The following is a 144,179-nucleotide window of genomic DNA, read 5'->3' on the forward strand; positions in this document are numbered from 1 at the left end:
TCACTACTTTTTAACCGTAGCTTCTACTTGCAGCAGTTACGTCCGTGCTTCCAGAGGGAGCACGACATCTGTATGAGCAGCAGGCAGCGTTATAACTGTACGCTTGTAAACAAACTCCTACTTACGACAATTACATTTGCGCTTCCACAGGAGTCACTGTAATGAATGCCGGTGACCGGTGACATCGAAGCATTTCACAGGCCAGTTGCTAGATTTGTTAGCGGTAGGTCCGAACAACACGCGGCTCAACACGGCACTCAAATGAGGATCCCTGAAGGCAAAGCGACGTTCTCTTCGAGGAACACTACTGAGAAAATTTAGAGAACTGGCATTTGAGGCTAACTGCAGAACTATCGCCAACAGACATTTCGTGTAACGACCTCAAAGGTAATATGCCAGAAATTAGGGGTAATAAGGAGGCTTGTAGACAGTCATTTTTCCCTCGCTCAATTTGCGAGTGCAAAAGGAAAGGAAATGATTAGTAGTCGCACAGAATACTCTCTACCATGTACCGTACTGTAGCTTTCGGAGTGTGTATATAGATGTAGATGTAGTTATAAGCAACAGATAACAGAGGCTTACAAAAATGTGCACACGATCAATGCGAGTCGTACGAGTATGTGCCACGTTCATAGATTCCTCTTGGAAACTGCATCTTAGAGGAGGAACGCAACATCCACCTATGTAAACGCATAGAAAAATATGTACAGAAACGAAATTTAGATTCGATAACAGCAGTAAGTACAACTAGGAAAGGTGTTTCTGTATCGGAGAATATACGATGCGAGTAAGAGCAGCTCGGCTGGGAAGATCTCAGACTGTACTTCGCTCCGAGCATCGAAATGAGTGGAAATCAGTTGTTTAAGTATTTTATTTAGAGACTGTTTGAAAAGTATGAGGCTTCAGTGGCTGGCTTCTTGAGGCACAGATGGGAAAGTTGATCACCAGGTACCAGTTTCTTAGACGAAAGCGGTTTAAATATACCGTTCCGTAAGCTGGAACGAAAGAGTTTCATTGCAGTAGTAGAGAAGTAAGCGAAAAATTTGTTTCCCTATAGTTATACAAATAGAGCAACTTAGCAAAGTATTATGAAAGCATGTGTATAATACGAGGGTTGGAACTTTAATAGTGGCAACTATTTATTTACTGCTCGTACAAAATAGATACATGATTCAAAGTTTTACTGACCTTCAAAGTAGTTACCATGATTGTGAATAACCCGTTGCCAACGACGTGTACGTCGTAGAATACTCTTAGCAGTGATAGTTGTGTTGACAGTTCGTCGGCGCGGTCCATTGCCCGACGAATTCGTAGCAGTTCTGAAGCGAATGCCGTCAAGTGTTTCCTTCAGTTTAGAAATCGAGTGGAACTCACGAGGGATTAAGTCAGGAGAGTGCCATAGGTGGTGTAGCACTTAGCAGCCCCATCAGTCAAAAAAATCAGTAGCAGCTTGCACTGTACGTGCATGAGCAGAGCATTGTCCTGCAAAATGATGGTCAGGTCCTGCAGAAAGTGTCATCAATTCTATCTCTATGCTGTTCATTTATGGAACACAACCTACGGCCAGCTTAGAGACAGAAGTGATGACACTTTCTGCAGGACCTGGCCATCATTTTGCAGGACAGTGCTCAAGCACGTACAGTGCAAGCTGTTACTGATTTGTTGGATTGATGGGGCTGCTAAGTGCTGCACTCCCCAGACTTAAGCCCTCGTGAGTTCAACTCGAGTTCTAAACTGAAGGAAACGCTTCACGACATTCGCTTCAGAACTGCTACCAATTCGTCAGGCAATAGACCACGCCGCTCGAACTGTCGACACAACTGGCACTGCTAAGAGTACCGTAAGACTTCGACATGGCTGACAACAGGTTATACATAATGCTGGTGACTATTTTGAAGATCAGTAAAACTTTGAAACACATATCTATTTTGTACGAGCTGTAAATAAATAGTTGCCACTATTAAAGTTCCAACCCTCATATTTGAACAGCAGCTCCGTGTGCTATGTAGCACCCCAGGATAATTTCAGTAAACATGCCTACATTCTTCAAAGTTTTACCCTGCTAGCTCAGAGCCGAGGAGGCCATCTGGTGATCGGTCTGCCAATCGGAACGTCAATACGGCGTACCGCCTATGTAGCAGAAGACCGGGCACAAGGCGAGCGTTGACACACAGCTTCCTAAGCGCAGGAAGCGAAAGAGCGAACGCGACAATACAACATAACACGTAGTATGAAGCCACTATAGTAGTCAAATGCTGCCAAAAGACCCGAGATTGGTGACCCACCACAGCGAGACAAGGAGTGCTGATGAGACCAATAAACGAGGACAAATTCGCTCATGCACACACAGCGACTGTGTCATATGCGTGAGCTCGGCTCTTTAAATAACAAGGTTTCCACAGCTCAAAGTTACATTGAGTCCTGGCGCCTTCCTTTCCGTGCCGCTAGAAGTAGAGACCATGCCGGTCTACTGAGTTTCAGAGAAACCACGACAAACTCATCTCTGGTGGTGTGCCTGCTGACTTCAACACCATGACACACCTAATCCGACGCAAACCAAAGCTGTGGTTTGCAGTTGGTGCCTACTGGGACGTCGCCGATGAGGAGAAGATTTCTGTGTTGCCAGTCCTCCTCTCACTGAGAGTCAATTGTGGATGACCCGTTAACTGTCATCTCCACGCCATTCAAGCATAGCGTGTCCACAAAGCCCTCTGAATGGCTCGTGAACATCAGCTGCGATCTTGGTCTGTGGTGGGTGACTAGGGCCTTGTCTTCACAACAACAGACATCCTGGACCACTCAACAGGCTACATTCATCAAAGCGAGCAACAGCCTGTATACGAAAGCGTTGCGGTGCAGCATCTCATGGTATCACGGAACGTCTAGGGGGGGGGGGGGGGGGGTGTGACGCCTGCCCATCACCATGCTGCCACCTGCGTGAGAGCACACGGCTGCAACACACGGACTTATGACCCCGACATCACGACTTACTGACAAGGCGTGTCAGCGCTTCTTCGTTGCATGCGCTGAGGCCTGGCTGCTGTACGATTGACCGAGGCAGTTTTAGTATTCTGTAAATTCATCCTGCCGAATAAATTTGATTGTACATCACCTGTCCGTTCCCGTTTGTGCCTTGAAATATCGCCGTTCGCTGTAAATATTATCTGGCTGAATTCCCGTAAGTTGTTTGAAAATTGCATACTTTTGATTGTACATCACCTGTCCGTTCCCGTTTGTGCCTTGAAATATCGCCGTTCGCTGTAAATATTATCTGGCTGAATTCCCGTAAGTTGTTTGAAAATTGCATACGCCAGGAGAAACTCAGGTCACACAAAATGTTACTACGGATAACGCTGTATTTCTAATTCAAATGGTTCAAATGGCTCTGAGCACTATGGGACTTAACATCTGAGGTCATCAGTCCCCTAGAACTTAGAACTACTTAAACCTAACTAACCTAAGGACATCACACACATCCATGACCGAGGCAGGATTCGAACCTGCGACCGTAACGATCGCGCGGTTCCAGACTGAAGCGCCTAGAACCGTTCGGCCTCACAGGCCGGCTATTTCTAATTCCTCCGGGCATTTCTCCGAACCACTTTCGCACACGCTGCGCTGAGCTTCTTGCACAAAAGTGACCGCAGCTTCCTGGGTCGCAACAGTTATTTGAGTACTGGGTGTGACGCAAAGGTACACAGTTTTTCAAAAAAATTCACAAGAGTTTAAAAGATTATGTCTTCTACATGAATGACAGTAGGAGGTCAATTTTAACTCACGCATCGAAACTAATAGTTTGCTATTGTGTCAGTTGTAAGTGTCTGATTCACGTGATCGCTGGTAGCTCCGCTCACCCTTTCATTATCCAACGTGCAACGATAACCCGCCAATAAAAGGAGTTTTCCATTCAACGTTTCAACAGGTGCAGCTCATTTCTAACTGTGCGGAGGGAGTTTTGTCGACTGTACAACTCTAAGGATACAATAAGAGCACACACAGTTTCAAGGCAACGCTTTTTTCTGCTCGATTAACGCATAAGGTACATTCAACTCAGTTTTGTACATGTTGTTACACTTGTGGTCTTCAGTCCAGACACTGGTTTGATGCAGCTCTCCATGCCACTCTATCCTGTGCAAGACTCTTCATCTCCACGTAACTACTGCACCCTACGTCCTTCTGAATCAGCTTAATTATTCATCTCTTGGTCTCCCTCTACGATTTTTACCCCCTTACCCCCCGCGCTGCCCTCCAGTACTAAACTGGTGAATATTTGATGCCTCAGAACATTTCATACCAAACGATCCCTTCTTCTAGTCAACTTGTACCACAAATTCCTCTTCTCCCCAATTCTATTCAATACCTCCTCATTAGTTATGTGATCTACCCATCTAATCTTCAACATTCTTCTGTAGCAACACATTTCGAAAGCTTCTATTCTCTTCTTGTCCAAACTATGTATCGTTCACGTTTCCCTTCCATATATAGTTATACTCCATACAAATACTTACAGAAACGACTTAATGACACTTAAACCTATACTCGATGTTAACAAATTTCTCTTCTTCAGAAACGCTTTCCTTGCTATTGCCGGTCTACATTTTATATCTTCTCTACTTCCACCATCAATAGTTATTTTGAACCCCAAATAGCAGAATTCATTTCTATTTTAAGTGTCTCCTTTCCTAATCTAATTCCCTCAGCATCACCCGACTTAACTCGACTACACTCCATTATCCTCGTTTTGCTTTTGTTGTTCATCTTATATCCTCCTTTCAAGACACTGTCCATTCCGTTCAACTGCTGTTCCAAGTCCTTTGCTGTCTCTGACAGAATTACAATGTCATCGGCGAACCCCAAAGTTTTTATTTCTTGTCCATGGATTTTAATACCTACTCCAAATTTTTCTTTTGTTTCCTTTACTGCTTGCTCAATATACAGATTGAACAACATTGGGGAGAGGCTACAACCCTGTCTCACTCCCTTCCCAACCACTGCTTCCCTTTCATGTCCCTCGACTCTTATAACTGCCATCTGCTTTCTGTACAAACTGTAAATGGCCTTTCGCTCCCTGTATTTTACCCCTGCCACCTTCAGAATTTGAAAGAGATTATTCCAGTCAACATTGTCAAAAGCTTTCTCTATGTCCACAAATGCTAGAAATGTAGGATTGCTTTTCCTTAATCTTTCTTCCCCCCCCCCACCCCCCCACCCCCCATGAACCATGGGCCTTGCCGTTGGTGGGGAGGCTTGCGTGCCTCAGCGAAACAGATTGCCGTACCATAGGTACAACCACAACGGAGGGTATCTGTTGAGAGGCCAGACAAACATGTGGTTCCTGAAGAGGAGCAGCAGCCTTTTCAGTAGTTGCAAGGGCAACAGTCTGGATGATTGACTGATCTGGCCTTGTAACAATAACCAAAACGGCCTTGCTGTGCTGGTACTGCGAACGGCTGAAAGCAAGGGGAAACTACGGCCGTAATTTTTCCCGAGGGCATGCAGCTTTACTGTATGATTAAATTATGATGGCGTCCTCTTGGGTAAAACATTCCGGAGGTAAAATAGTCCCCCATTCGGATCTCCGGGCGGGGACTACTCATGAGGATGTCGTTATCAGGAGAAAGAAAACTGGCGTTCTACAGAACGGAGCGTGGAATGTCAGATCCCTTAATCGGGCAGGTAGGTTAGAAAATTTAAAAAGGGAAATGGATAGGTTAAAGTTAGATATAGTGGGAATTAGTGAAGTTCGGTGGCAGGAGGAACAAGACGTCTGGTCAGGTGACTACAGGGTTATAAACACAAAGTCAAATAGGGGTAATGCAGGAGTAGGTTTAATAATGAATAGGAAAATAAGAATGCGGGTAAGCTACTACAAACAGCATAGTGAACGCATTATTGTGGCCAAGATAGATACGAAGCCACACCTACTACAGTAGTACAAGTTTATATGCCAACTAGCTCTGCAGATGACGAAGAAATTGAAGAAATGTATGATGAAATAAAAGAAATTATTCAGATAGTGAAGGGAGACGAAAATTTAATAGTCATGGGTGACTGGAATTCGAGTGTAGGAAAAGGGAGAGAAGGAAACATAGTAGGTGAATATGGATTGGAGCTAAGAAATGAAAGAGGTAGCCGCCTGGTAGAATTTTGCACAGAGCACAACTTAATCATAGCTAACACTTGGTTTAAGAATCATGATAGAAGGTTGTATACATGGAAGAACCCTGGAGATACTAAAAGGTATCAGATAGATTATATAATGGTAAGACAGAGATTTAGGAACCAGGTTTTAAATTGTAAGACATTTCCAGGGGCAGATGTGGACTCTGACCACAATCTATTGGTTATGACCTGTAGATTAAAACTGAAGAAACTGCAAAAAGGTGGGAATTCAAGGAGATGGGACCTGGATAAACTGAAAGAACCAGAGGTTGTGCAGAGTTTCAGGGAGAGCATAAGGGAACAATTGACAGGAACGGGGGAAAGAAATACAATAGAAGAAGAATGGGTAGCTTTGAGGGATGAAGTAGTGAAGGGAGCAGAGGATCAAGTAGGTAAAAAGACGAGGGCTAGTAGAAATCCTTGGGTAACAGAAGAAATATTGAATTTAATTGATGAAAGGAGAAAATATAAAAATGCCGTAAATGAAGCAGGCAAAAAGGAATACAAACGTCTCAAAAATGAGATCAACAGGAAGTGCAAAATGGCTAAGCAAGGATGGCTAGAGGACAAATGTCTCACTAGGGGTAAGATAGATACTGCTTACAGGAAAATTAAAGAGACCTTTGGAGAAAAGAGAACCACTTGTATGAACATCAAGAGTTCAGATGGAAACCCAGTTCTAAGCAAAGAAGGGAAAGCAGAAAGGTGGAAGGAGTATACAGAGCGTCTAAACAAGGGCGATGTACTTGGGGATAATATTATGGAAATGGAAGAGGATGTAGATGAAGATGAAATGGGAGATACGATACTGCGGGAAGAGTTTGACAGAGCTCTGAAAGACCTGAGTCGAAACAAGGCCCCCGGAGTAGACAACATTCCATTGGAACTACTGACGGCCTTGGGAGAGCCAGTCCTGACAAAACTCTACCATCTGGTGAGCAAGATGTATGAAACAGGCGAAATACCCTCAGACTTCAAGAAGAATATAATAATTCGAATCCCAAAGAAAGCAGGTGTTGACAGATGTGAAAATTACCGAACAATCAGTTTAATAAGCCACAGCTGCAAAATACTAACACGAATTCTTTACAGACGAATGGAAAAACTAGTAGAAGCCGACCTCGGGGAAGATCAGTTTGGATTCCGTAGAAATATTGGAACACGTGAGGCAATACTGACCTTACGACTTATCTTAGAAGAAAGATTAAGGAAAGGCAAACCTACGTTTCTAGCATTTGTAGACTTAGAGAAAGCTTTTGACAATGTTGACTGGAATATTCTCTTTCAAATTCTAAAGGTGGCAGGGGTAAAATACAGGGAGCAAAAGGCTATTTACAATTTGTACAGAAACCAGATGGCAGTGGAGCGAAAGGTTATTTACAATTTGTACAGAAACCAGATGGCAGTTATAAGAGTCGAGGGACATGCAAGGGAAGCAGTGGTTGGGAAGGGAGTAAGACAGGATTGTAGCCTCTCCCCGATGTTATTCAATCTGTATATTGAGCAAGCAGTAAAGGAAACAAAAGAAAAATTCGGAGTAGGTATTAAAATCCATGGACAAGAAATAAAAACTTTGAGGTTCGCCGATGACATTGTAATTCTGTCAGAGACAGCAAAGGACTTGGAAGAGCAGTTGAACGGAATGGATGGTGTCTTGAAGGGAGGATATAAGATGAACATCAACAAAAGCAAAACGAGGATAATGGAATGTAGTCGAATTAAGTCAGGTGATGTTGAGGGTATTACATTAGGAAATGAGACACTTAAAGTAGTAAATGAGTTTTGCTATTTGGGGAGCAAAATAACTGATGATGGTCGAAGTAGAGAGGATATAAAATGTAGACTGGCAATGGCAAGGAAAGCGTTTCTGAAGAAGAGAAATTTGTTAACATCGAGTATAGATGTGTCAGGAAGTCATTTCTGAAAGTATTTGTATGGAGTATAGCCATGTATGGAAATGAAACATGGACGGTAAATAGTTTGGACAAGAAGAGAATAGAAGCTTTCGAAATGTGGTGCTACAGAAGAATGCTGAAGATTAGATGGGTGGATCACATAACTAATGAGGAAGTATTGAATAGGATTGGGGAGAGTAGAGGTTTGTGGCACAACTTGACCAGAAGAAGGGATCGGTTGGTGGGACATGTTCTGAGGCATCGAGGGATCACCAATTTAGTATTGGAGGGCAGCGTGGAGGGTAAAAATCGTATGGGGAGACCAAGAGATGAATACACTAAGCAGATTCAGAAGGATGTAGGTTGCAGTAGGTACTGGGAGATGAAGAAGCTTGCACAGGATAGAGTAGCATGGAGAGCTGCATCAAACCAGTCTCAGGACTGAAGACCACAACAACAACAACAATCTTTCTTCTAAGTAAGCCGTAGGGTCAGTATTGCCTCACGTGTTCCAACATTTCTACGGAATCCAAACTGATCTTCCCCGAGGTCGGCTTCTACCAGTTTTTCCATTCGTCTGTAACGAATTCCCGTTAGTATTTTGCTGCTGTGACTTATTAAACTGATAGTTCGGTAATTTTCACATTTGTCAGCACCTGCTTTCTTTGGGATTCGAATTATTATATTCTTCTTGAAATCTGAGGAATTTCGCCTGTCTCATAAATCTTGCTCACCAGATGGAAGTGTTTTGTCAGGATTGGCTCTCCCAAGGCTGTCAGTAGTTCTAATGGAATGTTGTCTACTCCCAGAGCCTTGTTTCGACTCAGATCTTTCAGTGTTCTGTCAAATTCTTCACACAGTAACATATCTCCCATTTCATCTTCATATACGTCCTCTTCCATTTCCATAAAATTACCCTCAAGTACATCGCCCTTGTATAGACCCTCTATATACTTCCTCCACCTTTCTACTTTCCCTTCTTTGCTTAGAACTGGGTTACCATCTGAGCTCTTGATATTCATACAAGCGGTTCTCTTTTCTCCAAAGGTCTCTTTAATTTTCCTGTAGGCAGTATCTATCTTACCCTTAGTGAGATAAGCCTCTACATCCTTATATTTGTCCTCTAGCCATCCCTGCTTAGCCATTTTGCACTTCCTGTTGATCTCATTTTTGAGACGTTTGTATTCCGTTTTGCCTGCTTCATTTACTGCATTTTTATATTTTCTCCTTTCATCAATTAAATTCAATATCTCTTCTGTTTCCCTAGGATTTTTGCTTGCCCTCATCTTTTTACCTACTTGATCCTCTGCTGCCTCCACTATTTCACCTGTCAAAGAGACCCATTCTTCTCCTACGATATCTCTTTCCCCGGTTCCTGTCAATCGTACCTTAATACTCTCTCTGAAACTCTCTATAACCTCCGGTTCTTTCAGTTTCTCAACGTCCCATCTCCTTAAATTTCCAACTTCTTGCAATTTCTTCAGTTTTAATCTACAGTTCGTAACCAATAGATTGTGGTCAGAGTCCACATCTGCCCCTGGAAATGTGTTACATTTTAAACCTGTCTTACCATTATATAATCTATCTGAAACGTCCCAGTGTCTCTAGGCCTCTTCTACTTATATAACCTTCTTTCATGATTCTTAAACCGTTAGCTATGATTAAATTATTCTCTGTACAAAATTCTACCAGGCGGCTTCCTCTTTCATTCCTTACCCCCATTCCATATTCACCAACTTCTTTCCCTTCTCTTCCTTTTCCAGTTCCTAATATTTATTAAATTTTCGTCTGCCTTCACTATCTAAATAATCTCTTTTATCTCATCATACATTTCTTCGATCTCTTTGTCATCTGCGTATCTAGTTGGCATATAAACTTGTTCTACCGTGTTAGGCGTGGGATTAGTGTCTATCTTGGCTACAATAATGCGTTCAATATGCTGTTCATAGAAGGTGACCGATCTCCTATTTTTTATTCAGTATTAAACCTACTCCTGCATTACCCCTATTTGACTTTGTGTTTATAACCCTGTAGTCACCTGACTAGAAGTTTTTTTCCTCCTGCCACAGAACTTCACTAATTTCCATTATACGTAACTTTAACTTATCTATTTCTCTTTTTAAATTTTCGAACCTGCCTGCCCGATTAAGGGACCTGACATTCCACACTCCGATCTGTAGAACGCTAGTTTTGTTTCTCCTGATAATGACGTCCTCCTAAGTAGTCCCCGCCAGGAGAGCCAAATGCGGGATTATTTTACCTCCGGAATATTTTACCCAAGAGGACGCCATCATCATTTAACCATACAGCAAAGCTGCATGCCCTCGGGAAAAATGACAGCTGTAATTTCCCCATACTTTCAGCCATTCGCAGTATCAGCACAGCATGGCCGTTTTGGTTAATGTTACAAGGCCAGTTCAGTCACTCATCCAGAGTGTTTCCCCTGCAACTACTGAAAAGGCTGCCCCTCTTCAGGAACCACACGTCTGTCTGGCTAACAACAGATACCCCTCCTACGCTACGGCTATCTGTATCGCTGAGGCACGCAAGCCTCCCTACCAACGGCAAGGTCCATGGTTTTTTTTTTTGGGGGGGGGGGGGGAGTTTTGTACTTAGTCCACAGAAATCTACTCTGCATGGTGGTTGAAAGCCATTAACTCCACATGTGTCTTTCAGGCGCGTTCTGCAGCGACGTTTGTATTTCAGATCATACAGTTACAGAGTGACATTGTTTGGTGAAAACGCTAGATACTTCAAAACATCGCTCCAATTAGGCCTAGGTAAAGCCATTGCCTACAAAGACAGGAACTGTAATATAAGCAGTACATCATTTGCAGGGGAGGTATGTTCTCGACACCAAAGAATAATAAGTCAGCTGTACATCAGGCGTCCATGGACGTCACACCAACCGAAGAATTTGTCAAGTGGTGGCACCACATTAAGGAAATGCAATAGAAAAGAATCAGAAGGAGGAAATATTACTGACTCCTGAATGTGTTCCCTATGGCAGCTAAGGGAGAACACCATGACCTCACCTCTCTCAGACACCAGATAGTGTAAGAAGAGATAAAGTATTTTATGGCAACCAGAACTATTTCACTGATCAAGCAAGAGACAGCAGCCATAAATGTCAAGCTCACTCATCAGGAGGTAATAGTGAATGTTGAAAACGAGGTGTATCAATCTATAGCACCTATCTCCACCAATAGCCGAACGTGCCAAGAAGAATGGGTTCGACCAACTTGGGCTTATGCCACTGCCAGCAATTGATAGCCTGGAATCCGAAAAACACGGGCACGACCCACTCTTACACCAATTATGATGTCTTGCAGAACAAACGAACAGACATTTGGAGGACAGAGGCCAAAACATTGGTGTGTTTCCACTGAATGAGAGGCAGGTCTAAAATACGCTGCAGCTATTCCCTGTCGTTTATAGATGTACCAGGCACTCGCCTTGCCACTGGCTCCATAGCCATCCCTGTCGCTTACATATGTACGAGGCACTTGTCTTGTCACCAACTTCAGGCAAACTATGTGAGGCGACCATCTACGGAGTTGAGGATACCACAGACGAAAATCCTGCATGGACGACAGTCACCTTGATGTCAAGAAACTCACTGGAATCGTCATCGATGGCTAACCTGCCCACATGAGAATCGATCAGGGTCTAACTCTTCTGTAATATCAGATACTTTCCATTGTACGTTAAAGGAGTCTATGTACAATAATATGAAAGAAATCGTGCTGAAAGTTGCAAATGAGAAATACCTCCAACCAACAAAAACATTTATTGAAATAATACTTACCAGTGACAGAACACAGTGCTTCGAATTTGTCATTTTAAGAGAATGAAGTTATAATGTGATTCTTGGATTGGACTTTTTGAAGGCATCACAAGCACTGAGCGACCACGGAAGATCAGAGCGCCAGATTTACGAACAAGCACACATTACAATGATTGATGTGGACAGATGACTACTGTCGAAGACGCTATCCAGCCATCAATCAAAGTGCTCAGTTAATATGCAATGCTTTTGTCAGATGCGAAAAGTTACACAGGCTCACAAAGAACTCTACATGTCAGCGACGATCATAAACATTGAAGGTGGTCAAGGAGAACTCTGGATTACTAATTTTCATGAGCAATCACAATTTATCCCTAACGCGATGTGTGTAGGGACACCTGAACCAGTCCAGGGATGGCAGCTTAGTGTCATTAACGAAGAATCATGCTCCACTAACCACAATGTACACATCGCATCTGATGGCAATATGCTACAGTGCATATGGAAAACACTGATAAGAAGAAGTGTCAGGATGTATTATGACATCATGGGGGTACTAGAGAAAACTGCAGAGGCTAAAAACTGTAGGGGAATAAAGAGATTTGAATACATCCAACACATAATTGAGAACATAGGTGCTACCCTGAGATGAATATAGGAGTGGAATTCGTCATGGGTCACATCAAACCTTCACATGACTGATGATTCAGGGGAAGAAAGCGAGCTACGCTGCCATAGCTGGTAGAGAGATGATACTCTGACGTGGCGCAACCTGGGTAGCAGATAGCCGAGTCCTCACCGGATCGCCAATGGAATTGAGTGAAATAAAATAGCTCTCATGGACCAACACACAACAAACTCTCTGGATAACAACGGTACTGTAATTCGAAGCCTGCTCCATACAGTGTTGTCTACATACGAAAGTCAAACATGAAAGAAAACCAATTGAAAAAAATCCTGGCAATTGCTAAGGAAGACTGCTCTCAGGTACAGTAGGTAGTCGGATGAAAAATAATTTAGGAGAGTTGGAGCAGGGACAGTCACTTGAAAAACAGTTTAAGTGAGTTGGAGCTTCTGAAAAGACTGACAGGACAGATAAACCACATAGCAACACATAACACAAATTCCATCATACAACCAGGGAAACTAAAATTCTGACAGACGAAATGAATCGCAATGGATTCTGGTAACTGGACTTCAAGAAATGAGAATCATTAATCAGGAACCGATAGAATTACGAGGCTATAGAATTTACAAGCGAATACCAGGAAAAATAGTAATGAAGCAATGTCCACAGTTCAGAACAGTATCAATAGAATTTAAATCACAATCTCTCAGGCTGCTAACACTAACTATAAAAGCAGCAAATAAAATGTACACAATACTGAATGTCCTCACCACAGCTAATGATAAAAGTAATAAGAATGAACACAAAGAAAATGTGGATGGATTTTGGGAGCTGTTAGGTCAGACGACGATAAACATACATAAAAGTCACACCAGAATTTTAATTGGGGATCTTAATGCCCAGTTGGGAAAGGAAAGACATATAGAGATGTAATATGGTAATGACTATCATAAAGAAGAACAGGAATTACATGAGATTGGCGGAATTCTAACATGATCTCACTGTTAACATACATCAAGAGAAGACCAAATCAGCTGAAAACTTGTCATCATCCAGCCTGGGAAAAAAAGAGCAGCAATTGGATCATGCTTGTATGGATAAAAACTACCACAAGGAAATCTACAATGTGAAAGTCCTTAGAGGGACAGACACTGGATCAGATCATACGATGATAGCAAATAAAAATTAAATACACCACACTGATACAGAAAAAATCCCTCCCCACAAAAGAGAGAATCTGCAAACCTCATAAACTGATAAAAATTAAGGAATAATAAGAACAAACACCCCCCATGAACCATGGACCTTGCCGTTGGTGGGGAGGCTTGCGTGCCTCAGCGATACAGAAGGCCGTACCGTAGGTGCAACCACAACGGAGGGGTATCTGTTGAGAGGCCAGACAAACATGTGGTTCCCGAAGAGGGGCAGCAGCCTTTTCAGTAGTTGCAGGGGCAACAGTCTGGATGATTGACTGATCTGGCCTTGTAACATTAACCAAAACGGCCTTGCTGTGCTGGTACTGCGAACGGCTGAAAGCAAGGGGAAACTACAGCCGTAATTTTTCCCGAGGCCATGCAGCTCTACTGTATGATTAAATGATGATGGCGTCCTCTTGGGTAAAATATTCCGGAGGTAAAATAGTCCCCCATTCGGATCTCCGGGCGGGGACTACTCAGGAGGACGTCGTTATCAGGAGAAAGAAAACTGGCGTTCTACGGATCGGAGCGTGGAATGTCAGATCCCTTAATCGGGCAGGTAGGTTAGAAAATTTAAAAAGGGAGATGGATAGGTTAAAGTTAGATATAGTGGGAATTAGTGAAGTTCGGTGGCAGGAGGAACAAGACTTTTGGTCAGGTGATTACAGGGTTATAAATACAAAATCAAATAGGGGTAATGCAGGAGTAGGTTTAATAATGAATAAAAAAATAGGAGTGCGGGTAAGCTACTACAAACAGCATAGTGAACGCATTATTGTTGCCAAGATAGACACAAAGCCCATGCCTACTACAGTAGTACAAGTTTATATGCCAACTAGCTCTGCAGATGATGAAGAAATAGATGAAATGTATGACGAGATAAAAGAAATTATTCAGGTAGTGAAGGGAGACGAAAATTTAATAGTCATGGGTGACTGGAATTCGTCAGTAGGAAAAGGGAGAGAAGGAAACATAGTAGGTGAATATGGATTGGGGGGAAGGAATGAAAGAGGAAGCCGCCTTGTAGAATTTTGCACAGAGCATAACTTGATCATAGCTAACACTTGGTTCAAGAATCATGAAAGGAGGCTGTATACATGGAAGAAGCCTGGAGATACTGACAGGTTTCAGATAGATTATATAATGGTAAGACAGAGATTTAGGAACCAGGTTTTAAATTGTAAGACATTTCCTGGGGCAGATGTAGATTCTGACCACAATCTATTGGTTATGAACTGCAGATTGAAACTGAAGAAACTGCAAAAAGGTGGGAATTTAAGGAGATGGGACCTGGATAAACTGAAAGAACCAGAGGTTGTAGAGAGTTTCAGGGAGAGCATTAGGGAACAATTGACAGGAATGGGGGAAAGAAATACAGTAGAAGAAGAATGGGTAACTCTGAGGGATGAAGTAGTGAAGGCAGCAGAGGATCAAGTAGGTAAAAAGACGCGGGCTAATAGAAATCCTTGGGTAACAGAAGAAATATTGAATTTAATTGATGAAAGGAGAAAATATAAAAATGCAGTAAATGAAGCAGGCGAAAAGGAATACAAACGTCTCAAAAATGAAATCGACAGGAAGTGCAAAATGGCTAAGCAGGGATGGCTAGAGGACAAATGTAAGGATGTAGAGGCTTGTCTCACTAGGGGTAAGATAGATACTGCCTACAGGAAAATTAAAGAGACCTTTGGAGAGAAGAGAACCACTTGTATGAATATCAAGAGCTCAGATGGCAACCCAGTTCTAAGCAAAGAAGGGAAAGCAGAAAGGTGGAAGGAGTATATAGAGGGTTTATACAAGGGCGATGTACTTGAGGACAATATTATGGAAATGGAAGAGGATGTAGATGAAGATGAAATGGGAGATAAGATACTGCGTGAAGAGTTTGACAGAGCACTGAAAGACCTGAGTCAAAACAAGGCCCCGGGAGTAGACAACATTCCATTAGAACTACTGATGGCCTCGGGAGAGCCAGTCATGACAAAACTCTACCATCTGGTGAGCACGATGTATGAGACAGGCGAAATACCCTCAGACTTCAAGAAGAATATAATAATTCCAATCCCAAAGAAAGCAGGTGTTGACAGATGTGAAAATTACCGAACAATCAGTTTAATAAGTCACAGCTGCAAAATACTAACGCGAATTCTTTACAGACGAATGGAAAAACTGGTAGAAGCCGACCTCGGGGAAGATCAGTTTGGATTCCGTAGAAATGTTGGAACACGTGAGGCAATACTGACCTTACGACTTATCTTGGAAGAAAGATTAAGAAAAGGCAAACCTACGTTTCTAGCATTTGTAGACTTAGAGAAAGCTTTTGACAATGTTGACTGGAATACTCTCTTTCAAATTCTGAAGGTGGCAGGGGTAAAATACAGGGAGCGAAAGGCTATTTACAATTTGTACAGAAACCAGATGGCAGTTATAAGAGTCGAGGGGCATGAAAGGGAAGCAGTGGTTGGGAAAGGAGTGAGACAGGGTTGTAGCCTCTCCCCGATGTTATTCAATCTGTATATTGAGCAAGCAGTAAAGGAAACAAAAGAAAAATTCGGAGTAGGTATTAAAATTCATGGAGAAGAAGTAAAAACTTTGAGGTTTGCCGATGACATTGTAATTATGTCAGAGACAGCAAAGGACTTGGAAGAGCAGTTGAACGGAATGGACAGTGTCTTGAAAGGAGGGTATAAGATGAACATCAACAAAAGCAAAACGAGGATAATGGAATGTAGTCAAATTAAGTCAGGTGATGCTGAGGGAATTAGATTAGGAAATGAGAGACTTAAAGTAGTAAAGGAGTTTTGCTATTTAGGGAGTAAAATAACCGATGATGGTCGAAGTAGAGAGGATATAAAATGTAGACTGGCAATGGCAAGGAAAGCGTTTCTCAAGAAGAGAAATTTGTTAACATCGAATATAGATTTAGGTGTCAGGAAGTCGTTTCTGAAAGTATTTGTATGGAGTGTAGCCATGTATGGAAGTGAGACATGGACGATAACTAGTTTGGACAAGAAGAGAATAGAAGCTTTCGAAATGTGGTGCTACAGAAGAATGCTGAAGATAAGGTGGGTAGATCACGTAACTAATGAGGAGGTATTGAATAGGATGGGGGAGAAGAGAAGTTTGTGGCACAACTTGACTAGAAGAAGGGATCGGTTGGTAGGACATGTTCTGAGGCATCGAGGGATCACAATTTTAGCATTGGAGGGCAGCGTGGAGGGTAAAAATCGTAGAGGGAGACCAAGAGATCAATACACTAAGCAGATTCAGAAGGATGTAGGTTGCAGTAGGTACTGGGAGATGAAGAAGCTTGCACAGGATAGAGTAGCATGGAGAGCTGCATCAAACCAGTCTCAGGACTGAAGACCACAACAACAACAACAAGAACAAACAAAGAACATAATAATAAAATATGATCTAGAGGAAATGGTTCCCCAATTGAAACAAATAACTCAACAAGTAGTCCCAATAAATCCAAGGAAAAAACAACAATAGTGGAATGCTGAGTGAGATGAAACAGGTGGTAGATAGACACCAAGTGTGGTTAAGGAATTAGTTATGAAACAGAAGAATCGCACTTGGGACGCACAAAACAAAGAAACATAACCCTCATTATAATAACAAGAGTTAAACGCCAATTCCAAAAAGATATACTTTTAATGTTGGAAATAAGTAGCAAGAAATGTAGCTCAAGATGTTACTATTAAATATTTAGCTGACAACTACAAAGATATCACTTCCAATATTAATTACAGCTACAAAGATATGACTTCCAATATTAATATTAAAAAATAGTAAGGCCCATAGCAATAGTAAAAATACAGGAATTTTAACAGAAATGATTAATAAATTACTAAATTGGGAAGACACCCCATAATTACTGCAGATAAACACTCCTATTAAAACATTAGCAGAAAATATAAACCCACCCACAATCAATGAAAGCTACAAAGCTCTGAAATAGCTCAAAAACTACAAAGCAAATGGGGAATATCAAACATTTGAAGAACTTTGCAAATTTGCTGCAGAAATACAGAAGATATTATTACTCCAATACACAGTGGGAATCTGGAGCAAAGACAAACAACTAAAACATTGGACTACAGCTATAATCCATTCACTGCACACAAAAGGAGACAAATGAAATTCAGACAACTACAGAGAAATTTCCCATTTGTATATCACATATTATGTCATGTCAATAACTCCATGCAATCATCGTAAAGATCAACTTCAACTAGAACTAGAGGCACACCAAGGAGTAATTAGACCCTGGAGAAGCTCCTCAGAACAGATAACACACTTAAATTGGTAATGAATTACTACAAAAGAAGACAAAGAACATAATGTCGCAGCCTTTATGGACTTCAGAAAAGTTTATGATTGTATCCATGGATCTTATGTGATGAAGCCACCAAGGAATTTTTACCTCCATTCCAAGTTAATAAAAGTGATACAGTCGAATCTAACAGAAACCAAGTCTAAATTAAAGTTCAGAGGGGAATTATATGAGCCATTTACTACTAAAATAGGGTTAAGACAAAGAGATGATTTATTGCTATTACTTTTTAACTATACTCTGGAGTGTCTGATGAGGGAAGTACAACACAAATCCGAAAAATGTAATAATTAGTACTAATAATGATTATGTTTTGCAGATGACTTAGCATTACTAGCTGATAACATTCAAGAAGCCAGAAATCAAGTAATGATCCTACAAAATACAGCACCAAAAATAGGACTCCAGATATCATTAAAAAATACTGAGATATTGGCAGCATATCCACTAGTAATGAATGACCTAATAGTAAATAACCAGAAAGTAGAAATGGTGAAACAATTTGAATACCTAGGAGAGATTATAACAAACAACTTGGATCCTGCATGGCAAGAAAAAAACTAATAAAATGATAAAAGCTCAAAAATTAACATGTTCTACATACAATAAAAACGTCTGTCAATCGAAACTAAATTAAAACATTACATGATGGTGGTTCAAACAGACGTGACATATGGAAGTGAAACTCATTTCAAAGCTACAGAATCGACAAAACCCTAAAATTTGAGAGAGGGATAGCTAGAACATGGATAAATAAGTATGGAAAATACAGGTAGTGGCAGACAGTGCCAAATGACGTGGTGTACAGTGGACTAGAGTCCATTACAGATACCATATGGAAGGTAACGCCCTTTTTTTATCACATTATGATGATACTATGATCAAGATTGCCAATAAAAGCTATGGAGAAACTTTGTAACATGAAGCAGCAAGTAGGATGGATAAAGAAAATCAGGAAGGATATGAAAGAGCCCGAATGAACTGTGGACGATTTTCAAAAACAAACAGAAAATTTAAAGAAACTGAAAAATGTAAAATTAAGATTCAAACCAAAAATATATGAACAACATGCAATAAAAAGGATATTCTCAGATGGGGAACAACAAAAAGGATCAGATCGAATGAAAAGGTACTGAGCATTTCTGAATGTAAACTTGTTGAAGAAGATGACCAGATTATGAATGAAGTGGTCCACTGAGGCTGTAAAAGCATTTAGAAGACTGGTTTGATGCAATGATTCAGCTCTTCAGGCTTGTCATGCCATTGGAAGTCTCATCATCTCTATTTAACTATCGCAAATTAGATAGACTTGAAGCACTTTATTACTGTCAAGTCTCAGGCCACAGAAAAAAATTTTCTTTATGTGACTGAACTGAACTGAACTGACTGAACTGAAAGAAGCATTTTTTCTTTTTAGTAGCTGATATACCTAACTGAGCCCACTGGCAAAGTACGAGTAGTCCTCAAGGATTTCACTGCTTGCTGTTGCCAAAGATAAATAAATAATAATTCTTTATTGGCTTCAGAGGAATATTTTCTACATTCTTTACTAAAATAGCTCGTTTTAAATTTCCAAATATATTCCATAATGTTGTTAACTATATCTTATTATTCACTAGTTAACATTCGATTATCTGATTATAAAGACTGATGTAACTTCATCCAAGATTTTGTCACATATATCAAAAACACAATTTTGTAAAATGTAAACGACTTTTCTGAGTCAAATACTTTGGAAACTTTAATTTTTATCATGGTAGTATTTAAACTTTTTACCGCCAAAGGGTGTGGTTTACACAATTTTAAGAACCATAGTACACTTCATTTGTTTCTTTTCAGTGTTTGTTTATACCTGACATTAAATATGTAAATTAATGTTCTAGAACAATGTACTTTATTGTAAGTACCAGCGCTTTGCGCTAAAGAGTCTCAGTCTTAATCTCAAGTTCACTTGTACTTAACATTTATCAGAGTTACAACAGATGATATACTGTATTGTTGTCATATACTCTTTGTCATGCAGTTCTTTCATTATTGGAAGCATGTGGAATGGCGGAAATAGGAAATGCTGTTGTGCTGATGTTTTCATCTGCATAACTCAATAAATTCTGAAAATGATACCATGCAAGATGGCGCAATGGCTAGAGCCCTGGGCTCACAGTTGGGAGGGCGATGGTTCAAATCTGGACCTCGCAGTCCCGATTTTAATTTTCCGTGATTTTCCTAAATCGTTTCAGGCAAATGCCAGGACAGTTCCTTTCAAAGGGCATGGCTGACTTCTTACCCTCTCCGATGGGACAGATGACCTCTCTGTTTGGTCCTCTTGCCCAATCAATCAACTAACCTCATTTGTTTTTAATACAGCTTGACAACCTCAAGAATCGCCTTGAAGATAACGACTGCCACAAACACATTCAAAAAAGATAGGTATTTTACTTTCTCCGTTGGAATGGTACTGTTCACCACATCCATACATGAACAAAATCTTAGTTGTTACACTGAGGAAGTGCATGAGCATCAACAATTTAATTTATTTAAACAGCTGCTAAGGGTCCCTTTACGTACGCAGATGTTTCTCTCTTCAGCCACAATTGTCTGCTATCCACACGTAATCTTGGGGACGGTTTGCTCAGGATTTTGATCCCTAGCACAGGAAATTTCAACACAAATATATAGGGGATCAAATACAGCAGGCAAATCTTTTTGTGTTAAACTATTCTGATAGTAGCATAATAATGTGTTTGCTGCCCTGCCTTTACCAAATAAAGAAAATCATTAAATTTAACTAAATACTTATATAAAATACTTCTTTTCACAAAAATCATATATTTTAATCAAATGTCATGAAAAATAAATTTTAACTGAATGAGTTTTTTTATAGAATAAAGAAGCAATTTCTATTATAGTGAAAAAATCAGTAAAAATAACAGATATAAAAATAAAGACCAAGATAGAAGAAAAGGAAAACTGTCATCATTTCAAATATTTTTATTATTTCTGAGCATAAATATTTTCAGGGAAAAAAATAATTAATTTTAAAACTCGATATCGCATTTTGAATGAGTTCATTGTGTGAATTACAAAATCATGAAAACGGGATTGATTATCTTTATGTTTTCATTGCTTTATATTTTATTTTCGTATTTCCTTCTACAAAATAATTAAAATCAAATTCATTCATTTATTTATTGTATCTGTTTTGCAAAATAATTTTACACTCGTTATTAAGATTTATATAAATTTGGTCTCCAAATATAGTATTAAAATATTCACAACCTGTAATATTATAGAAAAAATTTAATTCTGGATCATTAATTTCTTGAAAGAATTAGTCATAAATATTGCTGAGATTGTTAAGACATTGCTCCATTTATACAGATAATTTTTTTAGTAACTCATAAAAATATAAACTCATTCTTCATTTTCATAAAAATTTAATAGCTTTTTCATCTTTTAAATAAAGACCAAATTGAGGCAAAACACATCTTGTGAAGTTTTTGATTATTGTAAAACAAATAACTGAAGTCGATATTTTAAATTAAGGAATGATGATTCAATATCAGCCATTCCACATGCTTTCAGCAATGAAAGAACTGCACAACAAAGATCATATGCCAAGAATACAAGACTTCACTCATTATAACTCTGATAAATGTTATAATAAAACACATCTTCACTCAGAGAAGAATCCAAAGAAATCTTAAGTTCTAAAAAATTATGGAACTAAACAACTGAAAAAAGATTTCCATTTTATACAAATATATTTTGGAAACAGAGGCAGAAAAACAGTTAATGAAACATTTGAAAATAGAGTCCAAACTATAAATTTCGAAAGTAATGTAACTCAAGTGACTTATCTTTTCTTCAATGCAAGGAAATCAAAAATTATGAAAATAACGAAAGAAAATTTAAAATTACACAAGAGACTGAAAACAAATGCAATACTTTATTGTTTCTGTTTATATTTCTACACTCCTGGAAATTGAAATAAGAACACCGTGAATTCATTGTCCCAGGAAGGGGAAACTTTATTGACACATTCCTGGGGTCAGATACATCACATGATCACACTGACAGAACCACAGGCACATAGACATAGGCAACAGAGCTTGCACAATGTCGGCACTAGTACAGTGTATATCCACCTTTCGCAGCAATGCAGGCTGCTATTCTCCCATGGAGACGATCGTAGAGATGCTGGATGTAGTCCTGTGGAACGGCTTGCCATGCCATTTCCACCTGGCGCCTCAGTTGGACCAGCGTTCGTGCTGGACGTGCAGACCGCGTGAGACGACGCTTCATCCAGTCCCAAACATGCTCAATGGGGGACAGATCCGGAGATCTTGCTGGCCAGGGTAGTTGACTTACACCTTCTAGAGCACGTTGGGTGGCACGGGATACATGCGGACGTGCATTGTCCTGTTGGAACAGCAAGTTCCCTTGCCGGTCTAGGAATGGTAGAACGATGGGTTTGATGACAGTTTGGATGTACCGTGCACTATTCAGTGTCCCCTCGACGATCACCAGTGGTGTACGGCCAGTGTAGGAGATCGCTACCCACACCATGATGCCGGGTGTTGGCCCTGTGTGCCTCGGTCAGATGCAGTCCTGATTGTGGCACTCACCTGCACGGCGCCAAACACGCATACGACCATCATTGGCACCAAGGCAGAAGCGACTCTCATCGCTGAAGACGACACGTCTCCATTCGTCCCTCCATTCACGCCTGTCGCGACACCACTGGAGGCGGGCTGCATGATGTTGGGGCGTGAGCGGAAGACGGCCTAACGGTGTGCGGGACCGTAGCCCAGCTTCATGGAGACGGTTGCGAATGGTCCTCGCCGATACCCCAGGAGCAACAGTGTCCCTAATTTGCTGGGAAGTGGCAGTGCGGTCCCCTACGGCACTGCGTAGGATCCTACAATCTTGGCGTGCATCCGTGCGTCGCTGTGATCCGGTCCCAGGTCGACGGGCACGTGCACCTTCGGCCGACCACTGGCGACAACATCGATGTACTGTGGAGACCTCACGCCCCACGTGTTGAGCAATTCAGCGGTACGTCCACCCGGCCTCCCGCATGCCCATTATACGCCCTCGCTCAAAGTCCGTCAACTGCACATACGGTTCACGTCCACGCTGTCGCGGCATGCTACCAGTGTTAAAGACTGCGATGGAGCTCCGTATGCCACGGCAAACTGGCTGACACTGACGGCGGCGGTGCACAAATGCTGCGCAGCTAGCGCCATTCGACGGCCAACACCGCGGTTCCTGGTGTGTCCGCTGTGCCGTGCGTGTGATCATTGCTTGTACAGCCCTCTCTCAGTGTCCGGAGCAAGTATGGTGGGTCTGACACACCGGTGTCTATGTGTTCTTTCTTCCATTTCCAGGAGTGTATTTCTCCAGTTTCTTGCATATTAAACTTATTTCCAAAAATGGTCATTTATTAGATTTAAAATAGCATTAAGGTTGATGATGCTAACATCTTGATTGATTTTAATGGTGTTATAATACCTTATTTTAGAACTGAATTAAAAATTTGGAAATGAAATTAAATTTCTTTTAAAATGAATTAATAAATTTAGAAATGAATTAATAAATTTTGAAATTTTAAATGAGGTAGAACGAGAACTATCACATTTACTTTGCACTGTAAATGAGAAAAGTAAAAATAATTTAAACATTCCTAATAAAGACGCTGAAAATAACATAAATAGTGGTGATGCATAGATTCATTCAAATCATGCTCGATTATATATCAGTTTTACAATTTTTACAGCTGATAGGACAGATCATTCGATGCATCATTGAAAATCCAATAAAAAATTAACTGATAATTTCGTTGTAAATTTATCTGATTTCATAACTATAAAAAAGAGAATAATTTTTATCTAAAATATAATATCCTTTTACTTCATCTTCACTTGTATACATAAACAAACAAACATATTATGGATGCCTTGCCATGCATATTCAACTGTCCTCTACATGAAGTTTACAAGGATACATCTCAACCTGCATAAAATTATCCAACATATAAAGTTTAACAATACTTGCAAATAAAATAATATTATACCTAAATATATTAATGTACAGGTTAAAAACATTCTGCCAGTGCACAATAAATGAAACAAATAGCTCAAAAAAATTGGCTAAACAATGAAATAAATTCTCTTGATACTAAAAACAAACCATACATTGGGACCTACATAAAGCACATCTTAATTTTAGAATAATACCACTGTTTTCTCCCATATTGTTTGCAAGGTTGAAAATCGTACATATGCTGTGATAGAAAAAACGAAAAAACTCAGAAAACAAAGACTGAAAATTTAAAAGCTAAACAAACACCCAACACATCCACAAATGACACCCAGTCTAACAAAAAACATTAGTTCTATCCAAGACTGGTCAACCTCACTGACACTATTTTGCATACAGAAGAAATCAAACTACTTGAAAAAGGTGTGAAACACAATGCCAGCACACAAATAGACAAAAAATACACAGAAAATCTCATAGTTGAATCAGAAAAAATTCTCACACAGGAAAAAAAGAAACAAAACCAGTGAATTAAACATTGGTCTGATGAGAGAGCTAGTCAGTAATGAAATCAAAAACATAATAACACAGATGAAAGAAAACAGAAGAAACTGAAACAATACAGATTCTATAACACTGACGAAACTTAGAAAGAAACACAACACCATCATCACGAAGGCAGATAAAGGAAACACAGTGGTTCTCATGCATAAAGAGCAATACATTAGTAAGACACAAGAGTTCATCACAAGAAATAAAATTATAAAATTAAAATCAGATCTAACAAACAGATTCCAAATGAAGCTGAGAAACTCTCTAAAAGACAATGAACATACAATAGAAAACAATGAAAAAGGAAAATTGACAAAAAGAAATCCCAGTGCACCTTTCCTCCGATGCCAACCAAAGCTACACAAGAAAGATCTCCCCATCAGAGCTATTGTGAATTACAGATACGCTCCCACTTACCCACTTGCAAGATACATGTTGAAAATCTTATCAGAAAACTACAATAATCATCTTGTGGTGCAGTTCTTCTTGTTGTCTCCGTGCATGCTAAGACAATAAATTACGTTTTGCTGTTTGCAGATGACAAGTTGTATATTGTGTAGCAGAACAGCCATCAAAACAAGAGGACAATAACATCATAAAGGTATGTTACTTTTCACCAATTAAGTTATAAATGCAACTTTTACATAATGTTGTAAACGACGCAAATGTTAATATGTTAACAACAAATTTACAGTTAAAAATAAAAATAGAACCCAATTACGATAGCACAAAAGTGCTGAAACATGTATGGGTGAAACAAAAAGAAAAAAAAGGTGTCTTGCATAAGGCGGAACTTCTCATCCCAGAAAACTACGAATTACAAGAATACAGGACTGTAAGAAACACCTCACAATTCATTCAGTAGATAAAAGACATACAAAGTTCCAGACACTGCATTAAGGAACAAAATCTTAAGACACACAGTAACTTCCACATGAATACATCAAAGAAACAGCCAGGCTTCTAGAGCTAACAACAGAATAGAATTTTTTTCAGTTCAATAATGAATTCTATTTATTTTACAAAGTGAAGGATTACCAATGGGATCTCCAGTGTCCAGAACCATAGCAAACATGTTTATGAACGATGTAGAACATATTATATTTAACAAAATAGTGCCACATAGGTACAACATCCTATACTGGATTAGATATATTGATGATATCTTATGCCTGACAGATGAACCAAACAATAAAATTGACGAGTTATACACAGACATAAATTCTGGTCATGATCAGATACATTTTACAATGGAGAAAGAGCAAAACAGACAGTTAAATTTCTTGGACATCACCATAAAGATTCAAAACAACCAAAACACGTTTTCCATATACCTAAACTGACAACAACAGACACAATTATACATGAGACATCACAACACCCCAGTTCTCAAAAGCAGGCAGCACTTAGATACATGCTCCACAGACTAAACACAGTATCATTAGATACAGACAATTACAAATAGGAAATTAATATTTACAGTTAGCCTCCCCCCATGAACCAGAGACCTTGCCATCGGTGAGGAGGCTTGTGTGCCTCAGCGATAGAGATAGCCGTACGTAGGTGCAACCACAACGGAGGAGTATCTGTTGAGAGGCGAGACAAACGTATGGTTCCTGAAGAGGGGCAGCAGCCTTTCTAGTAGTTGCAGGGGCAACAGTTTGGATGATTGACTGATCTGGTCATGTAACAATAACCAAAACAGCCTTGCTGTGCTGGTACTGTGAACAGCTGAAAGCAAGGCGAAACTATGGCCGTAATTTTTCCCGAGGGCATGCAGCTTTACTCTATGGATAAATGATGATGGCGTCCTCTTGCGTAAAATATTCAGGAGGTAAAATAGTCCCCCATTCGGATCTCTGGGTGGGGACTACTCAGGAGGATGTCGTTATCAGGAGAAAGAAAACTGGCATTCTACGGATTGGAGTGTGGAATGTCAGATCCCTTAATTGGGCAGGTAGGTTAGAAAATTTAAAAAGGGAAATGGATAGGTTAAAGTTGGATATAATAGGAATTAGTGAAGTTCGGTGGCAGGAGAAACAAGACTTTTGGTCAGGTGAATACAGGGTTTTAAATACAAAATCAAATAGGGGTAACGCAGGAGTAGGTTTAATAATGAATAAAACAATAGGAATGTGGGTAAGCTACTACAAACAGCACAGCGAACGCATTGTTGTGGCCAAGATAGACACGAAGCCCACGCCTATGACAGTAGTACAAGTCTATATGCCAACTAGCTCTGCAGATGACGAAGAAATTGAAGAAATGTATGATGAGACAAAAGAAATTATTCAGGAAGTGAAGGGAGACGAAAAATTAATAGTCATGGGTGACTGGAATTCGGTAGTAGGAAAAGGAAGAGATCGAAACGTGGTAGGTGAATATGGATTGGGGGTAAGAAATGAAAGAGGAAGTCGCCTGGTGGAATTTTCCACAGAGCACAACTTAATCATAGCTAACACTTGGTTCAAGAATCATAAAAGAAGGTTGTATACATTGAAGAATCCTGGAGATACTACAAGATATCAGATACATTATATAATGTTAAGACAGAGATTTAGGAACAAGGTTTCTAATTGTAAGACATTTCCAGGGGCAGATGTGGACTCTGACCACAATCTATTGATTATGAACTGTAGATTAAAACTGAATAAATTGCAAAAAGGTGGGAATTTCAGGAGATGGGACCTGGATAAACTGACTAAACCAGAGGTTGTACAGAGTTTCAGGGAGAGCACAAGGGAACAATTGACAAGAATAGGGGAAAGAATTACTATAGAAGAAGAATGGGTAGCTCTGAGGGATGAAGTAGTGAAGGCAGCAGAGGATCAAATAGGTAAAAATACGAGGGCTAGTAGAAATCCTTGGATGACAGAAGAAATATTGAATTTAATTGACGAAAGGAAAAAATATAAAAATGCAGTAAATGAAGCAGGCAAAAAGGAATACAAACGTCTCAAAAATGAGATCGACAGGAAGTGCAAAATGGCTAAGCAGGCATGGCTAGAGGACAAATGTAAGGATGTAGAGGCTTATCTCATGTGGGGTAAGATAGATACTGCCTGCAGGAAAATTAAAGAGACCTTTGGAGAAAAGAGAACCATTTGTATGAATATCAAGAGCTCAGATGGGAACCCAGTTCTAAGCACAGAATGGAAAGCAGAAAGGTGGAAGGAGTATATAGAGGCTCTATACAAGGGCGATGTACTTGAGGGCAATGTTATAGAAATGGAAGATGATGTAGATGAAGATGGAATGGGAGATATGATACTGCGTGAAGAGTTTGATAGAGCACTGAAAGACCTAAGCCGAAACAAGGCCCCGGGAGTAGACAACATTCCATCAGAACTACTGACAGCCTCGGGAGAGCCAATCCTGACAAAACTCTACCATCTGGTGAGCAAATTGTATGAGACAGGCGAAATACCGTCACACTTCAAGAAGAATATAATAATTCCAATCCCAAACAAAGCAGGCGTTGACAGATGTGAAAATTACCGAACTATCAGTTTAATAAGTCACAGCTGCAAAATAATAACGCGAATTCTTTACAGACTAATGGAAAAACTGGTAGGATCCGACCTCGGGGAAGATCAGTTTGGATTCCGTAGAAATGTTGGGACGCGTGAGGCAATACTGACCCTACGGCTTACTTAGAAGAAAGATTAAGGAAAGGCAATGTTGGGACACGTGAGGCAATACTGACCCTACGGCTTACTTAGAAGAAAGATTAAGGAAAGGCAATCCTACGTTTCTCGCATTTGTAGACTTAGAGAAAGCTTTTGACAATGTTGACTGGAATACTCTCTTTCGAATATGAAGGTGGCAGGTGTAAACTACAGGGAGCGAAAGGCTATTTACAGTTTGTACAGAAAGCAGATGGCAGTTATAAGAGTCGAGGGTAATGAAAGGGAAGCAGTGGTTGGGAAGGGAGTGAGACAGGGTTGTAGCCTTTCCCCGATGCTATTCAATCTGTATCTTGAGCAAGCAGTAAAGGAAACAAAAGAAAAGTTCGGAGTAGGTATTAAAATCCATGGAGAAGAAATAAAAACTTTGAGGTTCGGAGATTACATTGTAATTCTGTCAGAGACAGCAAAAGACCTGGGAAAGAAGTCGATGGAATGGACAGTGTCTCGAAAGGAGGATATAAGATGAGCAACAAAAGCAAAACGAGGATAATGGAGTGTAGTCAAGTTAAGTCGGGTGATGCTGACGGAATTAGATCAGGAAATGAGACACTTAAAATAGAAAATGAATTCTGCTATTTGGGGAGCAAAATAACTATTGATGGTCGAAGTAGAGAGGATATAAAATGTAGACTGGCAATGGCAAGGAAAGCGTTTCTGAAGAAGAGAAATTTGTTGACATCGAGTACAGATTTGAGTGTCAAGAAGTCGTTTCTGAAAGTATTTGTATGGAAGTGAAACATGGACGATAACTAATTTGGACAAGAAGAGAATTGAAGCTTTCGAAATGTGTTGCTACAGAAGAATGCTGAAGATTAGATGGGTAGATCACATAACTAATGAGGAGGTGTTGAATAGGATTGGGGAGAAGACGAGTTTGTGACACAACTTGACTAGAAGAATGGATCGGTTGGTAGGACATGTTCTGAGGCATCAAGGGATCACCAATTTAGTATTGGAGGGCAGCGTGGAGGGTAAAAATCGTAGAGGGAGACTAAGAGATGAATACACTAAGCAGATTCAGAGGGCTGCAGTACGTACTGGGAGATGAAGACGCTTGCACAGGGTAGAGTAGCGTGGAGAGCTGCATCAAACCAGTCTCAGGACTGAAGACCACAACAACAACAACAACAATACAACTATCCACAAACAATGGATACAAATGGAAGACAGTAACAAAGCTAAAGAAGAAAATCAAGTAACAGAAAAGAACAAACACTCAACTGTCACCAACACAAGGACAAAATCACACACAAGTAAATACACAAAATACAAGAATAAAAACAACATAAAGTGTGAAAGAAACAGAAAGTAACAGATGGTACACAGTGACATACAACCACAAATACACACACAGAATATACAATATTTTCAATAAGCAAGGAATAAAAATAGTACACCAAACCAACAACTCAACTAAGAAATACTTCTCAAAAACAATAGGAAATACTGGTCTGTATCAGAAATTATGAATATACGAAAGAAATGCAAAACTTGTGCTGGAAGATACATACGTCAGAACAGAAGGACATTTGACACCAGATACAAAGAACATGTAAGAGCATGGAGGTACAGGACAAATCATTCATCTTTTGCAGATTGCTTACAGCAACACCAAAATAAAATTACAACCAGAGGCACAGACATGAAAATCATAAGGATAAACAACAAAAACACCTCCTCACCTTACAAGAAAACTACCACATCCAAAAATCCATAACAGAAAACAAACTACTCATAAATGATCAGATCAACTTGGCAAACCACCCACTCTTTAAACTGACTGATCACTTAATATAACATTAAAAGTACAAATATAACCACAGGCTCCATTTACCACTACCATTTCGTCTCAGATCTGTCCCATAATCACTGTCCAGGCCATCCCTGTCGTTCCCCCCCCTCCCGCCCCCCCGCCTCATTGGAGAAAAAAAACCACCCCTCTCACATCCCTACCTACATACAAGACAATTAACTCTGTCTCTGTCTCTCTCTCTCTCTCTCTCTCTCTCTCCTTCTCTCACTCTTATACACACACACACACACACACACACACACACACACACACATACACAGATACACACAAACACACACACACACACACACAGAAAATCGTATCATAGGTTGGTAACACTCACAACTTGATCGAAAACAAACAAATAGTCATAAACGCTGTAGCAGTGGTGATTGAAAAACAGTTAAGAAAGTAAATTATAAATAGCCCATCCAGTTAGCTGAGCTGTCTAATGCATGAGTTTCCGGAGTGGGAAGGAGCGCCTGGTCCCCAGCACGATCCGCCCAGAGGACTTGTGTCGAGGTCTGTTGAGCTGGCCATTCTGTGGATAGTTTTTAGGCAGTTTTCCATCTGCTTGGTGAATGCAGGCTGGTTCCCCTTATTCTGCCCCAGCTACATTATGTCAGCGATTACTACACGAACAAGTTCTCCACGGACACCCAGACCACCATTACTCTACCACACAAACATAGGGGTTACACTCATCTGGTGTAAGACATTGCCTGGGGGGTCCACCAGGGGACCAAACCGCACAATAACCCTGGGTTCGGTGTGGGGTGCCAGAGGGGTGAAGTAGACTGCAGTAGTCGTTGTGAGGTTGTGGACCACTGCGGTTGGGGCAGGGACAGAGCCTCTCTGTCGGTTTTAGGCCCCGGTTAACATACAACATATAAATTATGAATAGTACATAGCAGGAAATAATTCAAAATGCCAAAAACTGCAGATGTGAAATTAAGCCTGTCGACATCAACCACTGCTAGCAAGAGGAGAAGGTGTAGATTATGTAAGGAAACACCATAAGTAGCTTACAGTCCAATTTCATAAGGAAAAGGCTGTTTTTAACCTAAAAGAATCAAAAAATAAATGTATAAACCTGTGTATCCAATTTACAAAATTCGACAGAAGATGCTTTGTAAATAAAAATGATACGTGTCTGGTTTAATTCTTTTTATTTGCAGTCTGCTCAAGACAAATAACTTATAATAACGAATATAATTTTTGTTTCTACCAAAGTCATCGTTATCTGTAGCTTCAGCTGAAGCTAATACTGAAAGGTCTTTTTGTACACATTCATAATCTTACGATTTCATCATTCACATTTGTTTCACTTCTGTTACTGTCAGTATCATATGTAGAACACAAACCGATGCTTGGAAGAAGAATTAAATGGAGTATGTTGTTTTCTTGCTTTACTGATTTAAACATCATCATCCTTTTGAACAACGAGTCCTGATTTTTCTGTTGCATGAGATGGGAAAATATCTGAACAGTTACAAGTCAGAGTAATATTGTTTGTTTCTTCTAGATGAACGTTTGTTTGCTATCTTTTCAAACCCAGCTTGGATGTTTATGTTCACCCATAAAGGAGAGCTTCCCGCTTTTTAAAAGTTGCCATGCGAGTGGCCAAGTAAAATCCAGCATGGGATATTGTGGGAAGTTCCAGTCCCTCTCTCTGTTCATAATAAGGCAATATTTAAACATATTGGAGACACAAATCCAGGTGTGTGTTTTAAGTGACAATCCTTGGCAAAACTGATGTATGCCACTTTGATGTTGTAATACATGTTTCGTTAGGCTATGTAGACATTGTAAGATATGTTTCATAAAATCTGTTGTACACCACATGATCAACTTGCACTTACTGGCATGCCAGGGAAGCATGTAATATACAAAGTGTGCATTATCAATAGTCATCCACATCATCTTTGAATGTATCTTTGATAGAAATTAGAACAGCTGATTTCAGCCTCAATCTGTACATGGAAGTCTTGTGAATCACTTATGAAATGCCCTGGTTATTGCTTCCAGGGCGATGTCCCTGTTGCAAGATTGTAATATAGATGAATTTTTGGCCATAGAGCTGAGTACTGGCCCATACGACCAGTTAGTCCACTTAGTTAACGATAAATAACTCACAAATGATATTTACATTGCTGGGATTACAACGACTTTATTCATTCATGGGCCAAGTAATACAAAACGTCATTTACGAGCAGTGTATGCAAAGACAAACAAGAGAAAACGAATAAGACTGTTGTTTCCTGATTACTTACGGGTAAGCCCAGTCACCAAACTTAACATAGAGTAAACATGAACATATAAAGTACTGTAAACAAAGAGTAAATTGAACAGAGCTAACAGACGAAACACAGCGCTCTTGGCAGCCAGTGCAGAACTAATTTGACAGCGTGAAATCGAACACTCATGGCACGACACATGCGTGAAACATTTGGAGACTACACTATATGGTCCTGCTGGCTGCAGTCACTACAATGTACATATTTCATATACGGCTTCAGAAATGGAATGTTTTTTCGATTGTATGCCACAACACCTATGACACACACATACTGCATAATGCTTACGTATAATTACCTGACACTGGCAGAAGGAGAGCGACCTCTCTATCAATGTAAAAAAAATTCCTAAATAGAAGTTATATTGCCCACATAGCAATTGATACTTACCCTAATTACCAGTTTCAGCAAAGTTGTATTGCCTTCTTCGAATCTGTAAGTGTTATTATAAAGTTTATAATTATCATAGCTAATTTCGAAGAAAACGTTAATTCAGTTTCACATACCATCAGATACGTTTATTATAAAGCCACTAGATGCACACATTGCCATCTAGCCATTGAATACACGGTGAACTGTGAAAGTGAAAATATTACGTAAAATAAAAGGCTAAAAGATTTTATGGTGACTCCACAGTTATAGACTAAAATAATGAATAATGCTTACCTCACACAAAATACGCAACAATAAAAGCCATAACTGTATCAGGAAGGCACAGAGGTGTCACAATACATCAAACAGAGCGCATACACTTTTGTCAGATGTGTGTATAGCTGCATATTGATAACTGGCTCAGTACTACCGAAAAGTTGAGAAACGAATTGCATAACACTATACAGGCTTACCAGGTAGCAGCTGTCTCGACAACACCACCATTATATAGGAAAAATGTCAAGCCAAATGCAAATTGAATCAATTTGTTTACATCAACACCAAGCTTACAAAATTATTGTAACATTATAGAGCAAGCAGTAACTATTACAATGATACATGTCGAAAAATATTTAGGGGAAACAATCTACAATTGCGGTACTTTTGAAAAGCTGTGTCAGCAGCAAGGGATACTACAGTTTCAAGATAAAATATAGGGATATCAATATACACATATGCAATATTTTACAATTTTATATATGTAACACAAAAATAAATCTTGTAAAGATATGAAATGTTATACAATTATAAAATCGTTGAGATGACAGCAGAACAATATGAGTAGTATAACTATGCATATTATAATATTGACAATGTTGACCACTGATAATCAAGGCTGTAGCCTCTGTGCATATTGTCAATATTTTAATTACATGGTTATGTCCCTCATACTGTTCTCCTATCATTTCGAAGGTTTTGTAATTCTATGATGCCATGTATCTTGACATTATCTATATATATATATATATATATATATATATATATATATATATATATATACTCTTATTTTACTATATAGATAATGTCAAGATACATGGCATCATAGAATTACAAAACCTTCGAAATGATAGGATATATATATATATATATATATATATATATATATATATATATATATATATACATGTTGCTAGCACTGTATTTTATCTTCAAATTGTGTTATTAGTTTATGCTGGTACATCTTTTCAAAAGTAAATAAAATGTAAAATTTTTTCTCTAAACATTTTTCGATCAGTATGATCACAAAAACTGCTGTATGCTCTATAATATTGCAATAATTTTGTAATGTTGGTGTTGATGTAAGCAAATTGATATACTTTGTGTGTAGCTTAACACTGTTCCTACATTATATATTTTGTCGAGACAGGTCTGGGGCTCTGTTGTATTATGAAGTTCGTTTGACAACTTTTCGGCAGTATGGAGGCTGTTAGTAAAATACACACACCTGGCGTCAGTGTATATGGTCTGTTTGAGGTATTTGACTTCTCTGTGCCTTGGTGATATCGTTATGGCTTTTATTTTAGTGTACTTGGTGTTGCATGGGAGAGTCGTTTCTCTGAGGTAAACATTATTCATTATTTTAGTCTTCGACGTTGAAGTCACCATAAAATTTTTAGCGCTTTCCTTTACTTGGTATATTTATTTTCAGCGTTCACCTGTGTGTTTTCAGTGGCCAGACGGCAATGTGCCATACGTAATGGCTTTAGAATTCATGTATCCGGTGGAATGTAAAATTGAATTAACATTTTTTTTTTCAAAATGAGGCATGATAATTATAAACCTTGTAATGTATTTGTAACACTTTCAGATCTGGAGATAGCAACTTTGCCGAAACTAGCCATCAGGAAATGTACCAACTGCGATATGAGCAATCAAATTTCTATTTTCGAACCTTTCTTACTCTTATACGTAAGACTGCTTGTATAGAATTTAAACACTATTATACTGATGTTAAATGGAATTTATTTAATGTAATGCTTGTCCATGTTGATGTGTTTTTTTTTTTTTTCAAGGTGCTTGAAAATGATTTAGTTTCGAAACTGGCCAATCGTACGATGAATAAAGCATAATTCTACAGACTATTATGGACAGTGTTTTCTTTCACAAAATCCTCGGAGGCTGTGGACCCACATACGAGCGAAATATTCAACGCTACTCCTGTCAACATGACTGGATCATAGCTTGCAAACGTGGCCTGACATATCCACAAAAAGTGTTTGTTACCTGTCGGCGAGGATAAGCATTAGGCTCGAGTACTGCAAGACGAGGACGGTCATGACGACAGCCTTCCACAGTTGTACCACAGCCTGCAGTGTGCCCAAGGACGAGGGGATGGTGGCGGTCCACGCCAGCAGGCACGTCGTCGTGCCACCTGCCAGCACCCAGCTCACCAACAACTGCCGCCTATACAGCCGCGACGCGGTCTCTCCACTCGACAAGAGCAGCAGGTGGTCACATTTCTCCAGCCTGTACACAGAGCACCACACATGATCGTTAGAGTAATGTGACTACAGCGTCCCAGCACGTTTCTGTACATCTGTGACTTCATCTCATGCGCACAGCAGATAGTCGCACTTCACTAGCCTGTACACAGAACAGCGCTTATCGCAAGAGTTACGTGCCTATAGGCTTCTAGAACGAAGCGCTGGAATTAAGAAGGGTCCAAGACAGGAATGTAGTCATTCGCTCCTACTATTCGATCTATACATCGAAAAAGCAGTTACGGAAATGAAAGAAAGGTTCAACAGTAGGATAAAAATTCAAGGTGAAAGTAAATCAATGATCAGATTTGCTAATTACTTTGCTGTCCTCAGTGAAAGCGAAGGAGAATTAAAGGAAGTGTTGATTGGAATCAACATTGTAATGAGTCCAGAATATTGTTTGAGAATAAATCGAAGAAAGACGAAAGGAATGAGAAATAGCACAAATGAGAACAGTGAAAAACTTATAACCAAAATTGTGTATCACGATGTATATGAAGTTAACAAATTGTGCTGCCTAGGCAGCAAAATAACGCACGTCAGAAGGAGCAAGGAGGACATCAAAAGGAGACTGGCCTGGCAAAAAGGGAATTCATGATCGAGAGAAGTCTACTAATATTGAACATAGGCCTTAATTTCAGGAATACATTTCTGAGAATGTACGTTTGCAGCACAGATTTGTACTGCAGTGAATCATGTCCAATGGGAATATTGGAACACAAGAGAAGAGAATATTTGAGATGTGGTGCTACAAAAGAAAGTTAAAAATTAGATGGACTGATAAGGTAAGGAATGAGGTGGTTATCTACAGAATCGGAGACGATAGGAAAAAAACAGACAAGAAGGGTCAGGATGATAAGACATGATAAGACACCTGTTAGACATCAGTGAATAACGTCCATGGTACAAGAGGGAAATGTAGATGGTAGAAACTGAGCATTGGAGTAGTCACGTGATTTTGGGATAACTGCTTGCCTACAGTTATTTGCGTTAATAGTGAAACTTGAATATTACACGTATTCACCTTGTTTTATGTATGTTTCTGCAGGTTTGAGTTTTAGTAACAACTGATGTAATGAGAAGTATGTTAAAGGACGACCAGTCACTTTTCACAGATATGTAGAACGAATGTATAATTGTAAATGTCATACAGATACGAAAGTCTTTATATGTTGAATAATATCGAGAGACAGCATTATAAAGTCTTGTATTGTAGAGATAATTTCTGCTAATGTATGGCCATGTGTTTACGAAACAAGTCCTAGATAAATTTACAAAGTGTGTTAGAGTAAATTGGCGTTCATTGTATCCATATTCGTGCTATGTTCATATGCATATAAAATTTCTACATGACAGTCTGATTAATTTTCTCCAATTCATGCAGGATCATAAACCCTTTTATGTATCTAAGTACTTCTGCATGAGAGAGTGTCGTTATAACGTAACTGATTAGAACAGATTCGACGATATGAATCAGTGCAGTAGAAAACCTAAAAAATATTATTGACTGTTACTTCTTTTATCACTCCAGAATTGGAGCGCTGATATCGTATATTCTGTTTTGTTTTTTTTTTGTGAGTAGTGTATGGTTGTACTTTTCTGCTGAGATGGTGAAAAAATGGTATAGACACTTAACTGGTCTATAATCAAATCAAAAGGGTAGATACGAAAAATTGAAAGTAGTAATGGACAAGCAGGAGGTGCAAATCGTGAAACAATTTCATAGTTCCAAATGAGTTGTGATTTCGTAACACATCTGTGCCGTCTATAATGACATAGTGAAGTAATGAATTAAACAGAGATTCGACAATGTGAATAAGTGCAATAAAATACGTAGAAAAATATTGTTGGCCGTCAGTTCTGAGCCCTTTGCAAAAAAAAAGGTAAATATCGTGGAACCTTACCTATGATGCTGTGGCGAAGTAGCGCAACACAATTGCTCTTCAGATCCGGGCTCGAGTTCTGGCCCTGCACAAATTTTTATGTGTTGCCAATAGGGATGATATCCATACCTAAACCAGCTTATGTCAGAAATATTCACAACTGCGAAAAAAATTTCATGCGTGTCTCACAAAAAAGACATTATAAAAATAAGAAGTATATTTGGAAGACTGATGTGAAATTGGTCCATGTTAATTAAAAGGATAACTGTCCCCAAAAGAGAATGCTGGAAAGCGTGTCTTCGATAAACCAGTCGCTTGATGTCACATGTCCGCACACGCGCATCTCTCACCTGCTCTGTCCCGATTACTTCGCTATGCCATTACGTTTGAGTAAGTGAGAGAACGAACGTGTTTAGTGAGCAGTTGAAAGCAACACATATTGCTGCTCACGCTAAAACAGCGCATGTTGGTTATCGAGTGTTGTGCGAAGCACGATTGGTGGTAAACCTGTGCGGAACTGTATGAGCAAGAGTTTAAGACTGGAAGTGTATCGGAAAAACCTCTAGTGAAGTCTGTAGTGCAAAAGTTATTAGTAAAATGGTGTGACACGGGCTCTGTAGCGGATAAAAACCATAAAAAATAAATATTTTTTGGTCCATTTATATATTGCCCACTCTACGATCAATATTTCCACTAAGTTTGATATAGAGTGGTGCTTCATTGTGTAAGAATTTCAATTGTCATCACCGTACATACACTGCGGAACAGAATTAAAAAATCACTTTTTCGAAACCCCATAATTGTCTCCCATTGCGATTCATATGTTTTAAAGTTTGCTCAAAGGTGCCTTTGTAATAACGCAGAAGCTAGGTGCCCTGTTACGTCACCATAGGGTTCTGCGACCCTTCAAACAGCAACGTGTCGACACGGCGTAAAAAGGGCCACAGCTCTAAAGTCCATGTGGGCTGTAAGTTGGGTTAACGATGCCACATTGGCACCAAATTTCACTACGATGCCACCGTGATGTGTGACCCGATAAGATGGTCGTCACAGTCCCTCTTACCCACATTTCAACCCATCCTTTGACGGCTCTGCGATGGAGGTCAGAACTGGACACTCAACGCTGAAATCACGCGATTTTATTATGAGTGGGGGAGGAAAACATTTCAGACACACCACCGTTCATTATCGATACGAGAAGGTCTCAATGGGTGGCATAAATTGCGTCCATGATACCTCCTCTTCTCTTGGGGCGTTAATTCCAACACATTTCGCGATCGAAAACGTCAATTCGCGCTGCGATGCGTGACAGGAAGATGTTCTTGACGATCTTTGACATTGCTGACATCCTTGGACGTTCCAACACCCTCCAAGGACGCTGTGGGGCTGCATCGCCACTGGAAGCGGTCGCACCCCTTTGGAGTGCAGCGCGACGCAATTTTCGTTCTCATGTACAAGTTGAAGCCACTAGGACCGTTCAAAAACAAGTGACGAAATTTGAACGTGATCCGAAGTATCAAAGGGTACTTACGCTTTTCCAACAATCCTGTTATCCGCCCACCTGTGGGATGATCACTCGTGAATGCAACATTAACATGTGCGTGTATAAAACGACAAAGGGGCTTTCTAATACCCCCGAGTTTCACAACACCCTCGGTGGCACCCACGTAACTTTGTTGCACACGTGGCAAATGCAGCTGTGAGGAACTTCGACATAAATTCAACCACACAGCTCCTATAGCGCCTGAAGGTAGACAAACCATACCAAAGTAGTGTCGAAAGGTTTTCCTAACCCTCAGGCGCTAGGCTAATTTGGTGTTGAAATTTCTGAAGGTTCATTTCTAACGTGGTCAACAACGTTGCATAAGTAGCACGAATAGTGTTGCCGTATTGGGCGTGAGGTCTCAGAGGGTCCAATTACTGTTGTATTCACACACACATGTTAATGTTGCTTCCACACGTAATCACCTCGCAGGAGGGCAGAAAACAGAATTATTGAAAAAAGCATAAGTGCCCGTTGAAGCTTCAGAGCACGCCCAAACTTCCTCGAATGATTATGAACAGTTTCTAGTGGTTCCAACCCGCACACGAGAGCAAATGTTGCTATCGCGCTGTTTTCATTGGCGATGCAGCACCACAATGTCATTTGAGAAGAGCTGACCCGTCCGAGGGTTTTGGCAGTGTCAAAGTTTGACAAGGACATCTTGTTGCTCGTCGCACTGCGAACTGTTGTTTTCGACCGCGAAATGTATGGGAATCAAGGCCCCAAGGAAAGAGGTAATTTCATTGGCGCCATTTAAGCCACCCCCTGAGACCTTTCTGAGTCCATAATGAACGGTGGCGTGTCTGAAATGTTTCCATAGGCCACCCATAAGAAAACCGCGTGACATCAACGTTATGTGTCGCGATTCTGACCCCCATATCGTAGAAGCGTCGGTGGCGATCGGCAGAACTGTAGTGAAATGTAGTTCCCAACTTACAACTCACATGAACATTAGAGCTGAGGCCTTTTTTTCGAATATGTCGACACGTTGCTATTGGAAGCGTCGCCGAGCCCGAGGGTGACGTCACAGGGCACCACGCTTTTGTATCACTGCAGGGGAAACTTCTGGGCACCTTTCAGCCAAACTTCAAACTTATTCGTTGCAATAGGACGGGGTATCGAAAAAGTTCTTCTTTAATTCTGTTGTGCAGTGTAGCTGTAACACGTCCTCTCGCTACCCCCCCCCCCCTCTCCCCCTCCTATCTCCTCCCCACCGCAACAGCAGCACGTGGTCGAAAACTGTCAGCCTGTATTATACAGAATGTGGTATCTACCCCAAAACGAGAGTTCCACTACTCCCAGCTGTACAACTGTGGTGTGTCATCCCCACCCCAAAAAGCAACACGTGATCACATGTCGTTAGATGTGCACAAAGCAGTTTGTATTTGAACACCAGAAGACTGTGGCAATACACAATGCCAATCTCACTATTAACTCCCACTTGTACCTTTGTGACACCAACGACAGAAGATAATGATAGAATAACAACAGACTGTAAAGACAGTAGTATTTACTTGAGCTTCTCGACCCTATCGCAGCAGCACATAATGACACATCGACAGCCTGTATGCACAGCTGCTTACTTAGTTACCAAAGTGTTGTCCCCTAGCCAGAGATCATCTCCAGCCAATTTTCGCCTGTACAGTCGTGACATGCCTTCGGCAGCTCACGCCAATGGCATATGTCCAGACTGTATATGGGGCAGCGTTAGGGCAGGTTCACAAGCGCCTTGGACAGCGAACTATGTGCATGTGGTAGTTCAACGTTATGATACTGTTACTAGAAGAATGAGGAGCAATAGTGTTTATTCAAGACTGCTAATTTAATCAGTAACACAGACGTGTTATGGGGCTCACCATAGATATCACCCAACAGGGCAATAAATCTGAAGTCCCAACCAGAGTAGAAACAATGTTCATATCAGAAAGATAGTGAGCCGTGGCCAGTTCGCGTTGTTGCAGTTTGTTCTTTGGCATTTTGTCGCAATCAAGTGGCGTCTTATTTCTCCCTGCGGTAGTACAATAACGAGTTGCTGACTTGCCTCCGTCAGTGGCAGCAGCAGCGCTTATCGATACTAGTACTGCTGTACCATTTTTGGTGAGACCGCTATATTTCCGTGTGGTGGTGTGTGTGGCAGTCGGTCGGTTGGGACAGAGCAGCAAGGAAGTCTCCGTGGCGCGAGTTCAGGCCGAGACCGCTGGCGGCGTGCACGCGCGGTCGGATGATGAGGCGCTAGCTGCGAGAGCTACAAAGATCGTTGCCCACCGAACCTGGACCCTGAAATTGAATGATCAGTTAACCTGTGATAAAACCTCAACTGCTGTGACATCTCTTCGTTCATTGCCAGTTGTTGCTTCCTGGGCCGTTGCATCTAGCAGCAACGTATGGTGTGTTGCAGTCGGCGAAATTTTGCAGCCGTCTTCCTGTCTGATCTTTAACTATTAAGATGGTTGTTACTTATCAGTGAAGTGCACCAGAGGTATTTTCTGCCTTGTGGCCGTTAATGCCCCAGTTACGTGCCCTGGTCGTTAGCGCAGTTTTCCAGCGGTGTGTCTTTCCGTGTTGATGCTGTCCGGCATGGCGTGTAGTTCGAAAGCCTTTTAGTTCTTTGTTCATATTTTTTCTTAAGAGTGGTTCTTGTGCCTTGGCTGTTTTTAGGCGCCAATTTTGAAGACTTAGTGCTGCTGGTATCTTCGTCCTCGGCTGATATTTTTCGTTGTCGTACCATTGGTCGGGCGGAAGGGAATTGTTTAGCTTGTTGATCGGTCCTTCAGCCGTCCCTGGGTCGGGTTGCCATCCGATCATTTACCCTTACTCTTGGCTGCCTGTCTCGCCTCACCTTACGTTAGAGCTACCTCCTCAGGCCGACCCTTGGAACACTTCTGAACACCACTGTTCTGTTGGTTTTAGATTGTGATTTTCATTTTAGTCTGATTACTGTGCGAGGTCTTCAGCCGTCTATTAATTTAGTTTGTTTTAATTTTAAAATAAGGCCTTCAGCTGACTTAAATTAAAAATTTAAAATTCATTTGTTTAAAAAATAAATTTTGAAAGTTTCTTCTATCTGGAATTCTTGTTATCCAGGCCTTAAGCCCTGAGTTGTTTAATGTCCAGCGTGTGACCTTCAGCCGAGCTTTCACATGAAATATTTTTAAGATAAGGTCTTCAGCCGACTTAAGTTTGAAGATTGATTTGTTTAATAACTAAAATTTGAAAGTTTGTTCTATCTGAAATTTTTGTTATCCAGGCCCTAAGCCCTGAGTTGTTCAAAGACTTGTATGTGGCATTCAGTCGAGTATTTACATGAAATATTTTTAAAATAAGGCCTTCAGCCGCGTCTGTTGTTCAAAGCAATTTTTTTAACTTGTGTTCAGGCCTTCAGCCGTTCTTGTTTTTGGTGTGGTTTTGGGCCTTCAGCCCAGGAAGTATCGCAAGTTTCTTAACTAGGCCTTCAGCCATATAGTTTTAATCTGATCCATTTAAGGCAATGTGTAATTAATTGATTCTTAGGAAAATAAAAGTTTGTGTGTTTGGTGCAACTAACAATAACGATTACGGACCCCCTCCACAACCATAACCTGATATGCTCTATCGTGCGAAACCAGATTTCAGATAGAGAGAGAAATAGACGATGTATGTTTAGGCATTCACAAAAGTGAATCTTTGTCACATGTAAAACGTACAGCAACAGTTAAATTTTGAGCATTTATTCCCTGTAAAGCGTGCCAATTCACATCTCATCTAAGTAAAACATTTCAGTTCCCTTTATCGATTTCTTCATAAATATGTAGGTTGCTCTTTTTGATTCTACGTTATGTCACTGAAACGTGATTGTGGTACCATAGATCAATACCACACAAGTGGCGTCACTCATTTGGTAACAGCAACGCAAGTTTGCCCATCAGATACCGGTAGTAGGCGTGCGGGGTCCGGCGGACACAATGGAGCACGCCCACTGAGCCACACCTCCAGAGGCCCCGTACACGAGCGGCGTCTGCCACTGCGGTGTAGGATGGTCGGCGGTACTCACACAGCCCATTCACAATGAGGTGTGGGCCAGTCGCTATCACTTGTGCATTAGTTTAAGAGAGCCTCACCCTACGATACTCTTGTTGCTATTTTATTAGCTGGACTTCGTTGGTGCATGTTAATTTGTAAAGAGTCTTGGAGAAAGTTACAAGTTAAGTAAAGCTTCTGTTTACTGTATTTACTTGTTCACCAATCAAATCTGCTCCTGTCCAGCTTTCCTACGGTGACAGCTGCTGACTCACTCCGTAGCCCACATCTCCTTACCATTTGCTTATGATGTAGCACATGACACATCATGAGTGTGCTATTAGAGTGCTGAGTGCTATTAGAATACCCTTACTCAGAGTTTCGATTCCAACTTTTGAACTCTAGTTCTGTGGGAGAGAATCTGTAAAGCCGTCGTCATATGAAACGAGTTAGCTAACGCTGACGCAGCACTCTACGAGTTTTGTGACCTCATGATGTCACATCCTGTTACTTTGCCTTGGGAAGCCATTTCGTAAAGTAAAACACAAAATAAGTTCTGCTATATTTCGGCAAGGTACCACAAAATGTAGAACCAATAGCAAGCAAGAACGCTCCCAACGTCACAAGCACAAAGCGAGAAGTAAGTATGCTCTCAATTTCACATGCAGAAAGCGAGATGCTATATTGTACGGGGTGGTTATAAATGAAGTGCAGCTATTCAAAGAGGTCCAGTGTAGGCTGTTTTAACGTATGGCAGCGATACTTGGTAGATATGCTGATTCCTTATGCTGAACTAATTTACGCTGCGGAAAACAGAAATCTGATGCTATACAGGACCTCGTTCATGTCCGTCCCCGGTAGCTGAGTGGTCAGAGCGACAGAATGTCAATCCTAATGGCCCGGGTTCGATTCCCGGCTAAGTCGGAGATTTTCTCTTCTCAGGGACTGGGTGTTGTGTTGTCCTACTCATCATCATTTCGTCCCCATCGACGCGCAAGTCCCCGAAGTGGCGTCAAATCGAAAGACTTGTTCCCGGCGAACGGTCTACCCAAAGGGTGGCCTTAGTCACACGACATTTATCTGGTGCTCACATTAAACAAGTTGTGTGAGTGGTGGTATATAATAAAATCAACAATAAACCTTTCTCACTTGTTTGACCTTTTATGCCCATGTGCAGTTCCTAATCCATTACATACGTATATTTCTAGACATGTTTCTTGCATTCACAGCGCCAGATTTGCAACTTGTGGCCAAAATTTGAACTAATTTTTCCATAACAACTCGGTCCCCATTAACGCATTAGAATATCCACCAAGTTTGACTGCCATACGGTAATTACAGCCCACACTGGACCCTTTGAGCAGGTGCACTTTAATTATGACCAACAGGTATTTATCGTTCCAGGAGTAATATGTTTTCAGTGGGCTTTGTGTTATGTCTTACACCAAATGAATACATGCAACTTCTAAGCAGCAATACATTCAATATCTCGAGAACACAACGTTATTGGTACGATTTGTTGTATTAAACTGATGAGTAACGTTATTATGGTAGCTAAAATTTTTTATTAAGTTATTTGCGTGTTATAACTCGTGTGTTATAAGCCGCTTTAAGACAATAGCACAACGAAAATTCATGAAAACATGTTATTCGCCTTAGGATTAGTTATATTTAAACATGTTAATAACATTTCGGCAATTAAAGCCTTTATAAGATACAAACATAACATGCAATGTGAAAGTTTCTTGTTTCAGGCCTTCAGTGTAAACTAGTTAGCAGAAGCGCTATGTTACAGGACAAAGGATAGTATGGTAGAGGTTTCACGTCCTGCTGTATCTACATATTTTTCGCCTTCGTATTTTCTAAGAGGTTTCAGGACTTTCTCATGAAATTAATAGAAATACACTCCTGGAAATGGAAAAAAGAACACATTGACACCGGTGTGTCAGACCCACCATACTTGCTCCGGACACTGCGAGAGGGCTGTACAAGCAATGATCACACGCACGGCACAGCGGACACACCAGGAACCGCGGTGTTGGCCGTCGAATTGCGCTAGCTGCGCAGCATTTGTGCACCGCCGCCGTCAGTGTCAGCCAGTTTGCCGTGGCATACGGAGCTCCATCGCAGTCTTTAACACTGGTAGCATGCCGCGACAGCGTGGACGTGAACCGTATGTGCAGTTGACGGACTTTGAGCGAGGGCGTATAGTGGGCATGCGGGAGGCCGGGTGGACGTACCGCCGAATTGCTCAACACGTGGAGCGTGAGGTCTCCACAGTACATCGATGTTGTCGCCAGTGGTCGGCGGAAGGTGCACGTGTCCGTCGACCTGGGACCGGACCGCAGCGACGCACGGATGCACGCCAAGACCGTAGGATCCTACGCAGTGCCGTAGGGGACCGCACCGCCACTTCCCAGCAAATTAGGGACATTGTTGCTCCTGGGGTATCGGCGAGGACCATTCGCAACCGTCTCCATGAAGCTGGGCTACGGTCCCGCACACCGTTAGGCCGTCTTCCGCTCACGCCCCAACATCGTGCAGCCCGCCTCCAGTGGTGTCGCGACAGGCGTGAATGGAGGGACGAATGGAGACGTGACGTCTTCAGCGATGAGAGTCGCTTCTGCCTTGGTGCCAATGATGGTCGTATGCGTATTTGGCGCCGTGCAGGTGAGCGCCACAATCAGGACTGCATACGACCGAGGCACACAGGGCCAACACCCGGCATCATGGCGTGGGGAGCGATCTCCTACACTGGCCGTACACCACTGGTGATCGTCGAGGGGACACTGAATAGTGCACGGTACATCCAAACCGTCATCGAACCCATCGTTCTACCATTCCTAGACCGGTAAGGGAACTTGCTGTTCCAACAGGACAATGCACGTCCGCATGTATCCCGTGCCACCCAACGTGCTCTAGAAGGTGTAAGTCAACTACCCTGGCCAGCAAGATCTCCGGATCTGTCCCCCATTGAGCATGTTTGGGACTGGATGAAGCGTCGTTTCACGCGGTCTGCACGTCCAGCACGAACGCTGGTCCAACTGAGGCGCCAGGTGGAAATGGCATGGCAAGCCGTTCCACAGGACTACATCCAGCATCTCTACGATCGTCTCCATGGGAGAATAGCAGCCTGCATTGCTGCGAAAGGTGGATATACACTGTACTAGTGCCGACATTGTGCATGCTCTGTTGCCTGTGTCTATGTGCCTGTGGTTCTGTCAGTGTGATCATGTGATGTATCTGACCCCAGGAATGTGTCAATAAAGTTTCCCCTTCCTGGGACAATGAATTCACGGTGTTCTTATTTCAATTTCCAGGAGTGTAATTTCTGTAATATCTAATGTTACGTAAATATGAGTGTGCTCTCTACCAGGAGTCAGTTTGTTCGATTTGCTGATCTTTTATTCTTACTGACTGGACATGTAATTTTCTTTTTTGTCTTATTATACGTTCATGGACATCGAAGTTTTTATTTATGTATACTACAGACAAAATAACATGACTAGCTTTTGGAGCGGGAAGAAAACGTGCGTTTTAACAGAGCTTACGCAGGAATTTTACATGTATTCATTTTTGTAAACAGGCTGTATGGTTTGCGAGACACTAAAGCCCGACGACAGCCGCTGGAGAGTGCTGAGAGCGCAAAGTCACTTAACCAGCTCGTGCTGAGTGCTGATGGCGCCATGTCTCATAATTTGAATATCCAGTCTGAGTGTACATCAACATTAGCTGCCCCGTCCCATATGCTTCAGAACACGTCTGCCACAGTATCACAGAAAATTTTGCCCAATGGCACATAAATACATATTTTCAATTGAATACCTGCTGTGTTTCTTTTGCTGCTGCCTCTTTCGCGTCTCTCCTTCAAAATTTGCGTTATAACGCACTCAACTCCTCCAACATTTTGCAAGTCTCTGTCGACACTGACACATATTTCTTCTTCTGATCACTGGTTAGTTTAATGACACAGCTGAGGTGCCTGGAGCAAGCTGTGCATCTGACCGTGTAGGCGAGTTATTCCAAGAGAAAATTTTTTTTCATACAAGCCGTATATTTCGACTCAAGATCTACAGTCGTTATTAGTATGACATGCTACAAAAGTGGTGCTGCTTGGTGATATGTGGAAATGGTAAAATGAAGTAAACTCCTCAAAAAAGTTTTTCGCTGCACTCGTAAATTTCGTTGTTATTTTTTTAATTGAAAACCTCTTCTACAAAATTCTTTTGGCTATAGGAAATTGCTAGGTACAATCAACAGCGTGTTAGGTCCGAACAAAAAATATCTGTTTGATGGCTGTGCAGTCCACAATTGGTAAGCGGATCAGGAAAATCGCCATGAGTTTTGAGGCAATCATGCCACTTCAGGGTACCCATTTCGTGAAACACGATGTTCTGCTGCTTGAAGATGTCTGTAAGTGCCTGTTGCACAACCTCGTGTGATAGGAATCGTCGACACTTCGAGGCCTTTCTTAAGGGACCAAAGACGTGATAATCGCATGGGGAGAGGTCGAAACTTTCTTTCTTTCTTTTCTTTCTTTCGCTGACGTCATAGTCCCGCAGCGATCGCACGGTCGGCTTGCTTACAACGGATTTGGTAGTGTTAGTGTTAGGAATGGCCGGATGCCCTTCCTGCCACCACCCCGTACCCCCCAGGACTGAATCAGTGCACCTCAATTGTCTGCGTTCAGTGTAAATCGTGAAATAGTGGGGACATGTTTCAAATGTCTGCGATGCGTGTAATCGAGGCGGAAAGTGGGGACCGGCCCGGTATTGACCTAGCGGGATGTGGAAAACCGCCTAAAAACCACACCCAGGCTGGCTGGCACACCAGCCCTCGTCGGTAATCCGCCGGGCGGATTCGATTCTCAGCCGGCGCGCCTACCCGAGTCCAGGAAGCATCGCGTTAACGCTCTCGGCTACCCTGGCAGGTTGGGGAGAGATCGGGACTATGGGAATGAAAATGAGCGTTTGGCGTCATTGGGCGGGAGGCCCCTTACGGGGCAGGTCTGGCCGCCTTGGTGCAGCTCTTATTACATTCGACGCCACATTGGGTGACCTGCGCGCCGGATGGGGATGAAATGATGATGAAGACAACACAACAATCAGAAAATCCTAGACCCAGCCGGGAACCGAACCCGGGCCCGTAGGACGGCAATCCGTCACGCTGACCACTCAGCTATCGGGTCGGACATCGCGACTATAGGACAGATGCTCAAGTGACTCCCACCTGAGTTGGCGTAACTTCTCCTGGCCTCCTAGATCTTATCTCGGACAGTGACCAGCACAGAACTTGGACTACAATGGTGGTTTTTGACGAACGTGCTGCCCCATACACATTCTTCATTCAGCGGTGGATGTATACGGGTGTTTTTTTTCCTTCGGCAAGCAAGAAAGGAATAACAGCACGTTACTCCTCTTCGGATGTATTTGGTAATAACGTCGCCGTAGTTCACGCTTCCGCATTTACCCCACGCACATCGGAAAGACACGAATGTCACACTAATCCCTTGCCTACTTGTCGGTGCTTATATACCCGCATTGGAGTCGCGCTGAATTTCATATACACTGCAGCAAGAGCCTCAAACGGAAACTTTTTAATCACCCCTTATATTATACCTAAAAAGAAAACTTCATTCTCATTGCAGTTGAGTAGAGCGTGTTGTGTCCCCAATAGCAAATGGGACGAGGAGGCTTTTGTACACTGCTCAGTTTGACTGTATGCCTCAAAGGGACATTTCAACATCAAACCATGCACGCATTCTCACTTTACAGCATGAAAGATTATCAGCATTTGCAGTATATCATTTTTCTGTTCGTAAGTTTCTGTCAACCAGAGTTATTAGTGTTGGCATGGTAGCGATCTTTTGGCTCCGTGGAATTTTTCAAGTATGATCATCTTTGGTTCACATTGGATTATCATGTGTACAGATGAGATTAGGGGTGAGCTCTGTAAAGAAACCGGACTTAGAGGTGTGCAAAACAATTCTGGCTTGAGTATGTCATCTTGTCAACTGATTGGTTATGGTAACATTACAGAAGAGGAATAAATTTCTCACTGGAGCACGCATGGTAGGAACACTTAAGCTAAATTCGCGTTTCTAAGTTATAAATTATAATTATTTCCACTGATTATCATGACTTATCAGTGGTTTGTGCGAAGCTACAGAACTTGCCTTTGGTGACAATTTCCTTCCATACTAGTTTCGATTAACTACACAGTTAGTAAGACGCATAACTGACGCGTCTTTCGCACAGTGAAGCATTGTACCAGCCATAGACTTTGACTTTATAATCTGTTCCGAGGAATTCATTGAAGGGGTATAATAACTAAAAAAATTAAACACACAAAAAAATATTATTAAATTGTGATATTATACAGGACCGGTAGCACGTTTACAGTAAAAATATTATTTGTTATTGTTGTAAGAGTGTATTAATGTATTGTATGTTTTTATGGGTCCTGTACTATGGACGGAGAACATGGACAAGGACAATTAAAAGTCACGAGTGGACTGGAAAACTGGTGGGCTACGTTGCTGAAAATGATAAGCAAGTAGCATACACATTACTCATTCCCTACTCACTCTGGTTGTACCATGGGTTAATAAATTGTTCAGAATTGTTTTGATATGGAAGTATTAGTATCAATCAACAACCAAGACGTGTGCTACTGACGTGTTCTGTTAGGAAGACTATTATCACAGTTTCTCATAAAAATTGCATAAAGATAACCCAAATTTTGCGTTATTCAGCTAACATCAGTGTATTAGTCTATCGTCGTTGCTGTCCAAATTGATATTAGAAGAGTTTCTTCGTGAACTTAGCTCACTGTAGCAAAGATTCATAATCGCATTAAAACGGAAACTCTGGGACAAACAAACGTTCAGCAGGTCATACAGTATATTGAACCAGCCACTAATGACCAAACTCTTACAGATCCGTTATCGGAGTTATTCGGCAGAACTGAGAAAGTAGACGGTAACCTAATTGCAATGTTTGATCAGCTCGACCTAGTGTTGGAGAAACAGGGACATGGTCTGAAAAACAGGAAAACATGGCGACTGAGAACGATTTAACCGATGCTCGAACTGCCTTGTTGTTGTGGGCTTCAGTCCAAAGATTGTTTTGACGCAGCTCTCCATGCTACTCTATCCTGTACGGGCCTCTTCATCTTCGAGTACCTACTGCAAATTTCATCCTTCTGAATCTTCTTACTGTATCCATTCTTGGTCTCCCTCTAAGACTTTAACCCCTCATACTTTCCTCCAGTACTAAATTAGTAATCGATCGATGTCTCAGAAAGTGTCTTGCCAAATGACACTTCTTCTAGTCAGATTCTGCCACAAATTTCTTTCCTCCCAAGTTCTGTCCAGTACCTCCTCACTAATTGTGTAATCTACCCATCTAATCTTCAGCATTCTTCTGTAGCACCACATTTCAAAAGCTTCTATTCTCTTCTTGTCTAAACTGTGTATAATCCATGTTTCATTTCCGCACATGGTTACACTCCTACACTCCATACAAATACTTTCAGAAAAGGCTTCCTGACACAAATCTCAATGTTAACCAATTTCTCTCCTCCAGAAACGCTTTTCTGGCCATTGCCAGTCTACATTTTATATCCTCTCTACTTCGTTTATCATCAGGTAGTTTGCTGCTCAAGTAGCAAAACTCATCGACTCCTTTAAGTGTCTCATTTCCTAGTCTAATTCTCTCAGCATCACTTGATCTAATTCGACTACATCTCATTATCCCCGTTTTGCTTTTGTTGATGTTCATCTTACATTTTCCTTTCAAGACACTGTCCATTCCGTTCAACTGCTCTTCCAAGCCCTTTGCTGTCTGTAACAGAATTACAATGTCATCGGCAAACCTCAAAGTTTTTATTTCTTCTCACTGAACCTTAATTCCTGGTCTAAATTTTTCTTTGGGCTCCTTTACTGCTTGTTCAGCTCACAGATTGAATAATACTGGTATACGCTAAAACCCTGCCTCACTCCCTTCTCAACCACTGCGTCCATTTCACTCCCGTTTCTCTAAGTCTACATGTGCTACAAACGTAGGTAATTTATGAGATGTCGCAGCGTCCATACCACGTCGCGTGTTCCTACATTTCTCTGAAATCCAAACTGATCATCCATGAGGTCGCGTTCTAACAGTTTTTCCATTCTTCTGTGAGGAATTCGTGTTAATATTTTGCAACCATGACTTATTAAACTCATAGGTCGGTAAGTTTCACATTTGCCAACAGCTGTTTTCTTTGGAACTGGAATTATGCCCCTACACAGAAAGATTTTTGAGTCACATACCAAACTGATAAATGAAACGTAAAGATGTGGATTGTGGATGTGTAATACTGCGACTGTAATATGAAAAGGATTTCAGAAATTACCTCAACCAGTCGCCTTTTTAAATAGATGTAGTTCAGTAAACCATGACCGCTTCATCAGATGCTTCACATATATACATTCGGTGCTTTATGTGTAGCTTTGTGAGGCTTGTCCAAAATAGTCCATGACACTAAAAGAGCCGTCATACCATTTCACAAATCTGGCAAATATAAATTAACATATGATAGCTGCTCCTGCTACTACATAGGGCAAACTGGAAGAAGCGTTGGAACACGATACAAAGAGTACACTGATGCACTCTATCTAAAAAACTTAAATAGATCTACGTTTGCCACCCATCTCGCAGAAAATAAACATTCCATTACAGACACAAAAACCAACCTCCATATCCCACACACTGTAGACAAGGGAATAAAGACGACCTTCTTGCACAATTAAAGATTTTCACCAAAAACATAAATCATCTCACATAATTTTAAATGAACAGACAGCATTAGCAAATAGCCCCTTCTTTCATGTTTCTAAAGACTCTTTAAATTTGAAGAACTAATCTGGTATTCAGAAACAAAATAGACAACACGCACACACGCAAACACACACACACACACACACACACACACACTCACTCACTCTCAATTCCTCTCTCCCCGTCTGCCCTTTTCTCTCTCTGCCATCTCTCTCTCTCTCTCTCTCTCTCTCTCTCTCTCTCTCACTCTCTCTGTCGCTCTCTCCACTCCACCCGCCTATCAATCTCGCTCTATCAGTCTCTTTCTCTCTTCCTTCTCGTTCATTCCCCTCCCAACTTTCTTACCACACCCTACCAAATGCCCACATCACTTATTAATTTTAAATTAAGCACTAATCTGCTAATGCCGTGTGCCCAGTTCAGTCAATGTATCAAGCAAGAAAATAACTGTTAAAAATAATCGCAACACCTGTACTATTACTTGTAATAGAAATATCATCGAAAAATCTAGCTTCACACGCCTTATAAATTTCTCATATTTATTTGGAGCTCAGTTTCTATTACTTTAAGTTAACTTGGCATTTATACTTCATGTAAGTAAGGTATGAGAAGCGATCTATGATCATGTGATCAGCCGGCCGTTGTGGCCGAGCGGTTCTAGGTGCTTCAGTCTGGAACCGCGCGACCGCTACGGTCGCAGGTTCGAATCCTGCCTCGGGCTTGGATGTGTGTGATGTCCTTAGGTTAGTTAGGTTTAAGTAGTTCCAAGTTCTAGGGGACTGATGACCTCAGATGTTAAGTCCCATAGTGCTCAGAGCCATTTGAACTATTTTCATGTGAGCAACAAGTTGCCAATCCCTCCAAGTGATACTGCCAGCAGATACATCCTCATGATTCAGTTGTTTCTTTATTCAAGTAGTTCCTCATGAGGCCTCACGAGGCTGAGTGGACATCTTTCCAGATCTCTCTACCACAAAAAATCTGAGATACCAAGATCGAATATAGGCCCTTCCACACCGAACGCAGCCAAACAAACCACTGAGCTACAAAGGTTTCCGGAGTAATGATGGTCACCCTGCAAGCTGACCATTATTGCCCCCACCCAACAGTATACAGTGTAATGGCACTCACCTTGTTAATTGACCATCATTGTCCCGCTCAATAGTATTCACGCAAATAGTAGTGAGTCCTTCATCATTTGGATTTGCAGCTCCTTGTGTTTACCGTGTTTGCAATTAAAATTGTAGGATGTGAGGTCTGCCAGTTATGCAAAACACCTTTTTTTCAAGTACCCAAGCATGTTTCAGCACCACTGTGCCATCATCAGTGGGTTTCCGTTTTAGTTAATCAGTAATGTGAAACATTTTTACTAAATGATTACAAAGTCATGTGGATATTTAGTTCAAACAATAGTTCGTTTCTTTTCGTTAATACCTTTACACTTGGTGTACATGATTTTTCAGGATCACTTGTGCATTGTTTATTACAGGTAGCTTATTTTCTGCAACCAAACGATGCTGATGAGAAATTTTGTTGGGAGTTAACCTATTATCTAAACGTAATTTAGTTTGCCTCGATATTTCGCGCCTGTATTCGTTTTTACTTACGTTTTTTTGTGGCAGGCCCTTTTATTCTGAGCATCATGGTGAAGTGTCGTGATGCACACGTAAATATAACACGTAAATATAACACAAGTAAAGTCATAAAAGCGCTTTGCACATCACCAAAGCACAGTGTAATTGTGGTTGTTGTGTGTCCCAGCCCGGTCAGTGTTCATTTGTTCACCAGAGAGTTCGGTGCCAAATTCGAATTTTGTATACATTTTATCTTTGTGTGTGTGTGTGTGTGTGTGTGTGTGTGTGTGTGTGTGTTGTGGGTGGGTGGGTAGACAGATAAGCCATTCATGGATTTCATGTTCCCAAACAACGATGGAATTTTACGGATGACAATGGGCCATGTCATCGGTTCACAGTTGTTCGGGATTGGTTAGAAGAACATTCTCTACTATTAAAAGCGAGTGATTTAGCCACCCGGATCACCCGACGTAAACCCCCATCGAACATCTATGGGATACAATCGAGAAGTCAGTTCGTGCACAAAATCACGCACTGGAAATATTTTCGCGATTATGGAGGCAGCTTGGCTCAATATTTCTGCAGGGAACTTCCAACGTCTTGTTGACTTCACGCCACGTCAGGCTGCTGCACCATGCCGGACAAAAGGAGATCCGAAGTGATATTAGAAGGTTTTCCACGACTTTTGTTACCTTAGCGTAAATCATGAACGCTCGGCTAGGTCCGGGGGCAGGCGGCAAACTGGTACTACAATGGAAAGACACCATTTTAAATTCTTAATGTTGCCATGTGTTATCGAGAGCGTGTTCGCCTCTTTCGCTAAGCTGTTAGCGTGTCTGATTGCGATACTGCGGGCCCAAGCTCGATTCCCGGCCGCCTAGGAGATTTTTCTCCATTCGGGGACTGGCTGTTGTGTTGTCTTCCTCATCATTTTATCATCATCGATACGCAAGTCGGATAAGGCGGCGTCACCTGAAAAGACTTGCAACTCGACGGCAGAACTTCCTCAGGTGGGAACTACCGGCCATCAATGTCATACGATTATTTCATTCATCTAGAGCGTGAGTGTATTTTAGTATGCACCTACGAACTTTTAATTTTGTGTGAAGTAGCAACTCGCTCGACGTCGGAGTCGGTCACTGCAATCGATAAGACCGGCAGTGTCACGAGCTGTGACGCACACCACAGGAGCCATACATGTTAAGGGGTCTATTGGACGCTGACCTGCAGACATGATGTCACAAATGTAAAAAAAAGGTACTAGATTTGGTATGCAGGCCATTCGCAAGTGAGAGGCATGATAATTGATTCAGAAAGATCCACTTCAGTTGAACTAATGATTTATTCAATCTACACCGGTTTCGGGATTTTAAAATTACATCTTCAGGTGAATGAAACTGTAACATACAAAGGAGAGCAGTGAGAAATATAATGCAGCATTTCTGTAAAAACCAAAGGAGCAGACTACCAAAGCGAGGCTTCCTACTTATTGTTTTTGGTAACACATAACATGCGATCAGGCCAGACACTGCAAGATCTCCAAATTAGTGCTCCAATCACTGCATGTTGGCGGAATTAGCAAAAAGGGGAGGGCATAATAATCCAACTAACCTAAAAAAGTACCGTCCGGGCGGGTGGGACGAAGGAAGCAGAAAGCGGGAAAAAATACTGTACTCACGCTACCGAGGTCAGACAGCCGTGAGGCAAAAACGCCATCCGCGACTGAGTGGAGGGTCTATACTGGAGGTCTGGAGGCGCGGTGTGGCGCAGGTGCCAACGATGTGCAAGCAGTAAACTGACGTTATCAGCGAAGATACAGAAAATCTCGAATGACTGGTACGAGCGTCTACAATACTTCATTTACGGGCATACTAGAATACGAACGAGCTGTGGTGTGCCGTTAGCCTAAATAACTCCCAAACATTCGACAATGTGTGACGTTCTTAGGCAATAATGCAGTGGTACACAGGTAAAATGAATGAACAAGGGATAAAAAAAAGTAACAACAGTGATAAAAATTAATAGTAACAGACCATGCTAAGTAAATCGTCACGCCGGCCTGGGTGGCCGAGAGGTCCTAGGCGCTACAGTCTGGAACCGCGCGACCGCTACGGCGGCGGTTCGAATCCTGCCTCAGGCATGGATGTGTGTGCTGTCCTTAGGTTAGTTAGGTTTAAGTAGTTCTAAGTTCTAGGGGAATGATGACCTCAGAAGTTAAGTCCCATAGTGCTCAGAGCCATTTGAGCCATTTAAATCGTCACATGTATGATACATTATGGGCTCGAGTGACGAAAAATGAAATACAAACACCATCACAAATCTAACATGTTGGCGTAGTAACGTAAGTTGTGGTAAGATAAACTACACCAAATGAGTCATCATATATGTAGGATACATTGCTGCTCAACTGAAGTGTACAAAAATATATAAATTTAAAAGCCATCAGAAAATCTAAAATGTATGTATAGCGATGCTAGGATTTAAATTAAAAATTGAGCCAACGAACTGATAGCCATATTACCGTGACCTACGCCTACTGACGCTGTGGCCGAGCGCCTCTAGGCGCTTCAGTCCGGAACTACGCTGCTGCTACGGTCGCAGGTTCGAATCATGCCTCGGGCATGGGTGTGTGTGATGTCCTTACGTTAGTTAGGTTTAAGTGGTTCTAAGTCTAGGGGACTGACGATCACAGATGTTAAGTCCATTGGTGATAAGAGCCATTTGAACCTACGCCTACTGACCACTCCATACACTGTGTGATCAAAAATATCCGGACACCTGGCTGAAAACGACTTAATAAGTTCGTGGCGCTCTCCATCGGTAATGTTGGAATTCAATATAGTATTGGCCCACCCTTAGCCTTGATGCCAGCTTACACTCCCGCAGGCATGCGTTCAATCAGGTGCTGGAAGGTTTCTTGGGGAATGGCAGCCCATTTTTCACGAAGTGCTCCACTGAGGAGAGGTATCGAAGTCAGTCGGTGAGGCCTGTCACGAAGTCGGCGTTGCAAAACGTCCCAAAGAAGTTCTATAGGATTCAGGTAAGGTCTCTGTGCAGGCCAGTCCGTTACAGGGATGTTATTGTTTGTTAACCACTCCGCCACAGACTGTGCATTATGAACAGGTGCTCGATCGTGTTGAAAGATGCAATCTCCGTCCCCGAACTGCTCTTCCACAGTGGGAAGCAAGAAGTTCCTTAAAACATCAATATAGGCCTGTGCTTTTGTAGTGCAACGCAAAACAACAAGGGGTGTAAGCCCCATCCTTGAAAACATGACCACACCGTAACACCACCGCCTCCTGTTGGCACTACACACTCGGGCAGATCACGTTCACCGGGCATTCGCCATAGCCACACCCTGCAAGCGGATCGCCACGTTGTGTACCGTGATTTGTTACTCCACACAACGTTTTTCCACTTTACAATCGTCCAATGATTGCACTCCTTACACCAAGCGAGGCGTCGTTTGGCATTTACCGGCGTGATGTGTGGCTTATGAGCAGCCGCTCGACCATGAAATCAAACTTTTCTCACCTCCCGCCTGACTGTCATAGTAGTTGCATTGAATCCTGATGCAGTTTGGAATTCCTGTGTGATGGTCTGGATAGATGTATGCCTATTAGACATTACCACCCTCTTCAACTGTCGGCGGTCTCTGTCAGTCGAGGTCGGCCTGCACGCTTTTGTGCTGTACGTGCCTCTTCACGTTTCCACTTCACTATCACTTCGGAAACAATGGACCTAGAGATGTTTAGGAGTGTGGAAATCACGCATACAAACGTATGACACAAGTGACACCCAATCACCTGACCACCTTCGAGGTCCGTGAGTTTTGCGGAGCGCCCCATTCTGCTCTCTCACGATCTCTAATGACTACTGAGGTCGCTGATATGGAATACCCGGCAGTAGGTGGCAGCACAATGCACCTAATATGAAAAAGTATGTTTTTTGGGGGTGTTCAAATGGTTCAAATGGCTCTGAGCACTATGGGACTTAACAGCTGAGGTCATCAGTCCCCTAGAACTTTGAACTACTTAGACCTAACTAACCTAAGGACATCATACACATCCATGCCCGAGGCAGGATTCAAACCTGCGACCGTATCAGTTTCGCGGTTCCAGACAGAAGCGCCTAGAACCGCTTGGCCACCGTGGCCGGCTTTTGGGGGTGTCCGGATACTTTTGATCACATAGTGTATATTCTGATATGAGTTGTTCCGGCGCAGTGGCTAGGAGAAATGGAAATCGTTGCGCTACCTGCTAAGGATGTGCTTGAGGGCGACTGGTCTGCAAGCGGCGACGGCGACGCAGGAGACGCTGAAGAGCGTTTTGAGCGTGGAGGAGGTGTTGTAGGTGACCTCGACGGCGGCGTGCACCTGCGCCGAGGGCGGGCTCAGGAAGCGGCGCACCACCACCACCAGGGAGGCGGCGGCCAGCGCGGCGGCGCTCAGCGCGCAGTACGCCTGCCCCCAGCCGCCGCCCCCTGCCGCCGCCAGCCCCACAGCCCGGGACACCAGCCACACGGGCCGCATCGCCTCCTGCAGCGTCGTCGGCCGCAGGAGGCAGCCGCCCTGCTAAACCGCCGCCAACATTTTTATTATTTTATCTTACACGTCTAGTTCCTTAGGGGGAAACTGAGGATCAAATCTCCACGGTCATGGAATGAGTCAGTATACGGAATTGTTGTTGTTGTTGTGGTCTTCAGTCCTGAGACTGGTTTGATGCAGCTCTCCATGCAAATCTATCGTGTGCAAGCTCCTTCATCTCCCAGTACCTACTGCAACCTACATCCTTCTGAATCTGCTTAGTGTATTCATCTCTTGGTCTCCCTCTACGATTTTTACCCTCCACGCTGCCCTCCAATGCTAAATTTGTGATCCCTTGATGCCTCAGGACATGTCCTACCAGCCGATCCCTTCTGCTAGTCAAGTTGTGCCACAAACTTCTCTTCTCCCCAATCCTATTCAATACCTCCTCATTAGTGACCTGATCTACCCAGCTAATCTTCAACATTCTTCTGTAGCACCACATTTCGAAAGCTTCTATTCTCTTCTTGTCCAAACTATTTATTGTCCATGTTTCACTTCCATACATGGCTACACTCCATACATATACTTTCAGAAACGACTTCCTGACACTTAAATCTATACTCGATGTTAACAAATTTCTCTTCTTCAGAAACGCTTTCCTTGCCATTGCCAGTCTACATTTTATATCCTCTCTACTTCGACCATCATCATTTATTTTGCTCCCCAAATAGCAGAACTCCTTTACTACTTTAAGTGTCTCATTTCCTAATCTAATTCCCTCAGCATCACCCGACTTAATTCGACTCCATTCTATTATCCTCGTTTTGCTTTTGTTGATGTTCATCTTATATCCTCCTTTCAAGACACTGTCCATTCCATTCTACTGTACTTCCAGGTCTTTTGCTGTCTCTGACAGAATTACAATGTCATCGGCGAACCTCAAAGTTTTTATTTCTTCTCCCTGGATTTTAATACCTACTCCGAATTTTTCTTTTGTTACCTTTACTGCTTGCTCAATATACAGATTGAATAACATCGGGGAGAGGCTACAACCCTGTCTCACTCCCTTCCCAACCACTACTTTCCTTTCATGCCCCTCGACTCTTATAACAGCCATCTGCTTTCTGTACAAATTGTAAATAGCCTTTCGCTAGCTGTATTTTACCCCTGCCACCTTTAGAATTCGAAAGAGATTATTCCAGTCGACATTGTCAAAAGCTTTCTCTAAGTCTACAAATGCTAGAAACGTAGGTTTGCCTTTCCGTATTCTTTCTTCTAAGATAAGTCTTAAGGTCAGTATTGCCTCACGTGTTCCAACATTTCTACGGAATCCAAACTGATCTTCACCGAGATCGGCTTCTATCAGTTTTTCCATTCGCCTGTAAATAATTCGTGTTAGTATTTTGCAGCTGTGACTTATTAAACTGATAGTTCGGTAATTTTCACATCTGTCAACACCTGTTTTCTTTGGGATTGGAATTATTATATTCTTCTTGAAGTCTGAGGGTATTTCGCCTGTCTCGTACATCTTGCTCACCAGATGGAAGAGTTTTGCCAGGACTGGCTCTCCCAAGGCTGTCAGTAGTTCTAATGGAATGTTGTCTACTCCCGGGGCCTTGTTTCGATTCAGGTCTTTCAGTGCTCTGTCAAACTCTTCCCGCAGTATCGTCTCTCCTATTTCATCTTCATCTACATCCTCTTCCATTTCCATAATGTTGTCCGCAAGTACATCGCCCTTGTATAGACCCTCTATATACTCCTTCCACCTTTCTGCTTTCCCCTATTTGCTTAGAACTGGATTTCCATCCCAGCTCTTGATATTCATAAAAGTGGCTCTCTTTTCTCCAAAGGTATCTTTAATTTTCCTGTAGGCTGTATCTATCTTACCCCTAGTGAGATAAGCCTCCACATCCTTACATTTGTCCTCTAGCCATGCCTGCTTAGCCATTTTGCACTTCCTGTCGATCTCATTTTTGAGACGTTTGTATTTCTTTTTGCCTGCTTCATTTACTGCCTTTTTCATATTTTTTCCTTTCATCAATTAAATTAAATATTTCTTCCGTTACCCAAGGATTTCTACTAGCCCTCGTATTTTTACCTATTTGATCCTCTGCTGCCTTCACTACTTCACCCCTCAGAGCTACGCATTCGTCTTCTACTGTATTTCTTTCCCCCATTCCTGTCAATTGTTCCTTTATGCTCTCCCTGAAACTCTGTACAACCTCTGGTTTAGTCAGTTTATCCGGGTCCCATCTCCTTATATTCCCACCTTTTTGCAATTTCTTCAGTTTTAATCTACAGTTCATAACCAATAGATTGTGGTCAGAGTCCACATCTGCCCCTGGAAATGTCCTACAATTTAAAACCTGGTTCCTAAATCTCTGTCTTACCATTATATAATCTATCTGATACCTTTTAGTATCTCCAGGATTCTTCCATGTATACACAGAATTAACATAAATAAAATAAAATTGGGAGGAATCGTACTCAGACGACAAGCTGCGAGTATACAGGGTGAATCACTTAAAACTTGCACCGCAAATATTGCGAAATTGGAATGTGCTATTCATGGGTGGATTTCACAGAGTAGATTGGTAGTCAGAGGCTCGTATTGGTAGGTGGGGATTCACTACACATGGCCTGAACCTGAATAGGTTGAGAAAAATAAGATGGCTTCTCTATTAGCAGAAACTGTAAGGGGGTCCACAGTCACATGAAGGGTGATCCCTGTGGTTAATGGGTCCAGGCAGACAGGTTTTCTTATGTTAAAGCCAAAGTCCACACAGATGACAATCAAGATAAATACTAGAATAAAAGAAACTTCATGTACAGTAAATAGGGGTAAAGCTAAGGGCAGTATCAACTTACTTTATCAGAATATCTGGGGAATAAAAAATAAAGTAGATTAGCTATTAGTGTGTTTAGATGATCTCAAAAATAAGAATGAGATTGATATACTCTGTCTGTCTAAACACCATGTAACTGTGGGCACGGATAGTGTCAGTATAAGTGGGTATAATTTAGTGTCTTACACTTGTAGATCTAGGATGGATAAAGGAGGAGTTGCCATTTTCATAAAACTAGGGTATAATTGCAAAACTGTAGAAGTAAGAAAATCTTATGTTGATCAGCACTTTGAGGTTTGTACATGTGAACTTCAGCTAGATAATGTAGTATTGATATTAGCAACAGTGTACAGGTCCCCATTAGGAGACTGGGAGCTGTTCATAAAAAAGTTTGACTCCCTATTATGCTGTCTGTCAGACAAAAAGGAGAAGTTATTAATCTTTGGTGATTTCAGTGTAAACTTTCTAAGTAATTCTGATAGGAGAAGTGAAGTAGAAGTGTTATTAACAACGTAAAACTTAGAATCAGTGATCAATTTCCCTACACGTGTAGCTCAAGAAAGTAGCACGCTAATAGATAATGTATTTGTACAGAAAGAGAATGTAAACAAACACAAGCTTCCCTGTGGTAAATGGATTGTCAGACCATGATGCACAGCAGATTAAATTACAAAACCTAACAGGGTGTTCAGTTCGGAAACCATTAAGTAAAAGTGTCAGTCGCTCAACCTGGTATCTATAGAGCACTTCAGAGAAAGCTTAAGAAAAGTTAATAAGACAAATGCTAATGATAAATGCAACATATTTCTTGATAAATTTATATCCCTTTTTGAACATTGTTTCTGAAAGAAAATTACTAAATGTAACACCACACTCCTTTCAAAGAAACCTTGGATTACTATAGGTATTAAAGTGTGTTCATAAAGAAAAAGAAAACTTTATGAGACAGCAAGAGCTAGTAAAGATCCAGAAGTAGTTTTACACCGTAAAAATTATTGTTACATACTGAGAAAAGTTGTAAGGAAATCAAGAAATATGTATGTTAGAGAAGAAATTAACAGCTCCGGCAACAAAATAAAATCAGTATGGAATGCTGTTAGAAGGGAGACAGGAAAAGTAACCACTGGGATAGGTACTATTATTATTAAAGAGAACTAGACCATCCGAACCAACAGTACACAAGTAGCTAATGTATTTAACAACCATTTCTCAATTCAAAAGAAAAAGCCAGGCAGTACATGGAAGAGTCTGTTTTGAAAAAGTTTTGTCAGGTTAAGTTTCACCTAGCAACCTCTTGTGAAATAAGTAAAATTATTAAATCTTTGAAATATAAATGTTCTGTTGGAGTAGATGACATCTCTAATAAGATATTAAAACAATGTAGAGCAATTACAGCTGATGTTCTGAGCCATATATGTAACACATCACTAACTCAAGGTATTTTCCCAAACTGGTTAAAATATGCCAATGTCAGGCCTCTCTACAAAAAGGGGGACACCACAGATGTCAATAACTATCGGCCAGTATCCTTGTTTACAGCATTTTCAAAAATCTTCTAGAAAGTAATGAACTCAAGAATGGTTAGCCATCTCAACAGTAATGGGATACTTAGTAAATCACAGTTCAGATTTCAAAAATGCTATTCCATTGAGACAGCAATATATAATTTCACTGTCCACATAATATAGTCTTTAAATAGTAATGTCACCAATAGGAATTTTCTATGACCTGTCCAAAGCATTTGATTGTGTGAACTATGACATTATGTTACAGAAATTACAATTCTATGGTATAAATGGAATGGCATATTAGTGGTTTAAGTCATACCTACAGAACAGGAAGCAAAAAGTTTCCTTATATGGGTCAAGTGATTTAAATAAGTTTGTCACTTCATCTAACTGGCGTGAAATTACATAAGGTGTTCCACAGGGTTCAATCATGGGTCCCCTTCTGTTCTTGATATATGTGAACGACCTTCCTCTCTGTCTGAAACAGGAAGCTGAACTGACACTAATAGCTGATACAAACATCATTAATCCAGTAAAAGAAACTCCAATTTAAAATGATACAAATAAGGTCTTTGGAAAAGTCATTAATTGGTTTTCTGCAAATGGGCTTGCTCTAAACTTTTAAAAAACACAGTACATCCAATTTTCTTCTGCAAAAAGTACAGTTCCTTCGATAAACATAGCATATCAACAGAAGTCAGTAGAGAGGGTAGAGCTTACTAAGTTTTTGGGTGTACATATAGAGGAGAATTTTAATTGGAAAATTCCTATTTTGGATCTTCTAAAGCGACTAGTTTCAGCAACTTTTTCAATCAGAATAATTGCCAATTTTAAGGAGATAGAAATTAGTAAGCTAACATACTTTGCTTACTTTCACTCTCTGATGTCATATGGAATAATGTTTTGGGGTAATTCAACATTTAGACAAAAAGTATTCACTGCTCAAAAGAAGGTGGTTAGAATAAAGCGTGGGATTCGTAGTCGCACATCTTGTATGCATCTTTTTAAAAGACTGAGAATTTTCACAACAGCCTCACTGTACATTTACTCACTAATGAAATATTTTCTCAAAAACATGGACAAGTTTAAAAACAACAGTGACATTCATGATTATAATACCAGAAAAAAAAGGCTAACACTATCCTTTACTCAGCCTATCTTTGGCACAGAAAGAGGTGAAATATGCTGCTATAAAAGTGTTCGTCAAATTACGAGATGAAATAAAATGTCTGTCAGACAGCAGTAATAGCTTCAAAAAGAAATTGAAAACATATCTCCTTGACAACTTCTTCTGTACCATAGACGAATTCTTGAATAGGAATAAATAAATCTATAAATATAGTACATGCACTTTGTTCCATTTAAGGGAATGGGATAAATAATAGAAATATCAATCTTTAACTCTGTATTTTAATATGTACATATTAAAAAATCTTGTTTCATATGTGCATTTCTTGTGCACTTGACACGTTCCACATCATAACGGCTACCGTACCGTGCGATTGATCAATGGAACACGCAACCAACTGACTAAGTAACTATTATTAGCGAATCAAAAATGTTCAGATGTGTGTTAAACCTTATGGGACTTAACTGCGAAGATCATCAGTCCCTAAGCTTACACACTACTTAACCTGAATTATCTTAAGGACAAAAACACACACCCATGCCCGAGGGAGGACTCGAACCTCCGCCAGGACCAGCCGCACAGTCCATGACTGCAGCGCCTTTCACCGCTTATTAGCCTATCAATAGATTGTTGTAATAATACTTCAAAATTGTATTTCTTGTACAAACATAATTTTTTTAAATGGAACAATGCCTATTGATATTAACAGACTAAAAGTAGGGTAAATTAAAATGTCAATGGTGTTTGTTGCACGATTCTTTGCGTGACATTGTATTTTAAAAAGCTTCCACCCCGACACTTGATTGTGCCATTCAACCTGCGTAGTTGCTAGGAACGATGTTACCTCTGCGTACAGTGTGCTCGTATGTTCCTTGAGTGCACTGCGACTTGCTAGTCAGTTAGTGTGTGAAAGTCCAAGCAGCAGGTTGTGAGAGGACGACGCGATTTGCCACGCAGATTCAAAATGGTTCAAATGGCTCTGAGCACTACGCGACTTAACTTTTGAGGTCATCAGTCGCCTAGAACTTAGAACTAATTAAACCTAACTAACCTAAGGACATCACATACATCCATGCCCGAAGCAGGATTCGAACCTGCGAACGTAGCGGTCGCTCGGTTCCAGACTGTAGCGCCTAGAACCGCACGGCCACTCCGGCCGGCTGCCACGCAGAAACAGCGGAATGCTCACGGTGTATCCCGGCTATTATTTATCAACCTCTTCAGCTAATTATGTGAAAGTGATAGTGATACACTTAGACAACGTAACACAAGTAAACAAGTGACGACAGAAGAGGGGGAAATTAATATTCTTGCTGCTGTTGCAGTTCATCCACGACATAGGTCCCTCGCAATCGCACGTGGAAGTGGCATGAGTCAGGCAAGCGTCCTACACATTCTCCAACGACATTCGTTCCATCAAGTGCTGCATGGATACGATTGTGAGGCTCGTGTTAAATTTCTGTAAATGGGCGTTACGACAGGATACTTCAGATGTATCATGCATCTTGTTTAGTGATGAAGCCAATCATGGCCAGATAAGCCGCCAAAACGTGCACTGTTGGTCTGTTGACAGTCACCGTTAGCTTTGTCTGTTGGAAGGTCCAGAAAGTGTAAACGTGTGGCGTGGGATAGTGGGCCATCACCTCATAGACCCGTTTTCATAGAAGAAAAACTGAAACCGCACAAGCATCTCAGCATTCTCATATACCATCTTCCACAGACGCTAAAAGACGTTCCTCTGCAGAGTAGGGGGAGCCTATGGTACCACCACGATGACTGTCCAGTCCTTAGTGCGTGATGTACTACATGCAGCTTGTCTTCACGAATTGTTTCCAAATCATCGGACTGGACGCAGAGGAATTGTAATTTGGCCGGCCCCATCCCCGGGTTTGACGCCGGTAGACTTCTTCTATGGAGAAAGTACAAAGACGCTGTCTACGAGGACATACCAATCACAACCGATAATATGCTTTGACATATTACTGCAGCCTACTCGGACATCTGCCCTGAAACGCAAGCACTTGTGCAGCAGTCGTTCCATACCAGACAGGAAGCGTGTTTTGCCGCTACTGGCGGTCATTTTGAACACAATCTGCAATGGTCAATTGTCTCGTTACTGACCAGAATCCATGTAACTAGTGTACCCTCTTGTGTTGTTCTTTAGTGTGTCCTATTACAGGTATTGTACAAGTATAGGTGTGGGAACTATTCAAATTATATCTCGTAAACAACTCGTGCTACAGTGCTGCAGCAAACACCACTGACATTCTAATTGACTCTACTGTCAGTTTGTAAATGTCAATAGGCATTGTTCCATTTAAAAAAGTGTATGTTTTCATAAAAAATACACTTTCTAAGTATTATTACAATATGTTGATAGCCTGACAATACGAGCCCTTGACTACAGATCCATTGTGTGAAAACCGCACATCAAAAGCACTTTCCACTTGCGCAATACTCGCGGTGCGATTTTCAGGTGATCCATCCTGTATATTTACCATAACCAACAATGTAATATAGGACTTAGCTTAATTTTCCAGCAACTTCCCGATAGAACAGAAGGAGTGATCCGTGAGGAAATTTTACAGTTTAGATTTGAATATGCTAAAATTTTTTGATTGCCGTGACATCCCATTGAAAATGGATAAAGCAGAATACTGCGTATCTCTCTGCACAATAATGAAGGTGATGCGAACCAAATGCAGATTTGACTTTTGTGTATTACTGGCTGAGGGAAATCTGCTAATTCTTGGGAATAAGCTCATATTGTTAACAACAAACGACATTAAATAATAAATTTTAACAGGCCAGCCTCAGAGTTCCCAGACTCTGAATGCGGATCGACAAGAGCTTGGCGAACTTACACGTCACATTGCTCGAGCTGCCCATTTCTGAACCAAAATCATCTTCTGTGAATAGGAGGAGTTAACCCAGAATATAACGCTGTATGTAAGAAGTGATGCGTATAATGCTGTACGTCAGGAGTGGTGTGTCCCTAGGTTGAATGTCTACGAGAACTTACCAATCACAACCGATAATATGCTTTGACCTATTACTGCAGCCTGCTCGGACATCTGCGCTGAAACGCAAGCACTTGTGCAGCAGTCGTTCCATACATACCAGACAGGAAATGTAAATCCTCTGAAAATTTGTTCTACGTACCAGTCCCAGGTAACTAGCAAAATATACCAGTTCTATATTATAAAATGGAACAACAGAAAATAACTGCCACCAAGTCCATACTACACAATAAGTATACATTTCCAATGCACAATTTACGGTACGAAAGTTAATATTCATTGTTCCTTCCTGTTCAGTTCATTCATGCTCAAACTAACAGTCTTTATCCACACCGAACGGGAGATTATAAAGCAAAACAAAATGCTAATAGTCAAATTTTCACACACTGTTCGGTGATTAGTTATGTTGGTCAAAATGTGACAGTTCCTTACTTAATAGTGAACTAGTATGTGTATACAAAAATACATTACATACCACACCGTGTTGCGACATGGAATAAGAAGGGCAAATTTCACTAGAGCTAGCAAAACTCTCAGGAAAAATTATCCAAATCTACTATTAATGATGATGTGCACTGTTCACTGTCCCCTATCATACAGTTTCTCACGAAAATGCATTGCTGAAGATGCTATCAAAATTTTCAAACCCACTGAAGACATCTCTATCAGAGTTAGATCTCGAACATGCCCTGGCCCGTGCAGTTACTCTAATGGGCCACCGCCCTCTTCTCTATGGCCAGTGCCAGGTGATGCTGCTCTTGTGTAACTGAGTACTTCTTTCCTAAATATGCTACATGAACTTTAAATAAAAAATATTTAACTGTGGGAATGTAGACCCGTGGTCTACAGATATCGTCTTCGACTAGAAATCAAAACTTCGTGAGACCCGGGCTCCAACACAGCCACTGCTGAAATTGTGAATAAAAATCATCATCAATGGCAGTCGCAGACTTCCGGCATAAGAAATCACCCTCATTCTGCCAATGGAGAGGTGGAGGAGCGGGCAGATGTTCAGAGCAGTCTCTTGCCCTTGGGGAACTGCTCCTAAATGGAAAATAAGCAGTGATCAACGACATGAGGATGCAGAAGGCAATGAAAACCACTACATTAAAGACGCAAAGTGTTTACCTATAGGAAACGTGGCCCGTAAATGAAAAAAGTGTCTCCATTCCGGATTAGTCCCATATTCAAATCTCAAGGAGGGGACTGCCAATGGAGAGGTGATCATGAGGAAAAGATGGAATAACGAACGACAGGCTAGCATACTATGAACCAGAGCTTGGAATGTCGGCAGTTTTAACGTAGTAGGAAACCTAGAAAATCTGGAAAGGGAAATGCAGAGGTTCGTTCTAGCTTAGTGGGGGTCAGAGACGTGAAAGGGAAAGATGTGGTTTGGCAAATGTAGGGTAATATCATCAGGTGCACAATATGGTATAAGGGGACTAGAATTTGTTATGAATAGGAAAGTACGGCAGAGAGTGAGGTACTGCGAACAGCTCAGTGATAAGGTTGTTTGCTTTATTTTCGTCAGGAAACCAACACCGACAGTCGTTGTTCATGTATACATGCCAACGTCGCAAGCAGAAGATGAAGAGACAGATTAAGTATATAAGAATATTGAACGGGTAAGTCAGCACGTGAAGGGAGATTGGGGAATAGAACACGGTCCTAGTGGAAAAAACAGAAGAAAAGGTTATAGAGAAATGTAGGCTGGACAGTAGGGATGAGCGAGGAGGAAGATTACTGAGTTCTGCAATAAATTTCAGACGGTAATAGCGAATGCTCTGTTCAATAATCACAAGAGGTGGAGGTATATTTGGAAAGGGCCAGGAAACGTGGGACGATTCTAGCTGGATTAGATCATAGTCAGGCAGAGATACCGAAATCAAATATTAGGTTGTAAGGCGTACTCAGGTGCAGACATGGATTCAGATCACAGTTTAGTAATGATGAAGAGTAGATTGAATTTTAAGAGAATAGTTTGGAAGAATCCATGTGGAAGGATATGAAAACTGAAGTACTGAGGAATGATGAGACCCGTTTGAAGTTCGTTAAGGATCTATATATTGTGATAAGGAAGACCAGAGCAGACAGATTAGTTGAAGAGGAGCAGAAATCTCTAAGAATGGAAATCACAGATGTTGGAAAGACAAGTATATGTAATAGGAAGGTAACTGCGAAGAAATCTTGGCTAACGGAAGGAATATTTCAGTTGATCAACGAAAGAAGAAACTACAAAAATGTAGAAGGAAACTACAACAATATAAATCACTTAAGAATGAAATAAATGGGAAATACAGTGCAGCCAAGACGAAATAGCTGCAGAAAAAATGTGAAGAAATCGAACAAGAAATGCTCGTCGAGAGGACTGACTCAGCATACAGAAAAGTCAAAACAACCTTTGGAGAAATAAAAAGCAAAGCATTTAGAGTGAAATGGGATTTCCACCATTAAATGCAGAGGGGAGATCCGACATGTGAAAGGAGTACTTTGAAGGCTCTGTCTGCGGGAGGAATTGAGAAAGAAATGGGCTGTCATTCCTCCAGCCATTCAGACACCTCAATAAAAGTTTCGCCAGCTTCGTTCAAAATATAATAGAGCCAACGTGTGTTCTAGGGGCGTCGGAACGGTAGCACTGTTCGGTCAGAGTGTTAGCTGCCCTCTGTAATAAAAAAATTTGAGTAAACGGATCAACGATGAAGTTCAACGGGTGTCGCAGGACATCCGCAACGAACAATACCGAATAAAATACGATTTAAAAAAGGGGGGAGGTGGTAGCTTCCTTTATTACTAATCAAAACGTCCCCGGTGCCGGGTTTCGGATTAATAATCAGCGCCGGCCGAAGTGGCCGTGCGGTTAAAGGCGCTGCAGTCTGGAACCGCAAGACCGCTACGGTCGCAGGTTCGAATCCTGCCTCGGGCATGGATGTTTGTGATGTCCTTAGGTTAGTTAGATTTAACTAGTTCTAAGTTCTAGGGGACTAATGACCTCAGAAGTTGAGTCCCATAGTGCTCAGAGCCATGTGAACCATTAATAATCAGCATTGGCGGCCGAAGACTTCCGCCATAAGAAGTCAACCTCCTTTTACCAACGGTCTTCTCAAAGGGGGCAGAGGAGAGGACAGAGGTTCAGGGCACTCTCGTGTCCTTGGAGTGGGAAACTGCCCCTAAAGGGGGAAGAATCACCAATGATCAACGGCATGAGGATGCAGAAGGCAACAGAAGCCAACGGAAACCACTACATTAAAGACACATAACATGTATCGACAGGAAACGTGGCCTGTAATCGAAAAAGTGTCATGATGATCTCTCCATCGGCAAAAGATTTCGGAGTAGCCCCCAATTTGGATCTCCGGGAGGTAACTGCCAAGGGAGAAGTGACCATGAGAGAAAGATTGAATAATCAACGAAAGGATAACGTTCTTCGAGGCGGGGCGTGGAATATCAGAAGCTTGAATGTGGTAATGAAGCTAGAAAATTTGAAAACGGAAATGCAAAGGCTCAATGTAGCTATAGTAGGGGTCAGTGAAGTGAAATGGAAAGAAGACAAGGATTTCTGGTCAGTTGAGTATAGAGTAAGGTAGGGCAGAGAGTCTGTTACAGTGAACAGTTCAGTCATAGGGTTTTTCTTATCAGAATCGACAGCAAACCAACACTGGAAAAGATAGTTTAGATATACGTACTGACATCGCAAGCTGAAGAAGAAGAGGTAGAGAAAGTATTTGAGAACATTGAAAGGGTAATATAGTATATAAAGAGAGATGAAAATCTAATAGTCATGGTGGACTGGAATGCACTTGTAGGGGAAGGAGTAGAAGAAAAGCTTATAGGAGAATTGGGCTTGGGACAAGAAATGAGAGGGGTGAAAGACTAACTGAGTTCTGTAATAAATTTCAGCTAGGAATAACGATACACTGTTCAAGAATCACGAGAGGAGGAGATATACTTGGAAAAGACCGGGTGATACTGGAAGATTTCAGATAAATTACATCATGGTCAGACAGAGATTTCGAAATCAGATACTGGACTGTAAGGCGTACCCAGGAGCAGATACACACTCAAATCACAATGTAGTAGTGATGAAGAATAGGTTGAAGTTCAAGAGATTAGTAAGGAAGAATCAATACGCAAAGAAGTGGGATGTGTAAGTACTAAGGGATGACGAGACACGCTTGAAGTTCTCTGAGGATATAGATACAGCAATAAGAAATAGCCCAGTTGAACAGAAAATGACATCTCTAAAAAAGGGCAATCACAGAAGTTGGAAATAAAATCATAGGTACAAAGAAGGTAAGTGCGAAAAAACATTGGTAACAGAAGAAATACTTCAGTTAATCGATGAAAAGAAAGAAGTACAAAAATGTTCAGAGAAATTCAGGAATACAGAAATACAAGCCGCTGAGGAATCAAGTAAGTTAGAAGTGCAGGGAAGCTGAGACGAAATGGCTGCATGAAAAATGTGAAGAAATTCCGAAGGACTGACTCAGCATATAGGAAATTCAAGACAACCTTCGGTGGAATTAAAAACAAGGGTGGTAGTATAAAGTATGCAATGGTAATTATACTGTTAAATGCAGAGGAGAGGGCGGATATGTGGAAAGAGTCCATTACAGGCCTTTATGAGGGGGAATATTTGATGTCATAAAGGAAGAAACAGGAGTCGATTTAAAAGAGATATGGGATCCAGTATTAGAATCAGAATTTAAGACAGCTTTGGAGGACTTCAGATCAAATAAGGCAGAAGGGTTGGATAACATTCCATCGGAATTTCGAAAATAATTGTGGGAAATGGAAACAAAACGACTCTTCACGTTGATATGTAGAATGTAACAGTCTGGTGACATACCATCTGACTTTCGGAAAAATATCATCCACACAATTCCGAAGACTGCAAGAGCTGACAAGTGCGAGAATTATCGCACACTCAACTTAAGAGCTCATGCATGCAAGATGCTAACAAGGATAATATACAGAAGAATGGAAATGAAAATTGAGGATGTGGTAAATGACGATTAGTTTGGCTTTAGAAAATGTAAAGGCACCCGCGAGACAATTCTGATGTTGCGGTTGATAATGGAAGCAAGACTAAAGAAAAATCAAAACACGTTCATAGGATTTGTCGACCTGGAAAAAGCGTTCGACAATGTAAAATGGTGCAAGATATTCAAAATTCTGAGAAAAATTGGGGTAAGCTATAGGGAGAGACGGGTAATATACAATTTGTACAAGAGCCAAGGAGGAATAATACGAGTGGACGACCAAGAACGAATCGCTCAGATTAAACAGAGTGTAAGACAAGGATGTAGTCTTTTCCCCCCTACTGTTCAATCTGTACATCGAAGAAGCAATGATAGAAATAAAAGAAAGGTCCAAGAGTGGAATTAAAATTCAAGGTGAAAGGATATCGTGATACGGTTCACTGACGACATTGCTATCATGGGTGCATGTGTAGAAGAATTACATGATATGCCAAATGGAATGAACAATCGAATGAGTACAAAATATGGCTTGAGAGTAAATCGAAGAAAGACGAAAGTAATGAGAAGTAGCAGAAATGAGAATAGGGAGAACCTTAACATCAGGATTGATGGTCACAAACTAGACGAAGTTAAGAAATTCTCCCACCTAGGCCGGTAAAATAACCAATGACGGACGGAGCAAAGAGGACATCAAAAGCAGACTAGCACTGGTAAAAAGGGCATTCCTGGCCAAGAGAAATCTACTAGTATCAAACATAGGTCTTAATTTGAGGAAGAAATTCCTGATAATGTACGTCTGGAGCATAGCACTGTATGATAGTGAAACATGGACCATGGGAGAACCGGAGCAGAAGAGAATCGAAGCATTTGAGATTAGTGATACAGATGAATGTTGAAAATTAGGTGGACAGATAAGGCAAGGAATGACGCTGTTCTGTGCAGAATTGGAGAGGAAAGGACTATATGGAAAACACTGATAAGGAGAAGGTACACGATGATAGGACATCTGTAAACCATCAGGGAACGACTTCCATGGTACTGGAGGGAACTGTAGAGGGCAAAAACTGTAGAGGAAGACAGAGATTGGAATACATCCAGCAAATAATTGACGACGTAGGTTGCACGTGCTAATCTGAGTTGATGAAATTTGCACAGGTGAGGAATTCGTGGCGCGCCGCATCAAACCAGTCAGAAGACTGATCACCCCCACCGCCCCAACCCCCCCGCCCCCCAAAAGAAGTACGCGTCCGATAATACTACGTTACTTGCTGTCATGCATAGGGATACTGATTTTGGTCTCCTAAACAGAGAATGATCGAAATCTGTATTGTTTACAGTGACGTTAAGCGATTGCTGCTGCGTTCGCAGAAGTACCAACCCATTAAAGACGTCACAACAATGCACTACTTGTGACTATAATTCTACTTTTACTTCATTACAGTGTTCTTGTTATATCGAATGCGAGTGGTGATTCACTTAGTTCTACAGAGACCACCTATCCTGTTCATCAAATGTAGTTACCGACCTCCTTAACTCTGGTGAACATGGCCTGGTGAATGTCTAGCAGACTGTCTTGCTCAATGTCTCGAGGAAGAAAAACATTCGCTGAATGAGTACGCCACAGCCAGTTTTTGTATATATGCTGTGTAAGCCAGTACGTCTTTATTTACGTACGTGTTACTTGTGTGTCAACCTGTACGTTGGTCGCAACGCCACCCTGTTTACACAACAATTTACGTGCCTGTCGTGGGAGCTGTCAGGCAGTTTCCCGCATACTATTTGAATACGGTAGGAGACGTACGCCTGCGTTTCGCCCCTTAAAGTTCTAAAGAACTTTGTTGACATACGACATGAAAATTAAATATTAAGGGCTGCTTATTTGCTTTGTTTTCCTTTACCTTTGTCAAAAAATTTTACCCAAACGCGCTACGAAAGTGTTTTGTGATTACACGTAAAAATTGTTGTGTATGCACAGCTCGTGGATAGTGGAAGAGATTTTTCAGGGATATTTTTAAATTGCTGGCTGTCGCAGTGTATTCTCCGTGCGAACGTTATATTTTTTCTTAAAAACCCAATAGCGTCGAATTCTGCTTGACGTTTATAAGCGCTATCTGAACCTTTAGCATACTAAACGATGAAGTTTCCTAAAGGTCACCTGAAGACATGTCTGTTTTAATTGCCTTCCTACAGCTTCAAGAGGAATCTTTATTAAAACACTCAAACCTACTGAAAAACTTGTGAAATACCGTGTTGGTCATGGACTCACTTACACTGATTTCCTTCAATCCATTCATTTGAATTCGAGACGATTGCAAAAATATTTAACATTCATAAAAAAGAAACTTAAGTGTTTCAGTGGATGACACATATTCGCTCAGGACCGGAGGGAGGGAGGAATTCTTTGTCGGACGTATTCCAATCTCTGTTTTGCGCCATAATTCTTGCTCTCTACGGCTCCCTCAACTACTGTGGAAGCTATTCTCTAATGACTTAACACATGCCCTAGCGTTCTGCATCTTTTGTAGTGTTTTCGACTCTTCTTCGCCGATTTTGTGGAGAAATGCTCTAAACTTTTAACGTATGTCTGTAACGACTCAAATTGACCGATTCTCTTAATTCCTAGTTTTCCCACAGTCCATGATTCAGTTACACAGTACTGCCCTCCTTTCGTGGGCTTTCAGAAATTTCTTACTCAATTTAAGGCCAGTGTTCGGTACTGGTGGATTTCTTTTAGCGAAGAATACCCTCTCTTCTTGTGTTAGTCTGTTTTTCACAAGCTCTTTCCCACGTACATCAGCCATTTTCTTTCTTTCAAAAATAGCAGAGCTCCTTCGTTTCATTTAGCACGTGTCAGCAGTTTCGATGTTTAATTTATTGTTAATCTCTTTTCTTGTACTCTTCATTACTTTTATCGTTCTTTGGTTTACCCTCAATTAGTAGTCTGTGCCCATTTGGCTGTTCACTCGATTCAACAAATGCACGCACCTCCTTCTCACTTTCACTGAGGATAGTAACGTCGTCAATGAATCTTGTCACAGATATCCTTTCACCATGAATTTTAATCCCATCTACAGAGCTATCTTTTATTTCCGTCATTGATTCTTAGCTGAACTGATTGAACAATATGGGAGAAATACTGAATACCTGCCCTAAACCCTTTCCAATACTAACACTTTTCTTCTGGTTTTTCTTTCTTATTGTTTTCTTTTTGTTCGTGAGATGTTATTTAGTACCCATGCTTCCTTTTATTTTTTTCTGAGATTTTTAAACATCTTGTACCACTTTACGTTGTCGAATGCTTTTTCTAGGCATACATCTCTTTCTAGGAATAATATCATAAATTTTCGTAATCGAAAAGTTCATTATAATACGAGTACAGACTGAGGTGACGGAAGTCATGGAATAGTGATATGCACGTATAAAGTTGGCTGTAGTATCGCTTACACAACGTGTAAAAGGGCATTGCATTGGCGGGGCTGTCACTTGTACTCAGGTGATTCATGTGAAATGATTTCCAACGGGAAAACGGCAGCACGACGGGAATTAGCAGTTTTTGAGTGCGGAATGCTAGTTGGAGCTAGTCGCTTGGGACATTCCATTCCATTGTCGTTAGGGAATCCAGTATTCCGAAATCGCCGGCCGAAGTGGCCGTGCGGTTAAAGGCGCTGCCGTCTGGAACCGCAAGACCGATACGGTCGCAGGTTCGAATCCTGCCCCGGGCATGGATGTTTGTGATGTCCTTAGGTTAGTTAGGTTTAACTAGTTCTAAGTTCTAGGTGACTAATGACCTCAGCAGTTGAGTCCCATAGTGCTCAGAGCCATTTGAACCATTCCGAGATCTACAGTGTCAATAGTGTGCCGACAATACCATATTTTAGGCATTACCTTTCACCATTACTTAACGACCGAGGGTAGAGGAGTCTACGCAGAGTTGCCAGTGCCAAAATACAAGCGACACGGTGTGAAATAACCGCGGAAATCAATATGGGACGTACTATGAAAGTATCAGTTAGGACAACGCGGAGAAATTTGGCTTTAATGGGCTATGGCAGCCGATGACCGAAGCGAGTGTCTTTGCTATCAGCACGACCTCACCTGCATGGCCTCTTCTGGGCTCGTGACCATATCGGTGGGACCTCAGACGACTGGAAAACCGTGACGTAGTCAGGTGAGTTCCGATTTCAGTTGGTAACAGCTGATGATATGGTTCAAGTGTGGCGCAAACCCCACGAAGCCATGGACCCAAGATGCCAACAAGGCACTGAGCAAGCTGATGGTGGTTCCATAATGGTGTGGCTTTTGTTTACACGCAATGCACTGGGTCCTCTGGTCCAACTAAACCGAACAGTGAAATTGTTATGTTCGGCTACTTTCTGGCCATATGCAACCATTCTTGTTCCCAAACAACGATGGAATTTTTATGGGTGACAATGCACCATGTCACTGGGCCACAATTGTTAGCGACTGATTTGAAGAACATTCTGGACAATTCGAGAGAATGGGCTGGCCACCCAGATCGCCCGGCATGAATCCCATTCAACATTAATGGGGCACAGTCGAGATGTCAGTTCCTACACATCATCCAGCAGCGGCAACACTTTCGCCATTATAGGTGACTTTAGAGGCAGCACAGCTCGGTATTTCTGCAGTATTTCTTCCAACGACTTATTGAGTCCACGCCACGTCGAGTTGCTGCATTACGCCGGACAAAGGAGATGCGACACGGTATTAGGAGGTATCCCATGTCCATTAACATCAGTTTCGGTTTTATGCAAAGCTATCACACCATTTCGTTCACTGAACTGCTTTATTTTGAATGCATAGTGTAACTACTTTTTTATTTGGTCTACATACTTATTTACGTTTATAAAGGAGTGGGAGGGGGTTTCACAGCTTCTGCAAGCAGTAAGTAAATAACTCAGGTTCTTGGTTCAAAATAATTCTACGGCGAGAGAAGCCGTCGAGGTACGTGCTTTTATGCAACGCGTCTGTAACGGAAAAAGTGAACTCTGTTATCATTCCTCAGGCCCTTTGTCCATGAATACACCATCTGAGACACGAGTTGCGGAAACTCACTATTTTATGAGTCCCTTGTGATTACTCGCCTACATGAAATCACAATCAATATCTTTACATCAGTCCTTCATTCTTTCTCTTTTTGTCCATATTCTCTTCGTTATAAATACAATCATTGTCTCTTTGCTGATATGAAATTAAATGACACTTAAGACGCTTTATTTTTCCTGAAACATAGCAACTCAAAGTTATTTTTCCGATCAGTTGCAGTTCTTCCCAGAACATCAAAAATATCGCAACATACGGCTAATTTTTCACCTCTCTTGCCGTTCCTCGTACATATTTGCTTTTTCATGATGACTGTTTCGGCCACCCCCGTGTTTAATTTGTAGGGAAATATACTGGTATGTCACATGTTTAACCTGTTACGAAATAATACTCTAGAATTAATGCCACTAATCAGGTGCATCTTCCATTATAATCGGTAGCTACATGCACCTCCTTGTGACGCTACCTGGCTATTTCTCGTGTACTCCTAGGTAAACAAATGTGCTTGTCACCAGAGCATATTCTGTCACACATTGCAGCTGCCACATGGTTCACCACATGGCTGTGCCCGCTTCCCCTCCTTTAAATACTTCTTCACGCCACAAACATTCCCCAGCCTCCACCCCCTTCACCCTCCATCCCCAATCTACCTCCTACAACACGCTGAAGATACACGCTTCCATGCTTCCATCCAACGTCATCTGAATCTCCTAGCCGAGTGTGTAATTACTGTAAACTTCCGGTAAATCTAAGAAAAGCCAAGCCACCATTTTTGACCGTACCACTCGGCAATTACGTCTCCAGATTTACATTTCAAATCAGTCAGTTTCTCTCACTAATAACATATTTCGGACCAATCCTTGACAGAAAACTAACATGGAACATGCACCTCCTTACCATATAACACAAAGTCCGGAACGGACTAAAACTACGAATAGGTAGCTTCTATCACTATCCTCCCTCTAGATCCCTCATCTGCCCCGACGTAACTTCTGCCAGTATTGCCTGGATTTAAATTTTACAAATCCCAGAAAGACTTGCTGATATCTCGCCTTCCTCATCAGTCTCCCTTCTCCAACTCTCCACAGTCATAGCAGCATAAACATCACTATCGATGATAATATTTCAATTCTTGTATAAAATCAATTATAAATTTATAAAAAATTTAAAAATTTTATCACTGTATGCTTCAAAAAAAAATTTATCTTGTATGTTTCATAAAAGTAATATGTTGTTGTTGCTTTTCAGGGTTTACCAGCGGATCTATAACAAACGTATTTCCCAGTTTTGCCACCGAATAACTTTGTATAAGTTCCAGAGATACAGAAAATATATGAGCATATTAACGGGGTAATTCATTCCGTAAAGAGAGATGAAAATCTAATAGTTATGGGGGTTTGGAATGCAGTTGTAGCGGAGGGAGTAGAACGAAGAGTAATGGGAGAATATGGGTTTGGTAGCAGGAATGAAAGAGGAGAAAGACTGATGAAGTTTTGCAATAAATATCAGTTAGTAACAGCGATTAGTCTGTTCAAGAATCACAATGGGGCGAGGTATATTTGGAAAAGGCCGGAAGATACGGGAAGACTTCGATTAGATTACATCATAGTTAGACAGAAATCCTGAAATAAAATATTAGATTGCAAGGTCTACTCAGCAGTAGATATATATACTCAAATCACAAATTGGTAATGATGATGAGTAGGCTAACGTTTAAGAGATTAGTTAGATAGAATCAATGCGCAAACAAATGGGATACGGAAGTATTAAGGAATAAAGAGACACGCTTGAAGTTCTCTGAGGCCACAGGTGTTTCGATAACGAATAGCAAAATATACAGTCCAGCAGAGACACGTGATGTCTCTAAACAGGGCAATCCATAGTTGGAAAGAAAACCGTAGGTAAAGGAAGGTGATATTCAGTGTCCATTTGGCAGAGCGTAAACCCTTTGACGTTTTAGAAGAACGAGCGTTCCAGTAAGTCACCGTATTCTTCTCAGTTAAGTTTTACTCAATGGCGTTTTGGGAGGATTTCTTGGTTATGATTTTGTTTCTAATGCCTAGGTCCTAAAATGCTGGATAATTGTAGTTTTTCGGGGTTTTGAAGTTCGGGTCGTCTTTTCGAACAACAGTGTTGATGAGAGCTGTGGTGAAGTAAGTGATGTTCCATAGAAGGTGATTGGTTTTTGTATTATGATGTGATACATTCCTGAATGACCGAAATGGATTCCATTCAAGTCGTAGTGGTGTCCACGTTTACTGGGTCCTAGCAGGATACACGCATACACGGAAAAGAGAGATGTGGCGGTCCTGGCGATAATGAAAAAACTGAAAATCAGTCAGGATCAGTTCTGAATATCTTGCACGACATTATGTGCATGACACATACCATCCACTCTCTAGGTTCCAAGTCTGCTCAAAACCATACACAAGCCAGCCTAACCGAGGAGACGGCGGGTATTTGCCAGCTGTGTCAGATCAGCTACATTTTTGATCCACCTCATCACCAAGGAGCTATGAACTCTAGAAAAAGGAACGTAGGAGGCAGTAAATCTTGTGGATACACCACCCAACAGCCTGTGGGTGATGCTCATTGGAATGCTCATTGGAATGCCGTGTTATGGTGCTAACAGATTATTTTCGTGAGGGGCAAACTGCCGAAGTCTCCTGAGAACGTTGCAGGAGGCAGTGGAAACGTTGCGTTGCGGGAAGTCGTTCGAGGCAGTCTTTCTGCTCCACGACTTCCCTGTTCAATCTGCGCAGGACACTGTCACTCAAGCAGCTTCTTCCGGTATTACACACTACTGGCCATTAAAATTGCTACACCAAGAAGAAATGCAGATGATAAACGGGTATTCATTGGACAAATATATAATACTAGAACTGACATGTGATTACAAAATGGCTCTGAGCACTATGGGACTTAACATCTATGGTCATCAGTCCCCTAGAACTTAGAACTACTTAAACCTAACTAACCTAAGGACAGCACACAACACCCAGCCATCACGAGGCAGAGAAAATCCCTGACCCCACCGGGAATCGAACCCGGGAACCCGGGCGTGGGAAGCGAGAACGCTACCGCACGACCAGAAGATGCGGGCTGTGATTACATTCTCACGCAATTTGGGTGCATAGATCCTGAGAAATCAGTACCCAGAACAACCACCTCTGGCCATAATAACGGCCTTGATACGCCTGGGCATTGAGTGAAACACAGCTTGGATGGCGTGCCCATGCAGCTTCAACACGATACCACAGTTCATCAAGAGTAGTGACTGGCGAATTGTGACGAGCCAGTTGCTCGGCCACCATTGACCAGACGTTTTCAATTGGTGAGAGATCTGGAGAATGTGCTGGCCAGGGCAGCAGTCGAACATTTTCTGTATCCAGAAAGTCTCATACAGGACGTGCAACACGCGGTCGTGCATTATCCTGCTGAAATGTAGGGTTCCGCACGGATCGAATGAAGGGTTGAGCCACGGGTCGTAACACATTTGAAATGTAACGTCCACTGTCCAAAGTGCCGTCAATGCGAACAAAAGGTGACCGAGACGTGTAACCAATGGCACCCCATACCATTACGCCGGGTGATACGCCAGAATGGCGATGACGATTACACACTTCCCATCTGCGATCATCGCGACGTCGCCAAACACGGATGCGACCATGATGATGCTGTAAACAGAACCTGGATTCATCCGAAAAAATGACGTTTTCCGTTCGTGCATCCAGGTTCGTCGTTGAGTACACCATCGCAGGCGCTCCTGTCTGTGATGCAGCGTCAAGGGTAACCGCAGACATGGTCTCCGAGCTGATAGTCCACTCTGCTGCAAACGTCGTCGAACTGTTCGTGCAGATGGTTGTTGTCTTGCAAACGTCCCCATCTGTTGACTCAGGGATCGAGACGTGGCTGCACGATTCGTTACAGCCATACGGATAAGATGCCTGTCATCTCGACTGTTAGTGATACGAGGTCGTTTGAATCCAGCACGGCGTTCCGTATTACCCTCCTGAACCCACCGATTCCATATTCTGCTAACAGTCATTGGATCTCGACCAACGCGAGCAGCAATGTCGGGATACGATAAACCGCAATCGTGATAGGCTACAATCCGACCTTTATCAAAGTCGGGAACGTGATGTACGCATTTCTCCTCCTTACACGAGGCATCACAACAACGTTTCACCAGGCAACGCCGGTCAACTGTTGTTTGTGTATGAGAAATCGGTTGGAAACTTTCCTCATGTCAGCACGTTGTACGTGTCACCACTGGCGCCAACCTTGTGTGAATGCTCTGAAAAGCTAATCATTTGAATATCACAGCATCTTCTTCCTGTTGGTTAAATTTCGCGTCTGTAGCGCGTCATCTAAGTGGTGTAGCAATTTTAATGTCCAGTAGTGCATTATGTCTCACCATCATCTGACATGACATCCAGTGAGTTCTTACTGAACATGGCTGAAAGGAAAACCTGTTCCATACAAGCTGTTCGTCTGTATATGGCGGAGCCTATTCAATCAAACTGGAAATCTTCAAATAATTTGCAATGTTAGTTATTGCGAAATTTATTGATGAAATAGGATGTCTGCAACATTTGATTTTTGTCTTCCTTAAACTCTTAGTGTTTAAAATAATTGCCCTCTCTAAAATTTATCACGCCTTCTAGAATACTTTCAAAATATGTTAGAGCAATTTTGGTTAATTCAGCATATGCCATCATATTTCTTCTATCGCTTGCTTGGAACTCTCACCTTATCTATGATAGTTGCTTTGTTCCATCTGAGATTTTGATTTCCTTTACCTTCTCTATATCCGTAATATCTTTCGCCACTTACGTCAGCACCTTTGTTACATAATTTCCTCTTCACCTATGTCTCAATAATGACTGTTATCCAATAATCTGCACTTGTCGCACTCTTAAATAAAGTTTCATTATCTACAGTTCTGTTTTTCTGTTTGGTGTATCTGTTTCTTTGTAACTTTGCATCAGTTTCTACTTTACCTCTCACCTGCAAGTTAAAATCATCAAATATGTACAATTACTTTGTTGTTTCATCTACATCCACATTTATACTCCGCAAGCCACCCAATGGTGTGTGGCGGAGGGCACTTTACGTGCCATTGTCATTACCTCCCTTTCCTGTTCCAGTCGCGTATGGTTCGCGGGAAGAACGACTGCCGGAAAGCCTCCGTGCGCGCTCGAATCTCTCTAATTTTACATTCGTGATCTCCTCGGGAGGTATAAGTACGGGGAAGCAATATATTGGATACCTCATCCAGAAACGCACCCTCTCGAAACCTGGACAGCAAGCTACACCGCGATGCAGAAAGCCTCTCTTGCAGAGTCTGCCACTTGAGTTTGCTAAACATCTCCGTAACGCTATCACGCTTACCTTCATTCATTTGTTTATAGATGAGACCAGCTTGCCTCCCCTTCTGCGCTGCAAAATGGTCTGTGATCATTTCATCAAAATTTGAACGGTTCAGTAGTTTGTTCTCAAGTTCATGTTCCGTATTGTTGCCTAATAAATTGCGCTCTGGATTAATGTTGTACTGTTTTCAGATGCACTCTGTGCTGCAGTTTATTGCAAGAAAATAAAACTCACTAGAACTCGAGCATAATGTTCTCACAAAAATGAAGTTGTAGTTAACGGAAAGGGGTCTTTTTCGCGCGCGTATTTCCTCTATTCATTCACGAAAACGCCTGTTAGATAGTGACAAAGTTACCACATTCTACTACCCTCTAGAGAGATACGTACAAATTTACTCCTACAGCAGATAGAACTGCCAATAACAGAAATAAAAAACCTATCTAAAACACTATCAAAATATTAATACTAAACGACGATTAATAACACATCAAAGTATAATAGAAATATATAGAGATAGGCATTCGACATCAAATTGTGGCCACTCAATTCTTTCCCTTGTGATGTAAGCTATGTATATGTTTCTGCCTTCAGTTTATGTTGGATCGATTTGTGCTTTTCCATTTTGAAGTTTGATTTGTGTGATCCATGGTATTGCTAACTTGACCCCCTTGTACGTATGTCAGAAGTCTGTTGGTGGGTCATATTGGTAGTAGAAGCTGGTGTGCCTCTAAAACTTTAACCCCCTTTTTATGACATCTGCTGCTAAGTTTGACATTTTCTTAGTGGTTTTCCTAGAGCGTAATATGTGTCCCTCTTCTGTGAGCTTTGGTTTGAGAATTTTGAGAAAGCTGAGAAATTATTTTAATATATATTTTGGGACGTCTCCACCTTAGGGCCTTTAACTACAAACCGCGCCTGTGGGATACACAGAAACCAGTTTTAGTAACAAACTGAAATCATTTCTACTTGGCGTCTCCTTGTACTCCATTGATGAATTTCTAGATAGATAATACCTTTTGTGGTTGGATTGCATTTCATAATTTTTATTTCAAAGTAAGAGTAAAACAAATTTCAGTTATGTAAATGGCTTGCCGCTAATATGCCCCACGGAACATGAGGAACAACAAACTAGTTAAGTTACTTTCGCACAACGACTGTAAAGACAAAAATTTAAAAAGTCCGCTTTGTAATACAGTAGGTCGTAAATGCTTCTCTCACATCACATACGGGCTAAATAAGAGGAGGGTAATTCGATAATACTTCTCTGTGCACGCCATACATCGTAGTGTGAAGGACAAATGTAGATAATGGTAGAGAGACGATAAAGACAGGTACAAATGTCGCAGTAACTGACGACTCAAATAAGGAACCATTACTTATGATGCTTAACGGATGTCAACTGAACAAAGTAAACGCCTTACTCTGATAGCTATAGGGGCAACCTTCGTAACAGGACGCGATCAAAGTAAAGCAGGACATTAATGAACGTCGTTTAACACTGCCGAGGCTACTACCACTAAGGATCCATTGCAAACGCACGGTTACGGTCCCAATAACACTGGTTGACGAATATATACGCACTGAACTGTTGCGATAATGGCAGCACTGCTAGAACGGATTATCGATATGCATTAAACGCTGTCCGCCTCAAGATCTGTGAGGTATTTTATATGTGTATGTAATATCGCTGGTGTGTCACTACAGGTACTACGGTCGCGCCACGAGAAGAAGGCTGTCAGAGTGGCGAGGAGCACTGCAAGAGGAACTTCCCCTGTGAGCATGAACCACACGAGAAGCGAAGTCGTTGCAGCGAACATCAGCTTTCTCACACTAAGTGAGAAGTGGGCCAATGTTGGCAGTTAAAGTTATAGCGTCTGACATGTGTACAAGGTGTTGTTCCTTCTACTGGGGCGGGGATAGTAAGAACCCTGCCGTCGTACCACTTCCTGCAGAAATTCCCCTGCGTAAGACTATTGGGACCAGAAAAGGTAGAGGGATGCGGACGGGATGGAACCGACACTGGAAGTCCCCATCCGTTTGGCAGCTGTTCGGACTCCAGCCCCAGTTCTGGAGCATCCGGCAATACAGGATCCCTGTATCAGTAGTGCCCTCGCTGTGGCTCGCTATCTTGACTGCAGCAGGTATTTCATTTGTCTATGTTACTGAGACCTGCCGCCCTGAAGCTCCACTAAAGATACGGTCTATAGACTACGCTCATCAGATCGTAACTCTTTCTGCACCACTAGTGTTGTTGCACAAATGTATTTCTACACAGTACGAACTGGTGTCTGAAACCTACCGTATACTAAATATGAGACCGGCCCGTCAAAGAAATCGAATTTGCTGCACAAGATATGGACTCTACATGATGCTAACAGTCGTCTCTCTGCTAGGAACCGGTATCTCGTATGTTTATCTGCAATGGACTCACAATAAACGGATTTGTAAGATGGGATGGAAGGTCCTCTCGATACTTTCCAAATTTTCCTCCATAATGTCCATGATGCAATTCATGTCCATGATGTCGGACGTTGAAGAGAGACTGGACGTTCTCATGCAACAAACGCAAGAATACTTGACAGCTGTTGGGGGATTCGCTACTTTCCTTCTAGACAGAGGTAAGTTTGCAACTAAACTGTCTGACTAAAAAGAATTATCGTGATTTTTGAGTTTATTTAACCGTAGATCTTGAAATGTCAAAGATAATCTCTGTATATTGTAAACTGATCTGACTGAAAATGCACTGTACTTTTTACTTTAAAATGTCAATCTGAATCTTCATAATGCACCGAATGCTTAAACAATCAAATCTATGATGAATGGTTCTGATAATGTTGAAATACTCGTTGAGGAATCGGAAAAGCATTTACACTATGTGATCAAAAGTATCCTCACACCTGGCTGAAAATGACAAGTTCGTGGTGCCCTCCATCGGCAATGCTGGAATTCAATATGGTGTTGGCCCACCCTTAGCCTTGATGACAGCTTCCACTCTCGCTGGCATACGTTCAGTCAGGTGCTGGAAGATTTCTTGTGGAATGACAGCCCATTATACACGGAGTGCTGCACTGAGAAGAGGTATCAATGTCGGTCGGTGAGGCCTGGTACCAAGTCGGCGTTCCGGGACATCCCAAAGGTGTCCTGTAGGATTCAGGTCAGGACTCTGTGCAGGCCAGTCCATTACAGGGATGTTATTGTCGTGTATTATGCCGTGCATTTTCAACAGGTGCTCGATCGTGTTGAAAGATGCAATCGCCATTCCCGAACTGCTCTCCAACAGTGGGAAGCAAGAAGTTGCTTAAAACATCAGTGTAGGTCTGTGCTGTGATAGTACCTCGCAAAACAACAAGGGGTGCAACCCCCTTCCATGAAAAACGCGACCACACTATAACACCACCGCCTCCGAATTTTGCTGCTGGCACTACACACGCTGGCAGATGACGTTCACCGGGCATTCGCCATACCCACTCCCTGCCTTCGGATCGCCACATTGTGTACCGTGATTCATCACTCCACACAACGTTATTCCACTGTTCAGTCGTCCAGTGTTTACGCTCCTTACACCAAGCGAGGCGTCGTTTGGCATTTACCGGCATGGTGTGTGTGGTGTGTGGCTTATGAGCAGCAGCTCGACCAAGAAATCAAAGTTTTCTCACCACCCGCCTAACTGTCATAGTACTTACAGTGGATACTACTGCAGTTTGGAATTCGTGTCTGATGGTCTGGATAGATGTCTGCCTATTACACATTACGACCCTCATCAAATGTCGACGGTCTCTGCCAGTCAACAGGCGAGGTCGGCCTATACGCTTTTGTGCTGTACATGTCCCTTCACGTTTCCACTTCACTATCACATCGAAACAGTGGACCTAGACGTATGACGTATGACGCAAGTGACACCCAATCACCTGACCCGTTCGAAGTCCGTGAGTTCCGCGGAGCGCCCCATTCTGACTAGTGAGGTCACTGATATGGAGTACCTAGCCGCAGGTAGCAGCACAATGCATCTAATATGAAAAACGTATGTTTTGGGGGGATGTCCGGATACTTTTTATCAGATGGTGTATTTCGAATATGTTTCCAAATTTGATTGATGCAATTTTCCATAACGTTTAATATTTCCGAAATAGAAAACTGTGGCATTGTTACATTTCGAAAGCTCACTTAACTTTTTGATTAATAATAAAATATTTTGTAAAAGCTAAAGATTTATTGTTTTATACATGTCACATATTCAATAATCTTAAAAGTTATACTTCATAATTATTTAAAACAAACTATGTTACTAGCCCACTTATTTAAAAACAGGAAGTTAGTGAAACTATTAATCCGATTACTACTTGGAGAACACACCAGAAGCTCAGGTTCTAATACGTAGGCCTAAATCCGTGCTGCTTCATTTCCTTAACTCAGTATTAACACATTTTGTGAGCTCTCTGTCAGACTATTAATTTGCTGCTCAGTCAGTCTGTTTTATGACGATGAATAATGTGCGTGTGTGGAAGCTCTGTTTAGCAAAAAACAAAGACTGGTGTGAATTTCTACTGTAATAACATATCAAAATGTGTAATCAATCATTGTGTTGCGATATAGTGCAGAAGCGTCTTTGATATGAAATCAAAAACCTAGGACCTCTGATCTATCTCTAAACACAATAATGACAAGCCTGAAATTTGGAATTGCAAACAAAGACGATTTTATTTTTTACTCAAACTATCAACCATCTACTAACTTATTGATAATGTTGGCTCTTTCCACATAAATTATGTATTTTCTGAATTAGCAGTTAAAAGTGGTACGCTTCCTGCGATTTATTGATTGCTCAAAGCTTGGAAGGATAGGGCACAAATGAAGATTAAGCACTACTCGCAAAATATGTAAGACAATTTAATTAAAACTACATAAAAAGATTGAAATGGTATCTTTGGGGAATAAGTATTTCGATTAATACAGAACAAGATCCTTTAGTCTTCGTTAGACGTTTGAAATAACAACTGAACAATTATTTCGAAGTGCTAATGGTAAACCAGTGCCCAAATTATATAATTTAATAAAGATTATTAAGCAGTTATTGAACAAGCAGTAAAGGAAACAAAAGAAAAATTCGGAGTAGGAATTAAAACCCATGGAGAAGAAATAAAAACTTTGAGGTTCACTGATGACATTGTAATTCTGTCAGAGACAGCAAAGGACTTGGAAGAGCAGTTGAACGGAATGGACAGTGTCTTGGAAGGAGGATATAAGATGAACATCAACAAAAGCAAAACGAGGATAATGGAATGTAGTCGAATTAAGTCGAGTGATGCTGCGGGAATGAGATTAGGAAATGAGACGCTTAAAGTAGTAAATGAGGTTTGCTATTTGGGGAGCAAAATAACTGATGATGGTCGAAGTAGAGAGGATATAAAATGTAGACTGGCAATGGCAAGGAAGGCATTTCTGAAGAAGAGAAATTTGTTAACATCGGGTATAGATTTAAGGTAGTCGTTTCTGAAAGTATTTGTATGGAGTGTATGGAAGCGAAACTTGGACGAGAAATAGTTTGGACAAAAGAAAAATAGAAGCTTTCGAAATGTAGTGCTACAGAAGAATGCTGATGATTAGATGGGTAGATCACATAACTAACGAGGAGGTATCGAATAGAATTGGAGAGAAGAGAAATTTGTGGCACAACTTGACTAGAAGAAGGGATCTGTTGGTAGGACATATTCTGAGGCATAAAGGGATCACCAATTTAGTATTGGAGGGCAGCACGGAGGGTAAAAATCGTAGAGGGAGACCAAGAGATGAATACACTAAACAGATTCAGAAGGATGTAGGCTGCAGTAGATACTGGGAGATGAAGAAGATTGCACAGGATAGAGTAGCATGGAGAGCAGCATCAAACCAGTCTCTGGACCGAAGACCACAACATCAAGCAGTTTTTAGACTTTACAGGAATGATAATTAACTTAAATAATGGGAAACGTAATAGGAGAAGGATCAAATGCCTCAAGAGCTGCACTAAAATTAAAATGAAATTTTACCAACAAGAGCAGTTAAAGAACAACAGCGGTATCATAAACATCAGAATTAGTGCAAACCACCTTCGCTGTCCAGGTGGGACTAACCAACCGACCCTCCTCACTGACCTTCAGACTAAGCACGGGAGCATAACACGTCTATAACACACAAAATACTCTCTTAGGGATACACATGAAAAATACAAATTCAAGACTTCGATCGCAGTATCGCATGTGAGTTCAGCTTAGGACCGGTTCATGGGAAAAATTCTTCAGGTAAGTGAGCTAAGTACACAACGGATAATTTATGCTAAGGTGTTACCTGCGTCTCCTTCCTCCGGAGTAGTAAGCGACTCGCGAGAAGTTCCAGAAAGAGGTCAATTTGACTAATGACAAAATTTAAAATGGGAGAAGAGAGGGCACAAAAGTATCAGAAAGTGCCAAAAAAATTGATGTAGGTTCGCTCACACTGCTTTTAAAACTGACCAAACACACCCCAGGATGAATGTGTTACTATTCTACCTGCTAGTCTGCACATTAACCCTCCCGCGAAAAGGAAGCATGTTACACAACTGGGCGGCCACATCAAATTAGGCCCGCTTGGTTTCACAGTTTAATATGCGCAAATATAATAGTAAAATCAATATCGACAGCACTATTGTCTTACATCGAAAATAATCAGCAATGGTACACTACTGGCCATTAAAATTGCTACACCAAGAAGAAATGCAGATGACAAACGGGTATTCATTGGACAAATATATTATACTAGAACTGACATGTGATTACATTTTCACGCAATTTGGGTGCATAGATCCTGAGAAATCAGTACGCGGAACAACCACCTCTGGCCGTAATAACGGCCTTGATACGCCTGGGCATTGAGTCAAACAGAGCTTGGATGGCGTGTACAGGTACAGCTGCCCATGCAGCTTCAACACGATACCACAGTTCATCAAGATAAGTGACTGGCGTAGTGTGACGAGCCAGTTGCTCGGCCATCATTGACTTGGTGAGAGATCTGGAGAATATGCTGGCCAGGGCAGCGGTCGAACATTTTCACCAGGCAACGCCGTTCAACTCCTGTTGCTGTATGAGAAATCGGCTGGAAAATTTCCTCATGTCAGCACGTTGTAGGTGTCGCCACCGGCGCCAACCTTGTGTGAATGCTCCCCAAAGCTGATCATTTGCATATCACAGCATTTTCTTCCTGTCGGTTAAATTTCGCGTCTGTAGTACGTCATCTTCGTGGTGTAGCAATTTTAATGGCCAGTAGTGTAATACCACCGGAAAAATTCCACATCGCGTAGTCTCTGTCCTCAACTGATTCGTTGTCGGCGCTGAAGACAGCTGATGTGGGTGGCGGCGGCAGGAAGGTCAGCGGATATAATTCCAACAGGTCACGACGCCAACAATCGATCCTACTCCATGTAGACCAGACCCTTTGAACCGCTCTATTCTGTTGCAACCAAACCCCCTAACCAGCGTTGCAGACTCCACGCCCGCGTCTTGTGTGACCACGGCGTCTTCTATCGGGCCCAGGAGCCCTGGAAGCCAGAAGCCACGGGGTAACGCAGCTTCAGGCCGCAACCACCATTCGGCTCCTTCCGACTCGCCTCGCGCCGTACTGTCAAATCCCCCTTTTTCAGCATACGCGCGCCCTCTCGCTGGCCCGTTCCGTGTACCAGAATCTTTACCTCAGAGGTGTGTTACGATTTATCGGTAGGTCGTGGCAGGGCTCTAGAAGCACTAGGAGGGTACATTATTATGACACCAATTTCCAACCGTGATTTTTATGTAGAAAAAGAAAGAGCAAAATTGTAATTTGTCACACAGAATTCCAACTCTCATCACTTACGTACCCACTGAGGTGTGTACGAGTGTGAAGTTACACTACTGGCCATTAAAATTGCTACACCACAGAGATGACGTGCTACAGACGCGAAATTTAACCGACAGGAAGAAGATGCTGTGATATGCAAATGATTAGCTTTTCAGAACATTCACACAAGGTTGGCGCCGGTGACGACACCTAAAACGTGCTGACATGAGGAAAGTTTCCAACCGATTTCTCATACGCAAACAACAGTTGACCGGCGCTGCCTGGTGAAACATTGTTGTGATGCCTCGTGTAAGGAGGAGAAATGCGTACTATCACGCTTCCGACTTTGATAAAGGTCGGATTGTAGCCTATCGTATCCCGACATTGCTGCTCGCGTTTGTCTTCCAATGACTGTTAGCAGAATATGGAATCGGTGGGTTCAGGAGGGTAATACGGAACGCCGTGCTGGATCCCAACGGCCTCGTATCACTAGCAGTCGAGATGACAGGCATCTTATCCGCATGGCTGTAACGGATCGTGCACCCACGTCTCGATCCCTGAGTCAACAGATGGGGACGTTTGCATGACAACAACCATCTGCATGAACAGTTCGACGACGTTTGCAGCAGCATGGACTATCAGCTAGGAGACCATGGCTGCGGTTACCCTTGACAGTGCATCATCACAGACAGGAGCGGATGCGATGGTGTACTCAACGACGAACCTGGGTGCACCAATGGCAAAACGTCATTTTTTCGGATGAATATAGGTTCTGTTTACAGCATCATGATGGTCGCACCCGTGTTTGGCGACATCGCGGTGAACGCACATTGGAAGCGTGTATTCGTCATAGCCATACTGGCGTATCACCCGACGTGATGGTATGGAGTACCATTGTTTACACGTCTCGGTCACCTCTTGTTCGCATTGACGGCACTTTGAACAGTGGACGTTACATTTCAGATGTGTTACGACCCGTGGCTCTACCCTTCATTCGATCCCTGCGAAACCCTACATTTCAGCAGGATAATGCACGACCGCTTGTTGCAGGTCCTGTACGGGTCTTTCTGGATACAGAAAATGTTCGACCGCTGCCCCGGCCAGCACATTCTCCAGATCTCTCACCAATTGAAATCGTCTGGTCAATGGTGGCCGTGCAACTGGTCGTCACAATACGCCAGTCACTACTCTTGATGAACTGTGGTATCGTGTTGAAGCTGCATGGGCAGCTGTACCTGTACACGTCATCCAAGCTCTGTTTGACTCAATGCCCAGGCGTTTCAAGGCCGTTATTGCGGGCAGAAGTGGTTATTCTGGGAACCGATTTCTCAGGATCTATGCACCCAAATTGCGTGAAAATGTGATCACATGCTAATTCTAGTATAATATATTTGTCCACTGAATACCCGTTTATGTTCTGCATTTCTTCTTGGTGTAGCAATTTTAATGGCCAGTAGTGTACATTTACATATGACAACGTCTTCTGCGAGTTTCATTTTTATTGTCAGGCACTGTACATGCATGTTCAGGAAAAAAACACCGTGAATGACTAGAGAAAAGGCGTTCGTATTCACAGGACATGTACATTTGTACGTTCTGCAGAAATGGTTAGCATTTAAGTCACCTAGTTTCAGCATGTGTCCTGTTGCCTAGTAGGCACAGGGTGGACCATGAGCCCTGATACTTGTACCACATGTGATGGCATTGATGTGTATAAGGCGCGAATGGCGTCCTGTGGTACAGCCATCCATGCTGCATTCACATGGTTCAAAGTCCATCTGTGGTGGTTGGCATTGGATCATAGCGCTGCACCCGTCGTTTCACCGTATCCCACACGTTTCCGATGGGCGACAAGTCTGGTGATCTGGCGGGCCACGGCAAAAGACTGACATTCGGTGTCAGCAAGACTGCACGTGTCCGTGCAGCAACATGTGGTCGTGCATTGTCTTACTGAAAAATGGCGTCTGGAATGTTGTGCAGAAAGGGTATGGCTATGGGTTGCAGGATGTCATTCACGTAGGGCACATTGGTCACAGTACCCTGGACACGCACCACCTGTGATTTGTGGTTGTACCCAATAGCACCTCACAACATAAGGTCATGTGTTGGTGCTGCTGTCTTGCGCGAATGCTGTCACTGTGATGAAGCTCCCTCTGTCGGCAGCGAACCAAAATGCGGTCATCATTTTCAAACAAACACAATCTGGATTCGTCCGAAAATACCGTCTGATGCCATTCCTATCTCCAGTTACGTCGTTCCATGCACCAGTGCCGTCTAGCATACTTCTGCACATTCGTCGAAGGTAGGTGGGAAAATGGACGACGCGCCACGTAACTCATGCCGTAATAAACAAGGACGGACAGTCACCCCTAATAGTGAACGAAGTGTTACACTGTTCCACTGTTGCGTCAGAGCGGAGGAGGATTCGGATCTGTCCTGCAACGCCATTCACATGAAGTGTCGATCTTCTCGGAGGGTGGTTTTGGTGGTGCGATCCTGATCCATTTCGGCTTTCTGTGAACCATTCTGCACACACCCGTTTCACTGCCGAAACACTTCACACGAGCAACAATTTCCCGAACAGATGCATCACATTCACCCATGTCAATAATGCGACCTCTTTCAAATTCACTGGTTTGAAGGTACGGTTCGTGGATGCGTCTGCGAGGCATCCTTCACGTCTGCTCAGTGACACTGATCCAGGACCTTCGTTTTACAGGGAAAATGAGAGTATCAGACACGTTTTACCGGTAGGTGGTGTTGCGCCGCGATATCGATGTTGATCTAGAACCTGCTGTCCGACATGATTGAAATTGATATGGTTGGGAGCAGGATACATGGGCTGCTGGCGTGGAAGGCTGAGCGACAAATTGAGCATAGAATTTAAAATTTATTACGCAAGAAAATTCATGCAAGATACTGGTAACAACATATTGACATATAAGTCGTTCAGTTTAATTGTACATCAGCTGATTTAACATGAATCATCAACAAGTTATCTAACATCAAACAATCTGCAAATATGAGATTTAAACCTTTCCCAACATTTTAATGCTTGTAAAATGTTATTACGAAACACAGAAAATTACCAACTGGTCACTGTATTTAAGCCTTACTGGTCACTGTATTTAAGCCTTACATAACATAATGGGCACAATGGCTTACAGGAAATAATATCACTGACGTATAGCAATATCTGCCCACTACAGCACTGTTAAGGCAAGCACATTCAGTTCAGACGAGTTATCAAGACAGTGCTTCCATTTGAATTTTACCACAGAAATCCATCAACAGTCGGAGGCCAGACCGTGATTCGAAAAGGATTGATAATAAGTTACCGCACTGTTGGCGGTTGGCACTAAACTCCTGGCGTGCGATAGATGTGTGGGCCAGAAACCCCGTTGCAACAGGAGCCGTTAACAACAGTACCTACAGAACTCTCTCTAAACCCACACCATGAAATGACGTCAAAGGCATTTCCACAACAGTTTAACACTCAACAGTAGTGAGTAAGAGAAAAGGACAAAAAAACAAAGACACAGCACTTACAATTAGCCTTGAATTATTCCTAGCTGTGGCTAAGATTGAATTAATTTTAATCCAACAGGTAAACAGTGGTGTCACAGTAGACTTAAACTTTACTTGACTAGCGTGACAATTTGGACGACCCTTAACTGACATAAGTTCAGTAACAAACTGAAATGTAATTTAAAGAGATCAAGTAAGGGTATTGTGAAACACTTCATCAACAATTTAAGCAAACACGCCCACATAGGCACTGCAGTTCATACGTAAATCAACCAGGGCACAAGTCAGTATCTCGACAAGCGACATGGGAACACTCACTGCACAGCAGCGCAAGCCAGAATACGGCAGAAAGAAGTCTCATTGTAACTCCACCAGATGAAGATGCACCAAACTAACAGCTCAACTTTAACAATATTAACCAAATGCCGCTAATAAGGTGATGCCCAGAATAACACCAGCGCGTAGCCACAGCGTGAGGAAGGTTGAACTCGTAAACAGAACGAACGACAGCGAGTCACTGCAGCACCTCCAGTTCGGCTGCTCGGCCGGCCCCAATGCAACTGCCACACTCACACCACCTGCCGACGCGACTTCCGCGATCTTCTGGCGTCGCTCCGCCTAGCCCGTTCGTCTCACCCGCCCGAGACTCCCTTTCGGCTTCCCCACGGAATCCCAGAGGGCGCACCAACCCACGCACCGCAAAGTGAATCGAAAGAGATCGAACACACTACACCGGAACAATCAAATCGCAGGAGCACACGCCACAAAAATGCTAATCTCTTTTGCAGAACGTACACGTCGTGTGAATATAAATGTCCTGTCTCTAATCGTTCAAGTTGTTCTGTTTCTTAACGTAAGTTTATATTTGATTTCTCATCTTAGTCCCCTGACTAATTACTGTGTTGCGTTCCAGACATGACAACAATTGATAGAGATACACGCTGCACCGGGAGGCTCCCTCTAGCCACGGCAGCACACCGAAAGGCGAGATCGCAGTACTTGGCGTTGCTGCACGCCACACGGTTGCTACAGCAGCACTTTGGATTAGCCGTGTTCCTTAAAACGGCCTCTGACTTTCTCCGACTGCTGGCGTGCCTCTACAGGGTCCTGAGAGTACTATCGTGGACATCGCCCACCATGACCAAGTCGGCACCGGAAATTCTGGCGCTCAACGGCGTCCACCTGGTCTACCACGCGGCTCGCATCCTGCAGGTGGTGGAGTCGTGCTCTGCAGTGGCGGCCCGTGCGGACGACGTCCGCTACGTGCTCGCGCAAGGCGTGCCCCGGCTGCGCTTCTCTGCCGCGGGCTTCTTCACAGTCGACCGGAAGCTGCTCATCTCCATCGTCGGCACGACTATAACATTCGGCGTACTCTTCACCGAGTTTCACATTTAACTGGAATTCTGTCGGACATTAGATGCAGTTTTGCATGATTTCACCAACCCCATTAAAATGTGTCAGTATTCAACTGGCTTTTTGGTATTCTACATACCCAGCCAGTACGCAAATCTATTAGAAAATTTACTGATGCATACAGGGTGTTGCAAAAAGGTACGGCCAAACTTTCAGGGAACATTCCTCACACACAAATAAAGAAAAGATGTTATGTGGACATGTGTCCGGAAACGCTTAATTTCCATGTTAGAGCTCATTTTAGTTTCGTCAGTATGTACTGTACTTCCTCGATTCACCGCCAGTTGGCCCAATTGAAGGAAGGTAATGTTGACTTCGGTGCTTGTGTTGACATGCGACTCATTGCTCTACAGTACCAGCGTCAAGCACATCAGTACATAGCATCAACAGGTTAGTGTTCATCACGAACGTGGTTTCGCAGTCAGTGCAATGTTTACAAATGCGGAGTTGGCAGATGCCCATTTGATGTATGGATTAGCACGGGCAATAGCCGTGGCGCGGTACGTTTGTATCGAGACAGATTTTCCAGAACGAAGGTGACCCGACAGGAAGACGTTCGAAGCAATTGATCGGCGTCTTAGGGAGCACGGAACATTCCAGCCTATGACTCGCGACTGGGGAAGACCTAGAACGACGAGGACACCTGCAATGGACGAGGCAATTCTTTGTGCAGTTGACGATAACCCTAATGTCAGCATCAGAGAAGTTGCTGCTGTACAAGGTAACGTTGACCACGTTACTGTATGGATAGTGCTACGGGAGAACCAGTTGTTTCCGTACCATGTACAGCGTGTGCAGGCACTATCAGCAGCTGATTGGCCTCCTCGGGCACACTTCTGCGAATGGTTCATCCAACAATGTGTCAATCCTCATTTCAGTGCAAATGTTCTCTTTACGGATGAGGCTTCATTCCAACGTGATCAAATTGTAAATTTTCACAATCAACATGTGTGGGATGACGAGAATCCGCACGCAATTGTACAATCACGTCATCAACACAGATTTTCTGTGAACGTTTGGGCACGCATTGTTGGTGATGTCTTGATTGGGCCCCATGTTCTTCCACCTACGCTCAATGGAGCACGTTATCATGATTTCATACGGGATACTCTTCCTGTGCTGCTAGAGCATGTGCCTTTACAACTACGACACAACACGTGGTTCATGCAAGATGGAGCTCCTGCACATTTCAGTCGAAGTGTTCGTACGCTTCCCAACAACAGATTCGGTGACGGATGGATTGGTAGAGGCGGACCAATTCCATGGCCTACACGCTCTCCTGACCTCAACCCTCTTGACTTTCATTTATGGGGGCATTTGAAAGCTCTTGTCTACGCAACCCCGGTACCAAATGTAGAGACTCTTCGTGCTCGTATTGTGGACGGCTGTGATACAATACGCCATTCTCCAGGGCTGCATCAGCGCATCAGGGATTCCATGCGACGGAGGGTGGATGCACGTATCCTCGCTAACGGAGGACATTTGGAACATTTCCTGTAACAAAGTGTTTGAAGTCACGCTGGTACGTTCTGTTGCTGTGTGTTTCCATTCCATGATTAATGTGATTTGTAGAGAAGTAATAAAATGAGCTCTAACATGGAAAGTAAGCGTTTCCGGACACATGTCCACGTAACATATTTTCTTTCTATGTGTGTGAGGAATGTTTGCTGAAAGTTTGGCCGTACCTTTTTGGAACACCCTGTATAAGATAAGATGAACATGTCATAATGTTTCTCGTAATATAACCTGACTGTACTGCATCTGTTTTTGGACTAGGTGATATATAATTCAGTGGAGCAATATTGGCTTGCCCATCGTGTGACATTAATAATATGATTTTATGAAATAATCATTAATCAGTCATTTATAATTGGAGAATTAAAAAATATTGATGTATTTAAGCCTTAGAATTCAGATTAATATGAATACAGTTTGTGCCTTTATTTAACAATTATGTACCTATGTTAATCTCATAACATCATGGGATATCTCCATGAACGATTTTTCTGAGCTAGCCAGATAATTTTCATATCAACTATTGCAACCACGAAAAATTTGATACAATGATACAAGGATGAAATGGTATGCATGGATGGTATGCCCTCGACACAGATATAATGTATGTTACTCTGTGTGAAGGAATCACGTGTCTCAAGTGAAAGTTTGTTTCTTTGGTTTTTCGAAAAAAATGTATTAATTGATATGGGTCAGTGGTCAATTTCATATATTACACTAATGCTCATAAATTAAGAATAATTGCAGAATGTGGTGCCACACAACGTGGCACTACCGAAAACTGGCGTTAATAGCATAGGCACATAGGGAACACACACGACACAGACCTGTAAGTCCACGGTATTGGTGATAAGTTGAGAAAACCGTCCCGAAAAACATGTGCTACAAAACGCCACTGTTTCATGCGCATGTACCCCGAAATCAAAATGGGATATCATTACCATGCACACGTTCACAGGCCGCACAACGGGTTGGCATACTCTGGATCAGGTGATCTAGCAGATGCTGGGGTATAGCCACCCATTCTTGCACCAGTGCCTGTCGGAGCTCCTGAAGTGTCGTACGGGTTTGAAGACGTGCAGCGATACGTCGACCGAGAGCATCCCAGACGCGCTCGATGGAGTTTAGGTCTGGAGAACAGGCAGGCCACTCAATTCGCCTGATATCTTCTGTTTAAAGGTACTCCTCCACGATTGCAGCTCGGTGGGGCTGTGCGTTATCATCCATCAGGAAGAAGGTGGGACCCACTGCACCGCTGAAAAGCCGGACATACTGGTGCAAAATGACGTCCAGATACATCTGACCTCTTACAGTTCCTCTGTCAAAGACATGCAGGGGTGTACGTGCACCAATCATAATCCCACCCCACAGTATCAAACCACGACCTCCATAAAGGTCCCTTTCAAGGACATTAAGGGGTTGGTATCTGGTTCCTGGTTCACGCCAGATGAAAACCCGGCCAGAATCACTGTTCAGTCTATACCTGGACTCGTCCGTGATCATAACCCTGGGACCACTGTTCCAATGACCATGAACTGTGTTCTTGACACCAGGCTTTATGGGCTCTCCCGTGACCAGGGGTCAGTGGAATGCACCTTGCAGGTCTCCGTGCGAATAAACCGTGTCTGTTCAGTCGTCTGTAGACTGTGTGTCTGGAGACAACTGTTGCAGTGGCTGTGGTAAGATCCCGATCAAGGCTACCTGCAGTACTCCGCGGCCGTCTGCGGGCACTGATGGTGAGATATCGGTCTCCTTGTGGTGTTGTACACTGTGGACGTCCCGTACTGTAGCGCCTGGACACGTTTCCTGTCTGCTGGAATCGTTGCCATAATCTTGAGATCACACTTTGTGGCACGCGGAGGGCCCGTACTACAACCTGCTGTGTTTGACCAGCCTCCAGTCGCCCTAGTATTTTACCCCTCATAACGTCATCAATATGTGTTTTTTGAGCCATTTTCAATACACAGTCGCCATTAAACACGTCTGAAAACGTCTGCACACTTACTCGCTGCACCGTACTCTGACATGCACCAACACACCTCTGCGTATGTGGACTGCTGCCAGCGCCACCGTGCGACGACCGCAGGCAAATGCACCGCATGGTCATACCCCGAGGTGATTTAAACCCGCAAACCACCGACCAGAACGTTGTTTCACCATCTATCAGCATTATCCTTAATTTAGATCATAAGTATATTTATCTTTACTTTGAGCCAAGTAGTAGTATTTTATGAGTTACTGGAAAATGGTATAATGATTGACGTAAATAGTAGTATCATACATGGAGCTTAGGAATTGATGCACTGATACAAGTGTACTTACTTTTAGTACTGTAGGCCACCATTCCATTATTTATTGTCGCGTTTATAGATACAACAATGTGGTTTCACGTGTTTAATCTCTCTACTTGTATTTAATATCTATTAAATTTCGCATTATTTTATAGGAGAATAATTTAAAATATTTTCTTATCATAATATCATTTTTGTGTGTATCCTGCCTCATAAGAATTTTAAGGGTAATGCATTTTAACACCATTGTACCTCAAATTCAAGAAATATAATGTGCCAATAAAGATTCAGTTGCATCAGATGGGCTACAAAAATTTTCAGGAATTACATGAAAAACTGCTTCAAATATTCCGTTATATTAACTTTCATAATTTTCATTTTGTTACCATCAATTGTCTAACGATCTGGATGAAGGAAAATGTGCCATCAGCAGAATGCTGTATATTATTAAATACATTCCATGTCGTGGAAAAAGTAATGTTTTCTGTCCGAAAACTTGTTGTTGGTATTTCATCAGAAAGTGGAGAAAAGGTGTCGGCGTAAACTTCGTGATTGTGCACCTCTACTGTGAGACACCGGAAATTTGAGATCTGTCTGTCACATATTAGACGTCGCGTTCGGCAACCCGCTTGGTTCTTTCGAGAGAAATATCTCTTCGAAATCAAGTTCGTCCGTAAAAACACGGACTATGCACTATAATGCATAAGCAGTCTGTAAAACAGAACACGCACTGTTTACTTCGTAACATTTTAGAGAGGAGCAACAGCGAACCACCTCCGCTAAATCTTACCCAGGACATCAATCTGCTGACCTCAAAGTTCAGTGACGTGTATGATACTTCGATCGCGATATTGCACGGATACTGGAAGTCAGCTTTTGAAACGTATTTCTTCTTAGCAGAAAGTCTTCTTCCTCTAGTAACAGCAAGATTTAGCGAATTAATATTTATTGATCTCGACTAAATGACTGGCTAAAGTGAAAACTTATAACTAGCGACAACTGTTTATTGCTTTAGAATTACGATTCCATAAATAATAAAATCTTCAATCCTTAAATTTTTCTCACATGCGTCTTAATACACGAGAACGTGCTGAAAAGTAATGCCACCTACTTTTTATGTGAAAACTCTTAAAGCTTTTTAAATAAAAAGACGTTACTGGTATTCTGTACCTGTATTCTCCACGTCTACATACCTAGATAGGTGGCGCAGTGGTTAACACGCTGGACTCGCATTCGGAAGGACGATGGTTCAAATCCGCGTCCATCCATCCTGATTTAGATTTTCCGTGATTTCCCTAAATCGCTTCAGGGAAATGCCGGGATGGTTCCTTTGAAAGGGCACGGCCGACTTCCTTCCCCACCCTTCCCTAATCCGACGGGACCGATGACTTCACTGTTTGGTCCCTCACCCAGATCAACCAACCAACCATGTCTACATATCAGCACCCCTCCTACGCTAGAGGACTTAGAATTGCACCGCGTAACATGGCGGTGTGTATCATAAGTATGTCGGTGCTTGAGAAAGAAGGTTCTATAATCGAGTTACGAATTCGAAGAGTTCGTCCGTACATGGAGTACCGTCTCTTTCAGCCTGACAATGCCAGACCACACATGAGTGCTGCGACATTTGCAGCAAATGAAATGGCACAATTTCAGAGACTTTACTGGTCCCATACAGATGACTCGCCAGGGTAGCCGAGCGCGCTAACGCGCTGCTTCCTGGACTCGGGTAGGCGCGCCGGCCCCGGATCGAATCCGCCCCGCAGATTAACGACGAGGGCCAGTGTGCCGGCCAGCCTGGATGTGGCTTTTAGGCTGTTTTCCACATCCCGCTAGATGAATACCGGGCTGGTCCCCACGTTCCGCCTCAGTTACACGCGTCGCAGACATTTGAAACACGTCCGCACTAATTCGCGATTTACACTAGACGCAGACTGTTGGGGTACACTGATTCCGTCCTGGGGGGTACGGGGTGGCGGCAGGAAGGGCATCCAGCCATCCCTAACACTAACACTGCCAAATCCGTTGTAACCACGCCGACCCTGCGATCGCTGTGGGACTATGGTGTAAGCGAAAGAAAGAAAGAAAGACTGGTCTCATACAGGTATGATTTTATGTCTATAGACTGAAGCGGCGAACGACAATTTGTACCAAGGCCGGGAGTGGAACCCGGGTCTCCAGCTCACTAGGCAAGTGTATTAGCCACTAAGCCACCTTGGGATCGCGGTACACATAACTGCACAGATTACCGTGGAACTCACCATTCCTCGATCCAAATTCTCACTGCCACCCCACTCTACTACTTTTGGGGTGTAAGGGGCAATTTAAAGAATACTGGGGCGACTGTGAGAATTTGGATCGAGTTGGGATGTGTGCCAGGATAATCCGTGCAGTTGTGCAACCGCTGTGTCAAGGTAGCTCAGTGGCTAACGCACCAGCCCAGAAAGCAGGAGACCCGTGTTTGATTGCTGGCCTTGGTACAAATTTTCACTTGCCGTTTCCGTCTACGTACCTAACATTTGCAACAATCCAACGTCTTGGATTCACTGTCATCGATCATAGTCCATACAGTCCCGACTTCCCCTATCCGGTTTCCTTCTATTTACAAATCTTGAACACTAGCGAGGAGTGACGAAGCTGTGGAAGCAGAGATGAGGTTGTGGTCCTGTCAACAAAGTCAAACATTCTACAATGACGGTATCAACAAAGTGATCTCTAGTTGGGAGAAATGTGTTTGTCGCAAGTGTGATTATGGCGAGAAATAAGTAGGTAGACAAGAAGAATAAAGATGTGTAATGTTGATAATGTTTGTTTTATTTTAAAAGTTTTAAGAGTTTTGACATAAAAGATTCGGAGTCATTTTACTTTTCAGCACGCCCTCACAGTTCTATAACACTTTTTTTCTCAGTTATCCTTTTCAGATATCAAACGATGTGAAACATGCACATCAATTTTTTTACTTTAAGATATAACACCAAAAGAAGTTCAAATTTGTCATTAAATGAAATCTTTTGTTGATTTCTTTTAGAATTTTTCACATATTTCAAATAAAAACAGTAGTTTTACGGATCACATAGACCTTGGTAGCCACTTTTCAGAAAAGGAAGGAAGACTGGTGTTTAACGTCTCGTCGTTCAGAGGTCTTTAGAAAAAGAGTACATACATGCTTCGATTGTGTCCTTTTGAAAGGGAACATGCTGTTGTTTGCCCAAAGCGATTTACTGAAAGCACAAGTAGCGTAAATCTGCATGGCTGGAGGGGTACCTAAACTGCTACCCTCCTACAGGGGGACAATTATTGAACCATATGAAATAAAATCGTCGTAACTTCTGAACGGTTTGCGTTGCACGATTGGCCGTGGGGGGGTTCGTGAATAAGCAAAGTCATATGAAGATGGTATCTGCTCCTTTGGACATGTCCGGAAGAACAGATATTATTGGTGATCTTGCAGCTCTCGAAGAATGTAACTATAATGAAATCCAGACCATTAGCTGCTTACAGGCGTTGATAAACATCAACCGGGACAGTTGAAAATGTGTGCCCCGACTGGGACCCGAACGCGGGATCTCCTGCTTACATGGCAGGACACGTTCGAAAGAACATATACCATCTTCACATAGATGAGGCTTACCGGCCAATGATCTTCTTCAGTGCGGATGCATTCAGATTGCTCAAACTCTTACGGGAATTGGTAGATTGACTGCTGCGTGTAATGAGTATAGTGGGCAGAGGCATTACGAATGTAGTGTGTGGACAGTAAGTTGGAAGTGTGGGTCTCACTGGGAGCGTGCCATAGACAAGTCCCTGCAGTCGCACTGACATCTGTGTCCTCGATGACTCAGTCGGGTAGTGCGTCTGCCATGTAAGCAGGAGATCCTGGGTTCGAGTCCCGGTCTGGTCACACATTTACAACTGTCCCCGTTGTTGTTTATCAATGCCTGTAAGCAGCTAATGGTCTGGATTTCATTGTAATTTCATAAGCAAAATTGGTGCATTTGGGAGAATGAGAATCCGCGTTTTGCGATCGAGAATTCTCTTCACTCTCAATGGGTGACTGTATGGTGTGCAATGTCCAGACACGGAATAGTCGGTGCGAAATTCCTTGATGGCATCTGCATCTACATCTACATCCATACTCTGCAAGCCACCTGACGGTGTGTGGTGGAGGGTACCTTGAGTACCTCCATCGGTTCTCCCTTCTATTCCAGTCTCGTATTGTTCGTGGAAAGAAAGATTGTCGGTATGCCTCTGTGTGGGCACTAATCTCTCTGATTTTATCCTCATGGTCTCTTCGCAAGATATATGTAGGAGGGAGCAACATACTGCTTCACTCCTCGGTGAAGGTATGTTCTCGAAACTTGAACAAAAGCCCATAACGAGCTACTGAGCATCTCTCTTGCAGAGACTTCCACTGGAGTTTATCTATCATCTCCATAATGCTTTCGTGATTACTAAATGATCCTGTAATGAAGCGCACTGCTCTCCATTGGATCTTCTCTAGCTCTTCTATCAACCCTATCTGGTATGGATTCCACACCGGTGAGCAATATTCAAGCAGTGGGCGAACAAGTGTTCTGTAACCTACTTCCTTTGTTTTCGGACTGCATTTTCTTAAGACTCTTCCAATGAATCTCAGTCTGGCATCTGCTTTACCGGCGATTAATTTTATATGGTCGTTCCGTTTTAAATCACTCCTAATGCCTACTCCCAGATAATTTATGGAATTAACTGCTTCCAGTTGCTGACCTGCTATATTGTAGCTAACTGATAAAGAATCTTTCTTTCTATGTATTCGCAGCACATTACACTTGTCTACATGGCACGATGGCTACCGAACGGTACGTAAAGGTTCTGCAAGATGATTTCATCCCAATTATCCAAAGTGACCCTGATTTCGACATGATGTGGTTCATGCAAGACAGAGCTCGATCCCATCGAAGCAGGAGAGCGTTTGATGTCCTGGAGAAACACTCTGTGGAACGCATTCTGGCTCTGGGGTACAAAGAGGCCGCTGGCATGGGCATCGAATTACCGCCATATTCTCCTGATCTGAATACATGCGAAACCTTTTTGTGAGGTGTATATGGGCAGGCCAGGGGGGAGGAGGTTGTTGGATTCTGCTTACTACGTCAATGTACAGGAGGATTACCGGTCAGGACTTGTAACTGGGCATCCAGGGCTTCCGTCAACAAGAAATTAGGTTAAATGAAGAGAATATATTTCAATGAACGGTTTACAAGGAGCAAGCCTAGGGTCGGACGTTACCAGGTATAGGCCAGTCTAGGAGGTCGAAGAAGTAATTGAAGGGGACAACGGAAGGGGAGGTGGTTCATGTCAATTGATGTCGGTGACCGGTCATGGAAGGCAGAGCCAGAGGCTATGCCTCCCACGACAGACGTCTGTTCTGCTCGAGGTGTGGATCACAAGAGAACGAACCAACTGCATTCTGCACTGCAGAATCCTCCAGAGTCCACAGACGTGGCCTGTATCCCACTCTCGCTATTGGCAAAAGTCAATGGCGTGAATTCGCTAGCAGTTTCACAAGAGGGCTGAAAGCTTCTCTTCTCAGCAGCTTCAGCTGGACAGAACTGCCTCGGTTCTGATAGGCAGGCATCTTGTGTCACGAAGGCGCAGCGAAAGTACCTCTGGGAGAAAACTTGTAAAGATTTGAGGGGGCCTTTGAAATAAAATTTTTTAACGAATTCCTTAAAATATTCCTTGACTGGCACCCTGTACATTCCTTCCCCCTTCCAGGGGATTGCTAACTCACATTCTTTACAAAAGCGTGTTAGTCACCCCCAGTAAGACTGTTTGCTCCAGTAGAGCCCTTAATGCCATGGGAGGGATCTGTTACAATATTTCATTTAGTGTAAGCGGGAGGGACATAACATGCAGTCAGGCTCATCAAATTTCATGAGTTAAGAAAATAGTAAAATATTAAATGATGAAATTTTGTGCAGAAATACAATAGCTCCTGTAATAACTGAAATCATCATCCTCTAGATAATCATTCCTTAAAATAAATGAAATTAAAATCGTGCCAGAGAGCTTCAGAAAAGAGGAATGAACTATTATGGTTCCTCTTAAGTTGAAGGAAAAAAATCAGTTATTAATCTGCTTTTGCAATACAAAACTAATTGACATAAAAAGTAGATGCTGGCCGAACTGAATCAGCACTGACCTTTTTATGGTTTACAGGCGCTCCTAGAAATGTGTACTTGTTTGTATTGCCGGGAAACATTAATCTCGTTGCTACATACTGGAACTAATTACAAAATATGAAACGTCCCCTTAGGAAAATTATACATGACTGTGCTTAAACTGACACACAATATTTTTAGCACAACGCAATGTGACTTTCAAAAATCCCTACAAAAGAATGGCCCTGACTAACATTAACCTATACGTTTCACAAATCACTTACCTCACAAAAATCTTGGTTACACGAACTACTGCAATACAGCAAGCGCCACTACTGCCAGCTAAATAAAAGATTCAAACTACGGAAGGCACTAACTACTGATAGGCATAGTTAGCAAATGAAAGATTTTAATAGAGAACAAACAATGTATTTACCTTAATAGTCATAATATATATAGCAGTTCATGACATCCAGTCTTAAAAATTTCAAAACTCCGCCATCTCTCTCCCACATCCACCACTGCTGGCGGCTCACATCCAACTGCGCAACACTACACGCTGTTAACATCCAGCTGCCTGACGCTACAATGGCAGACAACAATGCAAACTAGCCACAATATTTTTAGCGCAACGCAATGTGACTTTCAAAAATCCCTACAAAAGAATGGCCCTGACTAACATTAACCTATACGTTTCACAAATCACTTACCTCACAAAAATCAGCCAGTGATTTTCATACAGAGCGCTACGTAACGTTGCCAATAAAAAAACCTATACAGTCTACTTACATAGCCCCCATGCTCCCCACAAAAAATTTTACAAATTGTTTTGGGCAGTGGCAAATATAGATTTGAAAATTTTTTTCATAATTACAATAACAAAGAAATCAAATGCACACGCTTATTGATACAATGTTGGTCAAAAGCTAAAATTTTCTCACAGTCCATAAAGACAGTCCTGATCATTCATCACAGTAAAACTGCCGTTTCTTTTCTCAAAGTCTGAGCAGTAAAAGACAATGCACACAGAAGTAGTCGATTTCCATGCATTCTTGAAGAAGTAGTGTTGTCCTTCCAACGGAAAGACAGTGCAGACTCTTGACATGCTGACAGGTAATGGGCCACAACAGAGCAAACCCACAGCAGAGTCATTCGACGTTTTGAAGAATATTGGTAGGTAGGTCATCACAGAGCAGACCCACTATAGTCTTGGTAGAGAGTATGGTATAGGTGGGCCACCAGACGTGCAGACCCCCTGCAGTCCTTGTAGAAATAATGGTACTGGTGAGTCAGCAAAGGTGTAGACCCACTGTAGTCCTTGTAGAAATAATGGTATTGGTGGGTCATCAAAGATGCAGACCCACTGTAGTCCTTGTAGAGATAATGGTATTGATGAATCATCAAAGGTGTAGACCCACTGAAGTCCTTGTAGAGATGGCCAGCAGCCATCTGCTGCGACTGTGCAGTTGCACAATCACCATCAAAGAGTCTTGCAGACAATATAGCAAGTCCATAACCACCACTTGTGCACTCACAAAGTTTTTGGAATTGTCCTTAGAACCAGCAATGCTGTTATCCAGTCCCTTGCTGAATTATTAACACATGTGCAAACACTAACAGTCCCTAGTTCTCACATATTGCCCATATACTATGACCAACAGAAACGTGTGCAGTGAAATGGAACTTACAAGTTAATAATATGATGAACTGGTGTCAATTACAATTTTATAACAACAGAATACAATTACAAAGGTACAAAATACATCATTAAAGAACATAACAATACAGATAAAATTTGTAGTACAGGCTTTACAAAAGAATCCAAATAACATATACATCAGTGTTACAGGAATTATGACATGAGTACATACATAAAAGATCAGAATAACTTTCGAAACATCAACTTCACACATGAGCATTGAAACAAAACAGAATAAATAACGTCTAAACATCTTTACAAAGAAAATAACATATTATTAGAAAAATTCCACAACATAACTCATATCAGCTAAACACATAAAGACAGGAAAAACACAAATTCACAAAGTGTAATAACCAAAAATACAGGACAGGGTTTGTTTTCAGTGTGTCATTTGGTACTGCAGTCCAACCCAAAACTTCATTCCATATATCGTCCCTCTTATTTCAACATTTGCTCCAGCCAAAAAAGAATCCTATCCAAGCATGCTTTCTGTATTCTGTTCACATCCTCTTTCAAAAATAGTTTTTCTCCACTGTGCACTACTTTTTTTTTGGCCAAACTATTTTCTTATAGCTTCTTAATGCATTTCTTCCAATTCATCATAGTTAGTTTCTTATATAGTCTACCCCCTCTTAAGCTAACTTAAATCTACTGAGCTCAGATATATATATACCAAGCGACGAGGCAATGCAGCAGCACATAACAAATTAACACAAACAGCAAGGACAAAAAAAATACAAATTGGCAAAGTAAGCAACAATATTACAACTAATATAAAGCAATGAGCAGCAAACAAGAAAAATAAATCAGTAGTAAACTGGCTTAGCAGAGTAACACAAAGTCAAATTCAGTAACACTATGCCTGGCAAACAGCAGCAGCAAATGAAATAACTTATATCTAAACATGACATAGCTCAAGCAGAAAAAACATTACACTAAAGACAATTATGCAGACAAGGGAAATGTATATTCACATCTTAATGTCTATGTAATTAAAGTGGTGCACCACAAGAAGTTATTCTACCAAAAAAATTACCAAGTAGTTGAAAAGAAAATTCCATATCCAATTCCTGTGAAGGGAAATGTCTTTTTATGCTCCTTCATTTTTTTGAATAGATCATAAAATTATTTACTGGATCTGTAGGCATAAAATATTTATATTAGTACATCTATTAAATTTTATTTTAACCAATGCTGCTGCAGCTAGAAACTTGATATCAAACAAAATGAGTAAATAAATACATAAAGCAAGCCATATGGCATTTCTCTCAACTAGCAAGACAATAGCCGTGAAATGTCTCTCATCGTTTCATTAGGCATTTTAGTAAATATCATAAATTAAGAGCTCCACAGTATAATCATATGTTTTCAAGTTTGAGCGTGTCCTATTTGCGATGCTTTCTACAAAGGAATGTCAATAGCGAGGATAATGGCCTCCCTTTTTTTTTCTACCTGTGCCTCTGAAAAGGCACACACTAATGGCTTTTTTCCAGGCGACAGCTGGGTGCCCACGACGCATTACGTGAAGGTGGTCACTTAACTTTCTTACTGAAATATTTACGACAGCAGTTTCTGCTACAGTGACAGTCTCATATACAAAATTTCACGGGTCAAGAATTTGCGTTGCAAATGTGTAGAAACAAAATCTTATGAATATAACAGTGTCCAAAAAATTTTCGCCAGCATTGTGATACATTCACTCATTTACACACATTTCATAACTCTTAAAGTACGATTCTTGGTTTCCAAGATACTTTTTCACAAGTCAGAGTCCCTAACCACTATTCATTACTCCTTACCTTATTACACATATACATATTCGTCGACACGCCAATCTTGCGACGACACTTCAATATTTCATCATAATAAATACATAGCATAATCAAATTCCCCATATAGCATCAGCTTATTGATCGAAAACATACCTCAGCAGCATAATACACATCGTCGTCGTAAAAATAACATCAAAACACCTCAGTCAAATCTCAAAATCGTCGTAGCTTTCTGCAATAATTTCAAAACCTAAAAAAAATTCTCTGCTCATTTCAGTAGTGTCATCTACCTCAAACGTACTTTAAAAATCATGATCCCATACCAAATACATCATTCAAAGCTCTCATAGTATCACAATGGTTCCAAAAAAATATGTACAGTTCACAAAGTACAGACAAAATACAGTTTCATAAGTGTGAAGTTATCCAACTGTGTAGTTACGTAAACGTTTGTCACTGATGTAATAAAAAAGTTTGTCTCTCTCAGTTAAATGATCAGATAGCTGTGTAATTATGTGTTAGAGAAATATGGTACGAATGTGTAAAGTTGTGTAAGCAAATACCATATTAGCTAGGGCTCCTTGTGCTTGCCAAACACATGATACACAAAGTAAGTGTGTACCCCCCTGAGGATTAATGTAATTATACCCTCAGGTTTTACAGATTACAACAATGGAATGAAATGTATTACGGAAAACCTTTGTATCATTGCACTTCAAATATCTTTAAAAATGAATGATTTAAGTACAAAATTAATTACTCAAATACTGTCCCGTAGCACTTAATGTGCGTCTTGCTGTAAGACAATCTCTGTGGAAGTGTCGTAGTTATCGTCCTCCGAAAGCTAAGTTCTGCAGAAGCCAATGTACTTACCTCATGATAAACAAAAGTGAAATGCTTTGCGTATAGATATCTTAGTTATTACGCTTATTGCCGTGATGAAGAAAGTACTGTGCTGTAACGTATTGTTGTGCTACGGAAAAGGCTGTCTCATTGTAGCTACACCACAAAAGTTACTACTAAGACATGTTGTACTTTCCAGAATAATTCAGAAAAACTGTGCAGATATAAAACATAAACACCGCAAAAGCAACAATGTAAATTGTGTCACACATTAGTAGCGTCGTGATATAATCGTGTAGCTGTCACATAAACTAACCACTGTGTCATCTGGTATCTCACAGAAAGTACTTTAAATCTAGAATGTATTTTCAAGTAAACCAAAATGTTGCATTAAAATCTCATTAGCAGTACCAGTATATGTTCTAAGTATGTAAACCTTATAGTCGTTACGTAATCGTACAACTAACAAGCAAGAATGTACACACACAATAACACTGTGATGTCTGTTCACTATCACAATGCAGTGGTAATTTCTGTTTAAATAAGTTCTCTTGGTTCTTGACTGGATATTTAACTTCAGACATTGTTGCATGTTAACAGATTCTAAGTCTGACAAAGCATACTAGTAATGTAAAGGGAAAAATTTTATAGCAAAGACTAAGTTAAAAAGCAGATTATCTCTCAATAAAAGATTTTACATGTGAAATGTGGTGTAAACCTTTACTCTTCCTGGTACGCAGTGTTTCAACTTCGACACAATTATCATGTGGTATACGTCGGTAAAGAATACTGGAATTTTTCTCAATGTCAGCGTCTATGTTATTTTTCTCTGAGCCAGCCGGCGCACGTGGCTGCCGGCCGTGCGAGTCATTGTCTGTTTCTTTGTTGGCGCGCGTCGTTATTGGGATTTGGAGGTCTAACTTCTACAAATTCACCTTGCCCAGAGGGCCCAGCCCTGTTTGAAGCTCGCCAGTTATGGTGGAATTCAGGTCTGTCGTTATGATTATATCGTCTGTCGTCATGTCAGTAGCTCCTATAGTTTCTTTCTTGTCACTTAAGTGGTGAAGAATTTCTCCCTGAATTATCACTGCACGGTGGACCGTTGCGTCTGAAGTTATTCTGTCTCCCGTGATAATAATAGTTCTGGTTGCCAAATTGTCTGTTTCTATGATTGTCTCTGTCATATTCATTACTACGGAAATGCTATCTTTCTCTGTAACTATTACTCTGCCAGTGGTTGTCATTCGGGTGGTATCTGTTTTGGTCACGATTTACGTTGTAAGAATAGACTTGCCGTGTCCAGTCATTGTTTCTGTCGTCACGGAATTGTGACGGATGTGATCTGTAGTGATTGTTTTCCTGTTTTCGCATCCCGAGAATGTCTGTGTCAATTTCTAATTCTTGTAAGAGTCCCTGAAAAGCTTCAATGTCGTCTTTGCAACGTCCTGCCAAAATAATATTTCTTAAATGTTCAGGCAATTTGATTAAGCAAATGCAGATGAGTTCTGAAGGGCTGTATGGGTTTGAAAGATATTGATTCTTATGCAACATGTCTTCAAAATATTTGACAAGACTGGAAAATTCAGATTGTTCAAAGTGTTTTATCATCATGATGTTATGTTTTACTTGGTCTTGTGTAGCTTGAGACCAATATGCTGAGAGGAATGCATGGTAAAATTCTCCTTCACTGTGACAATCGTGAATGACCGATCGCATTCTTACAGTGGTTCATTCTCTAAATAGCCACACATAAATTCTAATCTATGCTCTAATGACCAGTTGGGAGGAAAACAATGAGAGAATTGATGGAGCCACGCTTGTGGGTGAATGTCGTTGCCAGAATTCTTAAATGTTTTAAGTTTACGTGTAGTAATGAACAGCTTATAGTCAAAATCATCATGTCGGCGAGTCGCATGTCGGTCATTGTTACGTCGTTTCGGCGGTTCCATCTCAAAATTCGGTGTACCTTGCCAATTTCTTTCACAATTTCCGAAGTGCCCTGTGTTATTATTTTGTGGCTGTTCAGTATTTCTATGTCCCTCTTCCGGTATAGGGGCGCGAGTGTCCTCTGAAATACGTAATTCTTGTATTACCTGTGTCAGCTGATCTTGTACTTCCCGGATTTCTCTTTGCTGTTGCGTATTTATTTGATTCTGATTTTGTTTGAATTTCTTAATTTGTTCGCACTCTTCTGTGTCATTAAAGACTACCGGTTTTGTGTCATTCAGATTATCATCTACCTTCGTAGATAAATTATTTAGCTGATCCAAAAGTTCAACTACTTTCTCTGATAATGAACTAATTTCCTCCATGTGTCTTTCTGAACCAATTTTCAGAGTATCTACTGTGTCCTTTAAGTTTTCCTGAGTTTTTGCAAGTTGCGTAACCGAATTGATAGATGCAACTGAGTCAATTTTAGTTTGCAAGGTCTCATGATTTTCATGAACAATAGTTTGCAGTTCTTTTATGGCTGCTTCGTGATTCTGTAATGCATTTTCATGACGCGAAAAAATAGGTTGGAAATGCTCATAAATTTGTGTTTTTACGTCATTACAGACTTTTTGACATTTCGATTCAATGTTATGTAACTCAGCAGTTAAATCTTCACGTGTTTGTCCGAGAGTTTGTTCCAGTGAGTCTAACTTTTGAAGCTTTTGCTGTGTTTGTCTCTGATTTTGTTCCATTGTGTGTAACTGTTGCTGTGTATGTCTCTGGTGTTGTCCCATTGTGTCTAACGTTTGAAGATTTTGTTCCATTGTGTCTAACTTTTGAAGCTTTTGTCCCATTTGTTGCATTAATTGTAATAACAATGCACTGGTGTCTGAAACATGTTCCTCAGTGCTATTCGGCAATGCATTTGAACCGCCAATATTCGCATTTTGAAAAGCAGAAAATGTGTCTTGACTAATTTGAGAAAACGGCGAGGACGCAAAACCTGAATCTACAGTATTTGCAAGATTGTGTCCTGTCATTTCGGATTCCTGAAGCAAGCTGTTGCCGACCGATCGATCGATTATGCTTCCCTGTTCACTAATTGTTTCACTGCCTACACCATTATTTGCAGCCCGCTCCATTTCCCTACGTACAATTACCAAATTACTACTTTGAACATTAGTTAATTCATTACACAGTGGCGCTAACACACTGCTTTCGTCTTCACTGTCATTTCTCAGTTTACTATGGAGCCTAGTATTACGTTTTTCACACGCCATTATTGTCACAATATTTCACACGATAACACAGAAAAGCACAATTTGAAGAGCAAAAATAAGAGAACACATTAACATAGCACTGAAAATAATGTCTAGTTAATTGCAGCTGCGAAATACTTGGTGCAAATCTACATGCATGCCACAACTGTTTTACTGTACAACAATGAAAGACTGCAACTACAATGGAGATTTTCTCTACAATTACGTGCTAGCAATAAACAAAACCTACACTAATTACACAAACTACAAGAAAAAATCAGAAGATTCCAGTGAGGTATCCTGGCAGGGTCGCCATATGAAACGTCCCCTTAGGAAAATTATACATGACTGTGCTTAAACTGACACACAATATTTTTAGCGCAACGCAATCTGACTTTCAAAAATCATACAAAAGAATGGCCCTGATTAACATTAACCTATATGTTTCACAAATCACTTACCTCACAAAAATCTTGGTTACTCGAACTACTGCAATACAGCGAGCGCCACTACTGCCAGCTAAATAAAAGATTCAAACTACGGAAGGCACTAACTACTGATAGGCATAGTTAGCAAATGAAAGATTTTAATAGAGAACAAACAATGTATTTACCTTAATAGTCATAATATATATAGCAGTTCATGACATCCAGTCTTAAAAATTTCAAAACTCCGCCATCTCTCTCCCACATCCACCACTGCTGGCGGCTCACATCCAACTGCGCAACACTACACGCTGTTAACATCCAGCTGCCCAACGCTACAATGGCAGACAACAATGCAAACTAGCCACAGACTGCACACAGCACAGCCAGTGATTTTCATACAGGGCGCTACGTAACGTTGCCAATAAAAAAACCTATACAGTCTACTTACAAATATAAAATGCATCAACATGACAGAATACTTAATTCTATGATCATCAAAATTTTTGGCTAAAAACCTAATAAATCACCTCTTTGAAATCGTTAACACCTGACTTGGGTAAGAACTGGATTAAGTACATTTAAAAAGAGTGATAAAAAATGTAAAATCTTTGAACATCCTCCATGTATTAGTTACGGGTAATGGTTCTACAAAGTTCCACAGGCTACAGCATATTACGATAATTTCAGTAAAATATAGAATGCAGTTAGCAATTTGAAGAGATGTTGTTGTTGTTGTTGTGGTCTTCAGTCCAGAGACTGGTTTGATGCAGCTCTCCATGCTACTCTAACCTGTGCAAGCTTCTTCATCTCCCAGTACCTACTGCAGCCTACGACCTTCTGAATCTGCTTAGTGTATTCATCTCTTGGTCTCCGTCTACGAATTTTACCGTCCACGCTGCCCTCCAATACTAAATTGGTGATACCTCGATGTCTCAGAACATGTCCTACCAACCGATCCCTTCTTCTAGTCAAGTTGTGCCACAAGCTCCTCTTCTCCCCAATTCTATTCAATACCTCCTCATTAGTTATGTGATCTACCCATCTAATCTTCAGTATTCTTTTGTAGCACCACATTTCGAAAGTTTCTATTCTCTTCTTGTCTAAGCTATTTATCGTCCACGTTTCACTTCCATACATGGCTAAACTCCATACAAATACTTTCAGAAACGACTTCCTAACACTTAAATCTATACTCATTGTTAACAAATTTCTCTTCTTCAGAAACGCTTTCCTTGCCATTGCCAGTCTACATTTTATATCCTCTCTACTTCGACCATCATCAGTTATTTTGTTCTCCAAATAGCAAAACTCCTTTACTACTTTAAGTGTCTCATTTCCTAATCTAATTCTGTCAGCATCATCCGACTTAATTCAACTACATTTCATTATCCTCATTTTGCTTTTGTTGATGTTCATCTTATATCCTCCTTTCAAGACACTGTCCATTCCGTTCAACTGCTCTTCCAAGTCCTTTGCTGTCTCTGACACAATTACAATGTCTACCTCAAGGTTTTTATTTCTTCTCCATGGATTTTAATACCTACTCCAAACTTTTCTTTTGTTTCCTTTATTGCTTGCTCAATATACAGATTGAATAACATCGGGGATAGGCTACAACTCTGTCTCACTCCCTTCCCAACCACTGTTTCCCTTTCGTGACCCTTGACACTTATAACTGCCATCTGGTTTCTGTACAAATTGTAAATAGCCTTTCGCTCTCTGTATTTTACCCCTGCCACCTTCAGAATTTGAAAGACAGTATTCCAATCAACATTGTCAAAAGCTTTCTCTAAGTCTACAAATGGTAGAAACGTAGGTTATCTTTCCTTAATCTTTCTTCTAAGATAAGTCACAGGGTCAGTATTACCTCACGTGTTCCAACATTTCTACGGAAACCAAACTGATCTTCCCCGAGGTCGGCTTCTATCAGTTTTCCCATTCGTCTGTAAAGAATTCGCGTTAGTATTTTGCAGTTGTGACTTATTAAACTGATATTTCGGTAATTTTCACATCTGTCAACACCCGCTTTCTTTGGGATTGGGATTATTATATTCTTCTTGAAGTCTGAGGGTATTTCGCCTGTCTCATACATCTTGCTCACCAGATGGTAGAGTTTTGTCAGGACTGGCTCTCCCAAAGCTGTCAGTAGTTCTAATGGAATGTTGTCTACTCCGGGGGCCTTGTTTCGACTCAGGTCTTTCAGTGCTCTGTCAAACTCTTCACGCAATATCATATCTCCCATTTCATCTTCATCTACATCCTCTTCCATGTCCATAATATTGTCCTCAAGTACATCACCCTTGTATAGAACCTCTATATACTCCTTCCACCTTTCTGCTTTCCCTTCTTTTCTTAGAACTGGGTTTCCATCTGAGCTTTTGATATTCATACAAGTCGTTCTCTTTTCTCCAAAGGTCTCTTTATCTATCTTACCCCTAGTGAGATAAGCTTCTACATCCTTACATTTGTCCTCTAGCCATCCCTGCTTAGCCATTTTGCACTTCCTGTCGATCTCATTTTTGAGACGTTTGTATTCCTTTTTGCCTGCTTCATTTACTGCATTTTTATATTTTCTCCTTTCACCAATTAAATTCAATATTTCTTCTGTTACACAAAGGTTTCTACCAGCCCTCGTCTTTTTACCTGTTTGATCCTCTGCTGCCTTCACTATTTCACCCCTCAAAACTACCCATTCTTCTTCTACTGTATTTCTTTCCCCTATTCCTGTCAGTTGTTCCCTTATGCTCTCCCTGAAACTCTGTACAACCTCTGGTTCTTTCAGTTTATCCAGGTCCCATCTCCCTAAATTCCTACCTTTTTGCAGTTTCTTCAGTTTTAATCTACAGTTCATGACCAATAGATTGTGGTCAGAGTCCACATCTGCCCCTGGAAATGTCTTACAATTTAAAACCTGGTTCCTAAATCTCTGTCTTACTATTATATAATATCTGATACCTACTAGTATCTCCAGGGTTCTTCCATGTATACAACCTTCTTTCATGATTCTTAAACCAAGTGTTAGCTATGATTAAGTTATGCTCTGCGCAAAATTCTACCAGGCGGCTTCCTCTTTCATTTCTTAGCCCCAATCCATATTCACCTACTATGTTTCCTTCTCTCCCTTTTCCTACTCTTGAATTCCAGTCACCCATGACTATTAAATTTTCGTCTCCCTTCACTACCTGAATAATTTCTTTTATCTCATCACACATTTCATCAATTTCTTCGTCATCTGCAGAGCTAGTTGGCATATAAACTTGTACTACTGTGGCAGGCGTGGGCTTCGTGTCTATCTTGGCCACAATAATGCGTTCACTATGCTGTTTGTAGTAGCTTACCCGCACTCCTATTTTTTTATTCATTATTAAACCTACTCCTGCATTACCCCTATTTGATTTTGTATTTATAACCCTGTATTCACCTGACCAAAAGTCTTGTTCCTCCTGCCACCGAACTTCACTAATTCCCACTATATCTAACTTAAACCTATCCATTTCCCTTTTTAAATTTTCTAACTTACCCGCCCGATTAAGGGATCTGACATTCCATGCTCCGATCCGTAGAACGCCAGTTTTCTTTTCCTGATAACAACGTCCTCTTGAGTAGTCCCCGCTCGGAGATCCGAATGGGGGACTATTTTACCTCAGGAATATTTTACCCAAGAGGACACCATCATCATTTAATCATACAGTAAAGCTGCATGCCCTCGGGAAAAATTACGGCTGTAGTTTCCCGTTGCTTTCAGCCGTTCGCAGTACCATAACAGCAAGGCCATTTTGGTTAGTGTTACAAGGCCAGATCAGTCAATCATCCAGACTGTTGCCCCTGCAACTACTGAAAAGGCTGCTGCCCCTCTTCAGGGACCACAAGTTTGTCTGGCCTCTCAACAGATACCCCTCCGTTGTGGTTGCACCTATGGTACGGCTATCTGTATCGTTGAGGCACGCAAGCCACCCCACCAATGGCAAGGTCCATGGTTCATGGGAGGTTGAAGAGATGATGTACCATAAATCGCATGAAAACCTTTAACACATTAACTCATGTTGGAATACAAATTACAAAACCTTTCCTTACCTGCAAAATACTGGAATTATGAATGAAATCTAGCGATAGCAAAGACTACACATCAAAACCCATCAATCTCTAATATTAACATTCTATCTACTCAATTTAAAAATCTCATAAGACCTCGTATAGTAATAGTCCTTCAAAACATTGCGCACTAAGGCATACATAGGTGTACACAGTAAGAGAGAGAGAGACAATGAAATATTACAGGTAGATAAAATTTACTCAATAGTTTCAACTGGAAAAAGGGCTGGCTAGCGAGAGAATCTGATGAGCTGTCACTGCCTCAACTTGAGTACATAACTGGAAATGGCTAATGCAACCAGATGATAGTGAAAAATCTCAGAAAATCGAAAGAAGAGATATACATATTCACTTAAAAATCATTTTAAATTACTTCACAGGGTAATAGTCCTTCCTTATGCACATCACTCAGTTTTATGTATAAATTAATTAGTTAAAACTGAGGGAAATGAAAATTAGCAAGGTTCAGTTGTGACCAAGTTGAGGTCTTAATGGTTAAGAACTTCCCAGTCATCACACAGAATTAATACTTTTCCCAGTAGTGTCACTCAAGCACAATGTTTTACAAACCATTTTCCTTTGGTGGAACGATAATGAAGCCACATAGGCGGAACATGAAAGCTGAAAGATTTGAACAATTATTGGTGTTAAAATCAGTGAAGTAAGTGGCGTGTAAAATGTTCATAAAAGTGGAGGTATTTTATTTGAATAAAGGTATTTTGAAAATAATTATTTTGCGTTTTTCATTTAAATATATTTACTCAAAACCGTTTTACATTTTTATTTGAAATAGAAAAACTAACCAAGTATTTGGATTTTGAATTTAAATACTTCTAATTAATTATTTTTCAGATATCTGTCTATTAACAGGTATTTCTTGATAGGATAGCTGAGTAGCCTTCCCGCTAGTCATAAACCTATGTGACAGATAAGATGAATGCAGAGAATCCCCATACACTCGAAGAATTAATAGACAATCTTCAGTTTGTGATTTCAAGAATTTCGGCAGCCGAAGTTCGACGAGTGTTTCACAATGTGTTGACAAGTCAGGCTCCTCTTGGCACAAATGAGCGGCATTCTGAGCACCTTTTGTAACTAAAGATAAGCCTAAATTAGTCACATTGTCCCTCGTTCTACGTTCATTCCTCATGGAAGAAGCAACGAGCTGTTCTATGGCAGCTGAAAAGGAACTGGACAGTGCACAATCCGTGCAACTTGCAAACAAGCACTTGCGCCGTACGCGAAACACTTTGTATCGGAACATCATCAATGGCACAGATTATTTGCATTTATAATGTCCTTGACAGCAAACAGCATTCTAATTCATGGATAATTAACAGAAATCAAGGTAGTCGTGTAGACAGCGCACAGGATGATAGATAACATATTCACTGATCCTTTTATGATATCATAACTCTGTTTTCGTCCAAATTGCTTATGAAACTTCCCCAGTATGTGGTGTATAGTATCTTTGCATAGTTATACTAATTTCAGAGATATCGGTATTAACTTCGATTTTTCAAACTAACTGCAGTAAATTCTGTTGCTAATGTCCTAGCTCTACAAGGGATGAATTCGACGGTATTTTACTGATTATAATGCGATAGCTTGTTTTGGACAAACTGCAATATTCAGAACTTAGAATTTATCAGCTTTGAACGTGAAATCGAGGAGCGCCTTATGCAGAAGTTCGTATTATTAAACGGAAGTTTACATCAGGCTGACGGGGAGCTTTTGCTTGATGCAACTAATTTTAAATTTTAGAAACCTGTTACAGTTGCCTTATATCTCATACAGATAATCATGAAAAACTGGAAAATACATGGTGAGGTAAATACACTACTGCCCATTAAAATTGCGACACCAAGAGGAAATGCAGATGATAAACGGGTATTCATTGGACAAATATATACTAGAACTGACATATGATTACATTTTCACGCAATTTGGGTGCATAGATCCTGAGAAATCAGTACCCAGAACAACCACCTCTGGCCGTAATAACGGCCTTGATACGCTTTGGCATTGAGTCAAACAGACCTCGGGTGGCGTGTACAGGTACAGCTGCCCATTCAGCTTGAACACGATACCACAGTTCATCAAGAGTAGTGACTGGCGTATTGTGACGAGCCAGTTGCTCGGCCACCATTGACCAAACGTTTTCAATTGGTGAGAGATCTGGAGAATGTGCTGGCCAGGACAGCATTCGAACATTTCCTGTATCCACAAAGGCCCTTACAGGACCTGCAACATGCGGTCGTGCATCATCCTGCTATAATGTAGGGTTTCGCAGGGATCGAATGAAGGGTAGAGCCACGGGTCGTAACACATCTGAAATGTAACGTCCACCGTTGAAAGTGCCGTCAATGCGAACAAGAGGTGACCGAAACTTGTAACCAATGGCACCCCATACCATCATGCCTGGTGATACACCAGTATGGCGATGACGAACACACGCTTCCAATGTGCGTTCACTGCGATATCGCCAAATACGGATGCGACCATCACGATGCTGTAAACAGAACCTGGATTCATCCGAAAAAATGACGTTTTGCCATTCGTGCACCCAGGTTCGTCGTTGAGTACACCATCGCATCCGCTCCTGTCTGTGGTGCAGCGTCAAGGGTAACCGGAGCCATGGTCTCCGAGCTGATAGTCCATGCTGCTGCAAACGTCGTCGAACTGTTCGTGCAGATGGTTGTTGTCTTGCAAACGTGCCCATCTGTTGACTCAGGGATCGAGACGTGGCTGCACGATCCGTTACAGCCATGCGGATAAGATGCCTGTCACCTCGACTGCTAGTGATACGAGGCCGTTGGGATCCAGCAAGGCGTTCCGTATTACCCCCTGAACCCACCGATTCCATATTCTGCTAACAGTCATTGGATCTCGACCAACGCGAGCAGCTATGTAACGATACGATAAACCGCAATCGCGATAGGCTACAATCCGACCTTTATCAAAGTCGGAAACGTGATGGTACGCATTTCTCCTCCTTACACGAGGCATCACAACAACGTTTCACCAGGCAACGCCGGTCAACTGCTGTTTGTGTATGAGAAATCGGTTGGAAACTTTCCTCATGTCAGCACGTTGTAGGTGTCGCCACCGGCGCCAACCTTGTGTGAATGGTGTGAAAAGCTAATCATTTGCATATCACAGCATCTTCTTCCTGTCGGTTAAATTTCGCGTCTGTAGCACGTCATCTTCGTGGTGTAGCAATTTTAATGGCCAGTAGGTGTAAAAGTGGACCGGAGAACAGAGTTCCTGGGTACGAAGAAAGAAAGTAAAGTACTAACCTAACTATAGCAAATGTTGAAAGTGACCACTATTCATGTCTTGGCACTTTTGGGCCATTGTCAGCTAGCTGCTGAAGGCAGATCGAAACTGGGTTGCTGGAACTGCTGATCTGGTTGGCCAACTAGGGCTGCGACCAGACTGACCCCCGCCAACAACTCTGGCACGCAAGAGGATTGTGTAAATGTGCTGCAAGGTTTGGCCAGCTGTATGGGCAGTTGCTCCATCTTGCTGGAATTAGCTGTAGGTCTTTTCCTCCTCCGTTAATGCTGCCAGAAATTCATGTCCAACCATATCCACATTTTCCAGTCCACTTTCATTTGCCCCAGCTGTATTTCACACAACTGTGTATTTTTGAATAGAGCGAAGTAATTCTAAGTTTATTAAAAGTAATTAAAAGTTTGACTGCCCATTTAGACAAAGTTGACGTGAACATGAGATTCTATTTGTAATAATTCCTTTTGCAGATTCTCACTCAATTTCAAGAATTCCCTGGAACAGCGCCTTATTTTCTTTTTCTTTATACATAGTGCTGCTTTGACATCTTCAACTTTTATAGTCCTGTCTTCCTCAGTTGCGTGTAATATTACGGTATATTGATAACTTATGGACTGTCTGTTTTATTCAGTTGCTGTCAGACGGTCCATAAGTAAAAATTATCAATATGCCGTAATAGTGCTGCTTTGTTTCCACTGGCAGCCACTCCCACTTCTGTCAAAACACTTCGTGACGCGATAAATGCGAGAGCTGCTCGAAAAGAGAAAAATTTGACAAACTGCAAGTTCGTTTGACAAATCTGCATAAAACAAACCATGAATTTGACAGACAGGTTTGATCGTTTACAGGAACTTTAATAAAGGAGCCGATGTAGATTAGGCGAGTTATTTACACTGTTCTGCAAAACGTAAGGACGATGTAGATACAGTAACGTAACGTATGAACTACTCGGTATAAATGAATAAAAAAGTGGGAACATGTTACGAGTAGTCTCACAGTCGTCCAATGGTAGTCGACGTTGTATGCGTGAGGCCGGGCTCACGAGAAATACACCCGTCACAACGAACTTGTGACGTCACACTTCGCGAACGCTCGTTTCTAAAGAGGCTCAGCTACTCGCTCCCAATCCCCCCCACCGGAGTCGGCTGCTGGCTCTTGTAAGACATGCAGTCATGTGACATGACGTGTGTTTGTGTTTCTCATGGGCCTCGGCGTGCGGTCACTGTGAGTAGCCCCCCCAACATGGGAGTGTTGAAGGTGAGGGAAAAGATAGTGTGTGCCAAACAGCGAACAGTTACAGTGTGTGGTAGTGGTCTGCAATACAGATGGCCCACAGACAGCAACTGGATGACTTCAACAGCGAAGGATTGTACCGAAACTCAAGGAAGGATAAAGCGTGACGAATGCAGTCCAGAAGCTTGGTGTTGCTCACAGCAGTGTTTCACATGCATAGGCAGCGATCCAAACCACAGGCACTGCTCCCCTAAGAAAAGCAGGTGGTCGAGCTTGGTAATCTACACCATCAGATGATAGCTACACTGTGCAACAGACAACAATAGACCCAATTCAAACAACAGAGCAACAGAAACAACATTTTATAGGAGTAGTGGGGCAACCAAGACATCAGAACAATTTGTTGATGTGGGTTGCCTACATTCAGATGAAAGCATACATTCAGAGGCAAAGCTATTGCTCTCTTTTGATAGACAGGTTCGTAGCCTATTGTTCTTCTAATAGCATTGTGACCCCCTGGAGATGATCTGTCTTTTCCATTGACAAATCCATAATCTATCGTTTAGTTAAGTTGTATTCCAAGGAATCGCACCTATCCCCCTATCCTTCCTCCTCCCCATCCTCCCTCCCCCTTCCCTTGGGAACTCCCTTCACCAACATAAGCACTTTTTCTATTAATTTGATTGATTAATTTGTTAAACCAATCAATTATTTAACCCCTCCTCTCTGGAAAACTTCCAGAGCTCACCTCTGCCACCTGGAAAATAATGGTAAAACGACTAAGTTGATTGGCCATTTGAAGGGAAATCGATTTCACTGCATAGAATTAGAAAATTTGTGGAATATTGTTTATTTAAACAATTTATGGGATACAAGGCAGTGTATGGAATAAAGTTTACTTATTTAGTTAAAGAATTAGTCAGGAAATCGATTGCAGTAAGGAATATTTAAACAATTGTGGCGCTTTTTTATTCTGATCGCTAATGGAAACGCTAAGTAGACTTAGTTTATATTTGCTACCAGAGTCAGGGATGTTATGCTTTAATTTTTTATTTTCCTCAATTTTCGAAGCATAGTGGTGTCTAAACACAGATGAAAAATTCAGAGGAATTACATACCGAAAAGTTCATGACGTATTACGAAACCCACCGCCACTTTCTGCAGATGGATAATTTACAAGAATCACGGAGGCAAACTATTTTGTACAGATCGAGAAACACACAGCAGTCATATTGCACTGACACTTAAACCCTGCAAAAGGGGTCTAAAGCTCATGAATGTAATTAAGTATGGTATAGTGTCCCGTGTGTGCCTATCGTCAGGGCACAGCCACAAAGGTCAATACCGCCCAATATTGCAATTACAGATCATGTTACTAAATACCACCGACCACGGATTGCATATTGGCCTCCTTTGATCTCTTGGCTCCCAAACAAAGCATCAAGTGGCGGCATTCTATTGGCTGGGAAATTCCAGACTCACTTTCGGTCTCTATCTCTCTCAAGAGGCCACTCCATGTTTGTCTATGTGAACCAAAGTCATGAAACATCCAGGTGGAGACTTGCATCTCTCCTCAGATACAGTGTTCCTATTGGCTAACGCTGGACATAAAAGGGACAGCTGGAGCAATTTCGGTATCAAAAATAGAGTGAACTAAGCCATTTGCACTAACTTATCAAATTAATTATTTAACAATTTATAGGAATCAAATAGATCGCTTAAAACACTCACCTCCACCTTACGATAATCCTTCTTCGTGATAAAATATATTTTGAACATATGAGTATCACACACAAATACTATGCACATCAACTAATGAAATGTCCACCACAAATATATCGTAGTGCTAAATACATCCTAGATTTTGTACGCACCAATGTTTGAGAGCACAAACACCCTCCTCCACCACAATGTTCCTCCAAACATATCTATGAAAAAAAAAATCCTGGTATGTGCAGTTTGCCATCTACAGGGTAGCCCCCATCGGCACCAACTGGGAGAGAGACCCATGCCTGCCCATAACGAACACATGTGTGAACGCAATACTACTAGGGAAAAAATAAGTTGATCAATCGGGAATTTGACGTCGTGATTGGGTTTTTAAAAGTACTATATAATTCCTAAATTGATTCTCTCCACTACATTCAGAAGTAGGGAGGAAGATTCTAATGCAGGATAGAACAGAGACAATAGCAAATACAACCATAAGATTTGTTGAGAAGCACTAAACAAGACACACTTAAACCATAATCCAGTCTGTAGCAGAAGTTGTCATGGCTAGATCTCGGAGATCGTTGAAAACATTGGCACATTCGGTGCATTCACCTCCCAGACGTCCACATGCAGCACATCCATCTACCAGCGCCGATGTTCAGAGGTCGGTAAAAACTATCGCCGCAGCTGCAGCCGCAGTCGTTGATTCCAATGCATTCCAGGGTGCACCATCCACGATCATGTAAGGCATCGAGGGATGATTGGAGTGGTAGGAATTCGGATGTTGTCAATACGTTCGGTGCAAACACCCATCACTTTGAATCTTCTCTCATGAAATACACACACGTCCGCTTCTGTCTCGCTCACTCAATACACTGGTCAATTCACCATTCACCAGCCATCGCTGATAGGAGCAAGATCACATCGGTCGGCGCATTCTTTGTACCCGTCACAGGATGAGCTCATCTGTTACTTCCAATTGCCCACTACTCGTGATCGCCACTGCAGCCACCCGTGGTGCACTGCGAAACAAGTAGCTGCAGCTTGGACAAATACAGTAATTCTAAACAATTCTATCCTGACACAGACCCACCAGTTTAAAAAATCCGAAACGTAGATATACTTTTGTCAGTGAACCTCAAATCTCTCACGTGAAATGTAGATTTCTTCCGTTCTTGCGAGTTACTTTAGAAGGTAGAAGAAATTGGACCAAATACACGTTTTCACATCGCTAAAGAATCGTTAGTTGTTGTGAAAATCCTGTACAGGACTATGGCAGAGGCTATAATTCCTCTAAATATTCTCTCATCAGGTAGAAAAATATATTTTCTGATATGTCGCGACCTGCATTACAGGACAAGACTATTAAACTAATTCATGGCTCATGATGGAGCGCTAAGATCTTCCACTGTCACAGGACGCCTCCTCACTTTCAGGCTCTCTCTTAGGGTTACAGCACAGAGAAGTTTCAAATATAAGGTTTATACTGCATATCACTTCACAAATTCGGTAATACATCTCATTTTATTACGATGGTAGTCTGTATCTGTGTAGGTGAGAGCTTCGAATATCGTTGAAAGATATCGCCTCAACGAAAAAACCACCAAGTCAATAATCGTATCTGTGGTGTCCTAGCCATCACCTCCAACTGCCATTTGGCATGTCACTGATATCATATTGACAGGATAATGAATTAAACTGACAATGAGAGACAATTTATACTGTGAGTAATTTTTCTCTATCAGGAGTCGGATTATTATCACCAGGTAGTTCGACTTGGAATCCCTGGAGAGAAGGCAATGTCCTTTTCAAGGAATGTTATTGAGAATCGACATTTGAAGTTGACCACAGAAGGATACTACCGCCAGCAATATCCGTTTCTCGTAAGGATTGCACTATTAAAACATGATCACAATGATTATGTTACTGTCTCCCTGCATAAAAAGCAAGAGTCGCTGATAGCGTTACACTTTCTGGTAGAAATGCTGTCTGCGATTTGGAATCAAGTCTATCCGTTCAACCACATACTTGCTTTGTGCCCTATGGAGACGTCTTTTATTGATTACAACCACTAGTGAACCACATTCGTGTTACTCTTATATCTTGAAATGAGCCATCTTTTTCGAAACTATCTGCTACAGCAAAACTCCAACTTACCTTTACATAGTCCCTCTGCATCTTGTAACTGTTCCTCGGTCTCTGCCCCACCCTCCCTCCGGCTTCAAGGATATGATAGTCCCAATTGAAGCTCGAACTGAGCTGAAGCCGGACAGCGCTATATCTACCAACTTCTGCATCCCATGAAGAATTGGTTGAGCTCAGCTATGCTACATGACTGTCTTTTTTTATCACTCCGTGGGAACGGGGACATTTTGTCATGACTCCGCCAATGGCGTAAAATGTGTAAAACCACCTGTTTGTCGGTGGACCATATCCCAAAGACTATCAGCCATAAAAGAGGGTCCCTGTTTTGTTGTCTAATATATTGCTTTTTCTTCTGTAATACATACAAGCAGTGCATTTCTGCAGTTTTGTACACTGCCATACATTTTGCTTTTTCCATCACGAGTTTGAGGTCTTTGCTGGGATATAAACTATCATTAACATGTATTGATCAATTGGCTCCCACACAAAACTGGACATAGAACAGTTTAAAGCATGTTGCTGCTGCTTCCACAACACATACACTGGATTATTGAAATAAAATACAGTCATTACATAAGGAAACTGGAAGAGTTTTACAGCATTGTGGAGCATTTCCAAACAGCTGTCCGAAGGTGATTGATGACCTCAACAAGTAAACTAAGGTGTCGTCCATCCACCAGGACTCTTCCTCCATTTGAAACAAGTGATGTCAATCATTATGAGGTAATCAACAGCGTACCATTGAACAGATGGGATGAAAAACTTTCAAAGTTCGATCCATGGGAGCTGTCCGCATCACATGCACAGACACAGACAAACAGAAAACAGAGCAAACACACTGGAGATGACTGGATGCATTCGAGTACCGTGCTATACTATGCCATATGACTAGAAAAGTAGTGCATTTCCACTAGGTGTTGGCAACTGCACTACATTTAGAAGCAATTTTAGAATGCGAAATGAGAAGTGATGTCATGATCGCAGAGGTATAAGTGACATAAAATCGATAAAATTACGAAAAATGACAGAAAATACTTATAAATTGAGGGAAAATACGCCGAAATGCAGGGAGATCGAGGGAGTACTTGTATGTCTTCTCCTTAGTGCAGGAAAATTCTTGTACATGGGAACAAGTGTGTGACAGCAAGAGGAATATGAGGAAACATTGACATGGAAGCACCTAGAACTAGGGAAATAATCATTTTTGTCAGCAGCGATAAGACAGTTGTAATAGAATGTTTAACGTGGATGACTACCGAATGTAAGGTAATAAATTTAAGTATGTCGGATCGCAAGCCCAGGTGTGACCCCAAACAGTGTTTACGATGTAATTCTTTGTGCTCTCCGCCAATCGCAACCTTGCGTTGTCACCTAACACACAGTTGCTGTATGCCAACATTTTACTGTATGTCTAATGAGGTAATAGTGATACATGTAAGTAAACTGCTCTGTCTGATGCTTTCCTGGAAATGTGACACGTCTGCCTCTAAACTTACATGTATCTGCGTTAAAGGACGATAGGAAATAGATGGAGTGATCAGCTGAGAGGGAGAGAGGTTGCAGAATGTCATTTATGTCGCATTTAACCTGTTTTTCCGTTGTTCTCTCGTGGTGCATCAGTTGTGTGATATAACCTGCAATTGACTCGTATACAATTACATGTTCTCTGTTTGACTTAGAGCACTATGTGCCTGCGATCGTTAACAGCAAGCCTCTCCAAACCATAATCATCAGAGGACTTCCGACTCATGTGTGATGAATCATGTCCATCCTGTTCCGGTATCCTCCTCTAGATGAATGAAAATGTATGCGAAGTAGTCCATTTCGCTGCACCTTGCACGTAAATCGAATCTTCAGTTTCACCAGTTTCACATAGCTACGAAACGACTGTTATTACACTTTTCATGCAAGTGATTCATTGGGAAGAGGGCAAGTCTTAGGATGTTTTAGTAGGTTTGTGTATAAGAAGCCCAGACATTCACGTAGAAAATCAAACAGCACATGGTTATGCCAACAACATAACCATATACATACGGAAAACTGTGGAAAATATATGGAATATGATATAAAATCGGTAAAATTAGAGGTAAACCTGGTATACTCATGAAAAATTAATGTGAGATACGTAAAAATTGAGGGAAATACCATGAAATATGTAAAATCACAAAAACAACATAAAATCACAAAAACAACATAACCATATACATACGGAAAACTGTGGAAAATATATGGAATACGATATAAAATCGGTAAAATTAGAGGTAAACCTGGTATACTCATGAAAAATTAATGTGAGATACGTAAAAATTGAGGGAAATACCATGAAATATGTAAAATCACAAAAACGCAGTAAAAATATGAAAACTGACTGAGAATACTTAAAATAATTGACAAATACCATGAAAAGAGTACTGAGAAAAACCAATAAAATTGCGTGTTCTGGAGGAGTAGAATAGATTGATGCTACATATGTGCACCTTAATAGTGGAGAGAGGAGGCATTCTACAGATCTGACATCAAGGTAACGGCATAATTATCCCACATATAAGCAATACAGCCTAACATCAGACCGTGATTTCTGTGTGAAAGGGAAAGGTTACCAGGGGGGATTGGTAAACCACACTTTTCTTCTTCATAACCGCATGTTACACCACCACAACATTCTCTTATCTACCATACACCGATAAGCGGTGCTAACCTCCTCGACATACGCGCATTTGGAAGGGTGTTGGGAGTAAGATTGGTGCAGAAGAGTGTTTGCTGAATGGCAGTTACGGACTCGGCTCACTCTGTTCCATAGTGAGACGTGGAATGTAGTGGTCTACTTCTGGTCAGCTACAAATTAAATAGGCGACAATGTTGCAGGGAGCATTGATCAAAGACAATGCGAGGAGGTCTTTCAATCTCCAAGTTTATCCTAAGAATGTGAGAATGCTCTGTGACTCCTGTCAGCACACGGAAAGTACTCGCAAAGTAGTGGAGGGGCAGTTTAGCGATGATACAGAAATTGGGAAGCATGTTACCGTGTCATCGGGTAGTCATTGAAATTACAGAACAAAACTGGTAAAATTCCTAAAATTCGTCGCACTTTCAACTGTGGTGCGTATTACAGTACATCGACGGTGCCTTTTCCATCCCATTGGCCCCTGGTACATAGTTGATTATCACATAATGATTGACTGACATCACTTGTTTGAGACGGAAAAAGAGTCTTGGTGGAAGGGCAACACCTTCTGGGGATGGACAGCAACAAGACAGTGATCGCATACATGACTCCAATATGAGGGATCAATCGAAATGGAACACCAAACCATCTGCTACCCAGTCACTGTGAAAGATGAGTTTAAATGTAGAGGTCATAAACCACCTTCGGACAGCTGCTAGGAAACGCACCACAGTGCCAAAAAACTCTTAGAGTTTCCTTATGTTGTGACTGTCATTTATTTCAATAAGCCAGTGTATGTGTTGTGGGACCAGCAGCAACATGGTTTATACTGGGTGATGTCCAGTTTTCTGTGGGAGCCAATGGATCAAGACATGTTAATATCAGTTTAGAATCTGACACAGACCTCGAAATAGTGGTGGCGAAAACAAAATGTATGGCAGTGTGCAAAGTTGTAGTAATGCAACGCTTGGATGTGTTACAGTGGAAAAAACAATGTATCAGACAACAAAACAGAGACCCTCTCTTGCCACTGATAGTGTGCGGGATATGGTCCTCCTACAGTACAGGCAATGAAACTTTAAAATGGCCTGTCCAAGTGACTACGATCACTGGCCATCTGCTCCAGTGGATGTTTAATAGGATAACCACATATGCTCGATGCCAGCACACAGTGTCCGTTTTTGATATATCAGAAGTGAGACATGTGCTAAAATGTTAGCAGGTTCTCTATCTGGATGAAGTTAGCGGCGCATTTATAGTTCGTAGTTTTCCTCTGTTGAATGATACAAAATAACGATGATAGAGTGTTTCTGTGACAAGCATGAATGCACACTGAGGAAAGAGGATCACTTTTAGACTACAGTACCTATATGTAGTTTGAAGATGCACTTCAATACAGAAGCAAAACCCTCTTCCTTCTTCCAATCTTCCTTACATTTTCCATACTATCTCGTGTCACAGCAGAGATCTTCGTTTTGGCTCTGGCCTTAGACGTCGTACACCATTGGTGGAGCCACGACAAAATCCTCATTTCCACCGATGGGATGCAGAAGGTGTTTTCTGACTTCAGCTCAGTTCCAGCTTCAGTTGGGACAATCACTTGGTTGAAGCTGCAGGGAGGACGGAGCAGAGACTGAAGAACACTTACAAGATGCAGAGGGACTGTCTAAAGGTAAGTTGGAGTTTTGCTGTAGCAGATAGATTTGGAAAAGGACGCTTGTTTCGAGATATGAGAGTGACATGAATATGATTCACCAGTGGTTGTAATCAATAAAAGACTCTTCATAGGGTCCAAAAAAGCAAGTTTGCGTTCGAACGGATAGACTTGATTCCAAATCGCAGACAGCATTTCTACCAGATAGTGTAACGCTATCAGCGCCTCTTGTGTGTGTCCTCAGAACCAACACTGCTTTTTTATGCAGGGAGACAGTAACATAGTCGTTGTGATCATGTTTTCTATAGTGCAATCCTTACGAGAAACGTATGTTGCTGGCGGTAGAATCCTTCTGTGGCCAGCTTCAAATGTCTGTTCTCACTGGAATTCCTTGAAAAGGACATTGCCTTCCCTCCAGGGATTTCAAGTTGAACTACCTGGTGAGTATAATCTGGCTACTGATACAGTGACTTCGATAGCAGTTCAGGAAAGACTTCTCTCACTCCACTATTAAGGTGCACATATGTAGCATCAGTCTATTCACTTCATAGACTGCAGATACCCTTTGCTTGCGACACATCTATGTAATTGCCGAAGTTAAATATGGTATTTGATTAATTGTAATAAAACTCATTATTATGACTTGTTTGGTTGTTTGTCTAGCGAACCGAGTATGCAGGCTTCCTAGAGGCTACAAATACACTCAGGAACATTATCGAACGTATTCGTTTTGGTAGTGTAAGTATCATGGAGGCATAATGTTGCACATGCGTACTGATCTTCGGATCTTTGACCATATTATTGTGAAGTTTTTCTCCTTCCCCATGTTGTTTTGTCAGGTATGCATTCGGCTCTGACTTCATTTTCGGCAATAAACGACCGCAACGATCACGGCAGTTGGTGAAGCCCTCGGAATGACAGGATATTCAGCGAATGGACTCGGCTGCCCATAACCCTGATTCCAGTCACATGGAGCACATGTTAGACGCGATGGGGAGACACATTGCAGCACATCCGCATGCACCAAACACCATTCATTCATCAGTTGTCAGATGCCCTGGTGGAAAACTGGAATGCTTGACAAAAAGAACTCCTTCCTAAGCTTCTGGCCAGCAGAGGAGCACGTTGCAGAGCCTGCACTGCTGTCCGTGGTGATCACGCGTCGTATTAAGAACCTTTTGTAATGTCCAGGGAAGCATCATGGATTGTTTTCGCTTCAGTGTAATTATTTACTTTGAATAAAAGCATCATTTCTGTTCGTCTCATTGCTTATGTCTTCCAGTTATCTTCTGTACTACAGTGTAGCAGCTCTGTCTGCATGTGGTCCAAATTTCATTGAGCTATGTTACTCAGCAGTGACACATAATGAGAAAATTACCTTCCTCCTTCATTTGTGGGTTGGGATTGGTTGGGTTGTTTAGGGGGAGCAGTCCAGACAGCGAGGTCGTCACTCTCATTGGATTCGGGAAGGAAATCGGCCGTGCCCTTTGAAAGGAACCATCCTCCTTCAGTTATGCACACGTGTAATTAACAGAGACAAAAGTTCAAGTAAATTGTGCAGTTTGCTCAAATTGTTGAATGAAACAACAAATTTACTGCTACGTGACTGTTTATTTATATCCACAACGCGTTTCAAAGGATTGAGCCTCCATCATTAGGTGCATTTATGTGTGTTCTGTTTGGACTTTGGGGTAAACTGTGGCACTGCCTAATGGATAAGCAAAACAATATTTGAGAATAATTTTTTTTCGTAACGTGGGACCATATTCATAATATATTTCTTCAAAGTCATTACCACCATTAGACTGTTTTTTATTTGCAGTATTACATTTACACGATCATGATTTCGGCTTAAAGTGTCATTTTCAAGTGTTTTAATGTTATACAGTGCCTAAGATTGCATACTGTTGTATTTAAAAGATACTGTGAGACACATTGTCTAAGGGTCAATAACACTGTGTCTAACAGTGTATTTTAAATACGACAGTATGCCATCTTAGGCACTATATAACATTAAAACACTTGAAAATGGCAATTTAATGCGAAATCATGATCGTGTAAACGTAATACTGCAAATAAAAAACAGTCTAATGGCGGTACTGACTTTAAAGCAATATTTTAGAACATGGTTTTGGGGAGATATCTGACTACAAAGTAAACATAAATGTAAATGACATCACACATAAATTTCCACAGTTAGTAAACAAAGATGGTGCCTGGAAACTGCTAGGTGCAAAGAACATATAGCAAAACCACTCTATTATTTCGGAGTAAGTCTTAAAGCATTGCGTGGATCTTTCATTGAGTTGGTCAATACATAAGTTAGAGTAAATTTTCAAGTGGTATATAAATTCTTTATTGTCAAGTTTATATAGCGTAAATGGCACACACATTTTTATAATCAGATGGCGTGTTGCAAACTTTAAGTAGAATTACTATGTTATCAACAGTGGTAGAATTATACATACGTAACAATTTTGGTTGGGATTCAGAGGTAAAGGATGAAAGGAATGTGACAAAGAGCTAAGTTTTGTTTATGCTACAGTTGGGGGTTTGTTAAACTTACATCACTTACCTGGTATAACTTAGTAAATGCTGAAGTAATATATCGGCACCGTGTTAAAGATATGCAGATAGATACACTCTTAATAATATAAACAAATATGTGTAATGTGAGGCTGACATGAGGAATGAACTGTTAGTTTTATTTGGGTGGATATATTGAGCTTTGTGTGTTACACAAGCCTTGTGTGCATCTGCACTGAAGAGGCCATTGGCCATCTTACCTCAATTTTATGTACATTTATATGTTGTCTATCAGACATGTCCAAAAGAACAGATACAGTTTTGATCCTGCAGCTATAATTCGAGACCCAGTGGAATTAAGGATATTAGCTGCCAGTGGGTATTGATTTATATCAATTTTTGCCAGACTGGGATTCAAACCTGGGTCCCCTGTTTTCTAGGCAGAGACGCTGACCATTATGCCATCCAAACACAGTAGTTACCACGACCAGGACTGACGTAGCACACCTCTGATCAGAAGCAAATTCTCAACTTATACCACATCTTACTGAGGTAGTACCCCTCTTTATTAGCCTCATTACTTGCGACATCTCACCAATCCCTCTAAGATATGTCTGAAACAACAGACATCACATATATAATTAAAGCATTGGCCAATGATCCTTTCAGTGCAGCTGTACATCAAGATCGAACTTTACGGGACTCAGCAATATACTATGACTAATTAGGAGACTGGGCAAGGGGCACTACACCAGTAGTGCTGAAGCTGAGATTTCTGGCGTGACGGGATGCATTCAGTGTTATTCTGTGCGGTTGTAATCACCTCTGTATCTAGATGGCGTAGTGGGAAGGGCATCTGACTTGTAAGCAGAAGACCTGGATTCAGATATTGGTCCGGCACAAATTTTCAGTGTACCCCATTGATATAAACCAATGCCCACTGGCAGCTAATGTCTTTAATTCCTTTGTGTCTTGACGCAAGTTATTGTTCATTTGGAAATTATCAAAGAAAAGACAAGTAACTAAATTAATTCATGGAAAATATGAAAATGAGGACGGAGCCAAACAAATAGAGAATTAGAGAGAGAGGGTGAAAGGAATGATTGAAGGACAGCAAAGTTTTTCAGAGCAGTGCTTATTAAGAATGTATCTATGCCTAAATAAAGGTTGGAGTTATATACTGATTATGCTCTTAAAATATTCAGATAGTTGCACTATTTCTACTATTAATTGATATACATATACATTGTTGGTGTGCTAGTGTATTTGTAAATGAAGCCATTCCATTGTTCATTTGGGAAAAGTCATAGTAAAATAACCAGTTGTTAAGGGTGAATATGAAGGAATGTGTGTGTGTGTGTGTGTGTGTGTGTGTGTGTGTGTGTGTGTGTGTGTGTGTCTGTATCTGAGTGTGCACACACACGTTAAAAATTTAATAATGTAAGCTGCTGATAAAAACAGAGATGATGCTACTGCAAATGCTGTCTTTTTGTCATTTAAGATAGACACAGGTTGTTTTCTTTGGTGTTTGTTTAGTTATTTCAAGGATGTCCAGTTTTTTGCCTTTAGAGTGGATATGAAGGATGCTGATACTTGCATTGTCGGCAAGGTGTTTTATTTCATGTAGGTGGGTGCTAGTGCTGATGTGTAGTATTTTTTGTTTTATAGGGCTGTCACATGTTCTTTAATATCTAACGATCTATCCATCTGGCCTATGTAGAAACGGTCAAAGCCCAAATACTCTATTTTGTACACACATAAATGGCGAAGAGGATTTCTTGAGCTGCTGTTGTGAGGTAACTTCTAGCCAATCTTGTTGTCGGTGGTAAAGGATATGTTTATGCCTTTCCATTTGAAGACACTTGCAGTCTGATATGAAACACTACCCAGAAATGGAATTATATCGAATATATTATTTGCTGTATGGTTTTTGTGATGTGATTGTTTTGGCATTTATTGAGTTTTTTAGAATGTCTACTATAAAGTTGTTATAGCCATTCGCATTGGCTATTTGTTTCAATATTTCAATTTCTTCATTACATTTAGCTTCAGAGCTAGGTGCTTGGATAGCTCTGTTCATCATATACCGAAATGCTGCCAGTCTGTGGTCTGTGGGGCGACAGGTGGAGCTGTGATACTCCTGATAAGTTTCAAATTGATGTCTGCTATTCTTTCTTCTAATTGTAAGGTCTAAAATATTTATACTGTCGCCTGTTTGCTATTCAACTATGAACTTCATATTTTATGGGAGTTGGTGAAAAATTGATCAACTGACTGACATCATCTTTTGTGCCATTGATCAAAATGATGGTATCATCTAAATAACTGTAGCAGATGATGTTCTTGAAGGGTGGTTGGAATTCAGTTAGTTGTCCTCTAAATTGTTTATAAATATTTCAACTTACAATCCGGAAAGGTTTGATTCCATTGCGCGGGCCTTCTATTGATGAAATTAAGTCGAACAACAAATGAATTCTCTATATCTATCTCTATCTCTGCTCCCAGTTTCTACCACATAAGGTTTTGGTTAACACTGTGTCATACCATACTTCCTGCACTTATAATTTTTTGTTACTTTTTGGCCTAGCCTTTTGGTTTGTTCTGAATTTCTGTTGACTGCTTCACTGTTCAGCGGCACTGGGAAACAATCTCCATGGAGGGGCGCTGAGGTTCCCAGTTTCAGTTTGGTTGGAGTCCAGACAGTGAGCAACGATATCTGCACTCCACACATGACGAAGACACCTCCAAGAAAATGTAATTGCATCAGATCAACTGATCACCTACGGATGTTATCGAAACATCGAGTAAAGAAAATTATGTCATACATTAACTCGACAACAAACCACACCGCTAAGCATTACAACTGCAACAGCATGAAAAAGGAATGTAACAATCCTTAAATTGGCATGAAGTGTTCTACAATCCTGGATATGCAAATAATTGGCATTTCACCATTTTTTGAGTCATCAGTCTTCTGACTGATCTGATGCAGTCCACCACGATTCCCTCTCCTGTGTCAACCTCTTCATCTCAGACTAACACTTGCAACATTACGTCCACAGTTATCTGCTGGATGTATTCCAGTCTCTGTCTTCCTCGACAGTTTTTGCACTCTGCAGCTCCTTCTGGTACCATGATGTCTTAACAAATGATCTACCATTCTGCCCCTTCTTCTAGTTAATGTTTTCTTTTTATTCCTTTTGTCCCCGATTCTCTGGAAAACCTCCTCATTCCTTACCTTATCAGTAAACCTAATTTTGATCATTCTTCTGCAGCACCACATCTCAAATGCTTTGATTCTCTTCATTTCCGGTTTTCCCACAATCCAAGTTCCTCTACCATACAATTCAGTGCTCCAAACGTACATTCTCAAAAATTTCTTCCCCACATTTGCCAGTGCTGGTCTGCTTTTTATGACCTCTTTGCTCCAGCTGTCATAAGTTATTTTGCTGTGTAGCTAGCAGAATTCCTTAATTTCATCTACTTCTTGGTCACCGCTCTTCATGTTAAGTTTCTCGTTGTTCTCGTTTCTCCTACTTCTCATTGCCTTCGTCTTTCTTCGATTTACTCTCAATCCACATTCTGTACTTATTAGATTGTTCATTCCATTCAGTAGATCCCGTAACGCTTCTTCACTTTCACTGATGACAGAAATAGCATCTGTGAATCTTATCACTGATATCCTTTTACTTTGAATTTTAATTCCACCTTTCTTTTATTTCGGTCATTGTGTCTTCGACGTATAGATTGAACAATAGGGGTGAAAGACTGCATCCCTCTCTTACACACTTCATAATCCGAGCACTTTGTTCTTGATGTTCCACTCTTATCGCTCCCTCTTGTTTCTTGTAAATATTGTCTAACACCTTCTTTCCCTATAGCTTATCCCTACTTTTTTCATCATTTTACACTGTCGAGCACTTTTTCCAGGTCGACAAGTCCTATGTACTTGTCTTGATTTTGCTTTAGTCTTGCTTCCGTTATCCAGCGAAAGTCAGGACTTGCTCTTTGGTGCCTCTACCTTTCCTAAAATTAAAATGATCGTCACTTAACACATCCTGATCTTTCTTTTCCATTTTTCTATATATTATTCTTGTCAGCAACTTGAATACATGAACTGTTATGCTGATTGTGTGATAGTTCGAGATTGGAATAATAGAGAATTATTGTGACGGTGGTTCAACGAAACCTCTGCCAGGCACTTAAGTGTGATTTGCGGAGTATCCATGGAGATGTAGATGCAGATGTCACCAGACTACTTTCGTCATCGTGATTGGGGTACATCACCTGGTCCGATGGCATGGTGTTCCCACTGGATGCACAGTAAGATCACTCGACGTTCGCCTTGCCGATAACTTAGGTATTGGTCGTAATGGCCAATAGATGTTCAATGTGGGGTAAAGGAGAATGTGTACCTTGATATGCCTACAACCCCAGAGGATATGAAACAACGTATTGTGGCAGCCTGCGGCACATTACACCAGATGTACTGCGGCGTGTACGACATTCATTACGCCATTACACCAGATGTACTGCGGCGTGTACGACATTCATTACGCCACAGATTGCAATTGTGTGCAGCAAATGATGGCCACCACATTGAACATCTATTGGCCTGACATGTCGGGACACACTCTATTCCACTCCGTAATTGAAAACGGAAACCACGCGTGTACGTGTATCTCACCCCTCATGGTAATGTACATGTGCGTCAGTGAAAAAGACCAATAAAAAGGTGCTAGCATGTGGACGTGATGTGCTGTTCCAGTCTCTTCTGTACCTGAGGTCTATCACCGTTCCCTTTGGATCCCTACGTAATTCGGTGCTCTCCGATACACACGATCGAACAGCGGAGGAGTGGTACACAAGCGTCAACTTTAGGTTACAATATCTCCGGATGTAATTAACATTTTACAGTGCAACAAACGGCACTGCTAACAAAACTTACGTGGTTCCACTTAAAAAAACGTAGGTTTGTGTTAAAAAACATACTCCCGTGCATTTTTGTATGGTTTGTATTAAACAATTACACTAGCCCCTCTCCTCACGTTCGGTCTGTGGAAACGGTTCGTCAGTATTTGATGTGGTTTACGAAATATATCCAGCGGTAACGTTAGGTGACTCACCCTGTATATGGTGTTACAAAAAGGTACGGCCAAACTTTCTGGAAACATTCCTCACACACAAATAAAGAAAAGATGTTATGTGGACATGTGTCCGGAAACGCTTAATTTCCATGTTAGAGCTCATTTTAGTTTCGTCAGTATGTACTATACTTCCTCGATTCACCACCAGTTGGCCCAATTGAAGGAAGGTAATGTTGACTTCGGTGCTTGTGTTGACATGCGACTCATTGCTCTACAATCAAGCACATCAGTACGTGGCATCAACAGGTTAGTGTTCATCACGAACGTGGTTTTGCAGTCAGTGCAATGTTTACAAATGCGGAGTTGGCAGATGCCCATTTGATGTATGGATTAGCACGGGGCAATAGCCGTGGCGCGGTACGTTGTATCGAGATTTCCAGAACGAAGGTGTCCCGACAGGAAGATATTCGAAGCAATTGATCGGCGTGTTAGGGAGCACGGAACATTCCAGCCTATGACTCGCGGCTGGGGAAGACCTAGAACGACGAGGACACCTGCAATGGACGAGGCAATTCTTCGTGCAGTTGACGATAACCCTAATGTCAGCGTCAGAGAAGATGCTGCTGTACAAGGTAACGTTGACCACGTTACTGTATGGAGAGTGCTACGGGAGAACCAGTTGTTTCCGTACCATGTACAGTGTGTTCAGGCACTATCAGCAGCTGATTGGCCTCCGCGGGTACACTTCTGCAAATGGTTCAACCAACAATGTGTCAATCCTCATTTCAGTGCAAATGTTCTCTTTACGGATGAGGCTTCATTCCAACGTGATCAAATTGTAAATTTTCACAATCAACATGTGTGGGCTGACGAGAATCCGCACGCAATTGTGCAATCACGTCATCAACACAAATTTTCTGTGAACGTTTGGGCACGCATTGTTGGTGATGTCTTGATTGGGCCCCATGTTCTTCCACCTACGCTCAATGGAGCACGTTATCATGATTTCATACGGGATACTCTACCTGTGCTGCTAGAACATGTGCCTTTACAAGTACGACACAACATGTGGTTCATGCACTATGGAGCTCCTGCAAATTTCAGTCGAAGTGTTACCCCATCAACCTGTCCCTTTTTATCACAGTTTTTCATGTGGTCCTTTCTTCGTCGTTTCTCCGGAGAACCTACTTATTCGTTACCTTATTAGCCCACATAATTTTTAACACACTTCTGTTGCACTACATCTCAAATCCTTCGATTCTCTTCTGCTCTAGTTTTCCCTCTGTCCATGATTCACTGCCATACAATGCTGTACTCCAAGCTTCTCAGAAATTTCATTGTTTGACACTAGTGGACTCGCTTCGCCAGGAATGACTTTTCAGCCGGTTCAAGCCTGCTTTTTATGTCCTCCTTGTGTCGTCAGTCGTGTGTTATTTTCCTTCCAACGTAGCAGAATTTCTTAACTTCGTCTACTTCGTGATGACCATTTCTGATCTTAAGTTTCTAGCTATTCTCATTTCTGCTACATCTCATTACCTTGTCTTTTTCCATTTTAGTCTCAGTCCATTTTCTATACCCATTAGACTATTCATCCCATGCAACAACTCCTGTAATTCTTCTTCGTACTCACTAAGGGTAGCAAGTCGTCAGCGAATCCTTGATATCCTTTCACCCTGAATTTCAGTCCCACTCTTGAACCATTCTTTTATTCCCGTCAGTGCTTCTTCGATGTATATTTTTAATAATAGTGGCGAAAGGCTGCATCCCTGTTTTACACCCTTTTTAATCCGAGCGTTTCGTTCTTGTTCTCCCAGTCTTATTGTTCGCTATTTATTCTTGTACGTATCGTATATTACCTGTCTTTCCCTACAGCTTTATTTTTCTCAAACTTTCGAACATCTTTCACCAGTTTACAGAGCTGAGCATTCTTTTCCAGGTCGACAAATCCTATGAATATGTCTTGTTATTTTTCAGTCTTGCTTCCAGTACAAAGCGAACGTCGGGACTGGTTCTCTGGTGCCTTTACCTCTCCTAACGCAGAATTGACCGTCATCTAACAGATCCACAATTTTCTTTTCCGTTCTTCTGTATATTATCCTTGTCAGCAACTCAAATACGTGATCCGTTACGCTGATTGTGCGACAGTTTTCGCATTTATCTATTCTTGTTATCTTTGTAATTGTGTGTATTCTTTCCGAAAGTCTGTTAGTACATCACCAGTCTCATAGATTCTACACATCAACTTGAATAGCCGTTTGGCTGCCACTTCCCAATTCCGATGGAATGTTATCTATCCCTTCTGCCTTATCTGATCTCAAGTCCTCCAGACCTCTTTTAAAATCTGACTCTAATACTGGATTCCCTATGTTATCCATATCGACTCCAATTTCTCAATACTTCAGTATCCCACTTCCTCCAACTCTTAAGCTTCAGTCTACTCTTCATCATTACTAAATTGTGATCTGAGTCTACATCTGCTCCTAGGTACACATTGCAGTTCAATATCTGATTCTGGAATCTCATTCTGACCTCGATGTAATCTGGCGGGAACCTTCCAGTGTCTCCAAGTCTCCAAGTATACCTCCTCCTCTTGTGATACAGTATTCGCTATTACCATTTGAAATTTATTGCAGAGCTCAGTTAGCCAATCACGCTCTCATTCCTCCTGCCAAAGCCCATATTCTTCGTAGCCCTTTGACTAATTATAATTTCACCTCCCTTACATACTGAATTATCTATCCAGGACCTCATACACTTACTCTAACTCGTCATCTGCTGCTTGCGACGTTGGTATGCATATCTGAACTTGCGTTGGTTTGCCGTGGAATCTGATGGGTGCAACCCTGCCACTGAACTGTTTACCGTAGCTCACTCTCTGCGCCACTTTTCTACTCATAGCGAACTCTACTCCCGTTATACCATTTTCTGCTGTCGTTGATATTACCCTGTATTCGTCTCAGCAGAAATTTTAACCTTCTACAAATCACTAATCATTACTACACCTAGATTGAACCTTTGCATTTCTATTTTCAAGTTTTCTAGCTTCAAAATTCTGAGATTTCAAGCTCCAACTCGTAGAATGTTATCCCATCTTTCGTGATTACATCTTTTTCTCATGATTACCTTCCACTTGGCAGTCCCCTCCCGGAGATCTGAATGGGCCACTAACCTGGATTCTTTGTGAATGGAGAGATCATTATGACACTTTTTTTCCAATTACAGGCACATATCCTTTGTATACACATTATGTGTCTTTAATGCAATTGTTTTCATTGTTTTATGATTCTTCATTCCGTTGATCACTGCTGATTCTTCCATCTCTTAAGGGCAGTTTCCCGCCCCAAAGGGCAAGCGAGTGACCTGAACCTCTGTCCACTTCTCCGCCCTCTTTAACAAGAACGAGAGTGGTTTCTTATACTTGAAGTCTTTGGCCGACATTGCTGATTATATGTATTGAAAATTTAAGCACTGGCTGGTTTCGAACTCGGAACCCAAGAAGTTTTGATTAGAAGTAAAAAGACGATAGCTCTAGACCACAGTTAATCACCCTACATAGCCCTACATAATTTTAAAAAATGTAGTCACATTTTATTTTTGCGCTACTGTATGCAAGCTGTAAGTAAAATTTTGTTATTTAATCTTCTTCCTGCTATTGTAGTTTTAATGGCCATTGATATATAAACATAGGAGCCATACATTTGGACGAGGAAGTCTGTAATTATATAATTTGAGAGGCCTTTGTATCACGATCATTTCGTTTCGAACAGATGACGCTCGACAATATATCCTCTACCATTGCAGCCTTTTACATCCCTATTGTTATTCAGTTTTTAAATATGTTAGCCGGCCGCGGTGGTCTAGCGGTTCTGGCGCTGCAGTCCGGCATCGCGGGACTGCTACGGTCGCAGGTTCGAATCCTGCCTCGGGCATGGGTGTGTGTGATGTCCTTAGGTTAGTTAGGCTTAAGTAGTTCTAAGTTCAAGGGGACTTATGACCTAAGATGTTGAGTCCCATAGTGCTCAGAGCCATTTGAACAATTTAAATATGTTAAAAAGTACTAGATCTTCGCTTACCTTCTACATTTTTCACAGCTTGTCACTAGTCTATGATGGGACCTGCACGCCACTGTACTCACATTTGGTCGCGTCATTAGCAGTTTTTAATCTGAAAACAAAAAATATAACTTACTTTATTTTCTGCAGGAGAAAAGTGCCATGTGGCCATTATTTCAAGTCGTCCCTTAGATAATGACCGTTCTCAAATCGCTTGCTTCCCTTTAGAGACACTTTCGTTAATTGTTAAAGTATAGATTAGTTCTCCGATACCACCCACAGGGACAGAGTTGATAAATGATGAAGCTGCTCCGTTTCCTTAAAAACGAAGCTCATTTATTGCATAACGGAAGGCGTCCAGAATATTAAGTTACGATCGTTAAGCATGTCGTAAAAAGGTAGAAACTCTAATAAATAAAATTGTCAGGGAACAGTAGGCGACAGGAACAAATTGATCCTGCGTGTCCCTTCGAGTGAACGTATAGTTTAAACACATTACGAAATATGAAATAACGATTTGTGCCTTCCCTCTTACGGGTCTATTCCGAAGTGGTACTTTCATCTGTCTAGCGCTGCTACTTAAAAACTTTTGGATGCGTGCTTATTACTTGACAGAAGGCACTGGCATGAGTAGACGCGCGTGGATGAAGAGAAAGCCAGACAGACTAGTGGAGGCTTATCAACGTCACAGACCTCCTCTGTGGCTAACATTCGGCCTTATCCCGCTGTGCTCCAGAAATAGCCACAAGAGAACTTCTCCGTTTTTTGTACCTTTCGTTCGGCTCGCGGGCTTCTGCTGCGGAGACATTTTCTCGACGTATGACGTTTTCACGTGCACTTCAGCACTTCCTCTTAATAAACTAATTTATATTTTGACTGTGTCGATTATGACCTTGTTGTTAGTATTATTGCTAAGTAAGAACATCCGCATGGCAAGCAGCAGAGCGAGCTATATACTCGAAACAAGTATCAGACCCAGGTCAGGAATCTGGCGCAAGAAACATGGTGTCTCAGTTTCAGCACTGCCCGCTTTGCTACTTGCTCTCTGGCTCTTAATTGTCAACAGGGTTTGGAGCATCGATGTGATGACATGTATATTGGGAAGCAGCATTTTGGACCTGTTTCTTACAGCCAACACAGTCGTGTTGTTGCACCAATTCGCGACCTTTGTCGACGAAGCAGCTCTGAAGCGAATGCCGTGAAGTGTTTCCTTCAATTTAGAAATCGAGTTGAACTCACGAGGGCCTAAGTCAGGGGAGTGCAGTAGGTGGTATAGCACTTAGCAGCCTCATGAGTCAAACAAATGAGTAACAGCTTGCACTGTAACTGCTTGAGCATTGTCCTGTAAAATGATGATCAGGTCCTGCAGAAAGTGTCATCACTTCTGTCTCTCGGCTGGTCGTAGGTTTTGTTCCAAAAATGAACAGCATAGAGACAGAAGTGATGACACTTTCTGCAGGACCTGACCATCATTTTGCAGGACAATGCTCAAGCACGTACAGTGCAAGCTGTTACTCATTTGTTTGATTCATGAGGCTGCTAAGTGCTATTATACCACTTACTGCACTCCCCTGACTTAATCCCTCGTGAGTTCAACTCGATTTCTAAACTGAAGGAAACACGTCACGGCATTCGCTTCAGAGCTGCTACAAATTCGTCGGGCAATAGACCGCGCCGCTCGAACTGCCAACACAATTGGCACTGCTAAGAGTATCCTACGACTTCCACATCGCTGGCAACTGGTTATACACAATGCTGGTGACTACTTTAAAACTTTGAGACACGTATCTATTTTGTGCGAATTGTAAATAAATAGTTGCCACTATTAAATTTCTAACCCTCGTAGCAATTATTTTAAGGTATCCGTCCTCTACCAGGAGACCTCATGAGATGCACGCTACTTCTACACACTGACGCAGCTAACAGCTAAGACGTTATTTGAGCTATTGCGAATGACATACAGGGGTGGATAAAAATATGGAAACACAGTGTAAAATGTGTGCTTGAACACAAACCAAAGTGACAAAAGTCGTGGGACAGCGATATGCACATATACAGATGGCGGTAGTGCCGCGTACAAAATGGTTCAAATGGCCCTAAGCACTAAGGGACTTAACATCTGAGGTCATCAGTCCCCTAGACTTAGAACTACTTAAACCTAACTAACCTAACGACATCACACACGTCGATACCCGAGGCAGGATTCGAACCTGCGGCCGTAGCAGCAGCGCGGTTCGGGACTGAAGCGCCTAGAACCGCTCGGCCACACCGGTCGGCCTCATAGGACATTCTATTTCGGAAATCATTAAAGAATTCAATATTTCGCGATCCACAGTGTCAACAGTGTGTCGAATACACCAAGGCCGGCCGGAGTGGCCGTGCGGCTCTAGGCGCTACAGTCTGGACCCGAGCGACCGCTATGGTCGCAGGTTCGAATCCTGCCTCGGGCATGGATGTGTGTGATGTCCTTAGGTTAGTTAGGTTTAATTAGTTCTAAGTTCTAGGCGACTGATGACCTCAGAAGTTTAGTCGCATAGTGCTCAGAGCCATTTGAACCATTTTTGAATACACCAAGTTACAGGTATTACCTCTTACCACGGACAATGCAGTGGCCGACGACCTTCACTTAACGATCGAGAGCAGCGGCGTTTGCACAGAGTTGACAGTGCTAAGAGCCAAGCTACACTGCTTGATATACGAGCAAAAATCAATGTGGGACGTACGATGAACATATCCGTTAGGACAGTGCGGCGAAATTTGCGTTAATGGACTGTGCCAGCAGACGACCGACAGTAGAGTCTCTGCTAACAACCAACATCGATGGTAGAGTCTCTCCTGGGCTCGTAACCATATCGGTGGACCCTAAACGACTGGAAAACCGCGGCCTGGTCAGATGAGCTCCGATTTCAGTTGCTAAGAGTTGATTGGGGGGGGGGGGGGGGGGCGGTCGAGTGCGGCACAGACCCCACGAAGCCATGGACTCAAGTCGTCAATAAGGCACTGTGTAATCTACCAAAGCACTCAAAATCCAATAAGCATGGTACTTCAACTAGGAAAATAACTAGGTTAGAATAACCTTTCGTCTTACTCTAAGCCGGCATCTACCAATGAGCTCACGATTTATATATATATATATATATATATATATATATATATATATATATATATATATATATACAGGGTGTTTCAAAAATGACCGGTATATTTGAAACGGCAATAAAAACTAAACGAGCAGCGATAGAAATACACCGTTTGTTGCAATATGCTTGGGACAACAGTACATTTTCAGGCGGACAAACTTTCGAAATTACAGCAGTTACAATTTTCAACAACAGATGGCGCTGCAAGTGATGTGAAAGAGATAGAAGACAACGTAGTCTGTGGGTGCGCCATTCTGTACGTCGTCTTTCTGCTGTAAGCGTGTGCTGTTCACAACGTGCAAGTGTGCTGTAGAAAACATGGTTTATTCCTTAGAACAGAGGATTTTTCTGGTGTTGGAATTCCAGCGCCTAGAACACAGT

Source organism: Schistocerca cancellata, chromosome 8 (genome assembly GCF_023864275.1).
Source record: "Schistocerca cancellata isolate TAMUIC-IGC-003103 chromosome 8, iqSchCanc2.1, whole genome shotgun sequence".
Taxonomy (NCBI): Eukaryota; Metazoa; Arthropoda; class Insecta; order Orthoptera; family Acrididae; genus Schistocerca; species Schistocerca cancellata.